Source organism: Glycine soja, chromosome 1, assembly GCF_004193775.1.
Source record: "Glycine soja cultivar W05 chromosome 1, ASM419377v2, whole genome shotgun sequence".
In the NCBI taxonomy this organism is placed as follows: domain Eukaryota; kingdom Viridiplantae; phylum Streptophyta; class Magnoliopsida; order Fabales; family Fabaceae; genus Glycine; species Glycine soja.
In genome coordinates, this window is record NC_041002.1 from 51609441 (window position 1) to 51753619 (window position 144179).

The 144179-nt window shown below is 31.8% G+C and overlaps 12 protein-coding genes, 1 long non-coding RNA gene and 2 pseudogenes across 16 annotated transcripts; 14 read left to right on the forward strand and 1 right to left on the reverse strand.

Moving 5' to 3' along the window:
- Positions 1–7780: 7780 nt before the first annotated feature.
- LOC114405710 lies at positions 7781–10110 on the forward strand. The gene is made up of 2 exons (XR_003665287.1): positions 7781–8169; positions 9911–10110. It is a non-coding gene; the product is annotated as an uncharacterized LOC114405710 (long non-coding RNA).
- Positions 10111–11422: 1312 nt separating this feature from the next.
- Positions 11423–17293, forward strand: LOC114420534 (ATPase family AAA domain-containing protein 3-B-like). The gene is made up of 8 exons (XM_028386405.1): positions 11423–11846; positions 11938–12033; positions 12385–12495; positions 13014–13323; positions 14263–14353; positions 15105–15447; positions 15803–15951; positions 16416–17293. The coding sequence occupies exons 1-8, from the start codon at positions 11568–11570 to the stop codon at positions 16915–16917; spliced, it is 1881 nt and encodes a 626-aa protein (XP_028242206.1). The 5' UTR covers positions 11423–11567; the 3' UTR covers positions 16918–17293.
- A 595-nt stretch (positions 17294–17888) lies between these two features.
- Positions 17889–21225, forward strand: LOC114420542 (annotated as a pseudogene).
- A 2532-nt stretch (positions 21226–23757) lies between these two features.
- Positions 23758–25853, reverse strand: LOC114420551 (zinc-finger homeodomain protein 6-like). Its single transcript, XM_028386418.1, has one exon. The coding sequence runs from the start codon at positions 24868–24870 to the stop codon at positions 23911–23913; it is 960 nt and encodes a 319-aa protein (XP_028242219.1). The 5' UTR covers positions 24871–25853; the 3' UTR covers positions 23758–23910.
- Positions 25854–31323: 5470 nt separating this feature from the next.
- On the forward strand, positions 31324–36150 carry LOC114405717 (ABC transporter F family member 1-like). The gene is made up of 2 exons (XM_028368188.1): positions 31324–31832; positions 35888–36150. The coding sequence occupies exons 1-2, from the start codon at positions 31673–31675 to the stop codon at positions 35986–35988; spliced, it is 261 nt and encodes an 86-aa protein (XP_028223989.1). The 5' UTR covers positions 31324–31672; the 3' UTR covers positions 35989–36150.
- Positions 36151–46352: 10202 nt separating this feature from the next.
- LOC114420565 (probable polyol transporter 6) lies at positions 46353–48767 on the forward strand. Its single transcript, XM_028386430.1, has 2 exons — positions 46353–46547; positions 47047–48767. Exons 1-2 carry the CDS (start codon positions 46418–46420, stop codon positions 48396–48398), a joined length of 1482 nt encoding a protein of 493 aa, XP_028242231.1. The 5' UTR covers positions 46353–46417; the 3' UTR covers positions 48399–48767.
- Positions 48768–55420: 6653 nt separating this feature from the next.
- LOC114394795 lies at positions 55421–57463 on the forward strand (annotated as a pseudogene).
- Positions 57464–59102: 1639 nt separating this feature from the next.
- On the forward strand, positions 59103–62872 carry LOC114420575. The gene is made up of 3 exons (XM_028386437.1): positions 59103–59524; positions 59594–59809; positions 62475–62872. Exons 1-3 carry the CDS (start codon positions 59300–59302, stop codon positions 62535–62537), a joined length of 504 nt encoding a protein of 167 aa, XP_028242238.1. The 5' UTR covers positions 59103–59299; the 3' UTR covers positions 62538–62872.
- Positions 62873–63200: 328 nt separating this feature from the next.
- On the forward strand, positions 63201–65523 carry LOC114420557 (plant-specific TFIIB-related protein 1-like). Its single transcript, XM_028386425.1, has 3 exons — positions 63201–63868; positions 63950–64108; positions 64528–65523. Exons 1-3 carry the CDS (start codon positions 63272–63274, stop codon positions 65281–65283), a joined length of 1512 nt encoding a protein of 503 aa, XP_028242226.1. The 5' UTR covers positions 63201–63271; the 3' UTR covers positions 65284–65523.
- An 8115-nt stretch (positions 65524–73638) lies between these two features.
- LOC114420584 (proline-rich receptor-like protein kinase PERK4) lies at positions 73639–78128 on the forward strand. Its single transcript, XM_028386446.1, has 9 exons — positions 73639–73767; positions 74007–74722; positions 75347–75886; positions 76093–76179; positions 76278–76348; positions 76474–76550; positions 76658–76802; positions 76904–77068; positions 77577–78128. The coding sequence occupies exons 2-9, from the start codon at positions 74131–74133 to the stop codon at positions 77802–77804; spliced, it is 1905 nt and encodes a 634-aa protein (XP_028242247.1). The 5' UTR covers positions 73639–73767; positions 74007–74130; the 3' UTR covers positions 77805–78128.
- A 724-nt stretch (positions 78129–78852) lies between these two features.
- Positions 78853–83816, forward strand: LOC114420594 (U1 small nuclear ribonucleoprotein 70 kDa-like). 2 transcript variants are annotated; one of them, XM_028386456.1, is made up of 10 exons: positions 78853–79124; positions 79293–79407; positions 79500–79579; positions 80144–80219; positions 80304–80368; positions 80455–80517; positions 81846–81927; positions 81999–82161; positions 82432–82491; positions 82708–83816. In XM_028386456.1, the coding sequence occupies exons 1-10, from the start codon at positions 79017–79019 to the stop codon at positions 83324–83326; spliced, it is 1431 nt and encodes a 476-aa protein (XP_028242257.1). In that variant the 5' UTR covers positions 78853–79016; the 3' UTR covers positions 83327–83816. The 2 variants fall into 2 exon arrangements, with proteins under 2 accessions (XP_028242257.1, XP_028242253.1); XM_028386452.1 differs by having other exon boundaries at positions 82702–83783.
- Positions 83817–88618: 4802 nt separating this feature from the next.
- On the forward strand, positions 88619–93076 carry LOC114420607 (sulfite exporter TauE/SafE family protein 3-like). Its single transcript, XM_028386462.1, has 12 exons — positions 88619–88997; positions 89150–89309; positions 89423–89623; positions 90276–90340; positions 90441–90480; positions 90644–90693; positions 90782–90868; positions 91207–91257; positions 91672–91893; positions 91998–92091; positions 92287–92427; positions 92525–93076. The coding sequence occupies exons 1-12, from the start codon at positions 88779–88781 to the stop codon at positions 92605–92607; spliced, it is 1413 nt and encodes a 470-aa protein (XP_028242263.1). The 5' UTR covers positions 88619–88778; the 3' UTR covers positions 92608–93076.
- Positions 93077–99705: 6629 nt separating this feature from the next.
- Positions 99706–106041, forward strand: LOC114420614 (ATP-dependent DNA helicase DDM1-like). Its single transcript, XM_028386466.1, has 16 exons — positions 99706–99833; positions 99915–99994; positions 100533–100793; positions 100899–100997; positions 101355–101701; positions 101812–102004; positions 102136–102311; positions 102888–102957; positions 103044–103233; positions 103331–103429; positions 103510–103604; positions 103697–103816; positions 104527–104646; positions 104734–104832; positions 104923–105033; positions 105523–106041. Exons 2-16 carry the CDS (start codon positions 99923–99925, stop codon positions 105757–105759), a joined length of 2289 nt encoding a protein of 762 aa, XP_028242267.1. The 5' UTR covers positions 99706–99833; positions 99915–99922; the 3' UTR covers positions 105760–106041.
- A 1801-nt stretch (positions 106042–107842) lies between these two features.
- LOC114420622 lies at positions 107843–111215 on the forward strand. 2 transcript variants are annotated; one of them, XR_003668393.1, is made up of 3 exons: positions 107843–108140; positions 108349–108591; positions 110573–111215. XR_003668393.1 is itself a non-coding variant. In XM_028386472.1 (2 exons), the coding sequence occupies exons 1-2, from the start codon at positions 108031–108033 to the stop codon at positions 110769–110771; spliced, it is 309 nt and encodes a 102-aa protein (XP_028242273.1). In that variant the 5' UTR covers positions 107844–108030; the 3' UTR covers positions 110772–111215. The 2 variants fall into 2 exon arrangements, 1 of the variants encoding a protein (XP_028242273.1); XM_028386472.1 differs by lacking the exon at positions 108349–108591 and having other exon boundaries at positions 107844–108140.
- A 25086-nt stretch (positions 111216–136301) lies between these two features.
- Positions 136302–141528, forward strand: LOC114420632 (cytochrome P450 90B1-like). 2 transcript variants are annotated; one of them, XR_003668394.1, is made up of 9 exons: positions 136302–136735; positions 136998–137322; positions 137420–137572; positions 137665–137916; positions 138064–138156; positions 138418–138496; positions 138667–138773; positions 139959–140134; positions 140816–140941. XR_003668394.1 is itself a non-coding variant. In XM_028386480.1 (8 exons), exons 1-8 carry the CDS (start codon positions 136521–136523, stop codon positions 141062–141064), a joined length of 1473 nt encoding a protein of 490 aa, XP_028242281.1. In that variant the 5' UTR covers positions 136303–136520; the 3' UTR covers positions 141065–141528. The 2 variants fall into 2 exon arrangements, 1 of the variants encoding a protein (XP_028242281.1); XM_028386480.1 differs by lacking the exon at positions 139959–140134 and having other exon boundaries at positions 136303–136735; positions 140816–141528.
- Positions 141529–144179: the final 2651 nt, after the last annotated feature.

Here is a 144179-nt window from a genome sequence, read left to right on the forward strand (position 1 = left end):
AATAACTATTATCTCATACAACCAAATTATTTTAATCTTTTGTAGCATTCTTAGTCACAAGGGAAAAAGCAGTTTTGTCGACAAACCAACTATTGAATGACTGCACCTTTAACAAATCGATGTATATGACTATGGCATATAACAAGAGCAAGTTGAAAAGAAATATCACTAATCCAACCTAATTGATAAAGTCAAATCTCATTGGAACAAATATATCCTAGATCAAGATTCTTTAAAAATGAGAACCATAAATTTTCACTAAAAACTGGTCCTAATTCATGCCAGCGCTGCAAAGCCAGCAATTTATTTTGTAGGTTGGACCACTTTAAGGAGGTTAAAAGGCACTATGAAATCCTCAAAGAAAATGTCTGACGCATAGAGCATGGTCAAGTATCAGATTCAGATCCCTACAAAACAAACAGTATTCATGACACCTCGGGCATTGGTAATGAATAGATAAGATATAATGCACCACCTTTCCTGATACATGAATAAACAGTCTACCAGCAGATATTCCAAATTCTTTTTTTTTTGTAAAAAATGCGTAATCTATACCCTTATAGGCATTATTTTGTTTCCTTTTTGAACATGATTTGACATTTGTTGTCTCCTTATAGGCCATACCCTGTGCATCTTATTTCTAGTCTTCCATGGTGCCAATTCTGTTAAAGTATACGTTTGGAGATATAATGTTACCCAATAAATAGTGAAGGGTGAACGGAGAAAGAAAAAGAAAGAAGTGGTGAATTTAATTTCTCAAATGATATTTCTAATAAAATTAATAAATTAATAATTATTGATAAATAAAAAAAATCTGAATATACATTTCTGGCTAACTTAATAACAATCCTAAGCTTGCCAGAGCAAACAATTGGTCGGTGCTGGTGAAATTAAGGACCATTTCTCCTAAAATGTGACCAGTGACCACTTGTTGATAGAGGTTAACTCATGGAAAAATATGTTAACACAATAACAAATTCAACAATAGAGTAACAAATAATAAAAATAAATTTTCCAAAACTTGTAAGAACATGTGAGGAGTATCAATAAAAATAGAACGCAAAATAAAAATCAAGAACACATAAGAGACACAATTTATTTAACGTGAAAAACATTTCAATGCAAAGGTAAAAATCACGGGTTGTTCAAACCAAAAAAATAATTTCACTCTAATCAATAAAGGTACAAGGAAGTTTTCAACAAGTGTACTGAAACATATTATAAAGAGCCAAATCAAAATAGAGCACCAATACTTACAATAGAGAGACAAGAAGATGAAACCCCAAAATGCGAAATACGTATCTCCCTCTCCAGATATTTTTTTGACAATCCAACCATAAAATTTGAAGTATCACGTATGTACAATCTGCTGTCCAAAAATCAGTCTGATCCAACGGTGAACGAATATATAATTATAATTTGAAGAACGTTCTCCGGTGGGTGTGCAAAAATGAAAATGATTTTTCCTTTCCTTTCTCTCACAATGTTTTACCATTATTTTTCCCTCACAAATTAGTCATTCTCACTCTAATTTGACCCCTCTCCACTTAAATAAGTGAGACAAAATAAACTTTTTCATTTGAATCTTTAATCCACATAGAAAGAGAGCCCAACAGAACCTAACACTAGACTATAACACCATTTCAAGGTCGAACTCTCCCGCAAAGCTTAAACTATTAATTTAAGGCTTATGAACGATTTCATTTGTCTCTAACTAATATCAAATAGGGTATTCATTAATAGACTCATCTGAAGCTTATACTATCTACATAAATCATCTATTGTCTAGTATCCATATCTAAAACCTTGGATTGCATCTATTCTTCAGTTTAGAACTTTAACCAATTTCATTAAATTAGATGTTCAGATGCATTACTTGATTACTAACTTTCATATGACTATAAGCCTCTAAATGATCCACAATCATAATCCATCAACATTGAGGACTAAACAACATATCTGTGAAACGTACGAGTTCCTATCTTCATAGATTTCATGTATTTTCAAATCTATATTGTATGGGAGTTAATGAAGAATTATATATTGATTAAAGTGGTAGGTTCAATATTAGTTTGTCACTATCGAAGAATTAATTTAGTATAAAAAATATTTGGAGGACTAATATAGCCCGAGACACCTAAAATTTGGAGGATCAATTTTGGAGTTTTGTCGAAGAACAGAATCGAGCATGGTAGAACGGAAAAATAAAAGTGTATAGCGGCAAAGCGGGAAAAAACACTAGTGAAAAGTGTAGAGTTTTAAGTCAAAAAATAAGGTGCATTTAATGCATATTGAAAATTGAATTTTTATCGTTAAGATTTAAGTTGTTTAAATGCAAAGTGAAATATTACACTTTACCAGATGAAACTTATTCAAATAGATGCATTGAAAGTTATTTTTGTTTCAACTTTCAAGAGAACTTATTTATTATAGTTTGTGACAATCTTTATTATTGTTAACTTATTGACAAATGTATCAAATTGTCACAAGTAGTAAAGTAAAACGAATATCCGAGTGTCGAGTCTACAGAAACTTTGTTTGTATTTAGATTGGTGTAAATCCAATTTTTAAGCAATAGGCAGGATAGAAGAGATAAGAAATTGTGAGTGGATAAAAAGGGAAAAAGTAGTAGATAAAAAGACAAGAAAAATAAACAATATTTTGAATGCGAAAGATGAATTTAGAATGCAAATATGTTGGGCCTAGCATACCAAAACTACTTGTGATGTAATATTAATAATTTTTCTCTATCTAATATTATCTCAGTTTTATCCACTTTTACTCTGATACTCTAACCTTGATTCCTCAAGTGAAAGAGCTTGATATATCTATTTTTTCTCTCAAATTCCTTTACAAAATATCAAACAGGAAATCACATTAAGAATAAAGATGCACACATAGGCTAAACAAACAAGCATCATTCTATTCCTAAACATGATTTCATTTAGATGTTCTTTCTCAGTTCTTTAAAAAATAACATTTTTCAATGCTTACTTCCTAAACAAATGCATGAGTATGGGTGATCAGATCATAATCAATAAAATAAAGCACAAAAAAGAACAATAAAACTGAAATTGCATTAAATAGATCGTAAGGAAGAATTACATTACAAGAGTTGGCTGCTAGGCTCCCGACAATGGGGGTTTAGCCTCTCATTGTCACGAGAGGCTTTACACTTTAGAAGTTGATGAGAATGGAAGAAGAAAAGGGATATATAAGGGAGGAGAAGAGGGAAATGACTCTAGAAAGAGAGTTTTCCTTATTTGTGATACTCAGGCTTTAAGTGTATTCAATAGAGAGCTATGAGTCTTGGTGTGTTTTTCTCTCTTGCTTCCTATTCCTTTTATAGGTCTTAGTCAGCTTAAAATTCATGTGACCTCGTACTAAGCGCGATAGCTATGCTTAGCAGGTATGGTGGTGACCACACGCTTAGCGCGTGCTTTGCACTAAGTGTGTTTTTAGGTTTCTTCGTGGGCCTTCTTCGCGCTAAGCTGGCCACTGAGCGAGACTTTGCGCTGTGTCTGTCTTGTGTATTAAGCGAGATGTTCAAATCTTCAACTTCTCCTTCAAAGTTTTTTCTTCAAGTTTTTGCATCAATTTAATTTCAAAACACTTGAAATTTTCCTCCTTTTGAATCATGCTGGTCAAGAATTAAAATGACATTAAAATCCTCATTATTCTATTAAAAAAAGTAAAGTAAAGAAAATCTAATCATTATTGTCTAATTTGACTATCAATAAAACCTAAATTTAGTCATTATGAACTATAAATAGAGAAAAAAAATTAGTGAAAAAGACACACATGAAGAGAGAGTGTGTAGGAAGAGAGATTGTGAAACAAAATCACTTTGTTGAGAGAAAATTGTCTTTGTTTGTGGGAGAATGTTATCATTTCTTATAATCATTAAGTGAGGTACTCAGGTTTATAGAGTGATATACTATTTAGGATAAGTTATAATCTTATAATCATTTTTGTGATAGAGAAATATTTTGAAGACGATTCTATGTAGACAAGAGATTTCGAACCACGTTAAATTTTTGTATTTTTTATTATTTTTCTTATGATGTAATTGTTATATTTTCACAATCTTTAATGGATGTGAGTAATTTTATTTGTGAGAATATTGATTACCTAACAAAAAATATTGTGAGTGATTAATTATGAAGCACAATGGAAACAAAGAAATGATAACAATAAAACAGAACAAGCATTGATGAGAATGATCAAAGCTTACGAAGCACGGAACACTTCTTTTCATAGATTATTATGCGCATTTAGAAAATGGTAACCATACCTGAGTGATTCTTGACTCTGACTAAGCGTGCGACAAAGCCATATGGCGCATCTGAAACCAAAGGCTAATGCTCGTTTGGTTTGAGAGCATTTGAATTTTGAAGGCAGTGAAGTGGTAAATTAAGAGCGTCATAGATCTGAACTCTCAAGAACGGTGCAACGGAAACCGAAAAATTTGTCCCAGAAAAAAGCAAATTCAAGTGCGGGAAGTTTCAAGAGTTCCAATTTAATAAGAGAAAAAGAAAACTAGAGCGTAAATTTAACACTTAATTATGTTTTTAGTTTTTAAATTAGAGAATTTATTTATTTTAAATACTCCGATAAAAAATATTTTTTAATCTCTTAAATTTTTGAAAAATAGTTCCTCTGCCAAAATTTGAAGAATTAAAATGTAAATTTTTATTTAAAGAAAGATTAAAAAAATTAAATTTTTACTTGGATGACCAAAAAAGACTCTATGATTTGAGGAACTTAAAATATAATTAAACATTAATTTAACATGTTACTCTAGAAAATAAGATTTACGTACAAAAAGTAACTAAATAATATAAATAAAATGGAAAAAGAATGTTTATTTTGTTTATATAAAATGGATATACATAAAAAATAATTAAAAATTAAGCACATTAATTACAACAAATTATCCAAATAACATAAATGAAGTCTTTTTAACTTTGTCAATAAAATGTTAGTAAAAATAGTAGTCGTAATATCATTTCAAATGATTTAGCCTTTTATTTATTTTTAATTTAAATGCAAAGATAAATTACAAAAATTTAATAACACGATTTAATCATTTAATTTAGAATTTAGAATTACAAATAAATACATCAATTTATAGAACTTTACAAAATAACAGTAATGTATTTAAAAAATAATAATTATAAAAGTCTTGTTTGTATCGTCTCAAAAAGAAAATCTTGTTCATATTAACGAGAAAAAAATGTTAGAAATATTAAGGTTTAAATGCAATTTTAGTTTCAATTCATAATTTTAGTCTCTTCATTTTTATATTTTAAAAATTTTATAATTTTAATTAAATTTATAATTTTGTCATTATTTTTTTTTTATTTTGGCCCTATTGAATCTTATATATAAAATATTCAATCGTGTTTTAAAAAATCTAAAATATTCAATTTTATTTAAATCACGGGTATTTTCTACTCAAGATAATTCTTTTGAAGTCTTATAAAATCGCTATAGACGACAAATTCTCAATCAATATTTCACAACCCATTGCCTATTTCTAGCTGGATCTTATGGTGTGGGAAAGCATGAAGCAAGAGGCAAGGATTCCGAGTCATAGACTATACCCTTATCTAATGTCTCTGTATGAAAAAGAGCTGAACTGCCACAACAAAACAATGTCATTGGTGCATTACGATTGAGTCTAATGAAAAGCATATTTGACAGAAACGTAAGATTCCTTTCACTTAACTTTTATACATCGAGTTTATAACATCTCATTCTGTTATGTGCTAACTATTACAACATATTCAGTGTATCATCCATAATGCTCTTTTCCTCTAAAAGAATCCATAGTGCTCTTTCATTGAGGGTATCAAAACTACAATTATTAGGGAGAAAATGTATTATTTACTCTTAAATTTAGGATCAAGTGCATCTTGATTCTTAAAAAAGATATAACTTGATTCTTTAACCTTTTATCACTAGACATATTAAAGTAAAATAAAAATAAAGATATTATAAAAAAAATGTATAGGACTTAGTCCATAATTTACATAAAAAAGTAAGTAATTTCCTCCAACTTACTATGTCTCATGACCCACATTGAGTATGTGACCGACTTTACTAAAATTCGCTCAATGAAATGTAGGATTTAAATTTAATTTTTTTTTATAGTTTTATGCATTGATAAAATTGGACTTTTGCGAAGCTTGAGTGTCTTTTTTTGAAATCCAAATTGAATTTAGGCTTTTTGCATGACCTATTCTAGCTCATGACCTATATTGAGCCTACAACCCTAAATTTGCTTGGTGAAATGTTAACCTCAAAATTTAAATTATCAGCACCAATTAAATTTTAACCTTTTAAGTCCGATTTAGGTTTTGTTTGTAAAATCTCAATATAAAACTAGATTTTATTGAGTTTAGGCTTTATTTTAAAAGCCCAAATTGAATTTATTTTTTTAATCTAACTTGCTATGAACCATGCCCTACATAGAGTTTGTAATTTGGTCCGATCCCGCTCAATGAAAGGTAAGGTTTGAGCCTAGTATGAGTTTAACATGTAAAAACATATATGAGACATCTTCTCCCATGCATGAAAACACTGGAACAACACCTATTGCATGGTTGTGAGGGCTAACGGGTTCTGAATCATTTCATTTGCTTTAGAGACAATTATACTAACCTTTATTTGTTTAATATTTATTGTAGTTATATTTTGTTTAATTACTTGCAAAATTACATTAATTTTTCTAACTTTTATTTATTAAGACTTTTTTTAAAAAAAATAATAATACACATATCTTCAATATTTTTATATACAAATCATATGTATAGTATGTTTTTAAATAACAAAAAGAAGGTGTAAAGCGGATATATATGTGTAATTTCTTAACTAAAAACTATGTAATATAATTAACATTAAGTTCAAAGAAAGTCAGGGTAATTGTTCCATTATTAGAAAAATGTTTAGTAGGACAATATTCGGTGAAAATACTATTTTGTTAGTTATTAATTACTATTTCATTTCTTTTTAACCGTGATTTATATTATTAGAAGTAAGCTGTTAAGCATTGTTTAACAGAGAAGTTGCTCCCACCAGTAAAAGTGTACATAAATCCCAAAGTCCTAACCACCAGCTCACACAGCTACATCCTTAATTGCCATTCCGATGTAAATAATATATTTAGTAAATAAGTATCGGATACATACACCATAAAAAAGTATAAGATATATTAAAATATCTAAATTATTGAAGTTTGAGGACTAATATAAGAATTTATTGGGTAGATATCAGTAGAAAAACTTTCTTCCTACTCCACAGGTAAAATCCTTTTAACGCGCTACCCTGAGTTCTCATTAAAATATTGTGATTATTTCGGCTATAAGGTACCGTTCCGTAAGTTGTTCCACTTGAACATGGAATAAATACTAGTAATAGTTATTCCCGTAATGTCACAATTATAGCTTTAAAGGTGAACTCGTTGCTATTTATAACATTTTTTACGAGGTATTTATATAAATAATAACATAAATGGGAATCTTAAATTGCGCGCAGTGACATAATGAAAGAGTATCTTTGTTTAAAACAATTAAAGGGGTGCCCTTAATTTGATCTTGATTCTCCTCTTTCTTCCACTTGATGTCCATTGTTCTGATTTGCAATCTTTTGGCTCCAAAGAGAACGGGTCACAATATCTCTTGTCCTTTGGGAAGATATATTCGGCCAACAGCCTCAACTCCACCAAGAGTAGTTTTCCACCTATTTATAAAGAGCAATCTTGCTAATCTCTTCCCATACCATCCCTTGACTTAATAGAGTAATAATCTACCTTCTTTAAAGTAACCATCATTTAATTTCTCTTATTTCCTTTTTGTGGATTAAAGCCTCATTTTCCTTCTTGGCAGCTTATAATATTCCCCTAGCCCAAGATTGCTTCAAAGTACACACTAAGAGAAGTAAAAGGTTAATTATTTTATCTTTAGATGGCATCATCTTGGACGCCAAGGCAAAACAAACTATTTGAAGAGGCCCTTGCTATACATGATAGGGAAACTCCTGACAGGTGGCAGAATGTGGCAAGAGTAGTGGGAAAATCCGTTGAGGATGTTAAAAGACACTATGAAATCCTCAAAGAAGATATCAAGCGAATTGAGCGTGGTCAAATTCCATTACCTAACTATACAGGTATGGAGCCAATATTGCAAAGGTCTTTTTTTTTTTACCTTTTTTATATAATTTTATTCATAAAAAGAGACATTTTTTAAATTGATTTTTACTCATTTTCATAGTTTTGTTGCATAAACATACTACGTGTATAATTTCGCAACCAGCATTTGAGAAACAATCAAAGCAGTGGCATTTCATTCCTTGTTTCGAAAATAAATTTTGAATTTATATATTCATTCAATTATCCAAACCTTTCACTCCTAATCCAATCCAAGTAGTTTTGGTACATAAAATAATATGGGAAAGTGTAAATTGACACCTCTAATCTCAAATGTCATTTTCATGTGACCAAACGATTTCTTTGTTAAATGAAAATGTTCTTCTTTATAACTATGTGTATACATTTTTGTGAAATAAAGGTGGAAAGAGAAGGGAAAAGAAATAAAGTGATGAATGTGATAGGTAACATGATAACAAAAGAGTAATAAGGTTATGAAAATTGGAGTACAAAAACATCAAACTTGAATACTAATTAAATGTGATAAAAGCTCATGTAACTCAATGAGAAATTATTAGACTAACATAATTCAATTAAGTTTGTCTTATATTAGGAATTAGGAATTATAGACAAATTAAAAGATAAAAGATTTATATGTAAGAATAATAGGATAAATATTAACTATTTAATTTTTGTTACGAATAGTAAAAATTAATGAGAGTCTAAATTTGATATAGGCATTGCATTTTTTTATATTATCAACTAATAATTAGAATTTTTCTTAAATATATTTTAAAAATAATTATTATAAAAGTGATCAATTTTCAATTATATGATCATCAAATATTTACACTATCAGTTTATTCTATTATTGGTTTCTAAAAATAGAGATGATTTTTAAAGCATGACCTAAAACTGATACTACGTAGTTCCTAATTGTAAATAAATAATATAAAGTAATTAATACGAAACTAATACTTCCTTATGAGCTAATGCTTCCTGACTGTGGACTAAGATAAAAAAAAAGGTTATCAAATGGAGTTGACACTTGACATGTATATGTACCAGATTTTCACACTAGATGCCAATTGTATTTAACCAACCATCAAAATGACAAAAAAAAAAAAAAACTAAGGGAGAAAGAAAACATATAAATCTGATTCGAATAGAATCGTGAACTTTGGTTGTCCAGGTGGTTTAGCATGTTGACCAAAGTTACCAAACCAATGTATAATAAAAGCAAGATATAAAGTACAAATACAAACATTATATGCGTATAATCCCCCCAAAAAAACATTACACGCATAAAAAAATATATAAACATTACTGTTGGTATCTGAATGTAATACATATCATTGTTGACCCATCAAAGTATAAAACTAGAAAGTGCAAATAGCATAACAACATCAGATTGCAATACGTACTCATCTGTTTTTTCAATTATTTTATGCACACACATTCAGCTACAAAAATTCATCATCTCATTTTTTATTATGAAAAGCAAGTAGTTGCTCTCTCAAACTTTGTTGACGTTGTATTAGGCGCATATATAATGAGTAAAAAAACGAGAGAAACATAAAATTACTGCCATGAATTATGTAAAATTTGTGAACTTTATTTATATGCGTAGATTGAAGTATTCCTTTAACCCTTTCTGTGTACAAATAGTCCTAATGTCATATTATGCTGTGTGCAAAATAACCCTTTCTGTGTGCAAAAAACTTACAAGTTTTTTTAAACCTTTTATTTTATGCTTGGCAGGTTCTTGATGATCCAGAAATCAGAATAAATCCAAGATTAGCAAACTCAATAGCGTGGAGTGTCCCTTATAAATAAATGTATAATCATCAGCAAGTCCTGATATATAAAGGATTTTGCATGCTTTCTATGTAAAATATAAGTTATTTTCTAGTTCATGTTGTCAAATAAGTGACTGTTTATGAAATAAGGAGTTTGCAATGTAATTAGTTTTTTTTTTCTTTTTTTATGAAGAAATATTTACAGTGAATAGACATAATTATAAAATAAGTAAAAATTAAATTTATAACTCATTAAAAGTAATTTAAAGTATGAGATTCGTACGTAAAAAATTGAAATGTAAATATATTTACATTTTAAATTTATTTTATTTTATCATTAAAATAAATTTTTTTTTAAAACACACTTTTAGAACTATATTTTTAAATACAGTTTTTTTTAAAATTAATTCTTAACATTCTTTTTTTAGGTAGAGTATGAAAAATAAAAGAAAAAGAGCTAAGCAGCTAGAGCTGAGAGTTGGTATTGGGTAAGCTAAATTCATGATTTCTTGTACCCACAAATGAATACTATTACAAGTTAACCTCCGTTGGGAAGAGGATCAGAGAAGCCACAACTCCTTAAAGCAAGGGCAGTCACGAAGAGCATGAAAGGAGTCTTCAACATAAAATGGAATCATAAGGTTGGTTTTGTGAATGGAATTATAAGGTTGGTTTTGTGGTTGAGATGAGAAAGAGATGGTACTTAATTTTTTTATTAATATTTTAATAAAATTAACAATTAATATTTATTAATAAAAAAATTTACATACAAAATAAAAAAAATTCACTAAGGAATATTTAAGATTGTATTAATATTATTTAAGGTGAGACTATTAGCACATCAATACATCTATTGACATTCCTTATTTTTTTTATTTTCCAAAAGTATAATTATTAAGTTTTGCTTAAAAAAACAAATAAAAACAAAGTGATTAATGCCTATGTATTAATAATGTAAAATAATTTGACATTATCCATAAATTATAAATCATTATTTATATTATTTTAAGATAATTATTTAAAAGTCAATAAATTTATCATACATAATGAGTTATGATTAAATAATGTAAATTTTATTATATTATTAGTGTATAATTTTATTATATTATATGATTGAATAATAATGTTTTATAACCATTTAAAACTTGATTTTAATGATAACATAATTATACTTTCATTCCATCACAAATTTATTGATATGATTTTTAAAATAATTTTGTTAAAAAAACCTATCAAAATTTATGATTGGGATGAGTTCTCTTAAATTTTTACGTTCAATCCTTGTAAAAAAAATATAATCGAGAGAAAAAAATCTTATTAAAATTAAAAAGAGGATTAACATGCAGTAAACTAGAGAGAGGCTTAACCCCGGTAACATATTGACTAAAAAACACTTCCATATAATGAGATGATCCACTGGGCCGAAAGCCCACAGCCACGCACCCGGAAGTAGTTTTATCAGTGGTTGGAGAATAAACGACAGTCGTTTAAGCGTTTGATTTGTTCTCCAAGCAACGCCTTCCTCTACCTTTTCTTTGCCGTTTAAACCCTAGCAGAGGGTTTAAGCTCGCGCCACACGAAGCTTCTCCATGATCCATTTGGAAGGCGCATTCTAAGCCATGGCTGCTTCAAGGTTAACCTCATGCGTGGCGGTAACTTCCGCTGCGGTGGTTTCCATGTCCACCTTCTCCGATCGTGCCTACGCCGATTCTTACTTTCGACTCCCGTTCTTCTCTTCTAAATCTTCCAGTGAGCCCTCGCCGCCGAATCAGCCCTCTGACTCCAATTCCGAGCCTCCGCCGCCCGATGAACCTAACAAATCGGGTTTCGACCCGGAATCGTTAGAAAGAGGAGCCAAAGCTCTCCGCGAAATCAATAGTTCTCCCTACTCCAAGCAGGTTTTTGTTTTATTTTTTGTTCTAACGAACTCAGTGCTCTTTGCGTCGGGCATGATTGTGGTTTTCTGATTGTTTTGTTTTTGTTTCGCAGCTGTTTGATTTAATGCGAAAACAGGAGGAAACTCGCCTCGCTGAATTAGATGCTGAGAAAGTGCATTACGAACTTATTCAATCTCAAGGAGATATTGTAAGTGATATTATTACAAAACTTCCATACCTTATGTAGCTCATGATATTCTTTAATGGTTTCAATTTTTCCCTTATATGTTGTGCTTTACGAAATATAGATCAAACTGGATTATTAAAGACCTGGCACAGTCTTCCGTAAAGCTTGGGCTTACATGCAATATGCAACTAACACTAGTCTAGCTCGAAACTTTGCCAATATTTTATTTTGTTTGCAATTTTCTCATTTCGAACTAAGCTGGAAAGTTGGAAACATTTGCTCAAATTTCCCTCTGTAGGTTACAAGTCACAGGTGTACAATACATTTTTTAATTTTTATCTTGCTCTGATTAGTCAAATAAATTTATTGCAGGAAAGGCAGCGTAAAATGGCTGAAGAACAACGCAATCTTATACAGGACCAAGCCCAGAGACAGGCCCAGGTGTTGCGATATGAAGATGAATTGGCAAGGAAAAGATTGCAGGTGCTGACTACATAAAAAATATACTCTTTTATCATTTAATTTGTGAATTTAGATAGCTTTGGAATTTAAACTAGCATCTAGAAATAATTGTTCCTCTAGAGCAAAAAGTCATGATGGCTTTGAGAATTATGGATGTAGTTAGAAAATATATATGCAAAATCAAGCTGAGTTTGAGCTTAAACTTATGGTCAGTAAATTCCTTTTTGCTCTTTGGTCCTAGGCACTGGATATACTTTTGCTAACAAACCTATCTTCTTTTAGTTCTTCCAATTTTTTCTTAAAGAAATGTATGATCTTAGCTTATGATTTTCTCAATGACTTCTGATATTTATCCCCCTACCTATCTTGTTGTTCAAAACTCTGTAGCAATTGGATTTATGAGGAAATTTTCATAGGATGGTCTAACTGTTTGTGAGTATTTGGATGGTTTGACCCCTATTCAAATTAAACCATCTTTGAAGTTTTGCAAGATTAAAATGTTTTACTTAGAATAGTTATCCATAAGTTGCCATTCTCAGACAGATCATGAAGCCCAAAGGCAACATAATGTTGAATTGGTCAAGATGCAAGAGCAGTCTTCTTTCAGAAAGGAGCAGGCAAGACAGGCTACTGAAGAACAGATTCAATCTCAGCAGCGTCAGACTGAGAGGGAGAGAGCTGAAATAGAAAGAGAAACTATTAGAGTTAAGGCAATGGCAGAGGCTGAAGGCCGAGCCCATGAAGCAAAATTGACTGAGGATCATAACAGGAGAATGCTTATAGAACGAATGCAAGGTGAAAGAGATAAATGGCTTGCTGCAATTAACACAACTTTTAGTCATATTGAAGGTATGCAACTGATAAGTGCATTTGTTGTCTTCAGAATATACTTTTTGCTTTATATGAGGATCATATTGTGGATTTTGATTGTCTTGTGCTACCTACTCATATTTATGGATAAGTTTCTATGCAGTTTCACTTTCATTATGCCAATATCTGTTTTCCTTTTTGTAAATGTGATTAATATTGATATGGATATACCAAATTTTGGTTGGTAAGTTCATGATAAAGCTTTGTGAAACAGTAACCATTTTAGCTGAAAGGCTTATTAGCTTGTTGCTATTGATACTTTTTGCCAAAGTAAAATCCTTACACAAGAATAAACTGGCATGTTGTATGTATTGTGTGAAACCAAAATGCACAACACAAGTCATATCCTTACATTTACGTGTCTGCATCTGTGGTTATATTTTGTGTACTTTCTGTGACAGAGAATGGATATCAACTTGTAATATTGCATACAAATGATAACGGGAAAATTCTTGCCCGTAATGGTTCCCAGAATTGTTAATCCTTTTACTTGGATAAATTTACAATTATTACAGCCTGTGTTTTTAAGCTTGCTTGTGTGAAAGTGTATGTCTAGTTCTTATCTCATAAGGCAGCATCCTTGGTTGCATGGTATTATATAGCTCATAGCTTCTTATAAATGTAAGCACTGCTCTAGATGTACGCTTCTGAACTTTTTGGGGAAACTATAAAGGTAAAGTTTTATATTACCAAAGATATTTTGACATATTTGTCTAAGAAAATGTTGTGATTTTTGAGTTTTTGTTTCTTTGGTTGCCAATGTGTGTGACACATAGCCAAAATGTTGCTAGCCTGTATTGTTCCATCTCACTACATCTTTATCACGGTGTCCTTGTTTTTATCAACTGTTTTCATTGGTAGATGATGAGTTAATCTTTGTTTTGGAAATGATATCATCTGACTTCTTACAATATACAGGGGGCCTAAGGGCCTTATTGACTGATAGGGACAAATTGCTTATGACTGTTGGAGGAGCTACTGCACTAGCTGCAGGAATATATATGACTAGGTACATATGCTGTTCTTTTTAATGCATTTGATTTTGAACTAAAATTACTTAGTTTCAAAACCTGTTTGGATATACAAATTACAATCATCTCATGTATGCCACTATTGTAATGTTTGTTAATGTACTTTATGCATCATACAAAAAAAATTGTGGAAGTGGTAAGACTGATTGCAAAATAGTTGTATCCAAAATGCATAATCTAGATGTATAATATCTGTTTCATGGTGCTATTGGATACTAAGCAAATGTATGGGGCTCATCAGTTACATCCATAACATCTCTAGCAACTATAAGTAAATGTGGAATCCTGGAATTTAAGGAAAGAGAATGGTAAGATCTTATTTTTGTATCTTACACTACAGAAGTGATAGCCACTGCTTAGCATCCATCTCCCAGTCCCAGGTCAATTGTCAATCCTTCCATTCCCAGCCCCAAGGAAAAAAAAGTAGAAAACATGAATACAAATAAAATCAAGGTTTTTCGTACTATGAATCTATGATGCTTCCACCTCCCTTTTCAATGATAAGCCACTTCAAACCTTTATTACTTTGAATGTTGTCTTGATTCTTGCATCACTTAAAAATTCTTATAAGTTCAGTGGGTAGGATCAGCTCTTGTGTTCTCTTGATCAAATATGCACTGGTTTCTAGCCTAATTTTTCAAATTCATATTCATAACAATTCTGCCTTCTTCTTTCTTTCCTTTTTAAATGATATCTGATCATTTTGTGTTGTGCTTTCTATTTCTACAGAGAAGGTAGTAAAGTCACTTGGGGCTATATTAATCGGATTTTGGGGCAGCCATCTCTGATCCGGGAATCATCTATGGCAAAGTTTCCTGGGTCAAAGATCATTTCTCAAGCCAAAAATAAAGTTCTACATGATAGTACTTTGGCTGGGGCAGAAAAGCCTATTGGGAGTAAAAATGGTCTTGGAAATGTAATCCTTCATCCATCGTTGCAGAGAAGAATAGAGCATCTTGCACGTGCAACATCAAATACCAAATCCCATCAGGCACCATTTCGTAACATGCTTTTTTACGGGTCTCCTGGCACTGGTAAAACGATGGTTGCAAGAGAAATAGCTAGAAGATCGGTACAATGATTAGCTCTTCTATCCACAGTTTTATTTTCATATATTTGACTTGTTCTACTTTTTTATCTGATCTGTTAAGTTGTTTTTACCGACAATGTGACATAAGTTTCTGGATGTAGTATCTGTGATGTATGAACAAATGAATTAAAATTAATTATTATCATGCCCAAATTCTGTTTTATATTTATACTATCAGTGGTTTTGGTTTATCTTGCATTCTTGTTAGCATTTTCCATGAGCTAGTCATGGAATTTCCTTTGATATTATTTTATGGCTCATTATTCATGCTGTTTGCAGAATTTGTTTAAAAAGGTATCTTTAACTATGATTGACTCTTTCAATTTTTGATGTCAAGGGTTTGGATTATGCCATGATGACTGGAGGAGATGTTGCACCTCTGGGCGCACAGGCTGTTACCAAAATTCATGATATATTTGATTGGTCCAAGAAATCAAGAAAAGGCCTATTGCTTTTTATTGATGAGGCAGATGCTTTCCTTTGCGAGTAAGTTCTGGAGCGTTTAAAATACATTTTGAAGACTGCTTCTATAAAATATAACTATTTAAATTACTACTACGTAGCAGGGTAGCCAAAATTTTGTTTTTGTAGTTTATCTAACATGTGAGAAATGTAACTGTTGTATTACAAGTTAAGACAGTCTACGTATAACATCTTTATACTTTTACACAAATCCTAACGGTTTATATTTGATTTATATTGTGTTTTTAATAAATTTTGATATTTAGAATCACGAAGTGTCTTTAACTTCACATATTCGGAGATTAAATACATAGATGAATCAACAACACTATGGATTTTGCATCTATTAATTTTACCTTATTGTCTGTAACTTGAAAAGACTGCAAATTTTACCGTGTATATTGCAGAAACGATTGGTGTGATAAGTTGGATATTAATGATATCTCTTTTATAGCAATTTTTCAGTGATCATTTTTTATTCAATGCAGGCGTAACAGCTCCCACATGAGTGAAGCTCAACGAAGTGCTCTAAATGCATTGCTCTTCAGAACTGGTGATCAGTCTAGAGACATAGTACTTGTCCTTGCCACAAACAGGCCAGGTGATCTTGATAGTGCAGTTACTGATCGCATTGATGAAGTGATTGAATTCCCGCTACCAGGAGAGGAAGAGCGTCTAAAGTTGTTGAAGCTCTATTTGAACAAGTATTTATGTGATGACAATAATGGCTCCAAGGGGGGTTTCTTTCTGAAGAAGCAGCCTCAGAAGATTTCCATAAAAGATTTATCTGAAGATGTTTTCAGAGAGGCTGCCACGAAAACAGAGGGATTTTCTGGTCGTGAGATCGCCAAACTCATGGCCAGCGTCCAAGCTGCTGTCTATGGGCGCCCAGACTGCATCTTGGATTCCCAGTTGTTTAGAGAAAGTATAGATTACAAGGTCGTGGAACATCATCAACGATTAAAACTAGCAGCTGATGGCCAAATATAATTTGTTTGAGCATTTTATTTGCATCCCCATTTTGACCTGCTATGTGAGTTTTTTTGTTCATGTTATTTGGGCCATTGTGGCTGATGAAGCATATTTTTGTGAGCCGAATTTGCAGGATACTTCGGCTTTATTAATTATTACTTTATTAGGAATAGGAAGCTTTTAGCCTTCAGTTACTTGGAAGCAGCATTCAATCAGAACCTTTCCACTTCATGCTATAGAGCAAGAAGCCAGGTTTTTAAGAGCATAGAAGTCAAATTACACTTATTAACAAATATATAGAATATGCTCAAAGTTGTAATTTAAATTTTTATTTTTTTGTGAATTTTATTTCTTCTAAATTCCAATGAAGATTCAACCTGTCTCTGTAATTTAACGCTTTCGGAGATTATCTTATTATCTAATAATACGACTTTTAAAAAGAATTACAAGGACAGGGAAAATGAAAAACGCCAAATTACATCGATGAGAAACTTAATTAAGCATAAAATTAATTGCCAGAATCCCATCCTCTTTGGGCCGTGGTTCACTTACTTTTGGGTTGAAAGTGTAACGGGTTTAACTTGTCTCCTATAAGGTTTTTATTACATGAATTGAACTCGATTTGTTTCTCCATGAGACCTATAATATTGATAATATTGTTCCATGTTTATGTATGTAAGAATTAGCTAAACATATGTCAAGAATAGTAGAATTCAATCTACACAAGTATATTGTACATGCCAATTTTCCTTTCCGCTGTCCCTTCACTAATTAGTTCACACAACAGGTCCTTTTAGAAAGAAAAAAAAAGAAAGAGAAATTCCATTGGTATAGAAGTTCCGCGGGTCATGCGGGTGCACCCCAACACGTGTCCAAAAGCTAGCTTGTCTTCTCCCTCACAGCCTTCTAAATTTCGCCACGTTTCTCTCAAACACCACGTGGACTTCATGCTGCACTGCATATATTAACACCCACTAATCCGATCTTCCATTCTCATATCTACACGGTCAAAAAGAAAATCGTTTTCGTTGAGAAAATTAAAGATAGAGAGAGAGAGAGAGGAAAATGAGAAGAATAAAGTTTGTGTTGTTGGTGGTGATGTTTCTCGCAGTGTGTGTGGTGACATGCAGGCCTTGGGGTGATGATGTAGTTGAAGATGCCAAAGCCAAAGCAGAGGAGGCCAAGCATTTTGCCGCAGAAGCCGTGCATGATGCCGAGGAAGAGACCGCTCTTCGGCTGATTGGGCTCAAGACAAGCTCTCCAAGTAATCTTCTCTTTTCTCACTCTTATCCAACCTCACATAGTTTCCTTGAGTAAATTACACATAAATTACACATGCACCTCTCTGATTTATAAGAAAATTACAAGTTTTTTCTTATTTTGTAAAACTTACACATGTTTTAGTTTCCTTCAGATTTAAAGAAATTATATATGTTTTTTTTTTCTATTTTTAAAATCCAAACAAATCTCTTAAATATCGTTTAAACATTTAATAGATTACAATTTTGATTAAAGAAGACTACAATATATTTTTCATTTTCATATTCATAAATATGAAAATATGAAAATTTTCACCTCACGATAAATAAACACATATCTCCTGCATGTCATTTAAACATTTAACAGCATTACAATTTTGATTAAAGAAGACTACAATATATTTTTCATTTTCATATTTATCATATTCATAAATATGAGAATATGAAAATTTTCGCGTCACAATAAATAAACACAAATCTCCTGCATATCATTTAAACATTTAACAGCATTACAATTTTGAATAAAGAAGACTACAATATATTTTTCGTTTTCATATTCATAAATATGAGAATATGAAAATTTTCGCGTCACAATAAATAAACACAAATCTCCTACGTATCATTTAAATATTTAAAAGCATTACAATTTTGATTAAAAAATATTAAAATATATTTTACATTTTCATATTTATGAATATGAAAATATTTAAAATTCGTCGCAATAAATAAACGCAAACGCAGAATTTAAATATTTTGCTTTTTGCTCGAAGCTACCGAACCTACGTAGGTATATTGTTGTACCTTGTAGGTACGTTCTTATAGAAAGTATCGAGTTTTTTAAAATTATTTTTTAGTTTTTTAATTAAAATTATCAACATACAATTTAAATATTTTGTTTTTTGTTCGAAGCTACCGAACCTACGTAGGTACATTGTACTCAATAGGTACTTTCTTGTAGAAAGTATCAAATTTTTTAATTTTTTTTTATCAAAATTATCAACATATAACATTTGATAGTAATAATTTTTTAATCAAAATTGTCAACCAAAAATAATTTTGAAGATAGTTTATTACTATCAAATGCTTATACTTATACGAAACTTAAAATTTAAAAAGAATTTGTATAGATTTTAAAAATAAAAAGAAGACATTAATTTTTTAAAACCTCCGGAGGTATGTTTAATTTACTCTTTCCTTTTTCACCATCTAATGTTTAATAATTTTTGGTGACGTAGGCAACTCCAGCATGCATGCTTGTTCCGTTTTATAACACTTATAAAAAAGCCACCGGTTTATGTTACATATAAAGTCACGCTGCATAATCTCATCCTAATATCATATTTATAAGCGAGCATATTCTTTTTAAGACGTTATATATAAGACTATAAGCATGCATATAACTCATAGGGGTCTAGTGGAAGCTAGGAGTTAGAATCCCCGCAATGTAGCGAACCATGATTTGAATTCTCGCTGGTAAACATGTCTTTGAATAGGATTATATCTGGAGGATACATGTGAAAAAAAATGCTATAAGAATACAATAATCATATTAATTTGTTAATTGACCATTCTTTTTAAGACTATTAAGTGTGTCATGTGAGCGATGTCATATACATGTGGATGATAGGATTGATGTGGAAAATTTGAGCAAATGTTTCCAACTTTCCACAAAATTCTACTTTATCAAGCTTGACCAGTATTTTGCTTTGTCACATAAGATCCTTGTAGTAGTTATAAGGTTGGATTGATGATAAAAGGAGAAGAAAGGAAGGGAGGAAAAGATCGTCTTCGATTCTCTCCTAAGAAGAAAGCTAATAATTAAAATATTGCTTGTTCTTGTGCATGTATGGTCAAATCTTAGATGTTGTCATTTTGTTCATTTGCAATTAGTGTGGCAGAAGTTTGGGGGCCGAAGAGGATTATGAAAAACAAGCGACTCAAAACATGAAATATCAAGCTGAAGATGCTGCCTCAAGGGCCACAGAGACAATGAAATCTGCAGCATCAGGTAACATATATTTGTTCATTCTTAATTACCACTCTTTATCTCTCGATTAAACTTTTGCAACAAATTCAAGAAACGTAATATCTTTGATTTATTTGTCTAGGAGCCTCGGACTACGCTTCTCAAAAGGCTACGGATGCTAAAGAAGCAGTTTCAGGGGCTAAGGTCATCAAAATGCCAACACATAGCATTAACAATGCAAAAGACACAATGGGAGATACCTACGAGGATGCTAAGCAAAAAATGAACACGGCTTCAGATAAGGTTTCAAGTATGGCTCACAATGCCAAAGATAACATGGAATATGGAAGAGATAGAGCAGCAATGCCTATGACCAGGGTAAGCAAAAAATAAGCATGGCTTCAGATACAGCATCAGAGAAATTCTATGATGGCAAGGACAAAGCAAGTGATGTGTATGGCGAAGCAAGGCATAAAGTGAAAGGAGCAATGGGTTGTGGAGAAGATAAGGCCGTTGATGATGCTAAAGATAACATGGGCGTGAAAATGGAACATGGAAGGGACAAAGTAGCCGAAACTTTTGACCAGGCTAAACGTGAAGTGGGTGAAGCATATGTGTCACCAAAGAATACAATGACCAAAGAGGCCAAGGCTAAGTACGAAAGCTTCAGATGCCACGGGTGATTTACGAGCTAAGATGAGGAACACCCCAAACCTATAAGCGCATGGCTAGTTTACCACTTAACTATGAGAACCAATATTAGTTTTTAGCTCTAGTTTCCACAAGTTATCGTACATATTGTGCTTTCTTTTAAAGTGTTCGGTTACATGTTTTTGTATGCCTTTCTTTAATTAATATTGATGCAAAAATGCTTGTTAGACATTATGAAAAAGGGAACACAAATCTATCCTCCATAATGATAGGAGAAAGCCTGAAAGGGCCCACAGTTAGGTTCTTCTATGATCTATCACGATGCCAGGTAGATTCATATACAAGGTGCTGCCCCATAATGTTGTAGGGACAATTTGCAGCTTACAGTAGGCTACATGTATCTGTAATTAGTATTTTGCAGTTAGTGGATCATCTCACGATTGATAAAAATTGTTGGGCCCCTTTTACTAACTTGTTATTTTTGTTACAAGAAGAGCATATATCAACATCTAAAAGGTGCATGGTTTAATAGTGGTCTTCTTTATGGTGGTCCATAACTCCAAATTGCCGGTTCATTGGTCATTTACTCATTAATACTAAACACAGAAAAAACTTTATAATTTAAGATATATAGCAACTTTTGCCGGAACACACATTGCTACAAGTTGGAAATTGCCCTACTAAATGGGAAGAGATCAACCGGTACGAAGCATATATAGTATATTAATTATCATATAAGAAATTCTTTTGCAATCTTACTGTAAGCACCGAATCATGTGGCAAATTAATTTAGTCTACGCCGTTGGATTAATTAACTAAGTGTGAGCCATATGTATGGCAAAGCTAATCTCTTGTGTATGAACACGCGTAATGTATTATTGTTTATAGATGTGCTAGCTAGTCGCTTATATTTGCGGCTCATATAGAGAGGTGTGGACTCTGGAGGTACACGAAAATTTGAGCACTTTGACTGAATCTTATGAAAGACTAGATACTTATATCAGATGCATGACAACAGCTTTCATGTTTGAATGTAGTTTTTCAATATATTATCGCTTCTTATAAAATCACCATGGTTATATTACGCTTAGTGCCTTTTCCTTAACTATTTTTAACCCTTAACCTCATACAGTTACTCTTTTTATTCTTTAAAATGCATGTTATCATCGTCTTCGACTTGCTTTTGTTTCCCTGTAGAGGCATAATATTTGGCAACATTAAATCCCGCTACGGTGAATAATGGTAGCAATTCGTTTTGTAAATGAGTTTCTCTTTTGTTTATTATTCCGTTTAGCATATAGAAATTTCAGTTTGATCAATGAACAATCTATGTTATCTTTGACTTTTGAGTATGCATAAAAGAAACTGGAACCATGGATAAACCATGAAATTAAGTTGCGCAGACGTGAGAGCAAGTATAATTAACAAGAAGTGGAGTGCCAAATATTTTGCTTATTTTAATCTTTGAGTTTAATTTTGATTTTGATGTATTATCAACAGAAAAAAGTTGCCTTTTAAGTAATTATAAATTACGTTAAATATGAACTTAATGTAATTATGATAAAAAATATTTTTTTTAATTCTATGACAATCTAGAATTGAATAACAACGTTTTTTTAATGTATTCTAATTAAAAATTTATCTGCATTTTGTTCACCAACAAAAAAAATCTAAAGATTGTTCCCCTCGATGTGTCACCAGTAAGTAAACTTAGGAAAGGTGGAACTAGTTGAATTAAATTTAAATGCCATCTTAAGCAAGAAAAACAATATACTTTTTATACAATGTTTCTGAGACTAGCAGCAAAGATGTTACACATAAATAAATTCTATGTACTCTAAGATGGCTCAAACTAGGGCGCATGCTTTATATTACACCTATCCAATGATTGCATTTCATGGAAAATTAGTGGTGATTATGTTGTAAATCTTCACCAACTTACTTTGGAAGGTAATCAGCTCTTTGAAATCGTAAACGAAGAGGAAGAAAAGAAGACTTTTCATATTCTTCATATTCCGGACGTTAATGTCCAACTAAAACTAATGCATATAGATAGAATGGTTTGCCATAAACTAGGATTTTATATATGCAGATTTCATCGTAGTACATAATAAATTCTTAAGGTTTAAAAACTGGAATATTCAGCTTACTGCTCGATCCCGAGTTTCACTCAATAATTGTTTAGAGACTCTCACCACATTTCATATAGAGGTTTTTCCTTTTTTTTTTTGTACGAAAGAACTTTACTTTCACCATGTGGCTACCTAATAATATCATTGACATGTACGAAAGAGAGAGAGGGGGGAAAAGGAGAAAAAAAGAACACCTGAAGGGTGAAATTTGTATACTCCAAAACCCGCGTCTCCTTATTTAATTTGTCATCATTTGGCTACATCTTCTGGTTCATTCGCGTAGAGACAATATAGGATACAATTATACATATTATCAAAAAGGCAAGTTGAGAAAAGAACGGGTATTGTCTCCTAATTCATGTGTCGGCCGGTGACATATGTATTCAATGACTATGAGAGGACAAAATTGTGGTTAATTGGGTCATATATATATGACTCATGAGTGTGCGATCCTATTTTCTCCAAAGCCTTGTACATTGATTAGCAAAGAAGTGAACAGGTTCACGAACCAACACTTCCATGATTAAAATAGAAAAGTTCGCCAAAGTATTATGCATGAAATATTGTTACAGCTAGCCTAAGTGTGTGTACTTCCTCATCACAAACAACGTACACCATTATCTTAGTTCATCAGAACGACCAAAAGTCGTTCTCGTCCCTCTCTCTCCTATTTTTTTCGCCCCAGGGTGAAAATTGCTAGCCAAAAGAAAGAAAGAGGTGAGAAACTGAGAATTAATTAACCCGTACATATTTTTATGCACCAAAAAAATCAGTGCAAGTTTTCTTTGATGCCTATATGTTCATACGAAGGAGCATACGTGCATATGAGATATATAATTAAAATGATGGGAAGTTATACCTGCTGTCAATTAATTTATCTAGCTGGCTTCCTCTGCTTGAATAACATATATGCACATCTAAATCTACAATTATTATTCACTTAAAAAAAATAATCTGGGGTCTCTTTTTGTTTTTATTTCTTTCCAAACAAGGAAGACAAGGCTTACATTTGCTGCTTCTTACTACTACTAGTTTGCTTGTTATTGTGCATCCAAACCTTAAAAACCTGTCTCTTGACACCCACTTGAGAACAAAAGTGCTGTACCTCCTGCTCATTGTGTTTCTGGATCTTCCAATCAATCTTGTCAGCAAACTCCATCATCCTATCCTTCTGGTGCTGAGAGAACTTAGTCCTGAACCTCTTCTTGTTGGAAGAGTGTGTTAGTGGTGCCTGCTGCTGCACTGATAACTGGGCTCCAGTGTTGTTGATGAGATCTTCACTAGATGACTCAGCTGGGCCTCCGAAGGCCATCATCACTGGGGGGACCAAGCTCGGTGTGGCGGTAGTAGTGGCAACCAATCTATGATGAAGGGATGAAGAAGAGGGTGTAGGGTAGTGAAAGTGACCGTTGTGCTTGTTGGTGTAGTAGCTGTGGTAATTTGGAACATGTTGTTGTGGTAGCGATTGCGGTTGTAATTCTCCTTCAACTTCTTTTCTGTGGAAGCTGCGGTGGCACTCGCACGCCGCGCATCTTAGTGATTCCGGCGTGCCTTCTTCTCCACTTGCCATGAACTCCCCGCAGCCGTCCACCACGTGGCTCCCCATGCTCGCCGCGTGGTTCCGAAGACATTCTCGGTACCTGATCGATGGGGTCGAGGTTCTTGGGGGGTTCGATGTGGGAGCAATTGGGGTGCTTAGATCTGGATCTAATGTGGGTCTTTGAGGTTGAGGCGGTGCAAGAGAAGGAGGTGGTGGATAGAGATTATGGTGAGGTGTTTCGTTGAAGATCAATGTGTGAGTTTGATGATCATGATCACTGCTACTTCTTTCACCAACAGTTGGAGAAGAGAGCTTGGAAGAGGAAGAAGAAGAATCTCGGTTGGGAAGAAGGTTGTAACCTAAAGTGGTTGTGGTTGTGGTTGGTATCTCTATTTCCTTATCTTGTTGCCCTCTCATTGCCATCAAGGTTTGCTTTCTGTGGTGTGGCCAAGATCTAGCAAGCTAGTTTTGATCTCAACCCTCTATGCTCTCTCTAATTCTGACTCGCTGTAATAAATCTGTTTTAAACCATCATCATCTTCGTGATTTTCTGCTTTAATTATGCTTGTGGATCTTCCTGTAGCCTCCTCAACCCTAATTCATATTTATCCCATCTAATCCAAGACTCAACCAAAGACATATAATTACTAGCACGCCCACAATTATTCTTTCCTTGTTCTGATATTGACGTTCTGGGTGTTAATCCCACCAACCAATTTTCACTAATCAATCCTATTCTCAGAAGTGAATGAGTGATTTAACTGTATATATAGCACCACTATAGCGATGGAAAAGGAATTGTCTAATTATTATTTTTTTCACAGGGGAAAAAACAAAGAGAAAAGGATAAAAAATTTGGTAGAAATTCATACAACAAGCAGGGTCCCTAGGAGACACACAAATAAAATACTAAAATATAAGACTCACCTCAGCAGCAACAAAACACAACACCTTGGGAGACACAAAGAGAGAGTAAAATGTTAAGAGTTAAGATTGATTAAGAAAGAAATGTGATGTTGGATTATGAGAAAAGTTGGTGTTAAGAGGGCCTAGAAGGGTGTTGTTTCCTACCAGGCATCCAGACCCATAAAAACCAAGTAGGAAAGGAACAGGGGAAGAGGTTGTTTTGCACTCAGGAGTGGTGACTAGTAGTACAGTTGTACTGCAAGAATTTGTCTTGCAGAACAGGTTTTTAATTATTGCCCTTCTCACTCACTCTCTCCAACCTTACTCCAAATGAATGTGTGTCCCAAACCAGCATATTTGTACAAATCAAAGGGAGAGGCTAAGTAAGGAGAGAGATAATATCCTACAGTTAGCCTTATATATAAGTTTATAGAGTAAGACATATATAAGTTTATAGACTAAGACATGCAAATGATAGTGATTAAATTAAGGTAGGAAGGTTGTTTTATTTAAAATACAATATAATGAGTACTAGAATTTAAGATAATATTAATAATGAGAGATAATATTGAGAGTAAAGGCCACCTTTCTTTTTTAAGGGTGTGAGGAAATTAAAGGGAGTGAAGGCTTGCTGGGCCACTACACTTGTCTTGTTATCGTGTGTCAGATTCTCTCTCTCCTCGAGGCTCTTTGTGTTGTGTTCTGTTGGTGACTTTGTGCGCCTGCTGCTGCATTATCTGCAACCCACTCTTTCCTTGGACCAATGACATGCTTTACTTACTTACCACCTTGCTTCTTTCACGATGCAATTAATTGATGCTTATTTGCTACCTTTGTTAGCATCTTCTTTCACATTTCTCTTTAAGGCATCATTTTGTGCTTGTGCTGTTTTGTTTACTTTCTAGTACATAGTCGCGTTGGCCACTATACAAAAAAAAAAAAAAAAGAGAGAGAGAGAGAGAGAGAGAGAGACGGCCAAACCGGGCAACTCAATGTATTATTTGACTTTTCTCTCGTGTAAACCATGCTTTATTTCATATTACTGCATGTGCATTGTAGTTTAGTACACTAAAAGTCTTGATTTAGAGACCCATAATTTGAGTTTCATTCACAAAATCATGGTTAAAATGATTTTAAGTTTCAAACCATAGTTTGAGAAGAAATAGAAAAAGAAATGTTTGTCCGTTAAATCAAATCATCATTTACCAACTATACTCTAAATATATCCTTAGTCTATGAACAACTGTCTATTGTATATTACGGTTAACTCAAACCAAGACAATTCATTATTTGAATGAAAAATAAGGATGAAATAATTAATAGTTTGAACTAAAGAACAACTTTATATGGACATTACTTATATGCATGAACTATTTACAAATTAGAAAATCAACGTCCCGCTTCCAAACAATAATTGTTGAGTTTTTCTATTTTAAAACTGTTAACACTTGAAATAGCTTCAGTTAATCTATCATACTTGCCATGATTATTTTTTTTTTCTGTATGGTTTATAAAGTTGGCTTTAACATGTTAAATGATTAAAATTAATATAATTAATTATACTCAATAGAAGATCCAATGAGCTTATGTCAGATAAAAAAAATACCATTGACTCTAATAGATTATTTTAGCAAAATATATACGAGCATCGGTACTTTAGAAGTAAAAATGCATGACTTAGTCAACTATATATTAGTTGGAAAATCAAAGAAATTATAGATTTATAAAGTTTATTTTATTTAATTTTTTAATCATTAATTTTAAGTTTGTATTTTTTTTTTTACTTTAAAGTTCATTCCTCACTTTGAGAAAAAATATTTTCATGGTATTTTTAGATATACGTATTTGCTGCTTTGTTTATGATTATATTAGATATGTCTATGAAGTATTAGGGTCGACTTAGTTAGTGGTTGGTGTTGGAGTAGATACATAATATTTTTAGATTTAATATTGATTGTTACCAATGAAAAAAAAAAAGTAAATAAAAACACAGCTGGAATCACAGTAAAGGAAAATTTTGTAATCTTCTCTAATATTTTGTATTGCTATTGTTATTAGAGGTGGATACAGACGCCAATCTCGCAGATATTGGATTGCGTAACTCTCAAGAGTAGACTTGAACTGAACTTTGGTTTGTTATTTAACCATGAATCTGTGTGGATTAATTTGCGGAATCTGCAATTAAATAAACTGGTCTACAATATTTACACATATCAACCCACTTGTCACATAAAAATAAAAATACTAAATTTTGAAATTAAAAATCATTTTAGGTTAGCACATAAACTATTTAGTAGGTCAAACCATAAATCAAGTTTTGTTTTTTTTTTAAAAAAAAAAAGTGAGTTGGTCCAGAAATCTGCCCATAAAATTGTGATGCGTGAGTGAACCTATTAAATATACACATAAATATGGCAATACAAAGACTAGGATGGTCCGGTTCGCATACTAAACCAGAATCTAACTATCTTTATTTTGATGAACTGTTATTATTAATATTGGTTAAAGTTTTTGATAGAAAAGAAAAAGATAATTCTATATTGACTATGTAAACAATCAAACTTTGTGTTTGTAGATCTTAAAATAGCAGAACTAAAATAATAAATTCAAGTTTTACAATAAAGGGCTTATTTAATTTACTCACTCCTTTCTATAAATATCATTACATTTCACATTTTTTCAAATAATTATTCTTATGACTCAAAGTGCAACAAATATAATTTTAAAATTAATACTGAGTTATTACTAAAAAATATTATAATATTGTCTAAAAATATTAATAATTTTTTTGGTAAAAAAAATACTGAAATTAAATTGTAAATGTGATTAAAAAATGAATATAAAAAAATACTGAAATATTATAATATTTCACATTTTTGTTTATATTTTAGATAAAAGTAGTTTTTAAGGTAACAGCATTTTAGTTATAGTTTTTCAAACATAAAAGTTAATTCTAATATGTTACCCTATAAAACATTTCAATAAAATTCTTCCAATAAAGACAACTACAAGGTTCAGTTTTTTTTTTTTTTCAGATAAAGTGGTCTCAAAACAACCTACCTAATTAACTAGTATATATATTATATATGCTTGTAGCCAAGATTCCAAAATCTGACCAGAGTACTATACTGTCAATACAGGATAGTTAAGCATAATTAATCCAGACAGGAAATATGAATTTCTAGTGATTATATTCAAATACCTTAAAAAAAAAACAGAAAATCGGTTTATATCTCACATTTTGACTAGTCCGTCTCATTGCCTCAAATAACATTCAATCCTGTCTTATTTTATCATACTCTGGTTTTTATATCTATCTTATTTCTTTTATTTTTTTTTCCCCATTTTCCCACTTATTATATTTATAAGTGATCATTTTTTGTTTTTTTCTTTATCATATTTCCCTTTCTCTCTAAGATATATAGATTTCAAGAGATTGAAAAAATATTTTTGGATCGGAATAACATAATGACATTGCATGCCATCCCATAACTTTGTTCAGGGAGAAAAGAGCTAGTACGTGTTTTTTACCATTGATTTGAAAGTCATCATATATAGAAATCTATGGTAGAGAAGTAAAGTTATTATTATTGCTATTTTATTAATGTGGGGAATGTATCTCTAACCTTTCCATGCATATAAGCCATAAAATGAACATAATATCACGTAACATCAACTCAAACACGAGGCTTATAAAAAAAATCAACTCAAACACGTAGGAATCATATCTTGTCGTACTTGTTTATATAAAAGGAATTACGGAACTAAAATAATTGTCACTTCTCAAAAAGAGTATCTGACCACTAGTGCAATTGACTAAAAATAACAGCATTTTTATCTACTTTTTTTCTCCTACCGAATACGATCTTAACTCGACTAATTAGTAAAGTGATTGAAACAGAGTAAATTGATTTAGATTAAAAAAAACATATAATAATAAAAAACACAAGCTTGTTGTTTTTATCTAATGTGTTGAGAAATGTGAAAATAATCAAATGAAATAAAGAATACAAGGAAAAATTAAGTACTTTGCGTATTGCATAAATATTTTCAAATTTTAAAAAATACAAAATATAAATTAAAAAGTAATATTTAAAATTTGAGAAAATTAAGTAGAAGAACATTTATTATTTGGAAAATTATTATTAAGTGGAATTAGAGCAAGAACATAAATTCAAATCTCCTAAGTGACACTTATGATTCGTTTATTTTGATGGAAAATAACTAGGATAAATTATGAAGAGACAGAAAGACTTAAATTTTTAATTCCTCCTTGTTTGGTGCAACTAGGTAGAGGAAGGAAGGGCAGTAGCATGGATCCCACTTCAATTTCATGTTCCTATCTAATTTTGGATGGAAGAGGAAACAAAGGGATTATTTTTTATTCAAAGATAAAAATATCTTTGTTTGTATTACATCTTATTTTTTTAGGGTATTTATATATTTTATGTACATTTTTTCCCACTTTCTGTGCAATCAAAGGAAACAGATTTTTTACCTTTTTTTTTCATTTTTCTTCTACCAAAGAACCTAAAATATAATCTCATACTTTACATACTCTTCCTTCCTTTTGCTTTACGCTTTTCATTGAAAAGATTAAGAGAATAGCATTGAAATTGGCAGTTAGGGTTTTCTCTTGAGCCAAGGCCTTGTGAAGATTGTGAGTTAGTAGAGCTTCGATTTGTGTTATCTCCACTATTGAAAATTATTCAGATTTTGTTTTGTAGTGTGTGAAATCTAGTGTAGGTTTCCTTTATAGTTCTAAGAAAGGTTTGTTCTTAGGGTGTGATAGTAGGTTTCCTTAGGATAATCTTGAGGTTGAGTTGTCACAGTGAATTTTTAGACTGTAAAACACTTGTTGATTTGATGACTGAATGTAAGTTAGATTGACCAAATCAATACAAAGAAACATTTTTACTCCAATCATCATCTCCTTATATTTGCTTGTACTAGAATTATTTGCTACCACACTTTTGTGAGAAATAAGAATATTAAATACAAATCATTATATCAAAGTGGAAGAACTATGAAAGTGCAATGGCGATGGTGGTTGGGCAATGCCGCCTTTAGGTTCCATATTGTATCACTTTGTTTGCTTTGTTACGCAGACTTCCAATTACCCCTGCTAGTGTTTTGCTGTTCAATAACAAGTAGTTCTACAGAAGGGCAGAAGATGCAAAATGCTTGATCTAATTGTTGTTGTAATTGTTATCACTTGAAATACAATAAATAACATTCTGGTGTTATCAATTTCAAAAGAGTTTTAGAGTTTGTGTTATCAATTTTCTGACATAATTTCAAGACTGATGTTGCCACTTGCCACCATTCAAACTCTGAAGAAAGGCTTTGCACCTAAAGCATGATAATGCACCTTTAGCTTCTATGTTTGTGATATTTTGCCTGCTTAGTTACATAAACTTTGAGTCATCCCAGCAATCAGGAGTCCCGTTATCAAATCTTCAAGGCCTGCATGAGGAAGTCACCTGTCTCAAAAGATGTTGATTTGAGAGCACTAGCTGAGTATACAAAAAGGCTAAGATATAACAGATATATGCCAGCTAGCATGCAAATATTTCCTCTTTCATCCCCTTTTCTTTCCTTCGCAACCTTCTATTTCACTAGCACAATTGTCTTTTTTTAATTTTTTTTCCTTCACAAAATGTAATATATAAAGAAGAACTATATTACAAAATTTAGTCTCTATGATGTAATTATTTTTAATATATTATAAAAACTAGCTTCTGTAATAAAATTATTTTTGTAAATGTTATGAAACTAATTTTTGTAATATAGTTATTTTTTATATAAAATTAACTACATTACAAAAGTTAATTTCCTTAACACATGTATCACAAATTTTCTATGATACATTCCAAAAATTCATTTAAAAAATATATTTCTAGTGCAAAAAGGGGCACACGGGAGCAATGTAGAAAGATTTGGGCTTAGTCCATAAATGAGATAAAAACAAAGAACAGACCAGGAAGCTAGCGAGCGCAGAAGGAGCAGCTTACTAGTATTTATCACGCTGCATAGAATCAAAGAGACGCACAACACCACTGTGCCAACACAAATGATCCTACTTTTCTCAGTCCAACTCCAACACGCAACCAAAGTGGAAGAAGCCCGCACCCTCTCTCTATAAATATCCCAAACTGGGACACTCACACACTCTCCACATCGAACAACCCTCCTTCAAAACACAAACCTTGAACCCTACACACGCGCTTGGGTTCGTGCAGCGCGAAACCCTAGGATCATTTTCCAGAATTTTTTTCTTTCTTCTCTTTCTTTTTTTATCTACCATTGGAGATCGAAGATGGTGTCTGACGCCAGCAAGAAGAAGGCCGCACAGAAGAAGGTTGTCTCTGTCGCCGTTATGGCTGCTGCGTCTTTCAAAGGCCCCGACAAGGTCGCCAATGGAATTGCAAAGATTCAAATTTCGGATTGGACCTGCACCTCTCTCCAAAGATATTCGAGTAAGTAACCCTAGCCATAATAAGGAATTATCAGATATTATACTATTCTTTTTTATTGTATAATTAAAAAAAAATACAGATAAGAGTTATATTTTAGATGAATTATGTGTCCATCAGATATACAGAGATGTAACGTACGCCAAATTTCAGGGGTATACAAAAACCGGTTTAGCAAAAAACCTAGGGTTCCTAACCGTTTTAATCGGTTGTTTTATATCAAACTAGTTGAACTGCTTTAAAATCGACTCTGAACCGGACTGGTTTTTAAAAATCGATACTTTTTAAACCGAATCCTAACCTTTCTGGTTTTTAAACTGGTTTTGAACCAGACTGGTTTTTAAACCGGTTTCGAACCGTACAGGTTTTTAAACCAGTTCAGAACCAAACTTTTTCAAACCGGATCTTGACTGTATTGTGTTTTGGACCGGTTCGTAAGCAGACCCATTCTTAAATTTGAAATCGGACTGTTTTCAAAATCGGTTTGAACCGGACTGGTTTTTAAAACTGGTTTCTGGATTGAACTTTTTCTAAAATTGATTTGAAATCCGACTGTTTTCAAAACCGGTTTGAACCGGACTGGTTTTTAAAACCTTCTAGATTAAACTTCTTTTTCTAAAATCGGTTCTAATCGCACTATTTCTCAAAAACCAGTTCACAATCTGACTGTTTAAAACCGATTTTAAGCTGATCTGTTTTCAGGAACCGGATTCAAAACCAAATTGCATTTGAAAACCGGTTCTGAACCGAACTACTTTATGGAACCGTTTCAAAATCAGACTAGTTTTTAAAACCCATTCTGAGCTAAACTCTTTTTTCAAAACCAGTACTGAACCGAACTACTTTGGACCCATTCTTAAACCGGTTCGTAAGCATACCCATTCTTAAACCGGTTTGAAACCGGACTGTTTTTAAAACCGGTTTTGGATTGAACTGTTTTTTCTAAAACCGGTTCTAACCGCACTGTTTCTCAAAAACCGGTTCACAATCTGACTGTCTAAAATCGATTCTAAACTGAACTATTTTCAAGAATCGGATTCAAAACCAAACTGCATTAATTTGAAAACCGATTCTGAACTGAACTGATCTGATCTTTGGAACCGGATTCAAAACCAAACCGTTTCTAAACCGAACTTGTTTGTGGAACCGGTTCTGAACCAAACTGCTTTGTGGATACGGTTCTAAACCGCACTGCTTTGTGGAACTGGTTCTTAATCGAATTGCTTTGTTGATACGATTCTAAACCGGACTGCTTTGTGGATCCGGTTCTAAATTGGACTGCTTTGTGGATCCGGTTCAAAACCGGATTAGTTTTTAAAATCAGTTTTGAACTAAACTCTTTTTTCAAAACCAGTTCTGAACCGAACTACTTTAGACCGGTTTCTGGGCCGAACTGCTTTTGTAAAACCGGTTTTCTGGACCGCACTGCTTTTTCAGAAAACCGATTCTAACCGAACTATTTCTCAAAACCTGTTCATAAGTGGACTGTTTAAAAATTATCTGAACCGGACTGGTTTGTGGAACCGATTCAGAACCAGACTGCATTTGAAAGTCGATTCGAAACCAGACTCATTTTTTTAATTGGTTTCACGATTCTGAACCGGACAGTTTTTTAAAACTGGTCCTTAATCAGATTGGTTATTTTAAAACTGGTTTCAAAATAGGACTTTTTAAAAACTGGACTAGTTTTTTAAAAACTAAAACTGGTTCAAAACTGGACTTTTTTAAAATCGATTGTAAACCACACTGTTTTTAAAAATCGGTGTTGAACGAGATTGTTTTTTAAAAATTGGATTGGTTTTTTTAAAACCTCTTACTCGGAAGTCCGAGAGATTGTAGTAAAGTACTCGGAAGTTCGAGTGTCGAATCCACATGAACTTTGTTTGTACATGCAAATCCAATTTTTCAAGCAAGAGATAAGAATTTTAAAATAAAAGATAAAGAAAGATAATAGATAAGATAAAGAAAAAATAAAAAATTTAAAGATAAAATTAAAAGATAAAGAAAAAGATAAAAGAATTAAAGATAAAATTAGAAGATAAGGAAAAGGATAAAAGATTTAGATAAAAAAAGATAAATTTAAACTAATATAATATTGGAAACTGACTTGCCTTAGGATGTATGAGTTTATGATTTTTTTTATCAATTTAGGTAATCCTATCCTACCCATATCTATTTATTTACTTGTCTATAATGCCTCAGACTGACAAACCTATTTTACCTATCTATTTTCCAAATGTCTTGCAAAGACTCAATAGGTAAAATTTATAAATGTTTGCTTTAATGCATGGACATAATGATTTTATGCTTAATAACGATTTTATCATGATATTTTTTCTTCTTGTCTTATTAGAAGTTATCCTCTCGCGAGCGTCTAATCCCTAAAACTAATACATGCATATCTTCTTTTAAAAGAAGTTACCTTCTTCCGAACATCTAATCCCTAACAAAATAAAAAAGAGTATGCAAGATAAAAACAGAAAAGAAAATAGAAAAAAAAACCTGGTATTGCATTGATAAATAGTGAAGAGTACATCATACATCGCATTGGCTTCTAGACCTGTCAGGTCTTAATTAAGGGTTTAACCAGTCATAGCCATTGAGGATGATTTTACAATGAGAAGGGGTGAAAGAAAGGAAGTAAATGACACCCTCTCGCTCAGCGTGTGTGTAGATCGCGCTTAGCGCGTGTTGCAAGCTTAGGGTGTGCTTCTGTTGGATTGCGGGCTTAACGCGTGTGTTGCAGGCTTAGCGCGTTCTATCTAAGTGCACGTATTGGGCTGGGGCCTACTTCAAATCTTCTTGTTTTCTTCAATTTTTTTGGTTTTTTTGCTTGTTACACCTCCAGTTTTTATATCTGCAACCAAAATTCAACAAAATATCAATTCTTTAATATTTAAGTGCAAATAATTACTAAATAATTATTTTTAAAGACAATTTTATCTTATTTTCTATTATCAAAATATAATTATTTAGCAATTATCACCGGACTAATTTTTAAAATTAGTTCAAAACCAAACTGGTTTTTGAACTGTTCTTTCTAATGAAAAACATTGTAATCTTTTTCAAACCTGTTGGGTAAAACTTGATTGAATTTTTGTTTGGTTACGATCTAGTTCATTTTTTTTTTCGACACACCTACCAAATTTATTTTTAAGTTTTGAAATGTTCCGTCAATGATTTAAAATATATTGCCAGACAGCAAATGTCTTAGCAATTTTTAGCTAAATATTTTTTTTGTTTTTCTTGGCTTGCTTGCTATCAATTGAAAATGGTTGGCTTGCTTGGTATTCATGCTCATATATTCCTCGTTTAAGAAGAAAGCATGGAATAGTCTAATGAAAACCACACTGTTTTTTAAGAAAAAACTGGACTAGTTTTCTAAAAACTAAAAATGGTTCAAAACTGGACTTTTTTAAAATCGATTGTAACCACACTGTTTTTAATAACCGGTGTTGAACGAGATTGTTTTTTAAAAACTAGATTGGTTTTTTTAAAACCAGTTCAGAGCCAGACTAGTTTTTAAAATTAGTTCAAAAGCAAACTGGTTTTTGAACTGTTCTTTCTAAAGAAAAACATTGATTCAGGCAAAAATTTTGAATCGGTTTTATAAAAACAATTTGGTTAATTCTAAGACAAGGTAGTCTTTTTTCAAACCTGTTGGGTAAATATTTAGCAATTTTTAGCTAAATATTTTTTTTGTTTTTCTTGGCTTGCTTGCTATCAATTGAAAATTGAAACGGTTGGCTTGCTTGGTATTCATGCTCATATATTCCTCGTTTAAGAAGAAAGCATGGAATAGTCTACTTAGATCTTTCATTAATTATTAATCCAGTTTGGTGTGTAAATTTTTTAGAACCGAGTTCATTGCAATAAAGAAAGATTCTAGGTTTGGTTGTTTGGCTGGGATTAAATTGATTATGAGTTTTGATTTTCATTCAGTGTATCATTGATTATTTATTTTTGAGTTTTGATTGTGTTTGTTGATTCTGGATTTAATTTGTTCTTCGTTCTTCATGTGATTTGTTTTGTGAGAATGATTTATTTTTTAATTCTAGACCGTATGCAACCGTTGAAATTATTGACGAACCCTTTCTTGGGAAAGAATCATTCGTCTGACCTGGTGATCTGGTGTCGCACTCCAACGGATGATCCGTAGAAGGTTTGGCATCATTCAAAACTTGGGAATCTATCTGTTTTTTTATTTAAAAAAGACTTACACTTAATCAATCATGTACAAGTACTACCCTATTTCCCTTGGTAGGTCTCTCTGTACTGTAAAGCATGTTAGTATTTTGCATGTTATTATGCGTGAAGCATACAAGACACCACTTGAATTAACTAGTGTACGGTAGTTTTATTTAATTGATAGTTTTAAATTTAAATTTTAAATATGTAACTGTATTAGATATTTAAAAAGAACTATTTGTATTAAATATTTAATCAGATAATGTTGTTGTTTATAATAATTTTATTTGATTCTAATGTAAACTTACAACGATTTTGTCTTGTACCTAAGAATCTTGAGTTCACCACCCTCCCCCAGGCATGCATAAACCTTAAACCTTGTAGTTGTTACTTATTCCAAGTTCAATTATTCTACCGGTTGGTATAAAATTTATAATGAACTCAAGAGCTATAAAACCCTGTTTAAGTATCGTTATTCCAAGTTCAATTATTCCATAGATATTGCAATAAGCCAACAAGGGCAACAAAAAAGAGTGGACGCCACTTTCAGCATCGTTATTTTTTTCTAAGGTACATGCTAGTTTGTGTAGTTAGCTAAATGTAGAAGGAAATCGGCATGGAAGTATAGCAGTTTTTGAAGCAAAGAAAAAAGTGAAGAGGCGCAATTAGTTTATAGTGCTTGGTGTGTCTTGAAAGAGGCTCAATTGTCAAAGGCATAGTGATGAAAGATACGATCACCTTTTAGTCCCATTCTAGTAGCAATGATAAGTTCTTTTACAATGCTGAAACTATATAAGAAATCCCAATAGGAAATCCATAACCAGATTGAACCAGAAAGTTAAACCAGAATAGTCATCGTTCACGAGTTACCAATTTTGCTTTTACCTTTTGTCATGGTTGGGGACCCAGCTGATTTTGGGGCCTCTAGATATGATAATAAACATCTGTAAAATCAAATAGCAATCATCATGGATGTGCAAAAACGTGTTTATGAGAGGCAGTGAGCAAGAGAGTCTTGAGTAACGTTTAGAATTCCTTTATAGTAAAAGGCACCTTGCTATGACACGTAAGTTTCATCCTGGAAATCAATAACATATCACTGTAAAAGTACATCTTATTGTTTTTTTTACTGTTACCCAGACATTTTGAACATTGTGAATAGGGGGTGGTGCTGAAAATCTTCAGTTCTTTCATATTGTATTCAATCTGTTGTAAGTAGGTCATAAGTTAATCTAAAAATTTGTCAATTGTCAGGTAAAGTGAAATTACATATTCAATGTAAAATTTCAACCATAGTAAGTAGAGCGAAATTAGTCGAAACATTATGAACTTTTCTCAAAAGGCTAAGCAGATCCGTGCATGGGACTTAATAAGGGAAAACACGGATAAAATTGAGATAAAACTTAAATAGTATATCATAGACGCCTCATGAAAAAGATCAAATTACCTTGGTATTGTTAGTGAGTTACCTACTGAGTTGTCTCTTTGCAGCTTCAAGTATCTCCGCCTTCTTCAGCTTGGCATTGGGTCCACTTCCACGAAGCATATCAATTGCAACATCTTTGCAAAGACTAATAATACAGTCTTGAGCATTACATAACAAGTAGAATGCTACTTTTTTTTAAAAAAAATTCTTTGACCTCCCATGGAGTGAAAACAATGTTCTCTTTTCCTTTTGGAGTTGGGGCGGGGAAGACAAAAACAACTTTAATGAATCATCTGTGATGATTTCAACACATAATCACAATGGATATCATATCACATGCAACTTCACTTTTCACTTACGATAGCCATCAACTCATTATGTGGACCATCAAGACTATGAGCTGCATCCATGACAATTTTAGAATCTCCCTTTGAAAGCTTAGTTTTGGAAACCACCATTTCGCGCAATCCTTCAAGATAAATTGAAGCAGCATAAGACAACCGTCACCCAAACAAGAAGATAAAAATATAGAACTTCTTTTGGGCCAAATTCACTATAAGGGAATGTCAATTGGCAGGAATTTTCCCCTCATGCAATTCCCATCAGCCTGACTAAGTGATAAACTAAGTGATCAGAAAGTTGCATATATAACCTAAGATGAATTTCAAGGGCTGACCTTAGTGGAAAAGATTGATAACCTGAGACGAATTTCAAGGGCTGGCATTAGTGGAAAAGATTGTTGGTTTGGCATCCCAACCTATCCAAATCTAAATCAGATTTAATCCAAATAACCAATTGTCATGAATAATTTTGTTTCTAAAGGAAACCACCACTGGCTTTCAGCTGCCACAGAAGTAATTTTAGAGAACAACTTGAGATGGCTTTCGGCACTGACAAGTTCACGAACATTGACATCAGAAGAATGAACTTGCAAACTCTTGCTAAGCAATAGTAAGGCATAATCTCTAGACAAAGTTTCCACGCCATCATGAGGATATAGCAATGAACTTTTTGCAGTCCATAGCCCCCACACCATTATTGCATGTTGCTGCAGGAATTCTAGAAGTTCCTCCTCAGAGTATGCTGTAGCAGAGTGTAATTTCCTTTTATGTTAATTCAAATTTTTGCATTAAAGTGTAATATACATTTTTTATGATTTTATTTTAATTTAATAATTACAAAAATGTATATTTATTCAATTATCACATGTTCAACCACAGTTAAATCATAAACCGTGAATCAATGTCTCTATCAATCCAATAACCAATCTAATTTTAAAGATATTAGTTGTGATGAGTGTACCACCACCCATATATGCAATTTCCTTTTCTTATTTGTTTCTCTCACTATTTTTTCTTGTTATTGCCATGCTTTGAGAGTTACACTCTAATACACGCACATACGACATCAAAACTACAAACACTTTAATAATTAATTTAACAGGAAACCTATCATCTTTTGAAATATATTGTACTACACATGTTAAAAATATTTAGATAACAATGACATATTGCCTATAAACCCGGTAGCATCCTGGTAAAATACAAACACTTTTTATAAGAAAGCAGAAACTTCAGTTTTTGACATCTTATGAATGAGCAACTTGGTGCACATGCCCAAGTTATTTGCCGAGAAATATGTCCACTAATAACTTAACAGTTAACATAGATATAAACCAGCGGTATTGATTGGGAATAGAGAATATCTGCTTAAAAAATGAATGCAGTCAACTATGAACAAACATAGGAAGTAAGATGAAGCATGTTGTTGGATCTAGCTAAATGCCGCTTTCTCATCAACCAAAAGAAATCAACTCAGACTCACAATATTACAATCCTTGATCTCAGGCATTTTCTTAAGTCGCTCTTCCACGGGCAATGATAGAAGATACTTAAAATTACATACACAAGTGATAGTAAAAATTATAATCCAATAGCACTAGTACAAACCAATAAAAAATCACTATAGAATGATAAGAACAATAAGCATGTTATTGAGAAGTGGGCAGAAACAAGGACAGAGAATTTAACAATAAAATGGACAGGATGGACACATTTGCTGATACATAAGGAAAAAGATTGCATACAACAGCTAATGGCAAGGCCAAAACTTAAATAAACTCTAAATTAAAGGAAGGCAGAATCTTCTAAAAGGACCCTTTGGTAAATTGTTGCTGCTCACTCCAGGACACAGTGCAGTAACATAATCATACCTTGAATCAAAGATTTACAAACTTAAAAATGTAGTAATTTACATATCACATAAGAGAGTGCAAAAGAACAATTGGACATATTCTAACGCTCTCATTGTAAAGTTTATGGAAGAACTTCCTTGTGCAAGTTATAACATATTGAGAGGCAGCGAGTTACCTTTTGAGATGCAAACATACGGCTCTAGCCAAATGAACCAAAGAGTTGCAAAAACTGCACATTGTCAGTTGTCGCTTTCCTTGCCTCCTTATTGCCAAAGCCTTTAAATGTAACTAGCAGAAACTCCAGAAGAATAGGATATCCACACCTAAGTCCAACAATAATCACCGAAACTATGTGTTCCATAATAAAGTAGCCATCAAGTGTCCAATAGATTATGAACTAGTACAGTACATGACATACAAAATAGTCTATTGTCCAGGCAAAAATAATTTTCTTTTAGAGGGATTTTTGGACTTCTAAATTTGTTTTTCTACAAGAAATATTGGTGATTAGGGGAATGTGTCTCAAATTGCAAGAAGGATTTGCAAGGAATAGAGTAGCCGAATCTAGAGCCAGAACTCTATTATTAATGCTCTTATCTCTTTATCATCATTTTTTTAGGGACAAACAAGGTTTCAAGGTTTCACTAGTTATAATATCCTAAAGTACTTTTTCTTCTAGGCTCTATGTTGACATGTTGATTTCGTGAAATGTTATAGTATGCATATTCAATTGCAATTTAAGTTCTTAAACTTCTTATATTATAAGTCTGGTTTGCAAAAAACTTTTCAATAAACACTTATAGGAGAACAAAATGAAAAGATAAAATGAATTATACTTTTTATATAAATTAAAATCAACTTATGTATAAGCTATAATCATGCTTAGGAGAAGTTAAATGGGAAAGCTTATACAAATTAAAGTAAGCATATGTTAATTTTAACTTGAAAGAAACTTATTTCATTTTATTTTTTGCTTTCTTCTCCCATAAGTATTTATTGAGGAGTTTTAAAAGGCCTTCAATGATGATTTTTAATCGATCTTAAAACCATCGTGTTGAAATTTGCAGGCTTTGACAATGGTTTTAAAACTGATGCAAACACTGACTTTCAACGATGGTTTTGCATAAAATCGATATAGAACATGGAGGTAACAAACATAATCTCAATAAGTTGAGTTACAAAAAGAGTGGTTACTCAAATCCCATTGAGACAAGTACTCTAAATGGATCCTTACAAATGCATATTTCATATAATCAAGAACACTGCCCATTTTTCTGAGTTATTTTTTTGCATCAAATAAGCCACATTATGTGGTTGGCTTGCTGTACTAATTCAACACATGCAACTCACTGACATAGGAGCCTAAATTTTACAAGCCAGGATTTTACATTTGCTATGCAGTACTACCTGTACCCCAGTGGGAATGTGGGATTGTTGGAAACAATCAAAGAACAAACTATATAGAAAATGTTGGATATACTCAAACAAACATTGATTGCTCAATAAAGTTTTAAAGAAGTTGGCAATAACCTTCAAGAAGTGTCGTAAATTAGGCGACAGTTAAGATCATGTTTCATTGCTTTTTGCCAGAAGACCTGTGGAATTATATCCTTAGGCAATACTTAAAGTTCCCCTAATAATGGCAAACTAACAAAGATAAATTAAGCAAACAATAAACATTTGAACTAGACATAAACTTAGCATGATTGATCAACGACAGCTAAGATGTTCAAAGAATAATTCCAATGACTAATGAGTATTGAGTGAGACAATTAAGTACAACGAACGAATAATAGATACCTTGACTGGATTATTGTCAACTAGCGGAATGAGAGGAACAAGGTGCAAGTATCTGTCAATTTCACTCTAAGCCTTCCTGAACTGATAAATAATGTTCTAACCTATGGCCAGCAAATAAAGATAGCTCTCATCCTGACAACTATTGACCAATATGTAAAAGCTTCTAAGGGCATCTTCTAGCTCCTCCAGAGGCTCCTGGGTTTCGGGGTACTTAATCGACTTCAGATGTTAAGCAAATTGCCTGCAATGCTTCTTGTGCATCCATGCTGTATTTGCAACTTTCACAATCATCCCAATTAACTTCATTGCATCTATGCCTATTAGCTGAGCCACATTTGCAATCTCCCCAAAATATTCCCACATTTCATAGTCATCACATTTACTTCAACGATGGCGGTTTTCCATAAATCAATGTTGATGGAGCGATGTAGAAAACTTTTTTTTGTAGTAGTTGATCACCGATAATAATACATTGCATATTTGCAATTGAAGATGTTGAGCCTTTTTGTTTCTGGACATATACGTAACTTTTCGGCTCTAGATAGTTTTACAGTTTACATCAAGAATTTATGTTTTGTTAAGAACAAGTATCTGTGACTTTGGGTTGAAAGTTTTACAATTTAAATTAAGTATCATTAGATTAATAGCCTATGTAATGAAATTCTTGCATGCTTAAGTTCTGCTCAATTAGTTCATTTTTACAAGTTGTTGATCAAGTTAAATTTAATGTTTCAGGAAACGAAAGATTTAATTAAACTATGTACTTGATCATTATATTATAGGCTTTTGATCCATTATTAAATTTGAAAAAGTTCTCATCATTGGCATGTATAAATCTAGCAAATTTCAATCCATTATTTATTCCATTTACTCTTGCATCTATGTGTGCTCGCTTAGAGTGTTAATGGCCAATGAAAGATATTAAAGGTTTTATTTATTTACTTATTGTCAACAAATCAATAGAACATTGAGTACTGGAACATGGAAAGGATCTAAATAACTAAGGTAGACAAGAGGGAAGGGAACCTCACACAACCTAAAATGAGTAGTTGCTTTAGAATATGCTTTGGGTTCGTTTGGACTTGGAGATGTTTGGTGGTTGTGTTGGGGCACAATGGCTATATAAGTTTGGGGGAGAGACAACTAGGGTTTTCTTGGAAGAGGCATGATAAGACGAAAATATAGAAATTTTGGAGGTGCACCAAGTAAAATTGAGGTACATAAAGCAGATGGCAATCATGTAATGATTCAATATCACCTTAATGGTTTCAGGAAAAAAAAATGGGCATTTGAATTATGTATCTTCCTTTTTGAATCTTGCATAAGCTTTTTTCAAAAGTATATATATATATATATATATATATATATATATATATATATATATATATATATATATATTTCAAAATAACTATTTTGGATACTATGTGTTTTTGGAATGGTCATTCAAGTATACAAGGAAAGGCTAATATGACTTCTCTTACACTTCGATAAGGTCTTTTGGCGTAGTGGTGAGTAATGGGGAGTGAAAAGAAAAGAAAAGATTAAAATATCAAAAAGAGACTGATAACCGTTAAATATGAATTATTTTTTATAATAAAAATATATTGAAAATATCTTTAAATATATTTAATTAGCAATTATTCTTTACTGTCACCCGAATCAATGTGGCAAGGATATGAACGAGATCAGTGGGGTCATGATCCAAGGAAACAGAGGACGTCAAAGGGTCGTCTAGTTTCAACTCGCATTCCTACTTAGATGGACGAAGAAAATGAACGAAAAAATAAAAAAATGTGGAATTTGTCAGCAACATAGTCATAACTGAAACAATTATCCTAACATATCTTCATCTTAAATTTTTCCTTAGCCAAGTGTAATTGTTTAAGTATTTTATTGATAATATAATATAATGTTCTTCTATAAATAAGTTGTTAAACAAAAAATCTTCTCATTTTTAATTAAATCTAATGACATAAACAAACTAATTATATTTAGTAATATAATTATATTAAAAATAATTATATTAAAAAATTCATATTTTAAATAAAAATATTCACCTAAAAAATATGTTAAGTAAATTAAATAATAAAATAAAAATAATTATATTTAATAATATCATTTTCTTTAAAAAAATAAAAAACAAAATTATAAAATTTAATTGAATAAATAAGTAATTTTAAAACCAATTATAAAATTATAAAATATAATATTTATATTTTATAATATTTTAAATTAAAAAAAAACAAAAAATAAGAGAGAAAGTCACAAGTAGTATATATTGAAAATTAAATCACAGATGGAGAAAAAGCAAGAGAGAGGAGATATATTTACGTGTAAAAACCAACAAAATTCCAACCGCTATTATATTTTATTTACTCGTGTGTACAAGGTAATATGGGACGAATATGTATAAAAGAAAGAAAAAACCCTATTTCCATTGAACAAAATAACAAATTATACAGCTAGTCCAGAAAAAAAGTAGTAGAAAGATTTTTTGACCTGAAAACAGAAAAAACGCGTGGAAAGAGATTACTCTATCAATGTTACCACTTTCGAGGAAGAGAGAATGGAAAAAGAAAAATTTGGATGACTAATAAGAAAAGTCTTGTGACATGGTTTGATGGATTTGGTATTTATAGGAATAATAAAAAACTCACATAAAAATCATCAAAATTTAATTAACATGATAATTCATCAAAATTTATATGATTTTAAATATTAGATGACTTTTTTAAAGTTGTAAAAATTTTAATTAAATATTATTGGATTTCGTTGTCCTTTAAAAACAATTTTTATAATCTTGATTGAATACCGTTTAATTAAATACTACAAAACTTTTTTTTAATAATTTTTTTTTAAAAATCCTAATCAAATATAACGAGAAAGTGATTGTTGATCAAGCAGTATTATTATTATTTTTACTGCGAGATGTTGTTTTTTAGGAAGACTATTTTTAATTTGTTCATTAAGTACGTGGCTTTAATGTAGTCCTTAAATAATTTGTATATTTTACCTTCCTTAAATGCTTTTTTTAGTTCCTTTATAATATGTTTTTCCTTAAAATCCTCCAATTAATATGTACAAAAAAAAACTCCAAATAATAAAATTACAAATAAATACAATATTGATTTTATAATCGAAAGGTGTTCTACTTCATTTCCTAGAAATAAATATGTTTAATTAGGATAAAGTTGCTTCTTTTCCTTGACCTCTTTTTATTAAGTTGGTAACTTAATGAAAATACTCAAAAGATGGAATTACAAGAATCAAAAAGTACACATGGAGAAGTATCTTGTGATTTTGTACGTAAAATCAAAAGGCTCCAACTATTGCACATAATAAGCCGGCCCACCGGTATTCGTAATTTTGTAATCTTTTTAAAATAATCTTTTATGTTTTTTATGTATATTTTTTTTTTCATAAATGGGACTGAAGGAGAGGGATGAGAAGGTTGAGAGGGATGGAGAGGAAGGTCGCTGCTTGATGGGATGAAAATAGATTAAATGGAACAAAAATTTTCTTAAATATATAAGTGTAACTAGTTTTAAAAAAATTAAAAGTTTAAGTCTAACTTGTTAATTGTTATAGACTTTATTTTTAGGTTTCACCTAATTTATTTGAAAGTGTCATTTGATCTATTAGCTTACTTAAAAGCCAATTGTATATTGAATTTTTTATATAAATCTAATTTCTCACTATATGAACTAATAAGTTCAGACCATTGATTAAAAGCTTCATGTAAAATAAATTATAATCTATAAAAACTAAAATTATTGTTATACTTAAAACATGAGACAAATGTGAAAATATGTGAATTAAATTTTACTTGTCAAGTCTAACATAATTTAAATTTATTACTTTCATGATCATTAACAATACATCTAAATAAAACATAATCTTATTACTCAATAGGGTTATATGTTTGACTCTTTACTTGAGTCAACATGCTTAAAATTTAAAATTTTAAAAGGACAAAAAAATATGATTTTGATATATCATAACAATTTTAATACAATAATAATAATAACAAAATATATAATTTATATTTACTTAAATATATTGGTATGTTAAATTTAAAACATTTTTTGAACGACCTATAGTTTCATCTTTTTAATCAAATAGATTTTTATAAAAATCTAAATCTGATTTATTTTTGAAAAAGTTTGGCTTAACTTGGATCTGATGTAAACTAGCGATTGATTCCTATAGAGTGGTTTGGCCTATTCCCAGTCCAAGCTGCTGGTAAAAAAAAGTTTTACATGTGAAAGCCAACAATACTCGTCGCTTTGTAATGAAAATGGAAGGTGTGGGAGAGTGTTGAAGGAGTTTTTGAATTGCCGTCTAAAGTTAAAAACTGATGATGACCTATTCGCCACTTATATTATTTTTTTTTTCTTTCAAAAAGCTACTACTAACTAGCTAGTGATTACTTAATTATCATTTACCATTACAAAATATTTTAAAAAAAAATTATAAATTACCACCATTGCTATTTGCGACGATCTCATGACCATTACAAATGGTGACGGTCATATGAAGTTTCTCTAATTAATTAGCTTTTTAAGAACCTCAAAGAGTTATTTCTATAAAGTTTTATAAACAACTAGCGTTAAATTAAGAAGCGGCCTTTTACAATGATGGTAGTATTATGGCCTTTCTCACAAAATGCAACGTCTGAGAGAATGAAGCAACAGTTGCTTGCTTGTGGAAAATAATATATATAAACTAACAAATGATTGGTGACTCTTAACTTAAGTGTACCTATTAGAGTCTACGTAAAGATACTTTCATAATTTGATTTATGAAAATACTTGTTGACAGTTCAAACTATGTATTTGCTAATTTTGGGTACTCTAGTACCTATCATTAGCCGTTTTAGTATAAATAAGTCGTCTTGCTGATAAAAAAGAAAAAAAGAGTATGGTACGTCTATGTAATGATCATCACTAGCTTCTCAACACTTTCAGATCAAAATTAAAAATGTCTTTGGAAGATAAAAACGCAGGCGGCCAACAGTTCATGGAAAACGGGGACAACCATAAAGGGCTCAACAAGTATGCCTGTGCCTCTGTGTTAGCTGCCAATATTGTCTCTGCTATATTTGGTTACGGTAAGTGTATACAGTGTACTTGATCTTAAATATAGTTTCCTCTTATTCTAATCACTAACAAAAAGGTTTTTTTTTTTTTGTAGTACAAAAAATTACTATATAACATTTTCGTCAGCTTAAAAAAGAAAAAGAAAAAACATTTCCCGTGTGGGTGAAAAACAAGGGTGATTAATTATGAGAATTAAGATTCCAATAGGTGTTATATATATAATACTTAGGATAAGTGTTATATATATAATACTTAGGATTTGTTTAGAATGATTGTGCTTTAATTTTTAATTTTTAAATATAATTTTTAAAACAAAATGTGTTCAGTAAAAATGAAGTTAAAATTATAAAGCACTTTTACATTATTTTTAAAATTAAGAAAAAAAGTTTTGTGAATAAAATTATGAATGTATATATATAACCAATGCAAATAACATTAGGTGGATAAGTTTGCTTGCGATTTTTCATTAATCAGAATAAATCTGCTATTAAACGATATTATATTCTTTAGTTGTGGGGGTGATGACCGGAGCACTCATATTCATAAAGGAAGATCTTCAAATCAGTGACCTACAAGTACAACTCCTCGCAGGCACATTACATTTGTGCGCCCTACCAGGAAGCATGGTTGCAGGAAGAGCATCTGATTATATAGGTCGACGCTACACCATCATTCTAGCATCCATCACCTTCTTATTGGGCACAACTCTAATGGGGTATGGTCCATCGTATCTAATCTTAATGATTGGAAACTGCATTGTTGGAATTGGTGTGGGTTTTGCCCTAGTAGTTGCACCAGTTTACAGCGCAGAGATTTCACCTCCTTCTTACAGAGGCTTTTTTACCTCTCTCCCAGAACTCTCCTCGAACATAGGAGTCCTCCTTGCCTTTATGTCAAACTATTTCCTTGAAAATTTGTCACTGAGACTTGGGTGGAGGATGATGATGGTGCTTCCTTCAATTCCTTCATTTGGTCTTGTCATTCTCATGTTGAAATTGGTGGAGTCTCCAAGGTGGTTAGTGATGCAAGGACGTGTAGGTGAGGCTAGGAAAGTGCTTTTACTAGTATCTAATACAAAGGAAGAAGCTGAACAACGGTTGAGGGACATAAAAGGTATTGTTGGCATTGATGAAAACTGCACCCTAGACATTGTTCAGGTTCCAAAGAATACTCGCAGTGGTGCAGGAGCTCTGAAGGAAATGTTCTGTAATCCTTCACCACCTGTGCGTAGGATACTGATTGCAGCGATTGGACTTCACTTTTTCATGCGGATTGATGGATATGGAGGTTTTTTGTTATATATTCCAAGGGTGTTTGAGAGAACAGGAATCACTGACAAGAGCACGCTCATGCTAGCCACCGTTGGTATGGGAATTACCAAAGTTGTATTTGCATTCGTATCAATGTTCTTGTCGGATAGAGTTGGGAGGAGGATTCTCTTGCTGATTAGTGCAGGTGGTATGGTTGTGACCCTTTTAGGGCTAGGTATTTGTTTAACCATAGTGGAGCACTCCAAAGAAAAATTAGTTTGGGCAACAACCTTAACCGTTATTTTTACCTACATATTTATGGGCATTGCGTGCACCGGAGTAGGACCAGTGACATGGGTTTATAGCTCCGAAATACTTCCCCTTAGGTTCAGAGCTCAAGGCCTTGGTGTCTGTGTGGTTGTGAACAGACTCACAAATGTGGTAGTGGTTTCAAGTTTCATTTCGATTTATAAAACCATAACAATGGGTGGAATTTTCTTTGTGTTTACCGGTATCAATGCTTTGGCTTTGTTGTTCTACTCATCTTTGCCTGAAACCAAAGGAAGATCATTAGAAGATATGGAGATTATCTTTGGAAGAAGTTCAAAGTAAGATACAAATGAAGCCTATGTGCAAAAAAATCAGTAGCTTTTATGAGAATCATATAGAGTGTATAACAAAGAATGATTATCGCTGGTTAATAAGGTATTTATTTTCTGGGTTATTATTAAGAGTTTTTATAGGGATTTAAAGCAAAACGATGGAAATTCTTGTTTTGGCATGTTAATTACTTGTTGGTGTTTGTGGAATGCAAGGAACGAAATCATCTTCTCCGGTTAAGTTGCAGATGCAGGCGGTATAGTTTCAAAGATAAAGATGTTTTCTTTGCAATGCTTTGTGTAGAAGAAAGGCGTCAAATCTGGACTATTTTATTCATCTTTGATTCTTGGATCCTTTGGAATGTTTTTAATGAGAACGTGTTGGCCATATAGTTTAAAAATGGGGTCGATCTGATTGAATTGGATTGAACCAGTTCAATGGAATCCAATAATATAATCGAATTAACTTAATTATTAGACCGGTTATAATAAATTTAATGACTTAGACTAATTTTTAAAACATATTTTGCATTAAAAATACGTTCAAAAAACTTTAAAACATATTTTGCATTAAAAATACGTTCAAAAAACTTGAAACTTATGTAATTATATTATTGAATTATTATTTATGATTTTATGTTATTAACTTTAATATTTTAATTATTATTTTAAATTTTGAAGTAAGAATGAACTTTTTTAATTAAATAATATTAATTATATATTTTTATATAATATATATATATATATATATATATATATATATATAATTTTAAATTTTTAAATATATATACCAAGTTAAATTAGATCAATTATTTGCCCATTAATCTATTAACTCACTACCTTAAACAAGTCAATAGTTGGATATAATAACTTTGATTACATATTAGGAAGGTTTTTTTTTGTGACTCTTTTGATAGGATAGTATCTTATTCTACAACCTTGTCACTGGTTTTGCAACACTTCTTGTTATATATAAATATACATATTCTCTTTTCCTTCCAAAAAAAAAATAGTTTTTATGTTTGTTATAAGTTATAGTAAATTAATTTTTTTAATCGATATCATTGTATAAAAGTAACGGTACTTCTATTATCAAATGGCCTATTCTAATTTTAAAATTTTTATTTTCCTTGTTTGAGAAATAGACATTACTTAATTTATTATATATTCTAAACAAGTTTCTAGAGAATGTTTGTCCTCACTGTAATTTCTTGGCATCACCAAATTAGTTTTTTGTAACAAAAATAAAAAAGTAAATTTTGAACTCTGTATATTATCAATTTTGAAACGTTAAAAGATAAAATATAAAGAATTTTAAACGCATATATGGTAAGAAATGCACTTCATTTTATAAAAATTATTTTTAATTCCTTAATACAGCTTTCAGTAGTTCCTTAATAAAAGAATATATACCAATCTATATAAAAGTATTTAATTATCCTTTTGGATTGCAGATTTTTTTAATCCCTATGGTTTTCATTTTGGTTTCTGTAATATTTTTACCTTTTTAATGCTCACCATCAAATTTCGACTAATGCCGACCAACAACTCACAAGTCACGACTACACACTTTATTTGCAACAACCACAATCATTATCCCATTATTGCTACCATAAACTTAGTTCAACGTCGTGACACCACTGCAAGTCCCATACATGTAATGAGAGACAGTGAGGAATATTACATCATGACAAATGCTAATGCAGAGGTTGGTGACAGGCTCAAGAATAACAAAATGTGTAGTGGTTTCGTCCCAAACCTCCATCTTCAGTTGCACTTGAACTTATTTTTCGATTTTTCTTAATTTCGTTCATATTTCTTCAAATAGCGTTAGTCAAAACTCGATTGCGAGGACCAAAAGGGTAAACAACTTAATAGAGACTAAAATAAGATATTTTAAACTATAAAAAAATAAAAGAAAATGCTGTTACGGTTATATAAACCAAAAAGAATAATTACACCCTTAAAAATAATATTAGAGCAATACTTTTGCAACCTAAACGAATTGCAAAGATAGTGATTTTCTTATTACCTTTCTATCACCTCGAAGGATTATTTCAATTAAGTTTTATAAACAATCTGCGTTAAAAAGGCAGCCTTTTTACATTGATGATAATAATATATACATGCTGCCATTTATCATATATAATAAAATGCAACGCCTCAGGAAATGAAGCAACAGTTGCTTGCTTGAAGAAAATAATATATAAATAAATTAATGATTGGTCTCATGGACTCTTATAAACTTGTGCTTATTAGAGTCTACGCAAAGATTTTCACTAGCTTTTGAACAATTCTCAGATCAAAATAATTAAAAATGTCTTCTGCAGATAAAAACGCAAACGGCCAACAGTTCATGGAAAACGGGGACAGCCATAGAAGGCTCAACAAGTCTCTGCTATGTTTGGTTATGGTGAGTGTACATACTTAATTTATCTCAAATATTAACGACTCTATCTTTTTTCCAAAACAACGGCTATGGAATTGGAACCTAAAAACTTATATAAACTACTCAAACTCTCACCAAGTCAACTCTAGCGGGTGTAGTTGTCTCTATCTAATCATTAACAAAAATGTTTTTGTACATTTGTTGTGACTTTGATTTTGGAAAATATTTTTCAGGAACATGCATATAAAAATAAAAAAAAACACAAGTGACAGATTAAATTAGTTATACATGTACAATATCATATATAGTATCAATTATTTAATAGTAAATTTAACAAATGTGATATCCAAAATCAATTTTATCTAAAAACAATTCTTTAAATTTAATTCAAAATCAGTTTTACAAGATATATAGTACATATATATATAGTTAATGGATTTTGGGTGTGCTTAATTACTTGTTCGGAATATAAATTGGGGTAACAAATGTAAGAAAGTACACAAATGTATATAGCCAATACAAAAAGTTGCGTGGAATAGTTTGCTTGCGATTATTATTTAACCGGTCTCAATCAAATAATCTTACTTTCTTCCATCTTCTTATTCTATTTCACTTTTTTTCATTTATTTTTATTCCTCAATCCTATGAATTGGATTGTATGACTGAACCCAAAAGTATGCATAACTCAACCCTATGAAACCCATCAACTTGGTGGGCCAATAAAGGACAGAGTTGGGTTGACATCTTGAACTAAGATTTTATTTATTTATTTTGTGTAATTCTAAAATTAAGAAATTTGGATGTTTTATTATACTATAAATGTGAGTTTTTTTTTTTGTTTTTGCTTTATAGTTGATGTACATAATAGTGATTAAAGTTTTTTGTTTTCTATATATTTTGTATTTGTTTGGTGGTTTAATTTGAGTAATTTTCTAATCTATTTTTATAAATTTTGACAAGTCAATCCAATTAAACAATAAAACAGGTTTAACCCTGTCTAACCTAATATTTAGCTGGTTGAGGACTGGCTAGCTAGATTAACCCATTTTAACACCTTAAATAGATGTCCAAACACACATTAATTTATGCGTACGTGTGTAAATATATCGTGCTGTGGTATATGTACATTTTTCTTTTACTAAGCTGTGTGGTATATGAAGTTTTTTTTTTTTACCAAGCTGTGGCATATGAAGATAGTGATCGATTTGCTTGTTTTGGTACAACTTGTACGATCATCATCGATGACCTTTCAAGATGAACCTAAACCATTTGCCAAGAATAAACCGTACGTATATATTGACTATATTCTATGAACAAGTGGCTCTCCCTCTGTTACATGCTTTGTAACATGTATTCCCTCCGTTAGTGTTACGAAGAGTCAAGCAGCCCGTCTAATAATTTTTTAATGGGACTGGATGTCCTAAGATCAAGTTCAAGATTAAGAGGATGAAATAAACATCTCAAGACCTGATTCTAAATATCAAAGTAAAAGAATACCAATGTGAATAAGAGTTACACCAAATTGGATCACCCTCTTACAAATTAATGAAGATGTTTTGAGACTAATTTCAAGAATCACTTTGGGAAGTCCAAGATATAAGACAAGAAACATTCATAGGGTGAGTTGATCAATTTTGGTGGATTATTAAATACTAGGTGAATTAGATAATAATTAAATTCAACGTGGATGGACCAATCACTAGAATAAAGAGTAAGAGATTCAAAAAAAAAAATGAACGAAAGACTAAATTCTCTTATAAAGGAAAAAGAAGAAGAAGCAAAACTTGTATTTTGAGTCTATTTTCGAACTTGTAATAAGTTGTCACAACTTTTTATTGTTATTTTTAAAGTCTTTTAATTATTAGATTAATTATTCAATTTTAGGTCTAAATTAGGGTTATTAGTATGAGTATAAATAGTTTTGATAAAATTTGAAGATTAATGAAATTTGAGAGTTTTTATGATGTGAGAATTTTTCTTTTGTGCTTGGATCAAGAAATGATATAACATTGTTGGGCATCACGCTTTTAATAACTTTAATTCGCAGTTAGGGTCAAGTTTTTCTTTTTATACCTATTTTCAAGAGGATGTAAGTGTTCTCTTAGAGTTGATCCCTGAAGAGTAAAACGGTGAAGCGGTTTGGAAAGAGTTGATTGTGAGGCCCTCGCCCTCTTATTCTGTTCGCTGGATGTTGATTGCTGCTGTGGGGATTCACTTTTTTGAGCATTTAATTGGGATTGAAGTTGTGATGTTATACAGTCATAAAATCTTTAAGAAAGCTGGTGTTACCAGCAAGGACAAGCTCTTGCTCACAACCATTGGAGTAGGCTTCACAAAAGTCACTTGCTTGATAATAGCCACTTTTTTTTATTCATAGAGTTGGGAGAAGACCCCTCTTGCTTGTAAGCAATGGGGGAATGATTTGTATCATTAATGCGGTGTTAGGATTCAGCTTGACCATGGTGGATACTTCCCACGAGGAACTCCTTTGGGCCTTGAGCCTTAGCATAGTGGTTACTTACATGTTGTTGCCGAAATCAAAATTCACAAAAGCAATTGAATTTCTTGAGACGTAATAGTTATTGACCTAAAAGGTTTATCTGTAATGTTACAAACAAATCGGACAAAACTCATAAAAAAATATTGACCCAATCATAAAGAAGGTGAAAGTTTAAGAGGATCGAAGAGAACAATTGACTTCCTTTCCTTTTAAAATCATTTAAAAAAATCTCCGGCCAATTTTTTTTCTTTTATGATCAATTATGAGCCTATAATTACTATTTTTTCTCTATTGATTTTCACTTTTTTCACATTAATAGAAAATTTGAATTTAAATATCATCCATCTAATTAAATATTTTTTAAGAAAATTCTTTTGAAATATTTATTAAAATTACAACACATCTATGTTGCATTTTTCAATCTTGGCCTTGGACCTATCACGTGGGTCTATAGCTCACAGATTTTCCCTTTGAAGTTGAGGGCAAAAGGAGCAAGTATAGAAGTTGCAGTCAACAGACTCACCAATGCTGCAATTTCCATGAGTTTTATTTCAATCTATAATGCAATCACCATAGGTGGGGCCTTTTTTTTATGTTTGCTGGTATATCTGTATGGGCTTGGTTGTTCTTCTACTTTTTCATGCCTGAAACCAAGGGCATGGCCTTGGAAGAGATGGAGATGCTCTTCAGCAAAAACAAGGGAAGGAAGCCAACTACAGAAACAGACCCGAGGCAGAATGCATAGTTGTATATATATATGTTTTCTGTGGAGGGGAAGAATTTTTATAATGTCATCTGAAAATCTTAATTTCATAATTGTACTATATATTTGAAAGACTATCTACAAATTCACCATGTATATATATATATATATGATTCTGTAAAGTTTGTTCCTTCCAATTGTGACAATGTTACTTTTTATATTTCTAGATCTTGCAGATGATCCAGTTCATTCGGCTTATTTTTTTTACATAAGAATTCAATATGTTACTGTCTTTATTTAAGATTTTTAATTTCTACAAGTACCCAACGGACCACCACGCACCTGTAAACTAGGTAATGGCAGCACCAATGAATCGTTGATTCTCGACCAATTAATCTGCCCCAGGCCAAGAGAAATGCATTCTCAAGGTGACTGTGTGTTTTTCAAGACTATATAGTCTCAAGGTGACAATGCATTCCTATAATTTTTTACTGTAAGTTTTAAATATGTTTTATACTTTCAAGACAAAAAATATTTTTACCTTTTATGGTCTCAACTCTCAACCAAATCTCCATATCATGTATTAATTTTTTCTTAAAATTTAAAAAAGTGAGCAACCACTGCATCAACCAATAGTCCTACAAACACATCAACTAGCTTATTTGATGGGCACATGACCTTTTCTACATTCAATGATCCTGTGCAAATGACCAAAAAAATTGAGCTGTATTTTCCTTAAAATACATTCGTAATCAAATATTTAATTTAGTTATACATAATATAATTATATGAATTAAGTATAAAAAAATTGTTTAACATTGTGTTGTGCAAGTTATTATTAGCAGAAGCATCACCCTATACATATTCGACCCCAGAAAGTGAACAGTTTAAAGAAGAATCTCGAGTTCGTTAATAATAACGACTCCCCATTTCAATGTCTCATGGAACAATCTCTATATCCTTCAGATGCTATTGTTTTGTACCTGTGAAACTTAAGAAACCTAGTTGCCCACGAAAACAGTCAACCAAATTCATAAATTTTACGGTTCTCATTTTCAGAATCAAACTATATGCAATTATGCATGAGAAATATCATTCACTTCACCGATGTTTTAACTGTACGTGTTGTTAAGCTTTTCCCTTGCGGACAACAAAAGTAAAACTCGTGTGGATTAATATTGCAGTTATTATTTAATGCTGATTGTTAGTAATGTTCAATATAATTATTAGATGCAACCTAAATAGAAACAATTATATTTGCAAAAATTATGGATTAAATCTTTAAATAGAAACTTAGACAAAAATGAACCACAATTTGTGCCCACACAACACCTACAAGCAAGGAGAGCCTTAGGCAAATAGACACGTATCATTGTTTCCCCTCCACAGGTAGAACAAGATACAAATATGTTTAGCCTTTGACTCTGACCCTCTTCCTTTTTCTCTTTCCTTACCATTCTTACCTCTTCTCAATCAACTTCTCCTCGTACCCGGCCCTGTCTCTCTTTCTCTCTATCCAACACCCAGAAAATAAAACATAGACAGAGACCAACACACACACACTGATGAAACAACCAGCTGCAAAGTCATCCCTGAGGAGGCTTTGTCCGAACATCGGTAAAGAAGATGGGTTGGAGACCGTTCTTGAAATACCCATACCGGAAGAAATGTTCTCAAGCATGGGCAGCAACGTGAATTTGCGGTGGCAAAACATGTTAGCGTGGATGAAGGCCCAAACAGAGGACAAATTATCAACCCCCACAGTTGCGTCTCGCTTAAACGAGCTTCGCTTTCTGCTTTACCTCGTGGGATCTCCTGTTATCCCTCTTCAGGTCCAGTTAGGCCATTCCGTCCATCGTCCAGTCAGAGATTGTTCCATTGTAAGAACATTCACCTTTTTGTCTATGTATCCTATAAAATAGTATTACATAGTTAAGAGCTGAGTGTGAAAAAAAAAAGTTTGGATTGAATAACCGAATATAAACTGAATTAGTATTTTTTTTAACTAATTCAAGAAAAAAATAATGTAATGTTTTATAAAACTAATTTGTGTTTAACCTAATGGTCTGAATGGTGTGATAATTTCTTCATAGGAAAAATTATTTCATTCCTTCAAGATATTTTAAGATAATTATTATAGAAATTTTTAAAAACTAATGTAATATGATATAATTGAAAGATACTTTTGTTCTTTAAATATTTGAATAGAACTTAGAAGTTTGATTCTCAAGTAAACTAAAAAACATGTTTTCAATTTCTTAAATAAATCTTATTGTCTTAGGGGAATTAATTATTATCTCCCATATATATACCTTGGATTAAATAAATAATAATAAGAAGAAGAATAATAATAAAACAGTTTGTAACTGTTTTAATTGCTTAAAAAATTAAATGCTGGATGAACACATACTTAATGCACAGTTGCTCTTAATTTGGTTTTCAAGTATTGATTGATTGATTGTGTTGTAGGAAGCATCAACGGCAAAGTATATAGTGCAACAATATATAGCGGCAACGGGAGGACAGCCAGCATTGAATGCAGTGGACAGTATGTGTGTGACAGGGCAGATCAAGATTAGTGCGTCAGATTTTCACCTCAACCACACTAATGAAACCATCGAGGTGAAGAAAACCTCCGAAGAGATGGGAGGGTTCGTTTTGTGGCAAAAGGACCCCGATTTGTGGTGTTTAGAGCTCCTTGTGTCCGGTTGCAAGGTTTGTTGCGGTAGCAATGGCAAGGTCTCATGGCGCCATTCTTCTAACCAACAAACCCCCGTTTCAAGAAATGCCCCTAGACCTTTACGTCGTTTCCTTCAGGTATATTAATGCCGTGTTTGGATTCATATCTATTAACTCACGTGGATCACGTACAAAAACAACTTTTAATGCTTCTTGACATAAAACTTTGACGTGCACTAATTCGTAACATCTATAATATAACGTGGCATTCTATAAAGATGTGTAAAACAATTCATTCTGAATGTAATTAAATTATTTGTTTATTAGGGATTGGATCCGAGGGCGACGGCTAACTTATTTTTGGACGCTGCATGCATAGGAGAGAAAATAATCAATGATGAAGAGTGCTTCATCTTGAAATTGGAAACAAGTCCAGCAATCCGTGATGCCCAAAGTGGCCCAAACTTTGAGATTATACACCACACTATATGGGGCTATTTTAGCCAAAGATCTGGTCTCTTGGTTCAATTTGAAGACTCACGATTACACACAACCAGAACCAAAGATGATAATGACATTTTTTGGCAAACAAGTTTAGAATCGGTAATTGAGGATTATAAGTACGTAGACGGGATAAATGTGTCCCACAGTGGCAAAACTCGAGTTACAGTTTCCAGATATGGCGAACAATCAGCTAACCATAAAAGAGAATTGGAAGAGAGATGGAAGATCGAAGAAGTAGATTTTAATATTTGGGGTTTGAATGCTGAAAGCTTTCTAGCTCCCTAAAACTTAGGAAAGACATAAAATGCCTTGCTATTTTTATGTAATTGGTAGATTTTAATGTATGTGGTTAGGGCGTTGAAAGCTTTCTATCTCCCTCAAAGTTAGGAAATTAAGATCATATAAAATACTTTGTAACAGAATACACATATATATGTAATCCCCCTTCCTCTATCCCCCTAAAAAGAAATATTTATATTATGTAATGACAAGCATGAAGCTAATGTTGATTCAACAGATGATTGGAGTACTATAATTAATTCAGAAGCATGCACATTGAAAGCATTTGTGATTTTTGTAAAACAAACAACTTTTTGTTCCACAGTTTTATTTCACTTATAATTAGCAATGCCACACACATATATATTAACTGTATTATACAAGACATTACGTGTGTGCTTTTAGTTAGGATATTCTCTTTTTTATATATGTGTGAAACCTTCGTTATTTATTTCTTTTTGATTAATTATTATTAAAGATGACATTTTTATCTATAAATAAAATTAGGAAAAAAATATATACTTTCAGTTCCTATACTTTATAATATTCTTGATTTTTTTTTTACTTCTTGCATTTTATTATTGAACATTTATTTTCGGAACGTTTAAAAATTAGTGTTTTTAGTCCCTTAATATAGATGTCGTGTAGAAAATCATGTTAAATTTTGAAGGAAACAGTGTATGTCTTAAGGACTAAAAATAATTATTTTTACAAGTTTAGGAATCAAAATGTTCCATGGTGAGTACGGAAAGAAACAAAAAAATTTACAAACTACAAGGACTCCCTTATTACATTGTTTATATATGTTTAATATTGATTTGAAAATATATTTTTTGCTTCCATTTCTTATTTTCAGTTTACTTTCTATTTTGTAAATTTTATACAAAACAAGATGAAAATAGAAAATAATAAAAATTTATTTTCACTATTTCTTACATAAAAATTTAAAAAATAGAAAACAAAGTAAAAGATAATCTCAAACCAAACAACTATATTTTAAAAATATTTATGTAACTTACATGTACTAAAATTTGATAACCATTTGTACTAATTTTTGCAAATGATTACAATTTTTATATAGAATAAAGTGTAAATACTCAAATAGTGCAAGTTTAATTTAATCTACTACAAAAATTTCATTTTATCTCGTACGTGTTAAATTGAAGTGGGGGAAATCTTAAATAAAATACACACAATTAAAGTTCCATTTTATTTTATCTTATCTTATTTAAAAAAACAATTCAGATATGATATATCATTTTATTAATTGTTTTATCTGATCTTATCATTTTATTACTTATTTCATCTCACTTTATTAATTTGTTTTTACCCATGCAAACAGAATTCCTGAAGAATTTAAAGAAATAAAAAATAAATAATACTAAGGTATATCTCAACAAATTGGAATCGGCATTCGCACCTCCTTTGCGAAAATTAATGATTTAAAACGGTGCCGTGGTGTCGGTTGGCTCCAGGAGAAAGAACAGATGGCAGTATCAGTATTGGCATTAAAACGCAGCATGTAGTTGCGTGAAATCGACGGTGAGCATTGTCCCACATCACATGAGACCAAAGTCAACAAAATCAAGAGTATTAAAAAGTGGGGGCCCACGCGACGTACCATTGTCCCTTCCGCAGAGGGAAACACCAAATCCGTCATTTTCTTCATATCTTCTTCTTATTGTTGCATCGCATCGCAGTGTATCTGAGTAATAACACGGTCCCGCTCCCTCTCCATCCCATCACAAAGAAAACAGAGATTCGCATTATTAGCAGATCGGACTCAACCGATGAAGTTGAAGCCGCAGTGAAACAAACCAGAATAATTGACGCATCATCAATTAGATCGAGCTGCTAGAAATGAAGGATGAGGACGGGCTTCCGACGACCGCCGCCACGAAGAAGGAAAGCATGGATTCGAGTCTGTTTGGGAAAGGGAGGTACAAATTCTGGGCGTTAGCGGCCATCTTGCTTCTGGCGTTCTGGTCCATGTTCACCGGCACCGTCTCGCTCCGCTGGTCCGGCACTCTCAATTCCCTTTCCAGCGACATCGACACTCCCATCCACGACGACCTCGATGTTCTCGTGAGTTTCCTCTCGCCTTGGATGTGCAAAGAAATGCCGTTTTGATGCGTTTTTTTGTGTTTTGCGCAGGAAATGGAGGAGAGGGAGAAGGTGGTGAGGCACATGTGGGATGTGTACACCAACAGTCGCAGGGTGAGGTTGCCGAGGTTCTGGCAAGAGGCCTTCGAGGCTGCCTATGAGGATTTGACGAGCGATGTCACTGAGGTCAGAGACGCTGCCGTCACCGAGATCGCCAAGATGTCTGTTCGCTCCATTCATTTTGATCCACCTCCTCTTCAATCCACGGTGTGTTTTTCTTTTTCTTAGCTCATAACTCATGGTCATTGTTACGGGAGAGGAAAGCTTGTTCAATCTTTCAACATATACATTTGGTATTTCATTTCATTTAAGGTTCTGTTTGATAAACTTTTCAACTACAGGAGAATGAAATAAGAAGGGAAAATTAATTAAATTTCTCTTGGAATTTTAAATCAACTTATGCTCTTCAATTTTTTTTAATAGAAACACTCATTTAACTTCTGCTGAAGCTGAGGTGCATAACTTATTTTTTACTTGTGGAAGAGGTTTAATTCATTAGAGCATAAATCAAATTTTATGGTTGTGATCAAATTTAATGACCTATTTGTTTTAATTAGCTTTGTAGAAAATGAGATTATTGTGAGGATAGTTTAGTTTATTTGGAAATTGGTTGAGGATTATGTAAAGCACTTTCTGGGTGGGAAATCTCTTGTCATTTTTGTACATGGTTTATTTTGCATGAGGAAGGTGATGAACTATTTGAAAAAAAAAATCATACGAACCCACCTTTTAGGAAGTGTCTTTTACCTTCTATCACTCATTTATGTCCATGCTTACCGTGATTGGTTAGTTACCTATTCGTGAGTTTTGGTAAAAAAATATTCTGTACAAAATAAAACAACTGTTTGCATAATATGGTATGTAGTTTGGAGAAAGCTTGAGTTACAAGATAATGGCAACTTTCTTTATCAGTGTTATTTATACCGTTCTGGTGAAAGAAATCTTGCTTCCTTGGATTTAGAATTCTCTTCACTACTTACTTTTATTGTATGATATTGGTGCAATAATTTACTAACTATGTTATCTTTAATCAGTGTGGTTAGACCTTCATTTAGCAAAGTGACTATACTCCTCCTCCTCCCCTTCTCTCTTTCCTTTCTCTTTAAAAGGTTTGTGTGTGTGACATCTGGGCTTGTGGTTATTTGGGAGAAAAGAGCAAAAGTACAACTTTGTGGAGGAGGGTAAGGTGCCCCCTATAACAGACAAGACAGAATACGACCAACATGATGAAAGATGTCTAATATAAGATCCCATCCTTTGCATGTCCTGTTCACACAGTGAAAATACATGAATGAGCCCGCATGTGTGTATTTATAACTCTCTGAGCTAATTACTTCTTGTTTCTTCATAATAACTGTAACAATATTCGTTTGCATCACTTCAAAGATTTTATAGGAAAATAGGTACCTTAAATTTGTAGAATTTCTTGAATCCTTCATGATGAATTGGGATTGGATGAGTCCTTTTGAGGAATCTTTATTGAATTACAAAATGTAACCAAAGCATGAAAAATGTCTCCTATAAAAGCTTCTGCTTTGCATGACTTATCAAGCAGTGCAATTACACTATTAGCTGCATGTGTGTTTCTTTTAATACTGTGAGCTAATTACTTCTTGTTTCTTCACGAAAATGGTAATAGTATTTACTCATTATTCTTCTGCATTCTCCTTTTAAAATTTTATAGGAGTATACACCTGTAAAATTAGTTGAATATCCAGAATTGTGATCAGTGCTTCTGACTTCTGAGGAGTCTTTATTGAGTTGGATGTTTTGGTGGCATTGCTAATTGATCCATCTGACTCTGTGTTTAGCAAGCCCTGCATCACCGTGGTTAGTGCCATGTCAACAAAGTGGCTGGTGCATCTCTGTTTTTTATTGCCATTATCTTTGCTCACATTGAGATGGTTTGGCACAATTCCGTGTTAATGTAGAGGGACCCAATTTGCATCAATTTGAATAACCATGAGCAAAGTTGCTGAAATTGAAGGGGGCTATACATTAAACATATGATGACTAATATACATGTCATTAACCTGATTTGCTTCAATTTGAAAAACCATGAGTAAAATTGTTGAATTTGAAGGGGGCTATAATCTGTAAAAAAAAATATTATTATAGATTCCTCTGGGATTCGTTTGAGTAATATACTTGTCTTGTCAATTACCAATTGGTCCATTTCCATCCCACAATTCACATCAAAGAAAAATAATAAGTAGATAATTTTTATTTTGTTAAGAATGAAATGTAAAGAAAATTTCTCAATTTTTATTTTTCTTAGAAGAAAATTCTTGCGTGATAACAAATGCTCATTGATTTACAGAAATTGTTTGTTACATTTGGATGAAAATGCACGTTGCAATGTTCTTTATTTGGGAGCTTTCCCCTTTTTTCCTTAAGTGGATAAGCAATGGATTTGTTAGCCTTGACTCTGTCATTATATATAATTGAAAGAAGCAAAAACTAGCTGGCTGTTTGATTGTTGCATTTAAGATGACGATAGTGTGTGATTAGGCAGACAGACTAGAGTACTTTCAAAAAAATTAAAAAAGATGTTGCTGGTTTTGACATTGACTTTCTTGTGTTGCAATTTTCTTCACTGGCTTTCCTTTTGCTTTTGTCTTTCATTTTTTCTGCCATTGGTAGTTAATTTAATCATGTGCTCTCAAAGGTAGATGAAGCATTTGTAGAAGGCAGAGTGGGTATTGTAATTTTAATGTAGGGTAGCTTGCATAAGTATGATGGTATCTTGATGTGAATTACTTGATCTTCCTTACCTCAGTTATTTATGTGAAACCTTAGCTCGGTCAAATTCAAATGTGATCATACCAATGCATAGATTCTGGCCTGATGCCTTCATTGTGTACCATTTCAGAGTGCCCGAGAATTTAGCAAGAGCCTTAAGCAAGCCGAGAAAGGAAAAGATGCAACAACCTAAAGGGGTGCTTAAAGGTTAGTGTGTGGAGCATTCAAGCGTATGCAATGTACTTGAAAATGCTCGAGTGCTACCAGAAGATTGTGAAGAGAGAGTAATGGACGAACTCAACTCAGACTTAGATTTGCATGTTTCAATCACAGGGATAATGATGTATTTTAATAGGCTGTGTGGTTCTTTCCAATTTTGCAGTCTTCACGAAGTGAGGAGTAGTAAATCGAAACACGACCTTTTGAACAGACAAATTGAACTGAGCATGCTCTTCTGTTTAGCTTTATTCCACAACATCTAAATTATAAATCTCTCATGTTTCTATAAAGTACATTTCTTTCTTGGAACATAGCCAGCGTATAAAAATACCCTCCTCCTTCATGAATTTTACAATATTAAAAGATTCTATTAATTAACGTCACACTTACGAGTAAAAAGGTGATTCCACGTTGAAAGAGGGGACACAAATTCTATCAAACTAGGATATACTGAAATTGGGTTACAAAACTATGTAACATCATATCTATATGCATGCTACTTTATTGGAATTTGATCCAAACCTAAATTCAAGTTTTAGTTTGGATTATATTTTATCTTACACAATTTTTTTTTTACCAAAAAGTCAATCTTACAATTGAACAAGAACAGTACAGCGTTATATCATATATAACTAAAGCAAATGAGGCCCATTGACTTGATAGAGAAATAGAGATAAGTACGGTGCGAAAAGAGTGAGGCGGAGAAAAATGAAGTGCCCGTACTGTTCGGCGGCGCAGGGGCGTTGCGCCACCACGAGCAGCGGGCGTTCGATCACGGAATGCACGTCTTGCGGGCGCGTGGTGGAAGAGCGACAGTCGCATCCCCACCACGTGTTCCACGTGCGCGCCCAGGACAACCCTCTGTGTCTGGTCACATCGGATCTCGCTCTCCCCGCGCTCAATCAAAACAACGAGGAGGAGGACCCTTTCGAGCCCACGGGCTTCATCACCGCCTTCTCCACCTGGGCCCTCGAGCCCAGCCCACTCTACCTCCAGTCATCCCTCTCCTTCTCTGGCTACCTCGCCGAGCTCGAACGCACTCTGGAATCATCATCATCATCCTCTTCCTCCAGTTCTTCTTCTTCGTTGTCGTCGACGGTGGTGGTTGATAATTTGAGGGCGTACATGCAGATTATCGATGTGGCGTCAATTCTAGGGTTGGACTGCGATATCTCCGACCACGCTTTTCAGTTATTCAGGGATTGTTGCTCCGCTACGTGTTTGAGAAACCGCAGTGTGGAGTCGCTTGCTACTGCAGCTCTTGTTCAGGCCATTAGAGAGGCTCAAGAGCCCAGAACCCTTCAGGTCAGTCATAATTATTGTACAATTATTTCAAATGTTGTTTCTGAATGAATATGTGTGCTTTCTTGTGTGAAAATACTGCAGGAAATTTCAATTGCAGCCAATGTACCGCAAAAGGAAATTGGGAAATACATCAAGATACTGGGAGAGGCTTTGCAGCTAAGTCAACCTATTAACAGCAATTCCATCTCAGTTCATATGCCAAGATTTTGCACGCTTCTTCAGCTCAATAAATCTGCTCAGGTAACTTTGGAATTTGACAGCTTCAACCTCATATTGCTTTCAAAATCTTGAAATGGTGCTGTATGCCTACAAACAAAGCCATTGAATTATGCCACGATATATGTTTAGTGATAGATTTGGAAATTGGAATAACTGCCCATCCCCTTTCGGTGGGGAATCTGAGACATGTCTCACATCACAGATCTGCTCTTACATTTGCATGGTTCTAGATTATTATTTTCTTTTTGTAAACCAACAGGGTTTGTGTTTTGGACAGAATCTAGAAGGCCTTTATGTATGTCCATGTGACAGGATAAAATTTTAGTATTGGTGATGTGTACTCATTACATTGGTGGACATTTGGTTATACTTTGGTGCATTATTTTATTCTGTTCCATATATTGCAAGATTCTGAGAATGAGTCCTACATTGTTTTTTAGGAACTGGCTACTCACATAGGAGAGGTTGTGATCAACAAATGCTTCTGCACTCGCAGGAATCCGATTAGCATCTCAGCTGCTGCTATATATTTGGCTTGCCAACTTGAAGACAAACGCAAAACCCAGGCAGAAATTTGTAAGGTAACTGGTCTTACTGAGGTCACTCTCCGTAAAGTGTACAAGGAACTATTGGAGAATTGGGATGATTTGCTTCCCTCTAATTACACCCCAGCTGTTCCTCCAGAGAGGGCATTTCCCACAACGGTAATTGCCTCTGGTCGTTCTTCAACAGCTAAGGTTGATGCTGTAGAGGTTATTTCTTCTTTGGACTCAGAAAAGTTGCCGGATATTAAACCTAGCAAACCTAGTGAGGTCTCAGGCATGGTTCATCAGTCCAGAGGGATGGATGAGGCTGAAGGTAAAAGCAATGCTCATGCAAGCCATTCCACACCGAATCAACAGTCAACTTTTTGGCAATCCCAGCTTCGTAGTGGGACACACAATCATCAGAATGTTTTGCAAGGAATGGATATCGATGTATTGCAGCGAAACCACCAACGGCCAGAACACATGGCAGAGGATACAAATGGTGCTGCCAATGGTAGTTCTCTAAAATCAAACAACCAACTATGCAGTCCTCCTGCTTCTAGTGCAAGTTCTGTTATGAGGCAGTTTTCAGCTCCCCCTTCATCTGGGCCTTCAAATGTTAGATTAGTACAGTCACCTAAGATAATGCCAGGTTATCCGGAGCACTGAAGAAGAATGAATCTAAGTGGTTGGGGAAATTCCGGTTCCTTGTGCCAACACCTAACCTAGCACGGATAAAATTAGTTCGCCTCTTTTAAGTATACTATTGTATTGTATATATATGCATGCATTGTCACATTTGATTTGTTTTTTATGTGTGAACTTTGGTGTGGACGTGTGGTTATTGCTAGAACCGGAATCTCTCATCGACGCTAGAAAAAGACTGATAATTTGTGGTGGTTATACTAATTTCAGGTACTTAATTACAAAAAATTACATGTCTAAATACCAGGTTCATACAGAACATGTCATGTGTCATGTCCTCCTTTAAACTATTAAATTTTGATCAATCCTGGTATTTTGTTTATAAAAAATGATCCAAAATGATCGGTTAGTCCTAAAAAATCATGTAAGTAGTTTTCAAATATAGAAAAATGATCAATTTGGTTAAATATATCAACTTAAAGACTAAACTAATGAATATTTAATACTTTTTGAGCAATAATACATATTTAATAATTAAAAACTAACTAAATCAACGGTTTATTTTGTTAAAGAAAATACAGTCTCTCTTATTCGGTTTAAAATTTTACATCTCTATCCACATCTTGTGTGTTGTTAACATGTGTGTTAGATATTAATTAATATTTAAGCCCTTCTCCATTATATGCAGTTCCAAGAATTGTCAGGGAATAAAAATAAAAATGTACCTAGTTGGCTAGTTCTTTCAATAAAATAAAAAACGCGCAACAAACTTCTTACTTTCATAAACGAGTTCTTAACTTCCCATTGCCCTTTCCTCGTTATCTTCTCAACCTCCATTGCTATAATTCCATCGTAAACTCATCACCGCTCGCTTTACTTATGGCCTAATATGAGTCACTTCTTGAAAATTGAAATTCCTTCTTTATGTGATAAGTTCATTCCCTTGATGACTAACTTTTCAGCCATTTAATTTGCTCGTTAGCTATGCTTCTGTTGCTTAACCTTGTTTGTTTTCTAGGCCCTTTTTCAAATAAAAAAAAAGTTATGGAATTTGGGCACATCACATAATTAATGTGCCATGCGGTTAATTTTCTTAAGTTTAACAAAATCAATTTAACCTAAGTGGGGGCTAATAGAACTAATATAATACAAGTATGTTTTTTATAATACAAAATTCACTAAAATTGTGATCAGTTTATAATATTGAATTTCGCTAAAACCCTTTATATATATGTCACATGGAATAAATAACATATTAAAAATTAAAATTTATGTATCAAACATCAAAATTGGCTAAAGTTTAAAAGTTTCTCTATTAAATCCAAGCACTTATTTGATGATTTTCCATTTTATAGAAGTTCAAATGGATTATATTGTGCACTAAAAGTGAAAATAGATAAGTTAAATATGTATTCTATAAAGAAAGCAATGCACCGTTTAGAAAGCTTAATCAAAATATTATTCTCTTTATAGGAGAATATAAAACGTGTTATGTGACTTATTATTGAAATGAATTTGATTTTTTATTCTTTGCACTACTCATAGAAACAACTAATTCATCTTTATTGGAAGCCTCATTTGGTGGAAGAGCTCATACCGGTGCGCAGTCTAGATCATAGCAATAATCATAAAAGATCTCATCCCCAACTTCAATGTTTTCCTTAGCAAATATGTCGACTCGATGATCTCCTCCAACAAGCATCACCTATACAATCAATACAGTAGTCCAATTATTTTGGCAATTCCATAATGGAGTTCAATGTGCAAAGATCAAAGGGCAAGTTTGACATCTTCGCATAACTAGAGTATTTGGACTTACCTTTGCATAGCAGTTGGGCTTTGATGAATGGTTCGCAAATTTTAACTTGTCGCCCAAGCAAAAAGCATCAATAACCCACTTTGAAAAATCAAATAGTAGGTTGAGGAGGGATGTGCATGAAAAGACCTTAAAATCATTGATTTCAAATCATAATATATTATACTTGTCAAGAAAAAGATATGGGGAAAAGGTAACGATGAAGGTTGATAGAAAGATAATAAAAGAATTGGTAGTTCTGCAAATTGAGAGGTAACACAATTGGAAACTAGCTGAATTGATATATATTGTATATATCTCAAAGGGTATTTTTAGATAGTACGCATGCCTATTCTAGGAAAGTCAACTATACAGTCAAATAGACAATTGATGCCTTGATTCTAATTCATTAATTCCTAACAAACTAAGTAGGAAAAAAATTGTAAGCATTAAAAAGATGCACAAAATATATGACTCCTTAAACTAAGGATTTCCCTGGCTTCAAAATGAAGATCCTATGAAGTTCTGCTATTGGATTTTGATGAAGACAAAGCCAACAAGTTAAGCAATTTCAACAAGTCAAGTCAAAGCCAAGAATAGAAGAAAGAAATACAGATGTCAAGGTTCAAGACCAAGATTGAGGAGCCAAAGTCTTTGTCCTAGCTCCTAGGTATGTCTTGTAAACTAAAACCTATATGGTGAATTCTCTATAGTCCTCATGATGAACTTATGAATAGGAATTCTCAAGTGTTAGTAAAGGAGAGAAAGTTAAGATTCAATTATGAAGTTTATATATAGTTTGTCATCAAGGCCAACAAAGAATATGTAAACTATAACCCTAACAACACATTTGCTTGATTTCTCAATATCAATTAGACAATCCATGTCATTTGACCTACGATAATCAAGCTTTAAAACACATGGAATTCAACTCATTGTAATATTTTAAAAGTAGGCAAACCCCTTGAAATTATTGGAATGATTTATTTATTAGTTCATAAACTTGAGAAGAATCTCTAAGACACCAAGATAAACTCATAACAATTTCCTAAGCTTTTTCAATCATTCCACATTGCATAACATGAGCCATTAGTTTGTTAATCATTGAGTTAATGAGCCAAGACAGGACTAAAGGGTGCAATACTTGATGAGCCAAGACTTGACCAATAGGCACATCCTTTCGTCCTATAATGTATTATTTTTTCATCTACGGATAATATGCATCTCCATGACTTGAGATCAAACACAATTAATAGCCCCATCCAACTTAATAGAAATAGTTGAAAAAGAAGTACCATGAACAATCATTGTGGATGAGGTCTCATTGTCAATAATGTTTCTCTCTATTTTCTCAAACATGGCATTGAAATTGAGATAATGTAAAAATAATAAAAAGATGAGTATGGTTCAACCATGAAGAAATAACATCTAAAGAATTTTTCCTAGCTTGGATTCCAAATTGGAAACTAGTTGAACTAATGTATATTCCTTTTATTCAAAAAGTATTTATGCATTTCAAAGTCAACTATACAATCAATAAGGTAATTAGAACCTTGATTCTAATTCATTAATTTCTAACAAAATAAGAAAACATAAATAAGGATAAATAATGTGTGTGTGTTATACATTTTAACTAACAATTAACTACTAGGTTTCAAATCATATGTCATTCAAACGCTCTTATGTAAATTACAAGAATGCTTATATCCATATGAAAACACTAGAATAAGGCTTAAGAGAAAATGTAGTTGATACGAAACACTTGTCTGATCATTGAGGTTAAAAAGAAAGGAAGAGTTTGCGCGATCATATAGTTTCCCATGTTTTTATGCTTCTTTAGGAGTGATTAGTTCATCCCTATACTCTCCTAGACAACCATTTTTGCTAATTGGGTTCTAAAATGTATCACCAATTAGTTAGGAGAACATACTACCATATCGTCTAAAAACAAATAGTTGTGAAGGCACTCTATTTTATAACATCTTACTTTGCCAAAAGAATCTGACATATATAAGGAAAATCATAGAAAATACTTATGAATTCATCATTTTATCCATGAATGAAAAATACAAGTAATTTGAAAGAGCAAAAGAATCAAGGTGTGTTTGATTTCTATTTTCAAAAACTATTTTAGTTTTTAGAAGAATAAAACTAAACAAAATTACTCAAACAACCGGTGGAGGATGTGCAATACATAGAGCAAGAGTATCAAATTGAGTGAAAGAATGAATAAGATGATAAGAAAATTAAATGGATTTTGGATGAGAAATTAGTTGTTCAATAATGTGGAATTGCTTTAGAAAATATTTTTTAAAACAAAATTGAAAAAGAATAAAAAAAAAAGCTTTACTAACCCTTCTTTTTGCCCTAAAAGAAGATTCATATTTCTACATTTACCACCTCCACGTTGTGGTGACTTCCCCAATGAATCATAGTTGCAACTGTATAAAAAATGTCATATTTAAAATTGTGAAACAAGTTGACTAGTTTCATGGTCCTAGTAAAATAACCTAGATTTAAAGTTAGAAGTAGTTCGAAGTTATCAAAATAGTAAACCATTGCAAAATTATATTCCAATGCCACAAACTAAATGTCCCAAAATTATGTTTTCCCTTTGATTGATTTAACAAAACAAGTATAATATAGAAATCCTTAGCTACCAAAAGTCAAACAGTGTAGAGGTTATGCACTCGCACATAAACTCAAAAGTATGATATAGGAAATCCCCTAGTCAACTATAATAAGAATTCAAATTCTATCAACTTATGAAGTTTAAATATATCTTATTATTTGGGCAAGACATTTAATTATATATTAATGTTCCCTATTTAAATTTGTTTCTTCAATAAATTGTATCATAACTTACTTTACACAATAGGTTTGGAAGACTAAATTTTTCATCACTATTAAACCACTTCTCCCACCTCAAAAAATGATAAAGACAAATAGAAGAAAACATAAAGAAGATAGGGAATCTCACCGTACACTCCTCATTCATCTTTTCATTTCTGTCAATGATTGAACTTGGTATGGATCCATTAGTCACTAACTATCTACTAACAAACATGTACCTAGCTACTTCCATGCAAGTCTTCAAGTATGATATAGAGCATGAGTAGCATACACTATAAATTAAAGTTGATGCCACCATTTATCAACACAATACAAAAAAAAAATGAAAAAAATAACAACAATTAAGTTAATTAAAATGGCCCAAAGTGTTTTTAAGTGTGAAACTTCATACCAGTTTTTTCCAAATATTTCTACCCCCTTAAAATATAAATCTATTTCAAGAGGTCTCCAATCTGATTCACTTGACATCCCATTAGCCTGCACTTCTCTTGAAATAGACGTTTAGTTAAGTTTTACCTCATTCGTGAGATCTTTTTGGCCATCCACAACTCCCTTATCCCACTCATCATGGTCACAACTACCATAAATTATTAATCCCTTGAAATGGATACTTCAATAGGAATTTATTAAATAAAATTAACAAATTTCATATCTTAAAATATAAAAAAATATTTATTATTTTTCTCATTAAATATTTTATTGACTATGATTTTTGAACAAAGAAATCTAAAACCAGATTGGACCATGACTTCAAATCTACCAAGTTTTGAATATGTCCAGCATAACATAAAACGAGTAAATGTAACCAATTACATTTATGTAAACGATAATTGAACATAAAATCATAAATTCTTTTTTCTTATTTTGTAGTTATGCATAACGGGCTTCCAAACGCATCCTTATATTCTGTTTGGAACATGAGAAAAGGGAAGCAATAATTGTGAGAAGAAAGAGAGATATGCCTATATTCTTCTTTCTTGGTTTCTTAAATTATAGGGAAAAAGAATTTAAAAAACACATGGATATCATGCATTAAATTTTATTTTCAAAATGGAAAGAAAAATAAATGAGAGAGAAACTTTGTCTTATATGTTAAAAGACTAAAATAAGATTTTTTTATATATATTTTTTCTTTTATAAAGATATTTATATTATTCTATACATATATTTAACTTTTTCTCTCCTTTCATTTTCATTCTTACCGAACAGTTTGCTGACCTTTTATTTAAGTTGTTGCGCCAATTGCACGAAATGTATCATCAAACATCTTACTTTATTTCAAAATAAATATTAATTGAAAAATAAAATGAAAAACGAAAGTTAATGAAATGCACCATTCGTGTGTTTTTAATGAAAATAGTTTTGTACCTTTTAGCATTTTCCTTATAAAATCACCTCGATTTCCATTTGGTTTCTTTCCGTTCCTTTTCTTTCATTTCACTTTCTTTCTTAAACTAGATATATTGTAACTGTGAAACTTAATTACAAAAATTATTAAAAATTAAGGACTGCATTACAATTTTTAAAAAATTTAAGGACCTAATGAAAATATAATAAATGTATTAAACCTACAAGTTTTGTAACTTTGGTTAAAATATCCTTTTAATCCTCTATGTTTTCAATTATATTTAATTTTACCGCTTATTTAAAAAAAAACAATTTAGTCTTTTATGTTTTTAAATTTAGTCAAAATAATCCTTTCAAAATAATAATCATTTTTTTTATTTATTTTGTAATAGGATTTTGAATCTTTTTTTTTTTGCCGTGATTTGAGACCTTTAGTGAAATTTTTTATTAGATTAACTTTATGGAAACCAACTTATATTAAAATTAAAACGAGCTATAAACACATATAATAAAAATCATATAAAAAATAAATTTCACATTAAATTTTTATTAATCCGTTAGATTTGTTCTTCACACAATTAATACCATGTTTATCATCCTTTTAATAAATAAGTTTTTTAATTACATTTTATATATTATAAATGACTTGATTATCAATTTGATTCCCAAATTACTTTAAAAGATTTAATTTGCTTCACAAGTTTTTGAAAGATACATTTTGTAGGTTGAATACATCGATCTATTAAATTGGAAGTGGAGGTAGTGCATACATGAACAAGGGTGTTCAGTGTCGGGGTCGAGCGGGTCTGACAAAAGATCTATGCACGATGGTCACAGTGATGGTGAGCATTGATAGTGTTTATGGAAGAACAAAGGAAATGGTGGTGGTGTTATGTGTACTTTTAAAAATAAAAATAAATATATTGACGGTTAAAAAATATTAATATTTTTAAAAGAAAATCTTCAGAATTTATAATGCTAATGATATTAATCCAATTCTATGAAAATGATTAAATTGGCGTATTTTAAAAAACTTGATGATAAAATTAAAATTTTAAAAAACTTAAGAACTAAATTAAATCTTTTAAAATAATTTAAGACGAAATTAATAAATAAGTTATATAGTATATAAAATTATTCAACGGAAAAAGAGCAACCGACTCCTGCTTGCTGTCTTTTGTTTTTCCTTTCTCTCACTCACGAGCACCATGGAAGCCTCATCAAGGATGTTACTGTTGTCGCCATAATCACATCGACATTAAAAAGAATGTGCAAATAATTGAGGGAATGGTGGATGCTCTTGAAAAAAATATTGCTTTATTTCATTTCCATAAACAAGAAATGATATTTAATTTATTCAAATGTTAATCAATGTATTTCAAATAAAAATATTTTTATTAAAAGATAAAAAAATTATGTTATTTGTTATAAATATTTTTTTTAACTAATATTCTAAGAAAACTGATTAATTACAACCTTTAATTTATTGTAAAGGACCTTTTACATGATATTGAACAGTGAATTAAGAAAAGAACGAAATTGGTCGATGCTTGATAATTCTGTTTTCAACTCCGCAGTTAATAACTTTTTTTTTTAAAAAAAATGTAAATTATATTAAATCCAAAATGATATAACAATAAACAGGACATACTTAAAAATCAAAAGCCTCCCTAATCTAAGAAGAGATATATCAAGGATGTGTACGCTTGTCTATATATAAGAAACTTCTAATAACCTCTGTTACAGAAAATTAACAATCTTAAAATCAACTTGTTCCTAGACAGTCAATTAATAACTTGAACATAGACAGAGTTGCCAAGGAGATCTCAAGTTAAAATTTGTTTTTGAAGCTTGATCACGTAGCCAATCTCATTTAATGGAATAAAAGTCTGTTGTTGTTTACATTTAGCCTCAAATAAAATTATTTTTGAAGATTGATACTATCTACTAAGAGAAAAAAAGATACTGACATTGCTAATTTTCTATGAATGGGACTGTGATACAGTAGTTGTTTTCAGTCTAATTAGTTACCATTGATTTTTTAAGTTAATTATATATACAATATATAATAATTTTGAGGTAATTTATGAAGATTTACTTCTTTGAAAAATAGTATACAAAATTATTACATTCTGTCATACTGAAAATAAAGCCTTTTAAATTAAAAACTTAGGAATGTTATTTTTAGCTGAATTATGTATTTTTTTTTTGTTGGTTGGCAAACTATTTCAAGGTAATATGTGCTGTGAGTTAGTACAATCCTTTAAGCAAATTATGGCCGAACATTGGATAATCGAAGGAATACCAACCAAAAAATGGTAAAACCTATAACTAACTCAAACTAAGCAAGAGGTGGCTGAGACAAATGCATCGATTGAGAAAAACAGAGGTCCTCCTTTTTAGGAGACCATTGAGGAAAAACAGCAAAGCCTCCTTTTGTCTAATGGACTTTTTAGCATGCAACACGTTTCCCTTTTCTTTCTGTTGAGAACCCCTGCTATTCTTCCACTCAGGTACCTTTTCTCCATGAGAAAACTTTTTTCTCTCTTGAAGAGACTTTAATCCCATAATCTAGGAAAAACAAATTCCATGACTAATTCAAAATAAAAACACCATTTTCAACATAGTAGTAACCTGGTTTTGACTTGAGTGTAGGTTAATTAATTAGTTATTTCTCCTTCATCTACATTAATTGAGATTTTGGCCATAACTTATTAAGTAAATCATTCAAAACTCACTGTTTTCTTTTCAGGGGTCCCAACCGTTGGTAGGAGAAAAGGTGGTGTTTCCGGCAAAGTGCTTTTTTGGACACAAACCTTTCGCCGGAACCCAGATTAAGCACTTAATGTGAATTCTGAGATACAATAACAATAACAATGTCTTCTCCACATAACTCTTCTCCTGATAATGAAACCCCGGATAACTCCACCCCTGATGACGCTGACAACTCATCTTCACCATCATCACAATCACCACCTCCATCATCACCACCGCCATCATCACCACCTCCATCATCGCCACCACCATCGTCACCACCTCCGTCGTCACCACCGCCATCTTCTTCATCATCGCCACCACCCTCGTCGCCTCCACCATCATCTTCATCATCACCACCCTCTCCTTCCCCTCCAACATCAAACAATCCAAGCCCTCCATCACCTAATGGGTCCTCACAGTCACCTTCTCCACCCGGATCATCACGTTCTCCGCCCTCCTTTGAATCACCGTCTCCTCCACACAAATCTTTAGATTCTCCACCGTCCTCAAGGAACTCTGGCAGTGGCAGTGACAGTGGCAGCCGTGATAGCAATGGCGGTGGCGGTGACGACAGCAGCAAGGCCATAGTTGGAGCAGTGCTTGGCATAGGAAGCGTGCTTCTTATTTTGGTCATTGTTTGCGTTGTTTGCTCCAGGAAGAAGAAGAAGAATAGAATGTACTATTATGCAGGAGAGCAATCCATGGGAAAAGGTAACCAAGCAAAACCGTTATTGTTTCTTGCTTAGTTTTTTATAACATCATGCACAGGCACCATTTAGAAGATGAGAAAGGACAAAAAAGCAATGAACACTTGTTAGAATACACACTTTATTGATATTTACATTTTTCTCTCATCCATCTCTTTCTGTGAATGTAGATGAGCACATGAGTGTTCAAGGATCATTTTTTGGAAAGACAACACTAATATCTGTCGTACTTATGTCATGAAAAAATCTTAAAACAAGCAAAGTATTTATTATAAGCACAACTAATTAAAAGTTCAAGGCAATATTAAAATAACTTAGTTATGACTTTTATTTTCAACATAGACATTTTATTATTTTAATACATCTTGAACTTTTGATTGTCATGTTTGCGACCACTTCGCTTGTGCAAGAATTGGTGGTTAGACAATAGCTATGCATGTACCATGCTATGATTAGTGCTTAAAAATGAGTTGTATACTTGTATGTGAATGGTGTGGTATATTCAGATCACAAAAGGCAATGCCTATACTCATCAAACTTGTATATTATATATACTGAATCAAAATTTGGGGTACTCTAATATTGTTGATTCCTTCTTATTCATCTTATTTATTAATGGTCTCTACAGGGAATAATAATAACTATTACAATAGCGGGCAACACCCAAATTATTACGGAGGTCCACATGGGGACCATGTTGTGAGGATGCAACAAAATGGAATGGGTCCTGGTGGCGGAGGGTGGGGTGCACCACCACCACCTCCTCCAATGATGATGAGTAGTGCTGAGTTTAGCTCCAATTACTCGACGGGACCGGCCCCGTTGCCTCCTCCCTCACCAAACCTTGCTCTGGGCCTCAAAGGGGGCACCTTCACTTACGAGGAATTAGCAGCTGCCACCAACGGATTCAATGATGCAAATTTGATAGGACAAGGTGGATTCGGCTATGTCCATAAGGGTGTGTTGCCTAGTGGAAAGGAAGTGGCAGTTAAGAGTCTTAAAGCAGGTAGTGGCCAAGGAGAGCGAGAGTTCCAAGCTGAGATTGACATCATTAGCCGCGTCCATCATCGCCATCTCGTGTCACTTGTTGGATACTCAATTTCTGGTGGCCAGAGGATGTTGGTCTATGAATTTATTCCCAATAACACATTGGAATATCACCTCCATGGTAACTACTACATATACATTCTTTGAACTCATGTCACTTGTGAAACCATAACCCTGAAATTTATTGATATATTAAGATTTAGATGTGAGACTTTTAATGCCGCAGGTGCAAGTGAACCAAATAACTTGTAACATATTTTTCTGATATTTTTTATGTGAGCATCTTTTGCAATCAAAATTGCTAATGCATATTACGGTGATATGCAGGAAAGGGTAGGCCTACCATGGATTGGCCAACTAGAATGCGGATTGCAATAGGATCCGCTAAAGGGCTTGCTTATCTTCATGAGGACTGTAAGAGTCGCATCCGTCTAGTTTATGATCTTTCCTTTTCTTCTCTGTTTATATATTTATTTTTTTATTTTTGCTGTATTCTCTCATGTACACTTTAGGTCATCCTCGTATTATCCATCGCGATATCAAAGCTGCAAATGTCCTTATTGATGATAGCTTCGAAGCAAAGGTTCAACATATTTAATTAAGTTTATGTCCACATATTTACCTTCTTCAACTATTTAATCATTATCCAACATGTTATGAATCTTATGTTTGAAGCTAATCAAGTATGCGGACAATGCATTTTTTCAGGTTGCTGATTTTGGATTGGCTAAGTTGACTACTGATAATAATACTCATGTATCGACTCGTGTCATGGGAACTTTCGGGTAATTTTTCATCACCATATTCTTTTATTCTCTGTAGGAACTTCAATAAAGAAATGTGATAATTAAAAATCAAAGGGATTTTGCTCATGATATGCATGTTAACACAGGTACCTAGCCCCTGAATATGCATCAAGTGGAAAATTGACAGAGAAGTCTGACGTTTTCTCATTTGGAGTCATGCTATTGGAACTCATAACTGGGAAGCGACCTGTTGATCACACAAATGCCATGGACGACAGCCTAGTAGACTGGGTTGGTATTATGCTCATTTTTAAGTTCATCAATTTGTCCTATAACATTTTTTTTCTCTCTCTCAATTAACTCAAACTTTTGGGAACCTATGAACCGAGTAGGCTCGACCACTTCTGACTCGTGGACTAGAGGAGGATGGCAACTTTGGAGAGTTGGTTGATGCATTTTTAGAGGGAAACTACGATCCTCAAGAACTGTCAAGAATGGCAGCTTGTGCTGCCGGTAGCATTCGTCATTCTGCCAAAAAACGTCCAAAAATGAGCCAGGTATGTATATATGATTCATTTAGAGATCACACCAATATTGATCAATATTTTCATTTTAAACCAAATGAAATGTTTTTTGCTGATAAGTTTAATAGCTATGCATTATACTTTTACATCATCAATCAAATAAAAATCAATCAAATAAAAATCACTGTTAGTATTACTTTTAAAATAATCATTATAAAAATCAACAAATTTATCATACATAATAAGTTACGATTAAATGACCATGTAAAACCATTATATACTATCAATCGGTGCATCACTTATTTTCTCTTTTTTAATCTCATGTTTTATTTTGTTTCATTTTTAAAATGAACTAAACACATAATAGAACTTATATAGTAGTATTATGTTTTGCCTGTGCTAACCCAAATGATACCCAAGGCACTGATAATGGCATGCCATGTGACTATACTTTACAGTTTATGATGGCATGAACGTTTTGAAAATAGTGGCTAATTGAATAATTCAATTAAAAAATAGTTTATTTGTGACTAATGTGCAGATTGTAAGAATATTGGAAGGAGATGTCTCACTGGATGACTTGAAAGATGGGATTAAGCCGGGGCAAAATGTTGCTTACAACTCTTCATCTAGCTCAGATCAGTATGACACAATGCAATACAATGCTGATATGCAGAAGTTCAGAAAGGCAGTGTTTTCTAATAGCGAGGAATTTGGCACCAGCAGTGGCTCCAGTGGTGAAGTAAGCCAGAAGCAGCAACGGCTCTAGATTGCGGAACTAGTGAGATTAGCAATTCTAGTATTAATTGCTGATAACACACGTGAAAGGAAAAAATGGAAAAAAAAAATAAAAAAATCAAGAGTGTTGCTGTTTTTTATTGTTTCATTGGCATGGGAAGTGAGGTCTCAATTTGTAGAGAACTGAACTTGACGCCTTCGTTTCAGGGTGTGTTTGATGAGGCATACAATCAATGTTACTTGTATCTTTTGTTCAATGTTTTATATATCTTTAATATGGTTATTGTGTACTTTGGGATGTATAGGCATACATTTGGAATGGAATCTTGAACATAAATATAACTCGTATTATTAATGGAAAGTTTCTCGTGATACTTATTTCATGGCCAACATAATGCCTAAAACTTTGAGATAAGGTTTTTTGAGATACTTATTTATTGGATTGGATAACTTTATTGTTCATAAACCAGATTTAAACATCAAATATTTTTAAAAAATAATTAACTCATGGTAAACTATACAAATATAGTGTTTACAGTATAATTTAAGCAAGTGAAATGATTTGATGGTTTAGGTAGCAAAGAATTTGAGTTCTAGTCTTATTTCTATTATTTTTATAACACTTTTTAAATTATAAATTATTTTACTTTAACTAACGAATGGACCAAAAACTAAAATTACTTAATTGAAACTAAAACTATAAATTTAACCTTTATCTTATTAATCCTTTCCCTAAACTAAAAACTTAATCCAGTATAATTCATGAGCCAATATTTTAGTTTTGATTTGAAGACCAAAGGTTTGGAGCAATTGGCAAGGAATTTGAAGGTTTCTAAGAAATAAAGAAAAAATAATAATTTTATTATTATAATTATGAACATAAACAATTAACTTTAAATATCTACCTACCAAATAAGCTATCTTCAAATATAAATGGACTTAAACTTTTATGTATTATTAGCATAACTTATTTTTCCTTAACCAATAAAAAATCTTCGTTAATTTATAAAAAATATAATATAATTTTTAAGTTAATTTTATTATTATAAAAATGAACAAACTTCAAAACCCTTTACACTTACTCATATAAATAACTCAGGGCGGTAGCAACGTCAAACTGAGAACTGTGGCGGTTGCGGCAACCTTCGATCTTAATCCCACGGGGCAACGTTGGATCTGTTGAACTTCTTCTTTTATATGCACTCTGTGATTTCGCTACACCCTCACTCCGCTTCGCCACCCTATGGGGGACAACAACAGCAACAACGATGCCTTCATGCGCAACCAAAACGCCGCCGTTCAGGCCCGCACCAAAGCGCAGAACCGTTCCAACGTCCTTCAGCTCAAACTGGTCCCTCTCCAACCTTCTCTCACCCCTTCTTCCCTTACAATTGTTTTCTTCTTTTCTTTTCTGAATCTTAATTTTGGATTCTCGACCTAGCTAGGGTTTATCGCAGCGCGTGTTGAGTTTGTAACACTGATTCGCGTTTTGTTTGTTTGTTGTGTATCGGCGATGCAGATTGGACAGAGTCACCCAACCGGTCTAACAGCGAACCTGTTGAAGCTCTTCGAGCCTAGGCCTCCGTTGGAGTACAAGCCGCCTCCGGAGAAACGGAAATGTCCACCGTTATCAGGTTTTGTAAATGCATCCGTTAGGTTTTCGCTATTTTCGTTGATTATACTTTGTGTTTCAATTAATTTATTTGTTTTTCTTTCTCTTTTCAAGGGATGGCTCAATTTGTGAGCAAGTTTGCCCAGCCTGGCGATCCAGAATATGCTCCACCTGTCCCAGAAACCGAGACTCCTGTAGTATTCAGTTCATTTTTGTCACTGATAACTGTATTTTTGTGTATATGTTTTATCTACTTAATGCGAACGCTTTCTGATTATTGTTGAAACTACTTATTTGAACTGTGAAACTGAGCGAAGGGGTGAGTGTAAATGTTGAGCTTTCTTCTGAATGGTGTCTCTCCGTGATTTGTCTATTTGCTTCGACGAGAGTTTATTGAGATGAAAATTTACCATGATGATTAGTATGTGACAAATACTAATGCGGAACTGATATAATCTAATGTTAAGAGTTCATGTTTGTGAGTAAAGTTGATCCATTCATTGCTTATGATGTATAGTTTAAGGTTTTATATGCATGAAGACTTTTGTGGACAAAGCGCTATATATTCCCTGCCTTCATGATCTTTTGTGTTGTAAATTAAATTTCTGTCTTCTGTGGTCATCCTTTGAAATGTCATTTTAGATTTGTTGTTCCGTGGCTTAAAAGTGATTCCCTTCTCCCTAGCGGCCTAGCCCTGCAAAGTGAAAAATGAGAGTACAATGATTTATTATGGTTTTGATCCATTTTGATGAATGTAGGCACAAAAAAGAGCCAGAATACACAAGCTAAGGCTAGAGAAAGGAGCTGCAAAGGCTGCTGAGGAGCTTGAGAAATGTGATGAGTCCTATATTGTGAATTTGCTAATATTTCATGATTTTGTGTTCTCTGGATGCCATTCTTATATTGGCTTCTATGCAGATGATCCACATAATGACCCAAATGTGTCGGGAGATCCATACAAGACATTGTTTGTGGCTAAACTCGTAAGTTGTATTTTCCAATGTAGTATTAGTGTGACACTTTAGTAGCATATAGTTAGCCATATCTTATTGTTGCCATCTTCTAACAGAGTTACGAGACCACTGAGAGCAGAATCAAAAGGGAGTTTGAGTCATATGGTCCAATCAAACGGGTAGGTATTTTTGAATATCCCTCAGGGGATTCGGTAAGAGTTTCATTCATATTAGGTTCTTTGTTTCTTGTATCTTCTGTTCAACATTTTCACGAGTTATGATTTATCAACCTTCAAAATGTCTTTCTCAGATACATGCATATTTATATATGAACAACAAAATGCAAGCTATTTTTCAAAATATATTTTTTAAGCGAATATTCATATTGATATCAGTCTTTGTCATCAGCTAGCTAATTATATTTCTTACTTTGATTATCTGGAGGATGTAATTTTGTACAATGTACTTCAGTAAATCAGTTGGTTATCTTGACTAACTTGATTGCTGGGCTGTATAGCTTGTCATGAAGTTAATCAATCATGCATAGTTTTTATCGTGTTCTGTCCAAAGATTTTGGGATACCTGCATCTTCCTGATTAAATTTATCATCCATCATGGTGAGTGATTTTGCAATGGTAACAACTGCCTTTAGTGGTGCCACCAATTTCCATTGAATGGATTTTTAGGTATTGGTTCCAGTTTCCACTTAGTTCCTCTGTTAATTTATGTGGATTAAGAGATCTTCTGAGGGCTTGGGTTCCTCTAGGAATTATGTTAGCAGTAGGTATAGTATCTAAGAATACATCCCTGGTAAGGGTGTGGTCTTCTTATTCTGCAAATGGTAAATTATTCTAAAATTTCAACCAATCTGTACTCAAGTTCAAGTGCTTCCATCTGCTGTTAGCTGAATATTTAGTTGAGCATAGCAATGATTAGCATCATGCCTTTTGGCCTTTTGTTTTCAAACAAGAGAGAAAAGGAGACTGACCTCTTGTGTTCTTTTCTGCACTGGGTAAAATACACTGGGAGTATTGCATTCTCTTCCTCTTCTGTTTAATTTCTTAACTAGCATGTTTTTTATGTTAAATTTTGTTCTTGGCTAAGGCTAGAGTATCTGTATTTATCAAAAACAAATCAGCAATTGAGAAGATGCCACTGTATTTTCTACATTACCTATAGTTGTTTTCTTTCTTTAAAATAATATCCCTGGTAAGGGGAACTAGTCAACAACTGGTTAATTGGCCTCAAATACATCAGTTTTTCTGCAACTATTGCTGGTGGTGATGCATCTCTCGATGGGAGCTTTGTGATTTAAAGGTGAGCACGGCTAATTAGGCATAGTGCCTGTCTGCCGTGCCATTTAAGAATATACCATTAGTCCTTTTATTTTTGTAGTATTGTTAATTATGAAATGAGGGAGTTTTGTTTATTTTATTTTCTTTGCAGCTGAAGACCAGAATTTTCTGTTCTGACTAGTTTTTCTTTTTTAAATTTTCTTGTGATTTAGGTTCGATTAGTTGCTGACAAAGATACAAATAAGCCCAGGGGTTATGCTTTCATTGAGTATCTGCATACAAGAGACATGAAAGGTTGACACTGATTACTTAATTTGTTTATTATCACTATGGCTTTTAATTCACATCTTTGGTTTGTTTTGCAGCTGCTTATAAACAAGCTGATGGTAGGAAAATTGATGGTAGAAGGGTGCTTGTGGATGTTGAGCGTGGGAGGACTGTTCCAAATTGGAGACCTCGCCGCCTAGGTGGTGGGCTTGGTACTACTAGAGTTGGGGGTGAAGAAGTTAATCAGCGACATTCTGGGAGGTGATTGGTCTAATTGCAATCCTTTTAATAATTTTCATTATCTGTTGATCATGTGATTTTTCAAATAACCTGCCCCGGCATAACTGGTAGAAATTGAACTTCTATTCACTGTTTATTTGGCTTAATCAATACACAACTCATCACCCTCAGTTGCAAATTAATCCCCTTAGTTGCTCTTGTTGAAAGTCATCTGCACTGTGGATAACTTGTGGTATGCTTTGTCTGTAATATCGTTGAAGGGAAATTATGACATGAATTTTCATTTTTCAGGGAGCAACAGCAGTCTCGTTCTGAAGAACCAAGAGTGCGGGAGGACCGACACGGTGATAGGTAAGAAATTAGATATGTTTCTAGTTCAATTTTCTCTGGTTTTCAACATCAATTGTTGGCCGTACAAATAATTCTTTCATGCTTGGGAATTTTTTATCGTTTCCTGGCTTTGATTTCTGGTCATATAATTGAGGACTTTGAAATAATGTTCTTTCATCATATATTTTGCAAGTCATTTACTTTGATTATTGTTGGGCTGAGATCATTTAGAGACAGGGAAATATCACGTGAAAGAGTTAGGGACAAAGACAAAGAACGGGAGCGATCACGTGAACATTCTCATGAAAGGGTCAGGGATCGCGATCAGAGAGAGGATAGGCACCACAGAGACCGAGATAGGACCAGGGACAGAGACAGGGAAAGAGATAGAGATCGTGGACGTGATAGAGATAGAGCACGTGATCGTGAGCGAGGGAGGGACCGTGACCGGGATCGAGAATATGATCGACATCGTGAGAGGGATAGAGATTATGAAGTTGGCGAAACTGATCGAGGACGCTCACGTGATAGGGAGTCTCATTATGATCGTGTTGAATCTAAACATGGGGAAAGGAATCATGACTATGAGCCTGAGGATGATCGTGGTAGGCAAAACCAGTATGAGCATGGACATAGGCATGCAGACCCTGATCATGACACTGAGCATTATGACCCCTACAATCATGGAGATGATCGTGGTGACCATTACAATCAGTATCCTGACCCTGATAGGATGGAAGATGACTACCATGCAGGACGTGCAACATCTGAATCACATGAAAAGGAGAGAAGTCATGATGTGGACCGTGAATATCGGCGCTCAGAGAGATCACATTCCCGGGAGTATGATTATTAGGAATTGGGCATAGTACTTCTCAACTTTAATTGGTAAGATTTCATCATTTGGTACATTTACTTTTGAATCTTGCTCCCCCGGTATTGGTAGTTTTTGAATGGATTAAAGCACGGTGTGATCATTACAAAGAAAACTGTAGCTGCTACCATCCATATGGTCCATATTTGAAAGCTTGAATACTGCATCTTTCGAGACGTTTGCTGCCTTTTGTCAACCTGGACTTGGACATCTAATATTGGTATTTTATTTGGCATTTGTGTTGTTTTCTGCTGACTTTTTATGAAATTAAACATAATGTTTTTCTGGTTCATTTTTTACGGGAAACAATTGTGCGGGGTCCAAGTTTTCGTTGGTCTGTTGATCTCTGTCTTAGCTTGTGTTTACAATACAGAGTTTCCAGCATTATTTGTACGTTTTCTTACAATTTTTCTTACGTTGGACACCAATTATGTGACAACTTCCAGGGTTATTTGAGGTTTGATTTTTGATCGTTTGATTCGTCGTTCTTAAAACCCAATCAAAAGCGATTATTGGAGCTGACAGTAATAAAATTTGCTTCTTTGATTTCAGTTGGGTTTTCAAAACAAATGCCTCGGAAATTAATAGATTTGGGTTGCTTATACAAGCAATTGGTTCTTGTATAAGAACTCAACTCTATTTGTTCATATGGTTAACCCATAAGAACTTTTAAGAGTTCATAAAAACTGAGTTAATAAACTCTATTGAAGAGGCTGTTATATTCAGCTTTTTTTTTTTCAATATCGAGGAAATAGAAAGGGAGAGAAAATAATTTATAATTTTTTAACTATACAAATAATTGTCTCGAAATTTATACTTTTCTCGTCTTTTCTATTGCTTTTTACAAGGGTAATAGTTTACTATTCATATCTTTTACTACCAAAAAATATCATTTTACGAACTAATTAAGATAACACTTTTTATGTGAGCATTAAACTAAATAAGTGAGCTTTTTCTTCTACCTTTTCCTTTCTTTTTCTCTTCATCAAAACGTTTTCCTTTTGTTCTGTTCTGAATTAATGCTTTGTTAAAATTAAAAGTGAAACAGAGATGAAAGGTATATATAAAAATGAGAAAATCCAATAAAAAAAGATGACATTTAAATGGATGAAAATAAGAAAAAAAAATGAGAAATTTCCCTATTTATTTGAATGGGTGAGAGATTAAACAATAATTGTACGAAAATATTTTATCTTAATTCAAAATTAAAATTAACTCAATTAAATTTTTCTTTTGATATGTTTTTCAACATAAAATTATTTTTTATTTTGAGACCCTTGTTATGTGATGCAAAGACTCTTTTTTGAAGGAAAAAATTGTATTTATTAATATTATGATTGAGTTGTAATTTGTATTAAAAAAATTTACAAAAAGTAGAAAAGAAAAGAATGAACTCTTCTTTCTCATTTCACTCTAGTTTGAGTGAAGTTTTTTTATGGATCTTACAAGACTTTTTTTGTTATTTCAGCAGCGATAAGTCATTGTTTTATTTTATATCTTTCCGTTTATTTTATTTCATTTTTATTTTTATTATACTCATGCAAGCAATACTAAATGAACAAAGACAGATCCAGAAATACATAAAAAAAAGTTGAATTTTTCTGTTACACAACTATTTAAATATTAATTTTTAATAAATAATATATTGCAGATTGCAGAACAATATTTACTATTTATTTTATGTACAAAATTAGAGATAAGATTTATCACTAGTAAAAATTTATCAAATCAATAATTTATTATTATTGTTATTATTATTATTATTATTTTCTACTAATATTTTTTAATTTAATTTAATTTATATATATTTATAACTATTATAAAGATAATTATCCTATTCATGTACATACTTCTTAGACGGTTTTGTTCTCTAACTAATTTTAAAATTACCTCTAAATTAGACAGTTATTATAAAAAAAACTCCTCAAATATGACAATTATTTACATTTTTTAAATTATTTATTTTAATTAAAAACTAAAAAACAAAATATATTATTGATTAAAACACTGTGTGTGCCTGTTTCCAACTAGTATATAAAGAAAATTTTGAGGGAGGAAGGAGGGCTAGGATTCCTGTATGTGCCCTTGAATCCGTCTATGGACAGTTAAAGTGATCCATGAAAGTGTGATTTCTGTTTTAAAATATATAATATATACGTAATACACACTGAAGGGTTGTGCTGAGGTAGAGTGATTACAATTTTCGAAATGCCAAAATTATCATTATGTTAGAAAAATCAATAAATAAACGTGGATAAAAAGGTAGCTTTTTTTTTCTTCTTGTTTTTTTTTATTGTTCCATCTCCATCTCTAATACAATAACTTTTTCTTTTCTTTTCGTCGAACCTGACTTCTCTATTGTCATTTTTCATGTTGTCCTGTGTTACCTTATTAAAATAATAATACATAATAGTTGTATTAATATTTAATAATAATATTTAATTTAAAATTATATAATTTTAAAAGACAGCACACAAACAACACCAAAGAAAAGTCAAATTATTTTCGTTCAATACAGTAAGCAGAGTGGGTTTGGGAGGGGGTACGGGTAGTTTGGGATGCTTCTCTTCCTGATTGTTATGCCGTAGCGTGGATTGTGGAATGTGGATGTTTGTCCTGACCGATTATTAAATTATTATATCGTCTTAAAGTTTTTCATACAATGATTGTTAACATTATTGGTGACTTATCATTCTCTACTTTCAAAGCACTAAAGATATTTTTGCTAGTAAAAATTTGTACTTCATCTTTAAATTATTTTTATTTTCTTTCTTAAATAATAAAACAAAAAAAATACATCGCCGCACTTTCCTATACTATTTTTAATTCTCCCAAACAAAAAATCTTAGTAATTGTTATATGAAGCTTCCTGAAATTGGCTTGTTTGTGTTGTTCCTCTTACATCCTGAGGGTAATAACCAATAATCAACCAGTACTCCTCATTTTTTGGCAGTCTGATACTAATAATATCTTTAAATTTTCATATTCATATCACCATTTTAGAGATTTTGACCTTGTAGCACTCTCTAATATCTTTTTTGAGATTATAAGATTAGTTTGATGATGATAGAAGAAAAAAAGAGAGTTTGACTAATAAAAAAATTAATAATTAATATTTACCCATAAAAAAATTAATATATAACATTTTTCTAGACAAAAGAATGTAGACACTATTTGGGTTGAGCTAAACTCCCTACAACCATGAGTATCACTTAAATTTCAATAATACATTAAGATAAACACTTTAATTAAGTATTTATTCATGAAGTTGTTGTCATCTAAGAATGTATATAATAAATTAGACCATAAAGTTTATTAGAATAAACTAAAAAAAAATATTCTGATAAATTTAATAAAGAAAACTCATTAAAATAAAATTAAAAACATAAGCCGAATGTAATATTAGTATATTTCAATAAACTCCCGTAAACTCTTCTAAATGTCTTCTAATAAGAGAAAATTGAGCTAAAAATACCCCCCTATATAATGTTGAAGGGATATTGTCTTTGTTACACTTATGATATGTATATCTAATAGGGGAAATAGAATGAAATATACAGATTTCGAAAAAGAATACAACTATTAAAGGAAATTAAATAAAATAGTAACTATTTTGTTTCACTCTTTTCCATCATTCCAAAACCATCTAAGCGATCTAAATATAAACCATAAAAAAAAACATAACATTAATGCTTCTTCCATGAAGCTTCCTCCGGAGCCGTTAGCTTGTTTTTTATGCTACGCTAGATATGCTGAAGGTACTAATTTAATTTATTAACCCTGAGGTTAGAGACAAAAAGAGAGGAAATGAGAAAAATAAATTTCAAAAATTAATGTGAGTCTCATACCTTCATCTCTCAACTTTAATTCAAATATTTTTTTTCTTCTCTTTCATCATCTTCTACACAACCAAATTCACCCTAATTGTAATCTAATATGTTTTTTTAACTAGTGAATCTTCTTGTACGTGACAACATCATTGTCGTTTATTGTCTGTTTACTATTTAGCCATTCTGGGCCGGGAAACTTCCATGTGTACGTACCATTCTCCTTAACCATGCCTAAGAGAATAACGGCTTCCTTATTTATCAATGAATTATGAATGGTGTTTTTTTTTATAATATGAATAGTGTTTTTCTGAGAAAACAATAACGTTAAGAGAATAATTCTTTGGATAGACAAGAGATGTATTACTGAGTAATGTGTAGAACTATAAGATGGCAGGTGTATCTGTGAAAAATGTCAGTATGACTCTAAACATATAAGATGGCAGGTGTATCTGTGAAAAATATCAGTATGACTCTAAACATATATAAAAATAAATTCAATATTAAAAAAGTATTTGACTTGTCCAGTGAGGTAGGAATGAGAAGTAAAAACTTGAAGCATAACCAACATGTGAAGCAACATTTTTTACCGTAGTAAGTCATAGCCTCTATATATACTCAACTATTTAAATTTTGGTAATCTTTACATTGTGATATCCTTTTAGTATAAAAGTGAGTTAACTGCGATTTTCAACTTTTCAGAATTGCTAAAAATCCAAATCTATCAAGTGGGATTGAGTCAAGTAGAAGGGATTAGTTCTCACAGCTAGTGAACCAAGTTCAAAATTTTTGCTAAAATAGATGTCAGACATTTAGTGGTCATCTTGAAAAGGATTTTATAGAGAGAAAAAAAAATTAAATCTAATTATTCTCCTTAATTATGAACTTGAAATGACATTAATTTCTGTAAATGCACGACATATATCATATAATTTTTTTTATCAATTAGAGATATCAAATAATTCCACAAGAATAAACAGGAGCTGGGTTTGTACGTGCCAAAACGACTATATAGCCGCAAATTGTTAATAATGCATTTGAATAAGGATAAAATTTAGGTGGAATTACTTTTGGTTGGAGTTTCGTCTCGGTACCTTTAAATTGGTGTTGTCCTTTTATAGCAACCTTCGTTGCATGAGTGTTTGAGATAAAATATCAATTTTGATAATAAAATAACACCAAAAAACAAAAATTAGTACACTTCAACTTTGTCTTTTGAACAACCATACAATTTGAAGTAGTTAAAAAGCACTATAAAGGAATCGTCTACAATAGATTCTATACACAACAAATGGAGTTTTGGAAACAACAATGAAAACAATAAGATGTGAAAACCAAAATTATGCACCCTCAAAAATTCATCTAAGATTTCTTTAATCGAATAAATAATATTATTTAAGAGGCCAAAGATAGGGAGAGAAGTGTGCCTATATATATAAAAACAGGATGGTGGTACTGAAGAATGCACATGCACTCCTAATTTTCACAATTTCCTTCCTCAGCCACACTTGTAGAAGCAAAGGGGAAAAAAACTAAGGAAAGGAACATAGCATTGCTCTTAATATCCTAACTCCTAGATTCCCATCTCTGGCTTCTCACCTTGCATAATGGCTACAAAAGTGAAACGCAAGACTTTTTCAATTGCTGCAGCAACATGGATGGTCTTGTGTATCATCACTATGATCTGCAATGTCAGTTTAGCAGATAGAATTTTGAAAGAAAAAGAATTAGGAAATGATGTTCCGAAAGAGAGACAAGGAATTCTCAAAGCCATTGTGAATTTCTTATGGGAGGAAGGAAAGTCTTCCTATGAACCTGTTTGGCCGGTGAGTTCATCAAACACACTGATACATTATGAGTAACTTTTGTAGCATCTCATTATACTAGCATAGTACTTTGGTTATTTCTTTTTATAATGTTGTCTTTTCTCAATCTGAAATGTGCATGCATTGTGGTGGTGGTGGTGGTGGTTGAGCAGAACATGAAATTTGGTTGGAGAATTATAGTAGGATCAATCATTGGATTTTTGGGAGCAGCATTGGGCAGCGTAGGAGGGGTAGGAGGTGGAGGAATTTTTGTGCCTATGCTGGCTTTGATCATTGGCTTTGACCCCAAGTCTTCTACGGCCATTTCTAAGTGTTAGTAGCTATTCTGATTTTTTCTCAAAAACAAGGAGATTTATTATCTTGGTTTATTGCAACATTCAACTTTTTTCATTCTTCATGCCACAGCTTTGATTTCATAACCGCAGGTATGATTATGGGTGCATCTATATCAACTGTATACTACAATCTGAGGCTTAGACACCCAACACTAGACATGCCCCTTATAGACTATGACCTGGCTTTGATTTTCCAGCCTATGCTAATGCTCGGAATAAGCATTGGTGTTATATGTAATGTCATGTTTGCTGATTGGATGGTGACAGTTTTGCTTATCATCCTATTCATAGGTAATAACTATATTGTGAACATTTGTCATTTGTCCGTTTACTTTAATCTATTTTGTGTTTAAAGCATGTCTAATTATTTACCTAAGAATACTAAGGTCGGCCTAGTGGTCGGAATTAGAGTAATACAAACAAGGTCTTAGGTTTCAACTTTCTTCTCCCGAGTGTATACCACAAATAAAAAAAATCTAAAAGTTTACAATTAAAAGTATAATATTTTTTTGAAACCTTGGTATAGAATATTTACTGTCTTTACCGATGACTAATCTCCGTCGGATTCTTCCCTCCCAACCATATTTTTTTCACCCACAAAATTTGAACCTGAGACCTGGGGATCAAGTCCAGCACCATTCGGACCAACGACTTGTTGGTCAATTAAAAGTATATTTAAGAAGTCTTTTTTGGAGGGGGAAAAATCACATTAGTAGATTCTTCCCTATTTTAAGTATGAAATTTTCGTTTATCTCAATAAATTTCAATAAAAAGAAACCTTATGAATCTATCTTTTTGGTGTCAATATAATCACATTATTGTATTTGTCAGGGCTTCATAATCAGTTGATGCTACAGATGTCATTATTTATATAATGTGATAGTAATGCTTTATTTATACTTTTCCTGGTTGGTAATGCTAATTTGGAAATAATCGGTGATAGCTACATCAACAAAAGCTACATACAAAGGCATAGACACATGGAAAAAGGAAACAATTGCAAAAAAGGTAAGTTCTCCTTATTACACTTCCTTGAGTTTTGAAGTCGAGTCTCACTGCTTCAACTTATTGGTAAGAAACTAAGAACACTATGCTACTTGACTTTCAGGAAGCATCCAAACTGTTGGAAGCAGAACCAAAATCTGGTGGTAAGCCCCTATAAAACTCTTTATAATATTCAGATAGAAAGGAAAGGAATCCAAGTTCCAATTATAAGATTTATCAGATAAAAATATAAGAAGAAACAGAAAATCTCTTCAACATTTATTGTTTGGAAAAGTAATGTTGTAACTTGTAACCCTTTTCTGGCAGATGACTACAAGTCACTACCGAGTGGTCCAACTGAGTCACTATTTGAGGAGGTATTTTCAAATCATTTCCACTTAGTTCAGTCTATTCATAATTTATCTAACTTTATCTACTATACAAAATTTTCACGTGTGCATGCAGGCCCCTTTACTAAAAAATATTTATTGGAAAGAATTATCACTCCTTGCGTATGTTTGGGTGGCTTTTTTCATTGTTCAGATTGTTAAGGTAATCAAACTATTACATAAGGTTTAATTTTCTGATTCCTTAATCACACATGCAGATTGTAAGTTTTAAAATGTGAGTTTCAATGTAAACTAGTCATTACTCACTAGACCCATTCGTTTAAGAAGTAACTTGTTTTAGACTTTTTTGTCCTTGAACATGTGTGTGATCAATGAAGTCAGTCCTTACCATAAATTGATATCATTTTAACCTATGAGGCTATGATTGAGGAACTTTTTATAATATTAGGAGTGGAACTTTGGTTTATCTTTTAAATTGATTCACCTGTTTTACTGTTTAAAATTTACTAAGTTATGTTTAGTGAATGCATTTCTATGCAGGAATACACCAAGCCCTGTTCCATCCAGTTCTGGCTTCTTAATTTTTTGCAGGTAAGGTTACTTCTAGACATATTTGGATACTACATGTCAGATGAATTTCAGCAATCAATTCTAGTTGTTTGACTTCTAATACCAGTTTGCTAAATCAATGAACCAAAGGATATGACATAAAATTGTCAGTGGAGTTATGGTTGTAAGAATTCCTGACCAAGAGTTTGGCTGAAAAAAGTATAAGACAAATGAACTCAAATATGTCAGCAAAATGTACAACAAATTGGACAGAAAGGCGAGAGGCAACTTGAAACAAGGCAATAATAGGCACTTGAAACAAAAAATTGTAATCTATAGCATAAAGGCTAAACGAGCATTGATATTAAGCTAGCTTTGATATGTGTAACTTTCTGCAATTAAACATAATACCATGTCTCATCAAGGACTAAGTGATATTTGATTTGCCAATTCAAGGTTCCTGTCGCAGTCTCTGTTACACTTTTTGAAGCCATAGGCTTATACAAAGGAACTAGAGTGATTGCATCAAAGGGAAAGGAAGTCACCAATTGGAAGATTCATCAGATTTGTCTCTACTGTTCCACTGGAATAATGGCTGGTATGGTTGGTGGACTGCTTGGTCTAGGAGGTGGTTTCATTTTGGGGCCATTGTTTCTAGAATTGGGAATTCCTCCTCAGGTACTACCCTCTTCACCATTTTTATGTATTTACCATCTTAAAAATTTCCCAAGAACAATGTCACAAGAAAAATATAACTTTGCCAAATGTATTCTTTGTTGCAGGTAGCAAGTGCCACATCAACTTTTGCCATGGTTTTTTCATCCTCCATGTCAGTGGTGCAATACTACTTGTTGGATCGTTTCCCGGTACCTTATGGTAAGTAGCATTGACAATAATCTTGAACAAAATCCGGAATATACCAGCAACTTTATTTGTTGCTAGTAACAATAGTTGCACCACACTTAGGTTTTTATAGTCTATTTGCTGCTAATTTTTATTAACATCTCAAGTTGTGAAACATAGTAGTTATTGATTTTAATTTTATTATATATTTTTACCTCTTTGTTGCAGCTTCCTACTTTGCATTGGTTGCAACCATAGCTGCCTTCACTGGTCAGCATGTGGTGAGAAAAGTAATTGTAGTTCTTGGCCGAGCATCCATCATCATCTTCATACTAGCATTGACCATTTTCATCAGCGCAATCAGTTTAGGTACTTTCTACGATTTTAATTGGAATACATAGATTTTTGTTTCATTATTTTGTTTCTTTCAAATATGCTTATTTCAAGTGTTATGTGTGTATCACAGGTGGAGTGGGAATAGAGAATATAATCGAGAAGATAGAAAATCATGAGTATATGGGCTTTGAAGATCTTTGCGCTTTGTCTTAGGTGTGCCTTATTAGTATTACCATATAGAATAACATTATTCAAATTGGTGATATGGTCACCTATTTGTCCATTTAAATTCAAGTAAAGAAAAGATTGTGAGTTTTAAATTATATTACTTCATTATCTATTCTGCAATGGCTGGCTGCGTCGTAGTTTTGTCATCTCAATGTTGATGTTAAGTATTTCACTTTGGTTTCTGAAAAATCTTTGTTCATTTAAGACAAAAAATATGAAGGAATAGTGTGCCACGAAAGGAAGCACGGGGGTGTATTCTCTAATGATTTAGACAGCACATCTGACAGGTCATGGGCTATGAATGATGCAAGTAAATTTTTGGCTTTGTTAATTTATGGGTTTATACCTTGATGAAAGTGAACACATGTAGTCCACCGAAGTTCGTCTATGTAGTGTGGTGATGACACCCTTTTGTACGTTACATAAAAACACTAAAATATCATATTTAAAGTGACGAATTGTACACGTATCTTAACCGTGATAATCGATGAAATAAAGTAGAAAAAGGGATTTTGCATATTACAAATTCAGAAGAAAAAAGAAGAAGGAAAGTTTGAATTAATTTATAATTAGCTATATTCTCCCGCCCATTCATAAAAAAATAGATATATTATTTATACAATAATTTTATAATATTGTGCATCAATACGTTTAGCACATACTTCTTTTTCTTTTATTTTTATCTCACACGTTACTGTATAGACTTTTGTAAGAAAATTATTATTTCTGTTTTAAAGTTTTTTTAAAATAAATAAAAAATCTATTATTTAATACTCTCTTCGGACTCATATAAATGTAAAAAAGTGGTCTTATATGTTAGATTTAAATCTAACTAATTTTATCCTATTTAATATTATCATTCTTAAAACATCCTTCATTTATTTCTAATTCTATTTTCTATTAATCCTTTTTATTCATGATAGCATGTTTCAATGAAAGACATTTTAAAAATAATTTTATTTTTTTACTTGAGATTAGAAAAATTAAATAATATCAACTAACTTTCTTAATTAATATGTAATTATTTATTTTTATTTATATATCAGTACAAAAGAAATATAGAATATCTTTTTATTAACATAAATTAAATTAAAAGAACTAGTCGTTCCCTCATTCAGTGAGGAGCAAATCACAATAATAAATTTTTATTTCATTTACACCGGCAAAGAAAACATGTGATATTAGAGATTGACATTGTTTTCTTTTATTTTCATCTTCTAAACAAAACACACCTTAACAAATGTCTACTTTAGTCACTCTCCATCCTCTTTATCTCTCTCCAATTCTTTTCAACTCCTCTCTTAAAATATTTTATCTCGTTTATTTAACACCATTTGAAGTTATATTTATGGACAAAGAACTTTTCATGACCATTGAAGGGAAGTTAATTATCCATATATTTTGAGTTTCGAATCAGTCAGTTACAAATTTCTTGCTTTGTGTATTGTTCACTCGTTGCATTTTGGCATCCTATATTCTCTTTATGAGTGTTATATAGACACCATTATGAAAACTGCTAAAATGGAAAACACAATTTTCTCTACAGGTATCTCCAATGGAGTTGAGAACGGGAAAGAGTCATCGGACAACGGTGGGAAGAGTGATTCAATTTCGTTTAAGGATATCGTGATGAAGAATAAGGAGAAGATGGAAACTAGGCCAAGGAAGGATCTCTTCAAGGAGAATTTGGCTCGTATTGAATATGAAAATGGGAATCTATTGAAACCAAAGGTGTTGGTTGCAGATTTGGTCTACGATGGGTTATGTCAACCTTGGCAGGATGCACAAGTGATCAAAATCCTAGGGAAAACTATTGGGTCACCATGAAGAAGCGTCTCACGAGAACTTGGAAACTTGTTGCAAGTTTCACTTTTCTAGATATTGGCCACGGTTTTTACATGACTAAATTTGACAATGAAGAGGACAACAAGAAAGTCATAAAGGAGGGACCACGGCTTATTTTTTATCACTACGTAACGGAGCAAGCCTGGTCACCCTCTTTATTCTCGTCAGAAGCAAAGATCAACAAAACCTTTATGTGGGTGAGATTTCCAAGTCTTAATCTCATAGTTTATGATGAAAGTATTTTGTTGGCTATGGCTGCAACAATTGGCACTCCTATAAAAGTGGACTCTAATAAGCTAAATGTGCGTAGATGACATTTTGCAAGGGTGTGTGTAGAGATTGACTTGAATCAACCAGTAGTAGGAAGGGTTTGGCTACAAGGTCACTGGTACAAGGTGGAATACGAGGGGCTACAAAGAATATGTTCAACATGTGGTTGTTATGGCCATTTTGCTTGTGAATGTTCTATGAAACCAGTAGTTACAGATGAGAAGTTTCATACGCCTAATCACGGAGGTTTTGATGGAGTCATAAAAACAAAAAATGCAAAGCCTGTTTCCAATATCCAAGTGGCGACGAAGACAAACCTAGGGAAATCAGTGGAGGACATGTCAAAGCAATCATTAAATGGGTCCCACGTTGATGATTCATTGAATGGGGAATGGTTAATGGTTAGGAAGAAAAAATGGAATAACGTTGGTTACCAAAATAAGAGAGGTTTGGCTTTGATTGATAATAAATCAAAACTGAAATTTGATGGCAGGAATAAGGGGAAGAATACAGTGGTTGTGTATGGGGCCAAAATAGTGGATAATGAGCCAAAATTTGAAGTAGGGTTATCCAATAGTAAGGAACAAGGGAAGAATATTGTTATCGATGATAATGTTTATATGAGGTGATGTTGTTATTGATGATAATTGATAAAGAATGATGTTATTGGTGATAATATTGATATGAGAATGTTGTTGTTATTGAAGATAATGTGACATAAGGTGATGTTAATATTGATGATAATATTAAAATGAGATGATGTTGATGTTGATAATGACATTGAGATAAGATGTTGTTGATGTTAAAAATATCATTATGATGATGTATGTTGTGTATGCACATGGGGGTGCAGTGATCATGATGGATATTTTTAGTGGGGAAAATAGAGTGGTTAAAGAATTTTAAATATCTATGGAGGGGAATGACTTAGAGTATTTAATTATCCACTGTTAGTGCATTGATGGTGTCCATGTTTCATACTTCATATTACATGAAAATAATTAAAACTTTGTCAATAAGTACTTGTAGTTTCTCATGAGGGGAAATACTTGTACTCGAGGGCATGTCACTTGGCTTGGAACTCCTTTAAGACTCAGGCTGATCACCATGGGGGGAGTTATCTGTGCACGATAGGATGACCTCGACACTTGTTGTCTAGTTTTCCTAAGTGAGAGTGTTACGTGAACACGCTTAAGCTATTTCCTGATGAATGGTACCACATTACATTTGAAGGTTGATGTCAGGTGCATGCATCATACTAAGCATGATTAATTGGAATTATGGAAAGTTGACGACTAATTGTTGAGTGTTTGTTGGACTAATGGACATTTGTGTATGATTATGATATCTGTCAATGTTTTCTTAATAATCATGGTCATTTGATTTTTGTGTTGATTCCTTTTATAATAAATTCACCCTTGCAATTTTTGTACCATGTGATGATCGTGAACCTTCGTTTGTGGGAGCAAATGGACAACAGTAGATTACGTGGAGTGAGATTCTTTTGTTGGAGCTGTCAAGCCAACGTGATAACATTGAAATTATTTTGGGAGAGAGTTGTGCTTTGTTAATCAATTCCTTCGTAGCTGGTTCTATGATTGTTTTTGAATTGAGGATGTAAATTATAGATTTAATTATATGTATGAACTAATTTACCTTCCATTATGTGAATGATGTATACTGAGTTAAGATATCTATATATATTCATTTAAGTATTTGTGCGTTGTTTAGTGAATGTATATCGCGAAAAATTTACTTTCGTTTTTCATAAGTAAATTAATGGAATTTTCATTAAAAAAATTGAAATTTACACGGTTTAGAGTAGTGATATTATAATGACGATGCAGGTCGTTACATCCTAGAAAATGCTAGATTTGGGGGTATTATTCATGACTCCTTTGGCAATTGGCATGTTGGTTTCTATGGCTCTTGTGGTATGGCTATGTCACTAGAGGCTGAACTACTAGCTATTCTTCATGGTTTGAATTTATCTTGGGATAAAGGCTTTAGGAATATTCAATGTGAGTTAAACTTCACATTGGCTTTACAATTGATTTTAGAGGGAAGGAATTCACTTCATCCTTATGCTTTAACCATACAAAAGATTCAAGACTTTAAGCTCCTCGATTGGGACCTTCACTTCAATCATACCTTTCGCAAAGGAAACATGTGTGGAGATGAACTTGCTAAAAGAGGTTCCTTATTCCAATGTAATCTCCAAGTGTTTGATGACTGCCCCCCTTCATAACTCAGTTAATTCTGATTGACTGAATAGGGGTGTAATTCATCAAGCATTAACTTTTTCTTCCTTTGTTTTTTATTTTCCCATGTATAAAAAAATATAGACACCATTATGATTAAAAGTTAGGTCTATCAACATTATAATAATTTTTATGAACAACTTTCAAAACATGCTTTCCAATTGGAATAATCACTTTCTAAAGGTTATTTTCCTTCACATGTTCCTTCTTATCATGAACAAACTTCTTTAACAGTGATAAAATGTTTAAGTAGAGGTGAGTCTGTTAAAAAAGTAATAGGTAGTTTTAACACAAATATTACTAGATGTATAATCAATTTCCAACTCTTCTTAAGGTTTTTTTTTACCAATATGCCACTATTCCAACCAAGGATCAAGCTTTCAAGAACTCCCAGCTTTCTAAGCATGTATTTAGCTTTTTGAGCAGTGTACAACAATTGCAACATTATTTTTTTCTTACACTGTGATGTTGTGTCATTATCTCTTCAAAAAATTGCATTCTTATCAAAATTTCAAAGATATTTATCACTAACACTTATTCAAAATACCCGTGATTTGGTTCAGAAAGTTTGTTGAAATTAAAATCACATAGATTCTAAACTTAACATTTTTCTCCTTTTGACAAAACTCACATACTTCGTTAGGAATATTTGCAATAAGTAAACCAAAAATTATATTCTTTTTATAATAGATAATTCAACCCCAAAAAAGTGGAATAGATCAAATCACATATGCCATAATCAAACACCATTTGGAATCATATAATTCAAATAAAACTTTCAAAGATAAAGATAGTTCAAAGTCATTTTCACATTTACAATAAATCTTTCATTATCAAAATATAATAAAAAGATGAATATGTACATTATAACCTTTATATGACAATTGTCTTATATTCAACAAATAGGGTGAAATATATGGCAACTAGGCCATACTCCAAAATCTATATTTTTGTGTTATTTTTAATCCTGAAAGGGTCGGGAAACGACAAAAAACAAATAGGAACTACCTTATAAAGGCAACCGTTGACAGATCAACCAACAACAAAGGAAAATGAAAGAAGGGAAAAATTTACAAATCATGCACCCAGACTGCATGTGTTTAGCGTGGCTAGCAAGAGCATTACAGAGTTAGCCTCCCTAGACACGTGTTGTCAAATTACAAAGGTAGGGGGAAAAACAAGACCCCATATACTCTAAACTACAGGGTTGTTGGATGGGCCTACTCTACACCCTTAGTCAGGAAGTCAATGGTCATTACTCATTAGGGAGTTCGATTCAACAATAATTTTAGAAAAGCCTCTTGAAGTAGCTACTTGAACCCCTTTTAAGATAGCTTGCAATTCAGGTTGAACAATTGAACAAGATCCCAAATAGTAGGATAAGTCGAACAAAAAAAAAAGAAGCCATTATCATCCCTATGCACCTTAGCAACATTGGCTAAATTGGAGTTGGAAGACAAGGCCCCATCACAATCAAGTTTCCCCCATCTCGTAGGTGGATATCTCCAACAAATTGTTAGGGAACATCTACAGATACCCTTAGGCGTTTGTTGATCCTGAATTAGACTTTCTTGAATGCACTTAACATTGAATTTAGCTCTATTAATGAGAGAGATATCATTCTCCCACTCATTTATGAAGATGCATTTATTACACCTTTCCCAAAGTACATTCATTAAAACAACAAACAAAATATGCCAAACTGAGTTTGAGGGAGATAAATTTACCCCGATCCAATTATCCAAGTAAAGGGAAAAGAAACGAGCCATATCTACTTGCGATACCACTTTGTCCCAGACCCCAACAACTTTAATACAATCCCTAATTGCATGCAAATTCGACTTCCTCTCCTTCAAAATGATTTGACATACATATGAGTCCGCTAAGCCCTTGGCCCATCACACATAATTGGTCACTAGAGTCTTTCTTTTCACTTTCCATAGAAAACAATGATGCCTCTCTGGACCAGGCCAACGTCATGTAAGATTATACATGGTGTACGTTGTGCCACTGGAACCAACTTTGTTCCAATACGCCAAAACCATTGAAAATTTGTCATTATGCGAGTGTTTCCAACTACACCTATTATCTAAATACCAAATACACATCATTCGACGATTATGAGCAATTATCTAAGTTATGCAAATTGAGATAAATCACAAAACCTTGGATAATCGATTATAGACAAATGTACACACACATATTTTAATATTTTTTGACAGTTAGAATAAAAAATATATAATTAGAGAACATAGTGCAGTCACTTTTTTTAGTTGTAACTTTTTCTAAGTTTTTTTTTTATCTTTTTCATCTCCATTTATCTCTTCTGTTTTACTCTTCTTCTTAAGATGTCTATTACCGTGCATTATTTTCCTAAAAGAGTTATTAGCAATTTGTTTTGGAAAATGCAAGTTTGAAAAAAGTGGGAAGCAAGCAACAAACCAAAATGCGGCCAGTCAATGACAGCACGCGTCACCCCTTTTCACGAAATTTGGGAACCAAACCAAAATGGGCCTTTCTTTCAGAAACGACCTTACTCAATGCTTCAGAGATGAGTCAAAGTCAACAAACACTTACGCTCACCACACAGGTTTTGATAGTAAATATTGCCAAAAACGGTGGTCAATAATTCAATTCCACTTTCCCGCCCAATTCCATGCCCCATCAATAAAATAAAACCAAAAATATAGAAAATAATAAATTCCCCTCTCTCCTTTTTAATTGGTTCTTGCTTCACATTTCCACACTTTTCTTTCCCCCCCGTCCTTCCGTCTTCCCAACTTCTCTGAAACCTCAACCCATACTTTTTCGTTTCTTTACCGTTTCCTCTGCCAGGTAACCCTTACGCCGTTATTTTTTTTTGTTTATTTATTTATTTTTTAAAGTTTCTGTTCGGTGATTGTGCTCTACGTTTAGGGTTTGAAATGGAGGCGAAGGACAAAGTGAAGAACGAGGATTCTGCAGCGGAGTCTCCAACTTCGGTCCTTGAAGACGAGGTATGTTCTGTGCTTCTCCTTCTTCCTCGAACGACCATAAACGTTTTTGAAGAGTGAACATTGAAAAATGCATATTTTCTCTCACGCCGTTTCACTCACACAGCGTGCTCTTGGTGTTTATGCTTTGTTTCGAATATATTTTTTATTAACGGTAACGCGCTTTATTATGTATTGTAAGCTTGATTTGAACGGTTATTTTACGGAACCGCGTTTTGTGCCACAAAGTAGTGTTAAAACTTTTTTCGTTTTTGTTCTTGTTCTGCTAATTGAGTTTTAGGTGTTTTTTTTTGTTATTTTATTTATTATCAATGACGCGCATAATGTAATGCAAGCTTCAAATGAAGGGTTACTTTAGGGAACGGCGTGTTAGTGTTGTCGTCGTCGTTTTGTTCTACAAAGTAGTGTTAAAAGCTTGTGTCATTTTTGTTTCTGTTATGCTGATAAGGGTTTATTCTGTTTTTGTTATATTTTTTTTTGGAGCAAATTTGTTTGATGTGTGTTGTTTGCTTTTACGTTGCTAACTTTTTCAAATGGAAAGGATGTCTGTGCCCTGAAAGAGGAAGTTAAGTTGGAGGAAATGGTGACTGCAGACGTTAAAGATGACGGGTCCTCTCTTATATCGAAAACAATGGTAGAGGAGGAAGAGAAGCTACTTGAAGCTAGGATAAAGGAAGAGGAGGTGCAGTATGAGGAGGCAGTAGACCTTAATGACATACAGTTTAACAAATTGGATGAGCTTTTGACTCAAACCAGACTGTACTCTGAGTTTCTGCTCGAAAAAATGGATGACATCACACTTGTAATTTTTAACCCTCTTTTACCTTTTTTTTTCTGTTATCTTTTTAAGCGTGTTGATTTTTTGTTCTTGTTGCATTGTTCTTATTCTCTGAATATTTGTTGCTAGGCTGTGGGTGAACAAGAGAACAGGGAAGAGCAAGAGAGCAATCCTTCTGCGAAGAAGGGCCGTGGATCAAAAAGAAAAGCTGCTTCCCAGTACAATACTGTGAGTACATTGTGCTCCGTTGCATCTTTATTGTTTTCACATAACCTGTCAGGTTATTGTATATAGGAGATGTAAAAGTGGCATTTTAGTTCAGCTTGTTTTGTTACTATTAGTGAGATGTATAGTTTGAGACATGATATCTCTTATCTTTGTGTGCTAGAGCAAGTTGGTTAAATGTTGTTTGACCAGTGGTTTTAAGTTCATGAAATGCCATCATTTCTCTCCCTTTGCTTTCTAAGCAAGGTTTTAAACAGGCACACATTTTATTTTTTATTATATTCTATTAATTTGTAATGCTTGCATCTAGTTTGAGCTATTTTAATCATTAGCATGTTGTCATGTTTGAAATTACTTTAGAGGAAGGCTAAAAAGGCAGTTGCTGCCATGCTGACAAGATCTAAAGAAAGTGAGAAGACTGAAGATACGAACATGACTGAGGAAGAAAGAGTTGAGAAAGAGCAGAAAGAGCTCATGCCTTTACTCACAGGTGGAAAATTGAAGACTTATCAACTGAAAGGTGTAAAGTGGTTGATTTCCTTGTGGCAAAATGGATTGAATGGGATTCTTGCTGATCAAATGGGTCTTGGGAAGACAATCCAAACGATTGGATTTCTCTCTCATCTAAAAGCAAAAGGTCTGGATGGGCCGTACATGATAATTGCTCCTTTATCAACCCTCTCAAACTGGGTGAACGAGATTTCTAGGTAGATAAGAAAATGATTTGTTGAAGATTTTGGCTGCTTAGTTATTATATAATAATTATTATGCATGGTTTTATATTTTGACGATCATTAGTTTTAATAAATGTAAATAGGTTTGCACCATCACTCCCTGCCGTTATCTACCATGGTGACAAGAAACAGAGAGATGATATCCGGAGGAAACATATGCCCACTAGAACAATTGGCCCGCAATTTCCCATAGTCATAACTTCTTACGAGATTGCTTTAAATGATGCCAAGAAATATTTCAGGTCATACAATTGGAAATATCTTGTTGTTGATGAGGTAATAAATTCGCTTACTTGATTGTGCAAAAAGTTTCTGTTTAGTTCAATGTATTTACCCAGCAATGCTCTAATTAATAGTCTGTAATCTGTATGCTTCTGTTTTTCTGACTAGATTTTTCTCCTTTAAAGGGACACAGACTCAAAAACTCACAATGCAAATTAGTGAAGGCATTGAAATTCATAAATGTTGAAAACAAGCTTCTTTTAACTGGAACTCCTCTTCAGAATAACTTGGCTGAACTATGGTCTCTGTTGAACTTCATTTTGCCTGATATTTTTGCATCCCTTGAAGAATTTGAGTCATGGTTAGTATCCTTTGCTTATTTGTTATTTAAGATCATGCTTTTCTTTTCTGCAGTCATCATCTGATGTCCTTTGCTTATTTGTTATTTAAGATCATGCTTTTCTTTTCTGCAGTCATCATCTGATGATGTGCCAACTCTGAATTGAGATTGTTGAAAATATAATTCCCTTAAATGTTTTCAAGATTATGTGTTTTATATTGAGGAGATGAAAGCTTTACACTGTGACTGCAGCATATTGAAGGGAAACAATTGGGCCAATTCCTCTATATTTCATTAATTTTTTACCAGTTTGATATTGATATGAAGTTAATGAATTTGTTTCAATTATGTTTCCTCAATTTTAATCTCCTTTTCTCTTGAATCTATTATGTCCTACCCCTACCCCCATTTCTGCTTGTATAGCTTGTTTTTCTTTCAAACCCAGTTGTTGCTTGTGACTTTGTTTTGTTGCTCTTCTCTATATGATCAATAGTTGTTTCTCTGTCATTTGGCAATATTTGTTTTGGTTTAATGCAAAAGAAAACCCTATGGTATGCCTTGGTTTTTATTTCTTTTGTACGATTAATTTCCTTGTAGGTTTAATCTGTCAGGGAAGAGCAATAACGGAGCAACCAAGGAAGAACTGGAAGAGAAACGAAGATCCCAAGTATGCACCCTAAGCTTGCTTTTGTATTAGTCCATTCTAATTTCTAATATGAATTGGAAGGTTAAACATGACCTACTCACATGCAGGTAGTAGCAAAGCTTCATGCCATTCTTCGGCCCTTTCTTCTACGTAGGATGAAATCCGATGTTGAGATTATGTTGCCACGGAAAAAGGAGATTATTATCTATGCAAACATGACTGAGCATCAGAAGAATTTGCAGGATCATTTAGTTAATAAGACACTGGGGAACTATTTAAAAGAAAATATGTCAAGTGGTAAGATTTGCTTCCAGTTTTTGCTTTCATGTTGCAACTCAATATCTTATATCCTCATTGTATGAATATTGATCTGTATTGTGCTGCTTTACTGCAGGACGTTCTGTTCCTGCAGGTATGATTCGTAATTTGGCTATTCAACTTAGGAAGGTGTGTAACCATCCTGATCTCCTTGAGTCAGCATTTGACGATTCATGTAAGTATCATGCAATTGAGTGGCTTTACTGGTTTCATGATCCATTAATCTTTGCTAAGATATGTTTGCTTTCTTGATAGATTTGTATCCTCCTTTAGAAGAGATAGTTGGACAATGTGGAAAATTCCATTTGCTTGATCGATTGCTGCAACGTTTATTTGCAAGAAATCACAAAGTATCCTTTACAGTGCTTTGCCTTTGTCTTTCCACTTTCTCCTGTTACTAAGCTGCTACTTACATGCAGTTGCATTTGCTGATTGTTATCAGGTTCTTATCTTCAGTCAGTGGACTAAGGTGTTGGATATAATGGATTATTATTTTAGTGAAAAAGGCTTTGAGGTTTGCAGGATAGATGGTGGTGTGAAACTGGATGAGAGGAAACAACAGGTTTGTACTAATGCATGAATAACACAATCAGATAATTCAAGTTTCTTTTCTGATATTTTCTGTTCATTTTTTCTGGTTATTGTATTTTATTTTAGGCATTGAATATTTGATATTGCATAGCCCTTCAGCTTCTTCAATAGGTTTGTACTAATGCATGAATAACACATCTATGTTTTATCTTTTTAAGTGATTATTTGACTGTGCCTTTTTTTTTAAGTGCTTTGCTTATTGAAAAGATGTTTAAAACTTTTATGATAGATACAATTTTAGGAAGAAAAAGAAAATTCCAGAAGAAAAGTTGTGTTTTTCTTGAAAGCTATTATTCCGAACAAAATGCTATATCATAAAAGCACTTTCTTTTTGAAGATTACACATGTATCCTAGATAACCAAGAGATTATTACAGTTGTTGGATAATCATATCTTAAATATATAAATGACAGGCTTTCGCCGCTGTCTTCTTTTATGCATTATTTATATGCATAAATTATTTCATTAAAACTGAAGTATTATTGGCCACTTCCATTTTAGTTAACATACTATTAGTAGATTAAGAAGCTTTAAGTCTGTTTTGAACATGAATGCTGATTGCAATATACTTGTGTTATCATTTGATGTTGTATTTGCAAATATTGTTCTTAATCACTAATTGTAGATTGAAGTGGCTAAATTTAAGTCTAGTTCATTGGTAACTCTTCTGCTCATGAACAGATCCAGGACTTCAATGATGTAAATAGCAATTGTAGAGTTTTTCTTCTTTCTACTAGGGCTGGTGGATTGGGAATTAACCTCACTGCAGCTGATACTTGCATTCTTTATGACAGTGACTGGGTACTTTTTGACATTTTCATTGTTTCACATTTCATCTATTTGCTCTACAATGTTTAATTTATAATCCTTTTTTTGTTTGAATTCCAGAATCCTCAAATGGATTTACAAGCCATGGATAGATGCCACAGAATAGGCCAAACAAAACCTGTTCATGTTTACAGGCTCTCAACTGCTCAATCTATAGAGGTACTTAGCAATATTGTATATTGGCCTCAATCTGTGGTTTGACTTGAGGATCGTTTATATTGGGATGGATATGACAAAGTCTATTTACAGGGTCGCATGTTGAAAAGAGCTTTCAGCAAATTAAAGCTTGAGCATGTAGTGATTGAGAAGGGACAGTTTCATCAAGAACGTACAAAACCTGCCAGTATGGATGAAATTGAGGTTTGTATTTTAGCAGTTGCTTTCTAATGAGTTCTTATTTGTTATTTTCTCCCATCATGTTTTGAAGTAGAAACAAATCTGTTGTCCATTATGCTAGCATGCCTTAGATGTTGAAAGATTTTGATTGTCAACTCTATCTTTTTTACATGGCCAAAAAGTCAATTTTGATTGGCCTAATTAGATGAACATGTAGGTCATTAAATGATCAATTAGTCTCGTTAGTCTCAATTATTAAACTTGCACACCTCAGCTTACACTTAATTTACCAACACATGGGGATTTGCTTGTCTGATCATACTCATAGTCACTAGATTGTGTTGTATACCTATTTGGTTAGGGTAAGCTTAATCTAAATTTTACTGGAAATATGAAGTGATGGGGACAATCCAAAATTTGGCACTTGCATCGTTTTTATTATTGAGATATATTTATTTGAGTTTCCTTTACTACCTTATTTTAATTTGTTGTTCGTGCATGATCAAATTTTAGGAAGATGATGTTTTGGCATTGCTTCGCGATGAAGAAACAGCCGAAGATAAAATGATACATACAGATATTAGTGATGAAGACCTGGAGAAGCTCTTGGATCGCAGTGATCTTATAGTCAATGACTCAAACGATGATAACTTCAAAGCTCCAGTCAGTGTGTTTCCTCCTAAAGGACCAGGGTGGGAGGTGGTGATTCCAACTGCGACTGGGGGCATGCTCTCTACTCTTAACAGCTAGTTTCATGTCACTGTTTATGGCTAGAGTTTGAAAATTTTGCTTTTTGTGGGATGAGATGGAAGGGCTTTTCTAAACAGTCTCATGTCACGGTGGTAATGCCCTGGATGGCATTCATTTTTTGTAGATGCTTCTAACGGAACTATGTTTAGAAATGAAGCTACTCTGGCCATGCTTTTTGCGAGTGGGAATTAAATATTCAACTTGTTCAGTGGCGAAAGTGATTATCTTATGTTTGTTCTGGAATTCATTTTCAATGAAATGAATTGGTTTGGATATGATAAACCTTAATTTAGCAGTTTATTTTCTTCTATTAAATTAATTCTAGATATTAGCAAATCAAATAATGCAAACCTTAATATAGGGTCTCTACTATTAAAGCAAAGCTTATGATTAAGGTTACTAGTTGGCTTTATATTTGCGAACTTTGTCCTGAATTTAATTTTAATGACAAAATCACCGCCTCTGAAAGAAAGATTTGGATAACAGATCAAATATTTCCTTAACTTCATCTTACTCATATTCTTACAACCTGGCAATAACCTTTAGGCTTGAGGGAACAATATGTAAATCACTTCTTAAGATTTGAGATTTGTATTTTTCAACAATTTTTGTACCAATCCCCTTCGAACTCATGATCTATTTGAACATTTTGACGTGTGAATGAATTTTCAACGAACATCACATGATCTATTCTAGGTGTTGTATATTATTTGCTTGTATGATTGAAACAACCTTTTTACTACGAGTTGTGACATAAGTCTCGCATTGTGGAACATACATTTAAAGGAAATATGGTATTTTACGAAGCAAAATTATTGTCACAACACAGTGGGTGAAGGTTGTTGCTTTGACCATGCAAACAAATAATATAAATCACCTAGAATCACTGTAGAAAGATCATTTGCTGGCATTCATTTTCAGGTCAAAGTCCCCAAGTAAATCATAAGTTTGATGTGATTGGTACAAAGATTGTTGAAAAATGCAAAGTGTTGCCATTTTGTCTTGAAGATAGTTGTAAGTCTTTTATGTACAAAATCATCAATTTTAAAATGGGATACCTTGAAAACAATATTATCCCTGTTTTAAGACTTGATTATCAACCAGCTTGAGGTGTTTTGCATATTATTTCCTTATGCCTAAAGGCTATTTGTTTCAAAGGTGGAGTTGTTGTGTCTATTATAGATGACTGAAAACATTTTTGCATGCCCTCAACAAGGTTGGAGTATGATAGAGGTCGGGGAAGAGTATTTCTTTGATTTGTTATTCAGGTCTTTCTTTCAAAGATCAAGGCTATTCAGAGATAGTGTTTTTTCTGTATGTTTTTATTTAATACTTAATTTTTATTTTAAATATTTTACATTTTTATTTTTTTTTCAATTTGATTAACTAAAACTTTATATATTTTATTTGAAGTTAACAAATTATAAAATATAAATTAAACTGAATGGAATTGTCAGATGTAAACCCTAATTTTACTTCATATAGTTATTTCTTAAAACTTAATATTATGTGTTTGTTTGTATGAAAATGGGATTCGGCTTCAAAAATTTTCTTCAGGTCGCATTTTTTGGCACTGTAAACTTGGGTTGATTCATGAAATATTAAGTTGTTTATTACAGTTGCTTAAATTATAAAAAGAAATTGTTAACGTGGTTGTATTTTTTAATTGATAAACTTAATTTAGTCTTTTAAACTTTAAAAATAGGTAGATTTTTTTTTACTTTTAAAAACATGATTAATTCTTATAGAAGAGGAATTAAATCTATTTTAAAAAAAAACCAAAATTTATTGATATAAGATAGAAATTTTGACCACATTTGACTGAAAACATATATAACAAAAGTCAAAAGCATAACTTTTGCTTAAAAAAATAAAAATTAGCATAAAATTTTTTATAAAATAATTTCAATATTGAAATTAAAAATAAAAAAATGATTTTGGAAAAAGTTGTTTAAAGATTAAAATCATACATTTATTTGTAAAATTACGTTTAAAGATATAAAAATTTCAATTAAGCAATTAAAAATATTTCAATTGCATCAAAATAATAAGACAATTGTATATATTCCCCTTGGTTTTGACTTCCGACTCTGCAATTTGCATTTGCAATTGCAAAAAACCTAAACCCAAAACCCGAAGAATAAGAACGCCATTGTTGGATTTGTGGTGACCGAAAATTGGCGAAAGCGAATAGGTTTTATGTTTGCAGCCAACATAAGGTAATCTGAGTTGGGTTAGAATTTTCCATTTTGGTTGTGGGTGGAGGCGGAAATGATAACCCGCTCTAAAATTGTGGAGCAGCTCCGAGATTACCAGATTCGTCACAAGCGCAACTACTCTGCTCTTACTTTCTTCTCGCCGAAGCCCCATATCCAAACCAGGTATCCTTTTTTATGCCCTCGTTTAACTAGATGGGTATGTGTTGTTGTTGGTATTTTCAAGACACTGCAATTTGTGTTGCTGAAATTGGAAATAAAATATTTTGAATTCGGTACCATGTATATGGGATTCTTGGAATTCTCTTTTGCTTAGATATGCTGAAGGATATAAATTTGATGGGTTAACTTGTCTTGTCCATGCCATTGCTAGGTAGGATGAGAATATCTTGGTCATGATGGGTGTAAAGAGCTTGCAGTATGGTGTGGAGTGGGGATATTGCCAAGCCCGTTAGAGTGATTGATCTCAAAAATTTGGGCAGAAGGGGCAAGGCAATTTCTCTAATTTTAGATGAGAACAAAATAATATGATAGAAGTTAACATGGTGGGTGCAAAGTTGAAGACAATGACGCTTATATGACAACCTAATTCTGTAGTAGCATTGAAAATGACAAAGTATGATATCATATATTTGATATTGATGTTCTCCTATCTCCCGCTTTCATTAAATACTCTGATCTTTTTTATTTTTCTTCTTCTTTCAGTTTCAACTGTTGTTAGATGTGAAATCTTTATAAAGCCTCTATAAAGTCCAAATACTCCAAAATTGGCAAACTATCTATACGATATTCGTATTGGATACTGATACGTATGATACACCTAGATACCTATCTAGGGAGTATCCTTTATTTTGTATTTTTATTTAATTGCATTGACAGTTACTTTGAATAGGACTAAAATTATATACGACTTCTTCTATATCTTTGAAGCTTATTAAATATTAGGGCATTCGTATTGAACCTTGACTTCTTTTGAACATGACTAATGATGCTTTTGTGACATTTTGACATGGTTTGGGGAAGAATATGCAATTTTTATGGTATGTTTATAGGGGCAAGAATATATTTTGACATGAGCAAGGGAAAGATATGTAATTATGGTTTTTGTTAGGATCAATAGTATTTTTTTAATAAATTATGATAATCATCCACTGATATAATTATGTATTAATGATAAAGTATTATATATGATGAATTTATGTACTTTTTTTCTAATTCGTGTTAATGCATCTAGGCTGTATCATATCTTGGATTTTTAGGAATTTCTCATATTCTTGCATGTGTGTTGTATTGTATGGTTGTACCCATGTTGTATTAAGTATTTGGGTGTTCAACTTTGATATGGTATCAGAGTTTCTATGACTAAATATTTATGAGTTTGATCATTGCCACTCGTAAAAAAAAAGTTGAATTTCATCATGACATAAGATGGGTCTGTGCATTATCCCATCTTCAAGCCCATAGGGGGAGAGTTGGTCTACTCTGTTATTTAATTTCAAAACATGTTAGATCATAGATGTGCATATTCTTCTAACAAAGGGCCGCAGTATCTTGTAACATGCATAAAATATAAATTACTAAGTTCCTTATGGTTTTAGTAAAGGTGCATTACTTATTTTCAGCTAGCTGGTAGTTAGACAACTTAATCAGGTGAAGAATTTGATATTATTGATGTAAACAAAGCGGGAGCCATCTTGGCTAATGGACAAATAGATAGGATGGATCTGAAAACGAGTTATGGCCATGTTTGATAATGAGCTTAATCAAGTGCTTTATTCAATAATGTTCTGTACAAGAGAGCTTATGTCATAAGTGCTTGATTCAATAAGCTTATTTTGATAAGCATCATTGAAGCTTATTGAAATAAGTTGACGTATAGGAAGGTCATAAGTCACTTTAACAAGTTTAACCGGACACCGTCAATTTTCATCTCACAAGTTTATATGGTATGTCCAAATAAGTTTTGCAAAACCTCTTTCAAATGCTCCTAGATCGTGGATAATAATGCACTAAAGTGGTCATGGATCAAATTAATTGAGATGGACCTATTAGGCATCTGTTGCATTTATTCTAGTTTGTGAAATTGATACCTAATCGGTTAAGTTGTCTTATATAATCTTCGGGTGTAAAATATATTCATTTGTATTTGGTTTGATCTGTCAATGATAATATTACAATGTTTTAATCCTTATTAGGATTAAATATGTTTTTGGTCCCTTAAATATAATATTATGATGTGTTTAAAGGAAAACTTGAAAGAAAGAGATTTTAATTGTATTTTTGACTTGTGTTTACTGATATATTAGATCTGGATTTCACTTGCAGTACTGTGAGTATCATTGTAAGGGATCTTGTTGCACTTTTCAGCTAGATCGGTCTATTAACTAGTATTCTACCAAAAAAATCAATTATAAACTAATATCTTTAGATGTGCTCTAGTAGAGAAACTTAGAATTTGCAGCCGTAGTTAAATATGGAATTTGGATCAAGGTCTTGGTATCCCTTTTTTATCAGATCTATTAACTTATAAAATGCATATAAATAGCATGGCATTATATTGATGTATTTATGGTTGACATTTTCTTACCTTGTTGCAGGGTTGATGTTGCTGTGGCGATTGGTTTTGCTTTACTGTTCCTCATGCTTGTTTTCTCATCCCTTATGACCCTTTACTTGAGGCACTTTTGGCTTTTTGGAGTTGTCATATGCTTCAATATATTTCTTCCTGCCCGGCTAAGAATGTCTAGGCAAACATTAGCGAGGAACAGGGAAAGAAGACTGCCATTGTCCATATGAGAGTTCATTCTGGTGCGGTGGTATCTTGCTTGTACACTGGTAGGCAAGGGCTTATTTCTTGGCTGTTAATTAATTTGGTCTTTCGTGGATGCTCTTGGTGTTCCAAATACTCTCTAGGATGTGACTTTTCCCTGCCTCTTTTTGAGGTAGAGGCGGTATTCATCTGCACAACCTCTATATACACAACCCAAGTGAACTTGTGGTACACCCGTTTCACATGTAATGCTTATAAAACTGAGCCCAGTCAAGAGGCATAAAATTTCTTTTGCTTTGTTTCTTAATTAGCATGTAGATTTTCAATATTCAAGGAATTCGGCATCTGCAGTGCTTTTTTATACATTGTCTGCAGCTTTGACTGTGTAGAGTTGTATAACTTGCAAATGTAAATGGTTATAGTTGATGAAGAAATAAAAGAAAAATTCTCTCTCTGGAAGTTGCAGGCTAGCGCTGTCCAAGCAAAATGTGTCCAGTCCCTGCCCGAGGCTTTGACTTTTTTGAGTTCTTTTCCATCAGTTTAAGAATTGATAGACATTTTTGGCGGATATAACTTTTAGCATCCTTATTCCAAAAATTCAAAAAAATGGTTCTGGTAATTTACGCTTTGTTTGGTAGAAAGGAAAAACAATATAGGCAGTAAAATAGATAGGTGAGAAAAGATTAAAGAAATAGAGCTGAGATATTAATTGTTTGGTTTAAGAAAAATAGAAGAAGAATAGTAGAAATAGGAAAAGTAAAAAATAACTAAAAGAAATAACATAATCGATTATGTAAAGCAATATAATCAATTATGTGGTTTTACAGAATTGATTACATGACTTCGACAGAACAATTTTCGAAGCTTTTTTTTTCGTATGTGGAAGATTTTACCCTTGGCCCTCTTTTTTCTTTTTTTAATTCTGCATTTCCCACAATAATTTTAAAATTATTTTTCTTCCAAATCCTCTCCTCTAAACAGTACCTAAATAATTTTCATTTACGCTCCTCTAATTTCTTCTCCACCAAACAAACACATGATGTTATCACTAAATAGTGATAGGGATATTTTTAAAGATCAAATCAATAATCTTTTCTAGAGGATAAATGAAAATTTGCTATATTTATAAATAATAAAAATATATTTAATCGTGTAGATTATAAAGAAAGACCCAGAGGTGGAAAGGATCATATGTGACTGATAATCGTTTTGTTTACTATAAAGGTTTAAAAATTATATGTTGAAATTGACATTTTTAATCGGTCTCTCGTTGTCACACAAATAAAAGAAAGTATATAAGAAAAATATGTTTTTAAGTTATTATTTACTTAAAAATTTTGTAGTAATAAATCATATCTCTAATTTTATTTATAAAATTAATAATATTTTTTTTAACTTATTATTTATTAAAATTTAAATATTTAAATAATTATGTAAAAAAATATTACAGTTCCCCTTTGATCCAGTCCTGCGTTTGTCCCTGTTGCTAATTATACGTCTACTATGTTTGTTTCTGAAAAAAAAAAAAATTGAATTCAGATGTTGGCAAACGTAGTGAAATCCAAAACAAATGTATCTTTGGTTTACTATATATATATATATTTCATATGGGCAAGATTAAGGTGGACATCTTAATAAGTGGTCCACTATCAACCATTATTCTTAATCCTTAGATTAATCTTATAATATAGAATTCTCTGCATCAGATTCTTACTCCCTCTCAACAATTCTCAAAAATCACGTCCAATAGTGACAAATGATGACCAAACGGAGAGTTGTTAAGAAGGATAAGAATTTGGTGTGAAGTTGACCAAACGTAATTTTGGCCCTTTCATATATAGTTTGTAAGTGGCTAAGTGCTGTCATGGTCCCCCACAGTTTCATCTTGTGCCACCTTTAGACATTGATCTAGGTATTGAATATCATGAGCAAGAGAGGAGGAAAAAAAAGTTGGGAAAATATAATCACATCTGCTTTCACTATTGGTCTAAAATAATGAGTGTGGCCCTCCATCAGATCTTCCGAATGTGTTTAAGGGCTTCTTTTGGATAATAGTTGAGTATGAACGATGCTCAACAATAATTCCTGCGATACTGTGTTTCTTTTCTTTCTGCTTTCATAACCTATAGGTTGTATATTGAGTATTAATTTAGATAACATGAAACCCAACTGCCTATATACCATTGGGAGTACGTAGAAAGAATTATTTCATCACTTATAATAATTTAAAGCTAATCCATTGCACGCTCATTGCATATATATATATATATATATATATATATATATATATATATATATATATATATATATGCTTCCTTTTAATCTTCAGTGAACCAACCTCAAAATAATCTTAGAATTTTCTGGTGATGTTATGTTCTGAGAAGCTGCAATAGAGTTAGCACATGTTTTTTAAAAAAGTCATGTAGTACATTTTATTTTTAATCTTAGAATTGTAATGATCTATAATTACAATTCTGATTTCTCACAATAATCAAATGTTCTATCATCATAGTCTCTCTTTCTCGCTCATGTATGTATGGTTCATGTGTGTTTTAGATTTTAAATTTAGACTAAACTCAAACTTTAAAACTAGCTAATGAAATAAGAATATTCTTATTTATTTTAGTTGTATTACCAGTCAACGTGAAATCTTCAAAAAATCGGATAATGACCATATACCGAAACTAGATTTTGCAAGCATAAAATTTGTAAAACTAAAATATTTATGAGTGGTTTAATAACAACTCATCGTAATGAGATGAACTTTCACATCTTTTTAAAATTTGGATTTCATTTTAAGTTAACCTCACAAATTAAACCATAAAATTTTCTCTCTCCATAAACACTCTACATATTTTGGTCATATTATCAAGCCAGAACTCATGGTTGCAGTGAGAATTGAGATTATAAATTAATATACATAGATAGTCAAGAATATTAAAAGTTAGTTAGTAATTCCTATTTATTTTTGTTTAATTTAATCATTCAAATATGATTTAAAGATTATGCAATCATTTCTCATAATATATATATAAAAGGAGAAATCAAATTAGATCGATGTAATTTTAATAATTATTATATCATTTTTATAACTTGACATAGAGCTTGATTTTTATTAATTTAACGTTAAATTATATATATATTATTAAAATTGTGTGTGTCAAATTTTATCAAAATTAAACAATAATTAAATTATTCATATTTTAATATATTTTAAAATATTTATATTACGTTATATATAAGAATAGGTAACAAATAATTTTATATTAATGTAAAATTTTGTATATATAATTTATATGAAAAGAATTTTTAATTCAATAATAAATTTTAAGAAAAATTATAAAATAACATAATAATTATCAAGATTATACCGATGTAATTTAATTTATTTAACTTAATATAGTTGAAATTTGTTTCTTTCACTTAATACAATATATTGTGTGAGCAAATTTTAACTCTCCTCATATCTCATGTTACATATGTACGGAGAAATTTCTTTTGTTCCTAAAAGACGCACCTCTGCTAATACTTCGATGACCCGAAATCCCCAATGGACAAGAAATTTCGTTTGTTTGTTTCATTTGAAGTCAGAATTAATATTGAAGCGAGATAAAAGTATTAAACTCGTTTACTTGTTCAGTAAGATCAAATCCACTTCCTATTCCGTTTTCAGGTTTTTGAAGAAAACATTTGAATATGTTATACTAAGTGGTGCGTGCTTTTCATGGCATATATCCTCCCGAAATTCGTTTACTATATGCAGAAACTTGTGGTTGCTCGTTGTATATATAGTAATTGAGAAAGTAGCTTTTGTTTTTCTTATTTTTTTTCAAGATAGTGATAAGATCTACCCTATAAACAAGAAAACCAGACCTAATTAAGCCAAATTAAAGCAAATCCTTAACCTAAAGCCATAACCTAGCTAGCTATATTTATGTATTGTTTTTAGTTGTCGTACTCATCACTCATGCATGGGATAATAGGTCATTCATTATATATGCTTGCTGATGAGTTACAATGGCTAAATGGAGAAATTCCAGGCCAACTAGTAATCCCACCAAGTTTAAACAAATTTAGTATTATTAGTTTTGGGGTGTTGTATTTGCAGAAACTTCTATCTCAAGCTTTATATTTGGAATTGATTCATTAAATCGTGGTTGTATATGTCCCAACATATATATTTTTATTCGATTAATTCAGGCATCAATGGCATCAGTGGGGGCTATATTTGATGAGACGTGGCCGAAAGCAAAAGTGCATCAGTCCTGATCTGTTCATTCTCAGCCTCATGAATTCCTAATTAAGGCTTTGTTTTTCTTTTTTGAGAGATCAAAATCTCAAATATTTAAGTTCCTCTTAATTTCTTCTTTTTTTTGGATTAAATCTAAGTATTGGACTTTTAACATTTCAAATACGAATCATTGATTAGATTGAAATGCCATCAGTATTAAAGTTCCTCTCCAGGATTTTTTTAGGGAAGGTTTAGCAGAAAATAAGTTTTTTCATACCAAAAAATATGATTTTTGGAAAAGTTGATTTTTAATAAATTTTTTATTAATTACATACCAAACAAGAAAATTATAGTTTATTACTTTAAGATATTTGAAAAATAAAAACATTTGGTGTATCAAACATTAATTTTTTACATATATTCATGCAACAACAGGTCTACCACGATTTGGTTCACCATGTGATTCACATCTGCGTATAATTTTGAATAGATAATACATATACTTTCAGTGTGATCCAATAATATAATACATATACTATCAAATTTATGAGATCAGGCTTTGCTAGCCACCTCAATCTTTGTTGGCTCTCGTGTTAAACTTTGAATCTTAATTCCAAGACTTCATCCTGAGGAATATTCTTGCTTTCTCTAAGACAAGGAAAGTTAGACTCATTATTGCCACGAGTCTCACAGAAGACAGAAGTAGACCAACAAAACAATAGGATATGCAAAATTAACTTGGAATGATTTGTGTAGTGTAAAACAATCTGATTGTGTATTTTTTTTTAAAAAAAATTAATTCATATGCGTTGCAAAACTTTTTTTTACATTGGTATCTAGTAAGAATTTATTCATTAAAAAAAAGAATTTATTCATTATGTCATTCTATTCGTTAATAAGATTAATACTTCTTGTGTACAGTTTTTTTTTTGGTACACCATTAAGTATAATAAAAAAAAATTGAGTAAATTAATTAATAATTTAGTACGATTTATTAAAATTTAAATTTATAGATTTCAATTTTTTTAATTAGTTTAATATTAATACCTATATAAGTTGAAATTTTAATTAGCTAAATTTAAGGAATGATAAAAATTAATAAATGAGATATTCAAGATAAAAAAAAAAAGAAGCAAATGATACATTAAAATAAAGTAGATTGAAAAATCTTAATTTAAAAATAAATAGACAAATTTAATATTCAAAAGATAATAATGGCAAGAAATTTACTGAAAGATAAATAAATATGGGAAATGTTAAATGATACAGATTAAGAAATTAAAAGAAGAAAAAATTTAGTAAAAAAAATTATTACTAGTTTTAGGTCTAATTGTAGTTTCTGTCCCTGAAATTACATAACCTCGCAAATTTTGTCTCAGAAAAAAAAATCGTGAATCTTTCTCCTAGTATACAAAATGTCACAAAATTTTCCTGGTATCAAGTTTTCATTAATTCTAAACAATGTGATAATGCATGTGGTCATTACTTTGAGGCAATTTTGAAGCTTCACGAAATTGCAATAGTTTTCTTTTTTGTGAAATTATAATAGTTTAAATATGTGTTTATTGGTAGTTCAAAATCGTCAAAAAAAAGTATGCTACACCATCACACCATTTAATTTGGTGTTTAATGAAGATTTGATGTTAGGACGACAATTCGTGAGATTTGTAACTTTAAGTTGGAGACAAAATGTGCATTTAAACCTAATTTCAACACACTCTTTGTATATGTTCAATAAAAACATTATTTATTAGTTTTTTTAACTAATTAATACCCTTAATAGTCAATACTTAATCCTGATTAATAAGGAAATAAAAGTATTATTGTTTATAGTAATCTTATGCGGTCTAAATAAGATTGCTTTAAGTAAAGAATACCTATAACTTCATCAAAAGGAGATAAAAGCATAGCCCGACGGTTAACTATAATATGAACGATAAAATTATAAGGATATACTTTTTTCAATGCTTAGTTGTTTAGCAATTCACACTGTAGCAAATGCGTCTGCCAGTACCATTAATTATAGGGATAAAAAGAGGAGCATATTAAACATTCTTTCTGTAGTTTAAAGTGTTGTAAACAATAATGCGCACTTTTCTTTTAAATGATGGAAACTTTGTCTACAAATATCATGGTGTCTCAACTAGTATGAAACAATGCAAGCATCAAAGAATTCAAAGGTGCTCATAGCAAAGCGAAAAGAAATGGTTTAAGTCTGTAACTATTTAGGTAATCTATCATCCCTTTCTTTTTGTTATCTTTTGAATTAATCTTAAATTCAATCCGTGCACGTAATTTATTCATTCCGCAATGTTTAAAGATGTTCTCCTTTATCAAGGCAGGGTTGGCCACTTAATGGAAAAAAGGAGCATATTGATTAATTTTAGTTTTAAAAACTCCAAATCTCCAATGTTAAACACGAGTAATACTTGATACTAATCAAGTACCTATAACGTGTTTGGTTTAGGATATAATTTGAGGGGAAAAGTTGTATTATATTGAATCAATAATTACATGATTAATGAATCGTTAATTCATGTGATATTGAATTTAATTTTTAAAATAAGATCTTTAAGTTTTAATTTTATAAATAAAAAATGTGAATAAAAAGAAAAAAAATTATCAAATATCATCGGTGAAATTTTTTTATAAAAATTAATCAATAATAAAATCGGTTTGTACTCTGAATTAATAATATATATATTTATATTGAAGGGTAGTGGTAAAAGGTTATGCACTTATGCATAAGGGGCTATGATTATAGCTGACAATGTGCCTGAGACTACTTAGAGCATTGTGTGGCCACGTTTTGAGGCAGAGCCGCGCGTGAGCAATGATTGAAGCTTCCCTTGGTTTGCTAAACTCAATCATGAAGGGACTGCAACCAACTTAGCCCTTGGGACCCGCTTTCCACACCCTTTCTGCCAATGCCATTGACACATCCATAGGAGCTTCTCTATTCCCACTATACAATATTACATCCACTGCTCTTTGAACTTTGAAGGTTAATTTGTTTGTTTCTTAGTTCTTTCAATTGAATACACTGACTGACCCCCTCCTCCTCTGTGGTATTGTACCTACACACACCTCGTTTGTGCCAAAGACTTGAAAGTTAGTAGTTGGTTGGTATTGCTAGCTGTGCACTTTGTAGGGTGTGGGATAGATATGGGTTTCTTTCTTTCATCTGTCTTGTACTACTCTTTCTGGCTTCTTCACACTATTCAAGTCAAACTGCAGCCTTATGCAATGTCCTCCTCCTCTTACAATGCAGCCAAAAGTATGCTCCACATATAAACATGCTAGAGTCGCTGCAGTTGTGACAAGTTTGAATAATTCTATAGTAAATTTTATTGTGATTATTATATTTTTTCTGTCTCTTTTAAATGTAGTTTTAATCTTTGAAAAAATAAAAATTGATTAATGCTTTTACTTTTTAATAAATATTCAAACATTTATTAAAATTAAGAGAATGAACAAAGATATTTCATTAAAATTGTCTCCAAATAAATATTAACTCTCTTAAGATACTTATTATTTTATCTGTGTGAAAAATCTTAATTAACATTAATAATTTGGGAACTGATAGAGTATTTAAGAAAAAAAAATTGAGATATCATAATAATAAGTGATATAGTTAAAATATTATATAAGTAAACAACATTTTTATTTTATGAGTTAGTTTTTAAATTAAATTAAAACTAAATTCATATTTTAATATAGTATCAGAATTTATTTTAACAGATGTTAGATTTATTAGATTATCCATTATCGTACCACCCATGTTATAAACTGCATTCAAAATGTATGGGTTGTCAATTTAACGTAGCTCTTAAGGGTTATAAAGTTAACCTGATAGAAAAAGTAAAAAAAAAATTATAGATTTGAATCTCTTCACTAATAAAAAAATCAAAGATTAATCATTAATATTTGTTTGATAAAAAAAATTAAAATAAGTGTGCGTTGGAAATAGATCAAATCTGAACTATATATAAAAAAGTACTGGATGTAATTAATAATATTTTACAAATGACTTTTGAACTAATAATAACGGTAACTAATTTCCTAGTGTTAAAGAAACGAATCCGAACAAGATTGGCTGCACATCTTCGTTTTTGATGTGATATGGACAACGGAGGTTGTTCTTCTTCTAGTCTAGTAACTAGAAGAAAAAGAAGAAGAAGTAGACCATGCTTAATAAATCCGTACAGTGTCGTTATTGCACGCGCGTTTGTCCTTTCCTAGCAAAAGGAATATAAATGTCACAGCAAATATAAGCATTTATTTCCTTGAGATTCTCTTTGGTGGTAAGCCAGCCACACGTGGTTTCGCCCTATCTCATTTCAGTATCAATTTTGATGATATTATTTCCCTCGTATTGATCAATGCTGGCCCCCTCTGCCCACGACTCTGCGTGTTGATCAGGGAACGAAGCAAGCACCAACCCTCTCTAATCCAACGGAGAGAAACGCTTGCATTGCAATATCTCTTGTTAATAATATTGTATATCGACCTTGAAATTTCTGCATCTAATAACTAAAATTAATTAACCACCGGAAATATGTAATGAAACATAATCATAAAAATCACTGTAGTTGCATGTCTCCCATGTCCCTAGACTCTAGGGACATCATTATACTAGTAGTAGTTACTATTATGCCTAATTATGCAGTGTATGTAGTCAAGGCAGAATTTGGATGTTTGTTTAGATCCTAAACCTTAATTAGGAGAGAAAATGACCCTACGCGCACGACTGTTTGAATTAGACTGACTACTTCAGTTAATGAGATTATTGGTATCTGCGCAATTCTAAGCTCTCACTACCTATTTATGCATGTTTTGTTACGGGAGATGATAAACGTACATCCATGTCTTGCGCTTTATTTGTTAGCGATCGTCGAACGGAGTTATTTTTGCCAAGATAGAAACGAGGGATGCTTTTTTTTTTTCGGAATGAATTGAGAGGTAAATATCATTAAAGTAAGTTTTATTTCTTTCCACAAATTTTTCTTCATACACATAATAAAAGAAGTAAATTTTTGTCAACATACTTAAAAAAAACTCATTTATCTACCAACTAAGTTGAACCTTGTTGAGTGAAGGATGGTTGTTTGGTATTAGTGCATTTGCCTGAGAAATAAATTTGAATAAGGTGAATGGCATGATGCAGTTTTTCAGTCATCAAATGAGCGGATAGAAAAGAAGGAAAGTTGAGTTTTAATGTCATTTTATAACTATATTAAATTCTCTCTTCTCATTCGAAAAAAAAAACAAAAATAAATTATAAATATGATAAGTAATGTGATAAAAAAATAAGGTAAAAATGTTAGTATGTTAAATATTTTTCTTTTGTTATTGTGTTAGGGAAATTTTATTTCAACAAAAATGAAATTAATTTTTAAAAAGTTTATCATAAAGTTTTTAAAAGGTATTTTCAACTCTAAAATGAATTAGCACACGTATTTAATATATCGTTCCCGGATGAATAAAAACTTGGTGGAAAAACAGACACTATTTAAGAATTTAATTAAATAGTAATAATATAAATGCTTTTATTACAATTATTCATAAATTATATTATTAATATTTTATAATAATTATTTTAAAAGTAATACTTAAAGTGTTTTTTAATTAGTGAACAGAATAAAAATATTTATAATAGTTAACCTCTTTATTTAAGTAAACGATAAGTTGAAGTGATAAATATTTTTTATAACCGTTAAATATGAATTATTTTGATGATAAAAATATATTGAAAAATATTAAGATTTGATATTTTTCTTATTTATGGCTTGCAGATATAAAAATGAGACATTAAAAGAGAAAAAGATCTATAAAATATCCAAAATATAAGGAAATCTCAGAAAGATATGATTAAAAGCAAAACAAATCCAACAAATATCATAATCCAAGATTTCTAGCCTTAAGCCCAAATCCACTCTAACAAATGTAAAAAACGAGTCAAGACAGGCAGAAAAGACAACACAACACACACACAGGGGTTTTATTTACTTTCTTTCACCCCTCTTATCCTATCAATTCTTATATCCTATCCATTGTAAAGTTCTTATACCCCACCCATTGTAAAGCCCCTCAAGACAAATGATGTATGATGTACTCACTATTTATCAATGCAAAAGGTATTTTCTATTCTATTATCTTTACTAATTTTATCTTGCATGATTCATCTTTATATTCTGTTAGGGGTTAGATGCTCGGGAGAGGGGTAACTTCTAAATAAGATTTAAAGAAGGTATGAATGCATTGATTTTAGGGGTTATACGCTTGAAAAATGGTAACTTCTAATAGAACAAAAAGAAAAGATTTCCTCTCATTGCTAGACATAGAATGATTATTGTATGTCCATGCATTCTTGCAAACATCTAGAATTCATACTTCATCCATTTTTTATTTATTTGTTGAGTCTTTGTAAATGAATTTAGAATATAGATAAATAAAATAGACTTGTCATCCTGAGAAATCAGGGGGAAGTAATTGAACAGATGTGAGTAGAATATAATCACTTAAAATTGATAAAGAAAAATCATAAACTCATACATCCTAAGCAACACAAGGTAAGTCAGATCCCAACATGGTAAGTCAGATCCCAACATTATCACGTTCTTGATTTTATTTCTTTTATCTTCTATTTTTATCTTTTATTTTTTATCTTATCTTATATTTTCTTATTTTTATCTTAATCGTTTATTTTATTTTCTTGTTTTTTTATCTTCTATCTTTATAATTTTTTAATCTAAATCTTTTATTTTTTTTCTTCTATTTTGATCTTTAAATCTTTATCTTATCTATTATAGTTTCTTATCTTTATTTTAAATTCTTTATTTATTGCTTTTAAATTAGGCTTGCATTAATCTAAGTATAAACAAAGTCCTTATATATTCGACACTCGGATTTCTGAGTACTTGACTACCTGTGATAAATTTGGTACACTTGCTAACGAGTTAACAATTTTAATAATGATTAAGATAATATGAGTATAAAAAAATAATATACTCTATTGGGTAGTTAGACATAAAAATGTTACAATTTTGTAATATTCTAAAAAAAATATAAAGCGGTAAGAATTTTCTTTCTCCACATCTCAATTTGGATTTAGATAATCTTACTTTAATTGGATTAAGAAAGTGATTTTGCTTTAAAAAATTACAAAAAAAAAAAGTGATTTAATCATTGCGTATATGCATGTTTGTTCAAACACTAGTTGACTATCACATTAAATAAACAGCTGAAAGATGAAGTTTGTGTTTGGTTCCGCTTTAAATAAGTATGTTTTTTAAACAAAATAACGTTAAATAAGGGAATTAATGTACAAATCATTATTTGTAGCTTTTCTTTTGACACGGGTGTCATCAAATTAATGCACTACTAAACATGTGCAAAAAAAAATATCCAAGGACGGAAAGGCATATTAAATTTCTAAGCAATGATATCTTTATCTAATCAATTGATAAAAATGTAGGTTAAGAAACCCATTAAGAAAATTAATTTTAGTATATTTCATCGTAAATTTTAATGTACTTTTCACATAATTTTAATAAAAAATATTATTGTTTCCTTAACTAATATCGTTAAGATACTTAAAATTAACTATAAAAAAGTGTCTTAAATCATCGAGACATCAAACAAGGTAGTACTAATAATATTAATTAATCTTGTTACGAGTAAGAGTTTTGCTTCGAGATTCGAGAACATGATTGAATGAGGTTCAAGAATTGTAACCTAGCTAGAAGAAGCAACGGACAATGGCATGACTCAAAGTCATCTCTTTATTGACACGTTACTATTTAATGTTTATGTTAGGCCTTCCACAACTTGGCACAATATGTCACAACATGTTTTTTTTTTTTAATTAAAATAGGTAAGGATCTATACGTCCGATAAGCATTCAAATATAGCGCAACTCTAAGAAATTCTCTTATCGAACATTCAATATTCAATGCATCTGAATTGAAAGTGGGAACACATGTAGAACTTAGAAAGAGAAGGGGCATTGGCATTGTTTATGCGTAGTGTGGTAAACTAGGAAATGTAGTAAGAACAAAGATCTTTCGTTTGGCTTTTGTGGAGGTTTCCCAGAAAAATCCAGAGTCTAATCAAATCAGATCGTGCTGTAAAAGCAACTTAGGCCCACACTAATAAATTAAGTAACAGTTGGTGAATTTTCATTGGCAAACGTCTTGTCATTCACACGTGTGGTCCAGCCACGTGGATCTTTCTTGATAGCCCCATGGTAGCAATGATTGGCCATGTTGGTCACCCGCACGAGTGGCTTCTTTGTTTATGGTTTATGGCCTTTATCCTTATGGGCCTCCGCTTCATTTTCGTTTTTACTTGCTACCACAATAATGTAGTAAAATTTAATTTAGGACAAAAATTTAGATTTTTTATGTGTTTTGGTGTTGGTCTTTGAATAAAATTTGAGTTTCATTTTAATTGAAGAATAGCATAAAAAATGCTTAAGCAATTGTATGTATGTTTCTCTTTTAATTTAATGGTATGTTTGGTTGGGATAAGAGAAAATAGAGAAAAAATATATATTAAAAGTATATATTTTTTATTTAGTTGAAGAGAAAGAAAAATGAAAAAAGAAATTCTTAAAAAAAAATTTAAATATGTTTTTCATACATGAAAAATAGATTATTTTTATATTATTACCTTAAATTTACTTTTGATTAATTATGTATCTTGAAAAAAATTTATATTTTAACGTATTATCTATGTTAGTCTCATTTTATTAAGTGATGACATAGCAGATAGAGTTTCACCTCATCAAGTATAATCACTAACACTTCATTGTCACGCCATTGTCACGTCATCTCCTTATTTCCTTTCTCCAACAAAAACAATCACCATTGTCCAACCTAGCGCCACTAGTACTGATCTCGTCGTTAAACTTGTAGTAGTGTTTTACTACTACTCTTTTTTCTCCTCCTTTAGCTTAAAAAAAAACAAATAAGGACATTTCAAGAGACAAAGGGAGGGGCAAAAATGCCAAACAACTCACATGGGTTCTCCTCCTCAAAGTGCACCGCGTCGTGGGTTGCTTAACCTCCCTCGTGCCTGCATTGTTGGGCCTCGTCGTCGTCGAAAAAATCAACACTGACATTGACTAAAGCAGGGAGAACGAGAACCCCACTATGAAAACATGCTTCTATTCCTACATCAAGCTCTTCCTCTGCCTCATTGTGGTCCTATTGGTTTTCAAAATCACTGCATACTTCAAAGGGTGGTATTTCGACACAGCGAGGTTTCAGGTGGAGCATTTTTTGTGGGCATCGTCCTTCAAAGTTAAGGGTTTCATCAATTGGCTCTACGCAAGGTAGGGTTTCATTCACATGAAGTATCTTGCTCCTCCTCTGCAGTTCTTGACCAATGCGTGCATTGTTCTCTTCCTTATCCAAAGTATGGATAGGCTTGTTCCATGTTTAGGGTGTTTTTGGATTTGGTTTAAGAAGATCAAACCTTTCTCCAAAGGTGGGAGTGTCGTAGATCTTGAATCTGGAGAAGAAAAGGGTCTCTCTTTTTCCCCAATGGTACTCCGCAGATCCCCATGTGCAATGAGAAAGAGGTAATAATAACATAACATGGCATGGTGCAGTCGACGGTGGTGGCACTGGTGGTGGTTTTTGTTAGAGAAGGGGAAGAATGAGATGAGGTAACAATGACGTGTTAGTGATTAGGCTTAATAATGTGACATTTCATTTGACACATCATCACTTAAGAGAGTGAGACTAACGACAACTAGTATATTGAAACAAAATTTTTTCAAGTACATAATTGACCAAAAGGGAATTTGAGGTAATAATATAAAAACTACATATTTTTCAGGTATGAAAAATATATTTAAGCCAAAACAAATTTAAATTTTTTTGTCTAATGGAGATTTTTGAGATTTCTTATTTGATACTCAACTAACTATTGTTTTATCATATCAACCCACTTTCAGGTCAAATGATACTTTTATTTATAACTTCATACTTAAGTTGAGAATTAAATCTCAAATCTTGATTAACAAACTCAATTGTTGAATTACTTGTGTCAACAATTTTTATTTTTTTTAATCTTCTTTATACTTTCTATTCAATTCAAATTTCAAATTCTATATTTTCTTTTGTTTTCTTTCTATTTAACCAAATAGACTCAAAGATTGTTAGACTCAAATTTCAAACCTAAATTTGCATGCATGAGACTTCGAACTCCACGCTAAGTCAACTCCATAAGGCTTCCTCGTCCAATCTGAGGTAACCTAGTATAGAGCATTAAGAAGTGTTTATCTCTTTTTCCAGCTTGCTCGCTCCTTTTATCGTCTTTCACAACCCAGCTTGATCCTCTGATTTTCTAGGATCGTAAGTCGTTATGTGTATCCGGTCGTGGTCGATCATAATCGTCTATTTAAGGATATCAAATATAGCCATGATCGGGAGTTTGGCACACGTGTCAGGATAAATCGGATTCTCAAAGCTAACCATGATTGGTATTTTGAAATACAGACCAAGATAGATCAGATTCTCAAAGCTAACTTGCTAGGGCCCGACTCAAAGGGTACACTTATAAATTAAAAAATATAAAGAAATAAATAATTAATATTTAAACTCAAAATGAACATCTATCCACCAATTATTTGTTGGTTTTTCTTATCATCCGTTTTCGCAATTTGCTCGTACTTCATGTCGTGTTTCCTGTACATAAAACCATATAAAACATTTTTGTCTCGAATCTACGACAAGAAATCTTGTCTACTTTTATTCAACTAACTCTTCTGGAATTAGATGGGTTACGTCTCTGAATTTGAACGCACTCCTGTATTAAAATTTTCAATACTCGTTTGAAAATTTATGAGTTGTTGGCGTTTTTATTTTGTTTTTAGTTCTAAAAATCTGAACAAAATGTCCAAGAGTGGTTGCATGCGCGCGGTGATTTGGGATTTGCGTATTGATATTTTTTTTTAGATAAAGGATTTGTGTATTGATAAAGACCAAGGTAATGGAGAGGATCCATTTCCAGGTCATGGAGGTTCTCGATTATTGGATGGATTTGCTGGTTGTTGAGAGTGAAGGTTGCTTGTGGATTATAGTCATGGTGGTCGGTGGAGTAGCGTTACATAACTACTCTCTACTATAAATACCTCCATCAACACTCATGTTATTGCATGAAAAATGGTTAATGGATACTCATATATTATTTAACACTTAAAGAGCTAAAGAGAGAAAACAAAAAGAAATGTAGGTATTATAGTTATTATAATATAATGGAAAGAGACATATAGAAGGAAAAAAAGATGATTGTTGAAGGAGTTGTTTATAATAGAGAATGATTTGTGTATTATTACTCATTATAATACAATAGTAATAGTTAAAAATAAAATAAAAAGTTAATATGTCTTTACATGATACTACAAATTGTATCAAGATATTGAATTATATCAATGGATTTAATATTATTTATTATGCTTATAATTCAAAAATTAAAGTATGTCCATGAGTCCATTAATTTGGTCCAATTTTTTAAACTATTTTTTTTAAGTTAAAGTTGAAAATAAGAGGTTAAAACAAAAGGTAAAAGTTGTTTGTTAATTTTTATTTTCTTAGTTTAAAACTCCTTTTAAGTTTAAAGTTGTTTGATAAAAAAAATTATTCATTTGATTTTATTTAAAATTAGTTATCTTGTCTAATGATAATGTTTTTAAAAGATTTAGTTTTATTTAAAATTAATTATTTTGTCCAATAAAAATATATTTATATAATAAAAACATTGTATAAATTAAAATGTTGTATTTAAATTAATGATAAGAACTAATTTAGAATGTCCTTTGTATTAATTATTTATTACAAAAATATCTTTAATTATAAATAATTTCTCTTAGCTTACTAAATAGTAAATAAAATACATTAATGACTTAGGTTTTTTTTTTGCAAGTCTAACTTTACCATATAATACTATAGATTATGGGGGTTGGGCTCCTCTCTAGTCATGGGAGAGGTCCAGTAGGAGAGAGAAATATTCATCAGTCTCAGATATTGGAAAAAAAAAAATCCTCTACAAAGTATTTTGGAAATCTTACGTACCTTGCCTCTTATCATGTATAGCAAATAAAAATTAAAACAATAAATTTATTACTAATGAGAAAGATAAAAAAAAGTTAAAGCAAATAATATTTGAAAAAGAACAAGAGTATGTCCTTGTTAATGTCAGGAGTAATTTTCAAAAGAAACAAAACAACCACGTTTAAATATGGGACAAATTTAATAATACTAACTAAATTAACTATTTTATGTAATTCTTATGAATTAGTTAATTGACTTCTATATATATATATATATATATATATATATAAAGAAAACAATTTAAACAACCATTCAAATTATAGTATTGATAAAGATATTTCGGTAATTGTACGTCAAACATTCTGCTTCAAACTTAATATAAAAAAACAATTGGAGAAAAGGAAAGTAGAACCGATTTCGGCAACAAAACTTCAAATACAATCCCAAAATACACCAATATTTTGATTTACGGATGCCAAATGCTTTTGCTTATATCGCAGATGCATGTGCGTTGTACGAAGACTGGGGAATACAAGTGTGCAGATGTGCGATTGAGAATGCGCAATTGCACATGAAGGATCATAATGCAATAACGCGGCTGAAATAGGCATGTACGCATGACAATGAATAGTATTTATAGGGTGACAGAGAAATTTAATCAATTAAAATATTTAAACATTAAAATTTTTTATTGATATATATATATATATATATATATATATATATATATATATATATATATATATATAAAAGAAAGAGAAATTTGATTAGGCACCTTGATTACATTATGTTTTTTTCTTTTTATTTAAACAATAAAATCAATATCAATAATTTTTGATAGGATAACTATTCACTACTCTTTTAGGAGTTTATGACACTACAACAAATTGTCTTGAGAAATTATTTTTAATAACATCTCATGTTGATGTTCAGACTTTGTTTTTTGTTTTGATTTCTTCTAAATTTTAGTTGTTAAATATTTGTCGTTAATCATCACGTAAGTTTAATACAAAAATTTAACAAATATATCACCTTTTGCTTTAGTTATTTATCATTTTTTCATTTTAATTTTTATAAATATCTTATTTTTTATTTGTAGTCTCTAAAAATATATAACACTTTTTAAAAAAAATTTAATCCCTACAAACATGTTAGCCCCTACCAACATTATCACAATAACGTAACATTAACAATCTTGATGGTAATATCATTTATTAATAGAATATTTTTTTAATGATATCAATGATGTTATCATTTATCGACATATCATGTAATATTATGATTTAATGATGCGACGTGATGACAGGTGATGATATCATCACGATATCATTATTATTAACTATATTAATACTTAATGAAATCTGTTAACAAGAAGATATGGATTAAAAAAAATAAAATTATATTAAATTCAAGAAAAAACTTTAAAGAAAAAAAATCAAAATTTCTTATTTTATATGGACCAAAGGTTATTTAAGTCCATAATAAATAAGAGACAAAGATATTTGTTTTTCTTAAAATAAATCATAATTAATCAACCAGTTGAAATTGCTTAAAATTAGTTAATTAACGATGCTTAATCTGTGCAAGTTTGCACAAAATAGAAAAATTCATTTAAAAACAAAGGGAGTAAAAGCAATAATTTCGATATGTGCAAGTCATGCATGTGTATTTGTAAAATTAATATTTAAGTTAAATTACTTAGTAGGTCTCTAAATTATTTGACTCACAATTGACTCAAATAGTTAATTTTTGGTAACTACAATTTAGAATAATCCAATTAAAAAATAAATACATGTTTGAGAAACTAATTTTTAAAAAATAATTCAAAGATCTAATTAAAAATTATCTATTAATTTAAGGAATTACAAACTAATCTAACTTAATATTTATTTTCTCTCTCTTTGATTATATTCTCATACGTGATGCATCTTTTATATTTGCTCATTTTAGATGATAAAGTAAATACTAATAAAACAAATTGAAGTAAAATCAAACATTAATGAAAAAATCAACACTGAAGATTAAGTATACATACTTAATAAATAACTAAAAGTTAGAACCTCAGTTATTCATTTGCTCATTCATAAATAAGATTACTTATTTATACTATCCTCTGACTCCTGTAAGAGAATTAAATTCTTACGAAAAATTATCCGTATATATATATTAAAGTAAATTTCACTTAAAATTTTTATCTCTATTAGTTCAAAACTTAAATTCTATAATAATCGTTTATTTAAATCAATTCTATCAAACATTATTGAAAGATTAAATAGCTCAATTAGTACTCTTTATTATATAATTTATGCACATTTTTTATATAACTACTTAATACATCCCAAAGTGTCTATTTATATAATATAATATATGCACATTATAAAATATTTATTTATATATGTATTAATAACATATATTATTATTGTCATTATCTTTCTCTACACTATTTAATGAATTTTAATATAATAATAATAATATAATTTAAAATTGAGAAAAACTAAAAAATTGATTTAATAAAAATAATCTTTTTTTAAGATATTATTATGTTTATTAAATAGGATAAGGGAAAAATAAAAAAATAAAAATAATGTATTCAAAAAAATTTATAATGTCTTAAAATAAAATAAAAAATGCATGCTTATGTACAATCATAAAGTGGTCATTATTTGTGAAATTATCTTTTTAACTATTATTTTTAAGTATTTATTGTTAAATGAACTAAAAGGTTATTAAAAACTAGTACACATATATATTAATAACATTAAAATTATTTTTGAAAAATATATTTTTTCTTTTACTTACTTATTCTTAATTTTAAAATGAATGTAAAATTTCATTAATAGCTCACAATAATAATATTTATTATATAACTTATGCAAAAATTTAAATTAATTTATAAAATAAAATTGAAATAACACGCACATGCATGCATCTCCACACAGACGTATTTTTTATTTAATTTAATTTAAATTTTGAATACTGTTATAGATATAAATATAATAATAATAATATATTTAATATTTATTATCACTTTTAGTAAATTTTTAAAATTAGCTACTTTAAATTATATTTTATGAAAAATAATAATTAAAAGTTACAATTTTATAAATATGCAGTTAAATTTAAAGTAATTCATAATAATTTATTTAATTAATAACTAAGGATGTAAATTAAGACATAAATATTTATAGAGAGAGAGAGAGAGGGAGGGAGAGAGATAGGAGGGATCAATTGTAATTACAGCAGTGTAAATTGATAATAATTATTAAAATATATGTTATGATCAATTGTAATTACAAATAAAGAGTTTATTTTAGATGATTACAAATAAGAATTTTATAGATGTTGAATTAGTTATTAAAATAGATTTTATAAATAACTGTAATTACAAATAAGAAGTTTGTAGATATTAAATTATTTTTAAAGTAATATTCAAATTAAAAGTAATGGATAAATTATGATGAACTTCAATTTTTTACTGCATATATTAAAAATATAATTAATTATTTTTTAAAATTTTGAGATAATTTTATTTAATATATTTTAAAATATTTTAAAAAATAATATAAAAAATTAAATACAAAAATGAAATATATAATTTAATCTCGTGTTTAAAATCTAGTAATTTAATAAAATACACTCTACATATGTATATAACCAAGATATAATTTTGTCAAAAATATATATAGGTAAGTAGCACTTCAACTTCTTGACAGATCTTGTCACCAGCTACCAGACGCGCTGCAATGAGAATGAAACAGTAAGCCTAGTGTGTGCTTGGGTAGAATTATAAACATATGTTTGAGACAAACGCATGTTTCCAGATGTATCATTATTTTTGTTTTTATTTTCGATTTACTTCTATATTGTTGAATTTACATGAAATCATGCTCGTATTTTCAATTTAAATTCAAACACGTACACACTGGGACTTCTCTGAGATTTGAGAAACTTTCTTGGTCCATGCCCAACTGAATTATTTTCTGTGGGTTCCACGAGTTCCCATGAAATTAAATTCTCTATGTTACAACTATATATGTTACATGCAGATCAAAACTCATTGACGCCGACATATGATTAAGCCCGTGACTGGTGCTGTTTACACCATCGAATAGTTTAATTTGTTAGATAAATCATACATGTTATATTGATAGAGATAGTTGTAACATTTAACATATTTTATGATCTATTATTAAATGATACCTATTACTAGTATATAGTGTACACCACAGATTCTACAAATTAAATCCTTACATAAGAAGGAAATCTTTGTTATTAAATGCATAAGATATTTTTTTAATTTTAATCAACGAGCTATGAATATCTAAATAGGCATGCTATTTTTTTTAATTTTATTTTATGAAATAGGCATGCGTTTACTAGTATATTTGATCCGTCACGAGTTATACAAATCATTTTTTTTTTGGGAGACAGAAATTTCATGCTTAAATAATTTAAAAGGGGACTTTTGATATTAAATCATACTTAAACGCTAATAAGTTTAATAATATTAATAACAAAAACGTTGATATTTAATCATGTTAATCAACAATAATACAAAAAAAAAATTGTATTTAATAATGTTAATAAGTTAAGTACAAACTTTCTTAAAAAAAAGCGTTAATCGACTATAAAATTAATAATGCTAAGTATTGAATATAAACTAAGCATATCATCATAAATTATCTTTTTTTTTTCTCAGCAAAACAAAGCACATTATATATAAAAGGGTGTAAAGTAGTCATACTATACAAAACGGTACCAGAAGTACCTAAATACACAAAAGACTAACCATGACACTCCCCAAATAGCTCTAGTAGAACATTGGTTATAACAGGAGAAACTATACCCAGAGGCAACACAAGCAATCTATAATCGACAAAAAATATAACCCACCCAAGTGTAAAATCCAATACCAATCTACCATATGTACTATGTATGTAATTCATATGTATACTAGAATCCCCCGTACCCACCAAAAAACACTATACAATATCCTTATAGTCATTCCTCTTTCCCTTTTCTCGCCATGCTACAATTCTTACACCTAGTAAGCAAGCTCCGGTGTTAAGGCACCACTGTGAGAGGAAGTAAAAAAACGAATCGTCATATACTTTAATCCAGCTCCATGAATGAAAGAGTACCCCCTGCAACAGGTTTTGTAAATGGAATTCATAATTGTTGAAAATGATATCATTTCTAGTTTTTCAGATCATCCATACAACCGCACACCAGAAGAACTTTAATCTAATTTGCCTAATCCGATTGGCTCCCACAAGGTTATGTTGACGAAAATGATCACCAATCGATCGAGAGGGCACCACGGATAAATTTATCCAACCATAACAAACATTCCAAACTTCTGTGATCATCGGGCACCCGACCAACAAATGTTCCATGGTTTCTAAAGTATTCAAACAAAATTTGCAATTATAATTTTCTTCATCCACCCTAATGTTCCTACTCATCATAAATTATCTTATTATGTACAACGTGCAAAGCAATGTTTTTTTATACTTTGCAAAGCAATGTAAATGGATGTAATCATTGACTTGATTAAAGTATTAGTTACCGGTAAAATATAAGTATGTTTTTGTAATCATTTTACACTATTTCATCCAATTCAGTTCAACTGTGGGTGATCCGATTCCATTTCACCCAGCCTAATCACTGTTCTGTCTAAACATCGATTTAACAACCTAACTAATCCAGGAGCTTAAAACATTTTCAATAAGGAATCTTCCAAAAAAAAAATTTAATCTCAAAAGTTAATCTTGTTAAGATTGATTATTGACGTATGATGTTAGATCTCTAGATCGAGTTCTTATAAAAGGATTGTTAAGATATGCATTTATTTCAAAAAAACAAAAAATTACTCTCTCAATAAAATTGATTTGCATCCAATTCTTATAAGATAAAAAAAAGGTTAAACACTATTAGAATAAAAAAAATATAAGAGATCTTGAAAGTCATATAACACTATAGGATCCATAAAAAATGACTAAAATCTTAAAATAAAATCTTTTATTAAAAATGCTCTTAACCATCTAGATTAGTATGGGTGGTTTGGTTCATAATAAAATGGATCCAGTCATTTAATTCAATCCAATCCTAATTTAATGATATTGCTGTAATTTTGCATAAATAAATATCCATAGCATGTAGGGATTAGATTGGATACTAACTTCTAAATAATTAGCACAAAATAAACATAGTATATTTATTTGTATATAATTATTTATTTATATAATTTAAATATAATATTTTCATATATTGTATTTATTTTTATAATTTATATGTCAATATATATATAATTGATATGATTATTTACTTTTGTAATTTAGATACTACTATATATTTATGGTTTATATATTAGTATATTTTTGTGTAAAGTTTATATAGTTGTATAACACACATTTTTATAAAATTACAAAATAAATATACTTTCATATAATTTTTATTATTATTGGGTAATTTAAATATTTATTTTAATGATTTATATATTAGCACTTTTTATGTAATGTTTCGAACCCCTATGATGTGTATATTTATTCATGAGACTTAATAATAATATAATTTGATGTAATAATTCTTTTTCTCCGCTTTACACACTTAATCAAGAAATTTGTGTGTGTACGTATTCAGACGGGAGTACATGTGCTTTATGAAAATATTTAAAATAATGTAAAAAATATATATTTGTATAATAAAATATAAATTTTACATTATATAAAGAAATATCTAATCAAAACACTTGGAATTTTGAAATTATCCATCAAAATACATGAACAGTTTTCACATTTATGTTTTGAACAAATATTTTTGTTAAGTACAACCTCTTCATTTTAAAACAGTTATTAATTATTTTACCTTTTGATAATATTTAAATTAATTCTATACACGATTATGATACACCCCATTTCTTTTATTAGATCTTTAATTAGCCCCTCCAATTTGTAACTAAAACTTTCATCTTGTGTTGTGTCTCTCAATATCGAAACGTACGATCAGCGGTAACTACACTAATATTTGGATATGATTTTATTTTAAGTAGTTGTTCGTTTTAAAATTTGAATAAGAAGTTTTTATACAGATCGATTCGATATTATATTATAAAACTGAATATGATTTGGTTGATAAATTTACTTTTAACTTTTTGTAAGAGATGATAAATTGATGTTAGGTGTCATACTAAACTTACATTATATAATATTTTTTTAGGGTATAAAACTAAGTAAACCAACCATTGAATTGAAATTTTATAAAGTAAGTTAAGTTTATAAAATTTTATATAAATCAAAATCCATCTAATTAACTGATACTATATTGCACTTCTTTGTTTTGATGGATAATAATTATTTAAAATATAGGTAAAGTCTATTGCTAGATAACAAGCTAACAAATGTTTAAATTAAGCGATATATATATATATATATATATATATATATATATATATATATATATATATATAGAGAGAGAGAGAGAGAGAGAGAGAGAGAGAGAGAGAGAGAGAGATTATACCATATAGTTTAATTGAAATTGGTTAATTTAGTATTTTTAATAATAATGTAAATGTAAAAAATTGATATTTGATGTTGATTAATTTCTGTCAATTTATGTAAACCTATATATTTTAGTTTGTAAGTACATCTTTCGTTTAAAAAAACACAAGTATAAAAAAATGTTAAGTGGGAAAATCATATATACGATCTACGAATCTAGCTTTCAACGAATGATCAAGTCAGTAGGTGAAAGACAAAAAAGAATAAATTATGATAATGATGTGTAATTGATGATTGATTTTACTTAAATACCTTATTTTTTGACAGGAAAGTTTGTTAGATAGTATGTATCACGTGACCCACATGATGATAATTGATAGTTTACTTCTTTGTAGGGCATGTAACTTCACTTAATATTTATGTTAAATCAAACCATGTCCAAATATAATATAGAATAAAAATTATTTGTAATATTTTGGAAGTGTGATATATATATATATATATATATATATATATATATATATATGAGAGAGAGAAAAATCGCGAACATAATATTTTTTTTTATCAAGTTCCTTGACAAAAGATACTTTAGAGAAACAAATAGTTATATATATAATGATTATAATTTGGTTAACTACATCTTTAAAATAATTACTTAAAAATAATATTTAAGATAATTTTTAATTATTTAAAAGTATTAAATACATTAATGCATGAAAATAAAACTCAAATAAAAATATTAACAATCTTTTAAGAATTTAAGTTTTCAATTATTGTCTGGGTATTTTAAGATAGAGGAGTGCTGAAAATATATTGTTTTTATTGCATTCCTATTTTATCGTTGATTAATATTTAGTAAAAACTATAAAATCAACACAGATTTAATAAGTGAGAAGTGAAAAAAAATTATAATTTCTAATAAATTTTAATTTATAATAAAGAGACTATTTAAAAAAAGGGTTAGAAATTGTGTTGTTAGTTTTTCTTTCTAGGACATGTTTGATTCTTTTCTTCTTTTTTTTTTTATTTTGAAAAACGAGTTTTGATCAATTTTATGCTATTTAGCAATTAATTTTTTATTTAAAATCTTTTAAGATTTGAAAATCATTTTTAAAGTAGTTTTAAAAACCTAAAGAAAAAATTCGTGTCATCTTGTTCAACATTTCTTTTAATTCTACATTCTCTTTTGTATCTTGTACCTCTTTCTATCAGTCTAAAAACATTTTTTGAAAATAAAAATTAAACATACTCTTATAATTCTTGATATTTCCAAAAGAGCAGAAAGTTTTCCTGCCTAACAAGTTAACAGAAGAAGATAAAACTTTATAATTTATACTTTCCATTCACCCAAGGGGAAGAAAATAAAAAAGATGAAGAAAGAAGGAAGCAGAAAGAAAAAGACAAAGTATTCATTAATCCCTGCATGCCTGGAACCTCTCTCCGAAAATCAGAATAGGGGAGAGCGAAGGCAAAAAAAAAACAAGTGAGAAGAAAAGCAACACTGCTTGGTAGTACTTAGTAGGATGGGTTTAGCCTAAAGTGTAATGCAACAGAAGAAAGGTAGCACAGAGATTTTTTAATTTTAAGAAAAGAAGAAATGATGAGGTTAATGAAATATAATTAAAGCATAAACAAAATTAAAATTGTAAAGCTTACAGTTTTCCAAAGTGTAAAGCCAATTTGCTGGTTGCTACTTTCCGCTGTTTTCGCTTAAAGTAAGAAGAGAAGCTTATAAAAGCACCCTATTGGCTTCACGCTCTCATTAGCTCAGATTTCATTGAAAAAATCACCTGCTTTGGTCATTTTATTACGCCATAAAATGGAAACTCCTTTTCAGCCCATGTTAAACCTTTTCTAGTTTTCTCTTTTCTTATACCCAAACACACACAACACAAGTCACATTTTTTGGCTTTTAAAACAGAGAGAGAGAGAGAGAGAGAGAGAGATTACAAAGATCAGAATCAGACAGGCTAGCTTAGCTCCATGTCTGACTCACTCTTAACTTTCTATTCTCTTTCAGCCATTCTTGCTCTTCTCCCAATCTTCATCTTCATTCTCATCAAAAGAAAGCAAAGCAAACCCAGGCTCAACCTTCCCCCAGGTAACATGGGTTGGCCATTTCTTGGTGAAACCATTGGCTATTTGAAGCCTTATTCTGCCACCACAATAGGGGAATTCATGGAGCAACACATAGCAAGGTAAAATAACTACCCACTTACCAACGGAGGTTGTGTCTAACGAAAGGGATTAGTCTCCCACAACATAGTGAACTAAGGTTCAAATTTCTGTTGGAAGAGATGCCTATATTTAGTGTTTGACGGAGTCTCGAACAGGATTATCTCTCTCCGAAGGATGATAACTTTGCGAAAACCGGAAAAAAAAAAAAAAACACTACCCGCTTAACACAATCTAGAGAGGGACTCTATCACTCTAATTAACATGCCAAATGTTTGTTCTCAGGTATGGTACAATTTACAAGTCAAAACTGTTTGGGGAGCCAGCAATAGTGTCAGCAGATGCAGGACTCAACAGGTTCATTCTACAAAACGAAGGGAAATTGTTCGAGTGCAGCTATCCTAGAAGCATCGGTGGAATACTAGGAAAATGGTCCATGTTGGTCTTAGTTGGTGACATGCATAGAGACATGCGGGTTATATCACTCAACTTTCTAAGCCACGCCAGGCTCAGAACACACCTCTTGAAAGAGGTGGAGAAGCAATCCCTCTTGGTTCTGAACTCTTGGAGCCAAAATTCCATATTCTCAGCCCAAGATGAAGCTAAGAAGGTACCTTTTTGTTTCCTATATAATACACTTGAGTCAAATGAAAAGAGCATTAAATTTCCTATTCATGTCACTTTCAATTGGCTTACATAAATCGCAGTTCACCTTCAATTTAATGGCTAAGCATATCATGAGCATGGATCCTGGGGATATCGAGACAGAGCAACTAAAGAAAGAGTACGTCACTTTCATGAAAGGGGTGGTTTCCGCGCCATTGAATTTACCTGGAACTGCATACCGAAAGGCATTGAAGGTAACAACTAATAATAATTAATTATTTAGAGAACTTCATTTTTTTTTTATTTTTTCTAATCTTGTCATTTGATATTTGTCTATGTTTCACAGTCTCGGTCCATTATACTAAAGTTCATAGAGGGGAAAATGGAAGAGAGAGTTAGAAGAATCCAAGAGGGGAATGAGAGTTTGGAGGAAGATGATCTTCTAAACTGGGTTTTGAAGCATTCGAATCTTTCAACGGAGCAAATTCTTGACTTGATTCTCAGCTTGCTCTTCGCTGGCCATGAAACTTCGTCGGTAGCCATAGCTCTAGCCATTTATTTCTTACCCGGTTCTCCTCAAGCTATACAACAGTTAAGGGTAAGCAAGTACAGCCATGATGTCACGTGGAATATTGTCTTTTAACACTTCTCTGACCCTGTTCAGCTTCTTACACATACCCACTTGACTCAAAATTTTACTAGTGATAATTAGTTTTCTCATTTTTGTGAAAAAATATAATAATAGGAAGAACACAGAGAAATTGCCAGAGCCAAAAAGCAAACAGGGGAAGTTGAACTCACTTGGGATGACTACAAACGAATGGAATTTACTCATTGTGTAAGTGACATGATAATAAATGAATTATGGCGGTCTACTTGTCTTTATTTATTTCTAGTAGTAATTATTATTTGATGAACAAGTTGGTAGTTAGCAATATTATATGGGATGATGAAGCCGTTTAAAGTGTATACAACAGAACGGCATTATCAGTAAATTTGATAACACAAAATTATTAGGATTAAGAAAAAATATTATGTGTGCAAGTGTATATATATATAGAGTATTGTATTTATGAATTATTTGTTCCATTTTGTGAAGGTTGTGAACGAGACACTTAGGTTGGGAAATGTTGTGAGGTTTCTCCACAGGAAGGCTGTGAAAGATGTTAGCTATAAAGGTATGTTTGGAGGATATAGAATTAGCATTTTTTTAAAGTAGAAAGATGAAAAAAGAATTCTTTTGTGGAAAAAGAAAAAGGAAAGATAAAAAAGCATAGTTTAGGAGTTATAGTAAAGGGAAATTAAAGTCGCTGGAAATCGAATTGAAAATGTTGTTCGTGTTTGAAAGGTTATGACATTCCATGTGGGTGGAAAGTCCTTCCGGTGATTGCAGCCGTGCATCTGGATCCTTCACTTTTTGACCAACCTCAACACTTCAATCCATGGAGATGGCAGGTCAATTCTACTTATAACTATAGACAGCACGCGTTGCATAATTATTATTGTGCATCCTTTTCTTTTCTCCTCTTCTTCTTCTTCTTTTCTTAAAGCCAATGCTTAGTATAAAATACTATATATCTATTAGGAAAAGGGAAAAAGAATAATAAGCAGAGAGGTCCCCAAGCACTTGAATTGGTCCTTGCGGTGGATCCCCACATGCAATCACTGCCTCACTGGCTTCCTTTCCTTGAAGGTGTGTGGTGTGAACAAAATTTAGTTTAATTTCGGGGTCCGGATTTTGCCCAAAATGTCACCCCGTAATAGTTACAACATGGTTTCTAGGTCCTAGCTCATTTAGCTTCGTGAGTTATCTTCCTTCCAGAACACAAACAAGTTTTTACGTTCGGCGCTTAACGTACACACGCCGTACGCTTTGACAAATGCTTCATTTCATGTCACCCCCCTTTGATCATTCTAGTTGACTTGATCCTAACTAGCTATAGCCAATTAATACCTCCGTCCAAATTCCCAAACACAGCCTTATATATTTAATTATTCATCACCAAACTAAGCACATGCTTCTAAAGTTCCAACCTAATAACCTATGGTAGCCCCCCCTAACTAAATTATTCACGGAAGGTCAAGATTCAGATGATTAATTAATTAATTAATTAATTAACGTATCCCCTCAACAATGGTCATTGTTCAAGGAATGATGGGAGTTTATATTTCTTTTCAATTATTAACTTCTTATTTTTATTTTGTAAAGAAAAAAACGTAGGACATACTAGATATAGATATAGATATAGTCATATAGATATGCTAGTTTTTTGGATACGCATTAATTGGCACCGTGAAGTTTTAGTTATCACTTGATTTAGCGATGGTAAGAAACCATTGTCCGAAATGGCGAATAACCAAAGGATGTGGCCTACATGCACAATGGAGGATCAAGTGGGTCCATTCCATGCATCTCAAACAGTGGCGAATGAGCATCTGCATCGTTAAGGGTAGTGTCAAGTTTCACGAATAGGAAGGTGATAAGGATGAGGTGGTGGTGGTAGTCAGCCATTGCGTGTGTTTAAGAAGCAGCTGAATCCAACGTTAACGAACTATAACATAAGTAGTTGCTTTGATATTTGCACATAGAAACATGTAATTTTTCTGTTTAACGTGATTTTCATCACTAAATTGAAACAGAGATTACGACAACTAGGAATACCATTAGCAACAAATTAACGATGATGATGCGGTGGGTTGAGACTTGAGATGATGAAGTGTCATGATCAGAGAAGGGGATGTTGTGAACAGTACGGACGTGGGTCCCAATGGATGCGATGATGATGAGCATGGCTCTTTTGTGAACGTGTGGGCAGGTACTGAGGTTCCAGACCATTAAAGCCCATGTGGAAGTGGGCCTCACACATGCACGTGCATATGTGCTTTTCTTTTTTCGCAACCTGGTCCTGCCCCGGCTCCTCTTCCCTTTTCTCCCAGATTTATTTTTTTTAATTAATTAAAAAGTAAAAATAGCCAACATGTATGTAGCCAAGTGGGGAAAGCCATGATCCAATAGAGGATAACAATATGATGGTGACTAGTACCGTAGCCCGCTACAGCTCCAGAAATTAATCATCAATCTAAAATTATTCATCTCGGTTTCTTGAATATATAAGTCCACGCTCTCATGATGTAATATATGTATTTATCCTGCTACCTATTTTGTGATGCTATTATTGTAGCTAGAGAACCATCCCATATCAATTAGAAATAGGCAGTTGCATTAATCAAGTGGGTTTGCTTTTGGAAAATATTTTATGAACACCTAAGATAGATATTCAGCATCTAGAGAGAAAAAAAAAGAAGAAATATAGGTATTTTCAAATTTATAATATGATAGGAAGAGTCAAGATAAGGATAAATGAGAAATATTAGTTGGATATTTACAATAAATGATGATTCATATATCATTATTTTTTTCTTTTTCACATCATTTCTTGTCTTCCCATTTTTTATATTATTATTATTTTAATTGGATATTGATGTTGGTGGTGCAGAACAATGGTAGTCGTGGTGGAAGTTGTTCAAGCAAGAACACAGCAAACAACAACTTTCTTCCGTTCGGAGGAGGACCACGATTATGTGCAGGATCAGAGTTAGCTAAGCTTGAAATGGCTGTTTTCATTCACCATCTCATTCTCAACTACCATTGGGAATTGGCTGATACGGATCAAGCTTTTGCCTACCCTTTTGTCGACTTCCCCAAAGGCCTACCCATTAGAGTCCAAGCCCACTCTTTGCTTTGAGAAAAATTAGTTAGTAAGTTCACCCCAAATATGTAATAACTCCAAGCCTAGCCAATAACAGAGTCACACCTTGATCTAAATCAAACTACGTGAAGAATTTGAAGTTCCTAGCTCCAATGGCATTCCATACAAATCAAAAATATTTCCGACTTTCTCGCGTACAAAGGGAAGAGAAAAATATTAAGTACAATTGTACAAAGACAGGCATTAGGACCACTTCCCTTTCTTCTTCTTCCTTTTCCTTCAATTCCCCCTCTAGGCTGTAGTAGATTTTTACTGCCCCGTACCCCCACCCTCCCTCACATTGTACATTTTTATATATTCCTCCCAAATGCCCACCTCGAGTGAATATTTACTCATTTTTATTTTCCCACTATTGTATTGTAATCTATCTTTCTTACTATATATCATACTCCCAATTATCTTTTGTGTATAAATCATTTACGTTCTGTTGCTTTCCTTCACCGCTCCTTTACGCAAAGAGATTTCGTACGTCCCCAACACCACCGCGTACATGTGACTTATGTGCAACCCGTGCAAGACACAATTATGGAATATGTAATTCTCATTTGAATCCAACATTAATTGTTTATCATTATATTCACACACACCTTGCAAATTGGTAGTATTTTAAAATAATTTAAAAACGAAGACCAATGATACTATTAATGCTGATTTATTTTTTTGTTTCATATATGTTGTTACACTTTATTGTTTATTTTATACGTTAGGGGGGGTTGCAATCTGGGAGGCAGTTTAATTTGTTGTTGGGTGGCTATAAATGTTGTAACGGGGTTTGGACAAACACGGCATCCCTGGAAATTTATTAGTACAATCATAAACAATAACCAAAATAAGATGTGGAACTTTATGCGAGAGGCGTCTGAGTAACGATGGCATGGCACCAAACCAATTGCACGCTAGCTTTGACTTTGCTGTAACGTGATTAACTGCGAACGAGGAACTCGTGAAGGCCCCACTCGAGACTCCTCCATTAATCAGCATTCGGAATGTCGGTCACTCACTCTTTTCTTCCTTCGTTTTTAAGATTTTATTTATTTATTATTCACATCAATGCTGCTGGATTCATGAACCTATTAGTATTTATATTCAATTTCAACTTTTTATATTTTTTTTATAAAATTATTTACTAGCTAGGAGGAGTTTAGTCATGACTCATGATAGATAATCAACTACCATAAACTCAAAAGTTGTAGGAACATATTGAACACAGCAGACTTTTTTTTCTTTTTTTCTTGTTCTCTATTAAGCATGTATATTTGTTAAAACATTAAATATCTAGCATAATCTTGACGAGCCAAAAAATATTAATTAGAGTTTTCCAATTTTCGAAAGTTTTATAGAATGTCTGAATGAATCTTGTAATTATGGTTAAAAAAATGAAGAATCCTTATAATTTGGTATAAAACAGAAACAATATTCAGCTCATTCGGTCTACATCATTTTCATAAGAGAATGCCAAAATGGTGCGAAAAAGTTCGGTATGAATGGTTGACACGGAACAAGGTGTTCGGATAAGTTTAAAAAAAAAAAGTGAGGACTATGCACAATTAAACTCAAACACTTAAGTTAAGTATTGCTACTCGTAAAAATGATTATGATGTTTTGCACAGATAACTAATTAAACTGTTCGGGTTATTACACAAGTGATTAAATACATGAAGTTAAAATTAAATTATTTAAATGTTATTCGAATTATAATTTGATGCTTAATGAAAATAATTTTTTATTTTAAATCTCGAATTAGTCAGGATTTTTCTTAATAAGGAGGGTGAAAGTCAATGTTGAAGTAAAAAGTGAGATTAAAATTTACTTATTTAGCAAGTATCTCCATGCCTTAATCGTAAATAGTGCCAGATCATAGTGTTCTTGTCAGGTTATATTTGTCATGTAGCGTCAATATATTGTTAGGTTAACTTTCGCTATTTGATCGTATTGACGTGTCTTCGTCCTCCCCTTTCAATATGTATGGCCTACGCACATTATTACGTATCCAAATGGGAATTCTCCGAAAAATGATAAATGCGTAGTTCTCGGTGTCATAGAAAAAGCTTGGAAGGGGAAAAAAAAGGTATAAAGAGGGTTGGGGACTTGGGACACAATCAACTGTCTTCTTTAACTACAAATAAAAAGCCAAAAATTGGCTGTTTCACAATCAGGTTAAATAGTTATCAAGTTCAGAAAAAGATCGACACTGTTTGTATTTTAACGAGGTTTACAAAATATTCCAGCCTAACAACAACAAAGTGGATGGGGATGATCATCAATAATTACGCAACGAAGAAAACGACTATTGCTTCCCTCAAAATCAAAACAAATATTGAGTTCACCGACAAATCCAACATCTCCTGGTCCCCCGGATAATGAATCAAATTACAGATTACATACTTTGATATTATCATCAGTTAGAAGTTAGTTATTTTCTGTTTCCTTTTTAAATAGTTAGGATTTGTTTGGTTTAACTTTGGGTTTAACACACACACATTCTCATGCATATTTTGTGAGAAATAGAAATTTAAAACTTTAATTTTTCGTGGGAAGCTTCTTAACGGAAAATCAAAGACGACGCACTTAGTTTGTTATCAAGTTATTTAAAACGGATATTTGCTTAATTCACTTGCAATTTGTTATGTACCATACACAACTAAGTGCAATTCCATGATATATATTAGTTCCAGCAATTCAATGAATCTACCCGTCTAATTAATTAAGAATTAAAATTATCGCAGAGGATTTGTGACTTTTTATTCCACTATTACTGTAAGTTTAGTTGCAAAACGCAATGATTCGGTGAAGCACGACAAAGGTCCATAATGCAAGGCGTAACCGGATAAGCGTTTTTGTTCTTATTCATAACCGCATAAGCGTTTATGAATTGACACCTAACAAGTTGTGGTGTTCTTTCTTTTGCGGTTCAATAATTCATGGACTTACATTAAGTGTAAAGGGACTTCTAGCCCCAACAAAATGGGAAAATAATTGTTGAGAACCTTAATACTAGATGATACGTACCTAAAGAGAGATACAGAAAAAAGGGAAAAAAAATGTGCGAACGATAGGTGTTATGATGTAATAAAAAGAGATGGAGAAAAAT

What these genes read in the sequence shown, in the direction of transcription:
- LOC114420557 (XM_028386425.1), top strand. Translation starts at nt 63,272, where the DNA reads ATGAAGTGCCCGTACTGTTCGGCGGCGCAGGGGCGTTGCGCCACCACG. An exon ending in AAGAGCCCAGAACCCTTCAG is followed by an intron (nt 63,869 to 63,949) that starts GTCAGTCATAAT and finishes AAAATACTGCAG; the next exon opens with GAAATTTCAATTGCAGCCAA. An exon ending in AGCTCAATAAATCTGCTCAG is followed by an intron (nt 64,109 to 64,527) that starts GTAACTTTGGAA and finishes ATTGTTTTTTAG; the next exon opens with GAACTGGCTACTCACATAGG.
- LOC114420565 (XM_028386430.1), top strand. Translation starts at nt 46,418, where the DNA reads ATGTCTTTGGAAGATAAAAACGCAGGCGGCCAACAGTTCATGGAAAAC. An exon ending in CTCTGCTATATTTGGTTACG is followed by an intron (nt 46,548 to 47,046) that starts GTAAGTGTATAC and finishes TATATTCTTTAG; the next exon opens with TTGTGGGGGTGATGACCGGA.
- LOC114420551 (XM_028386418.1), bottom strand. Translation starts at nt 24,870, where the DNA reads ATGGCAATGAGAGGGCAACAAGATAAGGAAATAGAGATACCAACCACA.
- LOC114420622 (XM_028386472.1), top strand. Translation starts at nt 108,031, where the DNA reads ATGATAACCCGCTCTAAAATTGTGGAGCAGCTCCGAGATTACCAGATT. An exon ending in AAGCCCCATATCCAAACCAG is followed by an intron (nt 108,141 to 110,572) that starts GTATCCTTTTTT and finishes ACCTTGTTGCAG; the next exon opens with GGTTGATGTTGCTGTGGCGA.
- LOC114420575 (XM_028386437.1), top strand. Translation starts at nt 59,300, where the DNA reads ATGAAGGATGAGGACGGGCTTCCGACGACCGCCGCCACGAAGAAGGAA. An exon ending in ACGACGACCTCGATGTTCTC is followed by an intron (nt 59,525 to 59,593) that starts GTGAGTTTCCTC and finishes TGTTTTGCGCAG; the next exon opens with GAAATGGAGGAGAGGGAGAA. An exon ending in CACCTCCTCTTCAATCCACG is followed by an intron (nt 59,810 to 62,474) that starts GTGTGTTTTTCT and finishes GTACCATTTCAG; the next exon opens with AGTGCCCGAGAATTTAGCAA.
- LOC114420607 (XM_028386462.1), top strand. Translation starts at nt 88,779, where the DNA reads ATGGCTACAAAAGTGAAACGCAAGACTTTTTCAATTGCTGCAGCAACA. An exon ending in TTCTACGGCCATTTCTAAGT is followed by an intron (nt 89,310 to 89,422) that starts GTTAGTAGCTAT and finishes TCATAACCGCAG; the next exon opens with GTATGATTATGGGTGCATCT. An exon ending in AGCAGAACCAAAATCTGGTG is followed by an intron (nt 90,481 to 90,643) that starts GTAAGCCCCTAT and finishes CTTTTCTGGCAG; the next exon opens with ATGACTACAAGTCACTACCG.
- LOC114420632 (XM_028386480.1), top strand. Translation starts at nt 136,521, where the DNA reads ATGTCTGACTCACTCTTAACTTTCTATTCTCTTTCAGCCATTCTTGCT. An exon ending in CATACCGAAAGGCATTGAAG is followed by an intron (nt 137,573 to 137,664) that starts GTAACAACTAAT and finishes TATGTTTCACAG; the next exon opens with TCTCGGTCCATTATACTAAA. An exon ending in AAGCTATACAACAGTTAAGG is followed by an intron (nt 137,917 to 138,063) that starts GTAAGCAAGTAC and finishes ATATAATAATAG; the next exon opens with GAAGAACACAGAGAAATTGC.
- LOC114420534 (XM_028386405.1), top strand. Translation starts at nt 11,568, where the DNA reads ATGGCTGCTTCAAGGTTAACCTCATGCGTGGCGGTAACTTCCGCTGCG. An exon ending in TTCAATCTCAAGGAGATATT is followed by an intron (nt 12,034 to 12,384) that starts GTAAGTGATATT and finishes AATTTATTGCAG; the next exon opens with GAAAGGCAGCGTAAAATGGC. An exon ending in AACTTTTAGTCATATTGAAG is followed by an intron (nt 13,324 to 14,262) that starts GTATGCAACTGA and finishes TACAATATACAG; the next exon opens with GGGGCCTAAGGGCCTTATTG.
- LOC114420594 (XM_028386452.1), top strand. Translation starts at nt 79,017, where the DNA reads ATGGGGGACAACAACAGCAACAACGATGCCTTCATGCGCAACCAAAAC. An exon ending in ACGTCCTTCAGCTCAAACTG is followed by an intron (nt 79,125 to 79,292) that starts GTCCCTCTCCAA and finishes TCGGCGATGCAG; the next exon opens with ATTGGACAGAGTCACCCAAC. An exon ending in GCATACAAGAGACATGAAAG is followed by an intron (nt 81,928 to 81,998) that starts GTTGACACTGAT and finishes TTTGTTTTGCAG; the next exon opens with CTGCTTATAAACAAGCTGAT.
- LOC114420614 (XM_028386466.1), top strand. Translation starts at nt 99,923, where the DNA reads ATGGAGGCGAAGGACAAAGTGAAGAACGAGGATTCTGCAGCGGAGTCT. An exon ending in AAATGGATGACATCACACTT is followed by an intron (nt 100,794 to 100,898) that starts GTAATTTTTAAC and finishes ATTTGTTGCTAG; the next exon opens with GCTGTGGGTGAACAAGAGAA. An exon ending in TATTTGCAAGAAATCACAAA is followed by an intron (nt 103,605 to 103,696) that starts GTATCCTTTACA and finishes GATTGTTATCAG; the next exon opens with GTTCTTATCTTCAGTCAGTG.
- LOC114420584 (XM_028386446.1), top strand. Translation starts at nt 74,131, where the DNA reads ATGTCTTCTCCACATAACTCTTCTCCTGATAATGAAACCCCGGATAAC. An exon ending in AGAGCAATCCATGGGAAAAG is followed by an intron (nt 74,723 to 75,346) that starts GTAACCAAGCAA and finishes TGGTCTCTACAG; the next exon opens with GGAATAATAATAACTATTAC. An exon ending in ATGATAGCTTCGAAGCAAAG is followed by an intron (nt 76,349 to 76,473) that starts GTTCAACATATT and finishes GCATTTTTTCAG; the next exon opens with GTTGCTGATTTTGGATTGGC.
- LOC114405717 (XM_028368188.1), top strand. Translation starts at nt 31,673, where the DNA reads ATGGTGTCTGACGCCAGCAAGAAGAAGGCCGCACAGAAGAAGGTTGTC. An exon ending in CTCTCTCCAAAGATATTCGA is followed by an intron (nt 31,833 to 35,887) that starts GTAAGTAACCCT and finishes TTTTAATTCTAG; the next exon opens with ACCGTATGCAACCGTTGAAA.